Consider the following 144,179-nt stretch of genomic DNA (forward strand, 5'->3'; position numbering starts at 1 on the left):
TAATATCTTGTCATTAATGTTACATTAAACAGGAAAAAATGTTGTTGTTTAGTTTTGTTAGGTCGTTGCCGTATTACAGTTTAGCTGTGGAATAAAGCATTGCCTCTTTAATGAAAATCACCGTTAATTTTTTCTCAAACACAGTATGTCCCTACAGGACGAACACAGGACTAAAAATTTCTTACATTTGAGTTTTTTTTGTTAGCGAACTTTTGCTTTATTTTATTCACAGTGTATTAATATTTAGCAATATGGGGCCCGACGATATGTACTCATACTCCTTACAGCGCATGTACCCAGGCCACACTCTCGCTTTACATGAGAGCGGCGCATACGCTGTAAGGAGTATGTATGTACATACCTAAACATCTACCCTGAACACATGCGGGGAATTAACAAATCTCCGGTTCAGAACGGTTTGGATTACCACTCTTCAGAGTTGACAGTCGACCAGTTCTTCTGGTCTGTTCATGCTTTATGTCTCATTTGATACATGCCGTGTCATTCCCGTACAACTGGTTTGTGTTGAGTTATATCCACTTCCAAATTCCGCCGGCGATTGTAATCTGTGAAGTTAAATATTTGGGAAAACATAAAATCTATTGTTTGTATTTCAAGATGACATCTGAAAAAATGAATCTGAGATTCATTATTAACTTGTCAGATTCCGACAAAGGTTACGTATATCATGTGGAAGAGAGAAGCAGCTCGCGAGCGTCTCGAAACTTGGCGATTCCTCGTGCCTTGTGAGCATTAATTGGATTAAAACGGTAGCAAAGGTAATAATATTGTATCTTAATATTACAATCATTTGAGTTCTAAGCATAAAAAAGTAGATCGCCTCTAAAGCTGGTCACTAATTACAGTGGTGCTGCCTCATCGTTTATAATGGTTGTGTTTTCTCAGTTATAGTGACGCTGTCTCACCAGTTATAAGGGTTGTGTTTTCTCAGTTATAGTGACGCTTTCTCACCAGTTATAACGTTTGTGTTTTCTCAGTTATAGTGGTGCTCTCTCACCAGTTACAATCGTTGTGTTTTCTCAGTTATAGTGGTGCTGTCTCGTTATTTATAATGGTGCGTCTCGTCATTTATTGTGGTGCTGTTTTGTCATTTATAATGGTGCTGTCTCGTCATTTATAGTGGTGCTGTTTCGTTGTTTATTGTGGATACAGAAGAGGGGCCCCTGTAGAACATAATGCTAGCAGACACGACCAATTCCAGTTTTCATACCGCAGAACTATACTTCCTACAGCCTTCGTTAGGGACAATCTTTTGTTATTTTAAAGACACATGTAAATCAATTTTATATTGAAATGGCATCTCCGCAGTTTATGTTTATGCACACAATGTTAATCAGGTAAACATTCGACAAATGTTACGTGTATCACTGCTGTAGGAAGCTGTCTTCCCATATCAGTCATTTTCCATCATGTTTATCAGTTCCAAATAACCCCAGGCATCGTGAGAGGGCCCATGTTATATACAACTAACAAATTATGTAACCAGAACGCGGATTCTCTATACCGACGACGAATAAGAATATCTCAGAATGTAGAATAACTGTCTAAATGACCTTTTGATGGGGTTCCTGTGCAAGTTGTAGGCAAAGAGACGAGTGGAGTGTAAATGTCAGGCACATTGCTCACAAGTTAAACAGTCAGATTAGTCTCGGTCCTCAGCGGACGGCCATTATAAACTATTCGACTAAACCATAACCTTACTTTATCGTTACTCAGGGAAACAGGAAGTAAAAGAGTTTAGATTAGATTATTTCAGATAGAAGTTATCATGCTACCTGAATAAGGTTCACCTTTAAACCTGAAAGAGTTGGCATATCATATGAGGGGAGGAAACCTCATGATTAGTACACTCCACTTACAAATACTTAAACATAAGGAAAAAATCAAACTGAAATCAAATGTTGACACTTTTTGATAAAGATATACTTTTGGATACAGTTTTACACTTCAGTTTTTGCAATCTTTTACTGCAAGTCGTGAATGTGTATATCATTTTAGTTCTCTATGTACAGGTCGTATAATGTAGATTTGACGATGTAAATAGTTCCGCCAAACAATAAGATTATTGTATTACAGATAAAAGTGGAAACATGCAGCATATAAGAAAAAGATACACACTGATGAATATTCATGACATATGGCATTCGTAACTCTGCTCCCTTACTGATGTAATGTAACCGGAAAGTCTGTCAAGCCGCCCTGGAGCAAGGACATGTACATACGATTTTGATATAGGCGCGTGAACTAATTTTAATCCAAGACGCCGTCGACTTCACGTTGTTTATTGATGACAAGATGATAACAAACGCTTGACGCTTTCTCATTCAAAAGTCAACTCTATGACATTGGATCCAAATCCTCTTACAGCCATGGTATACTGGTATAGTGTAGTGATGACAAGACTACTAAAATGACTCTACAGGCTTGTAGAACAAAATAGTACTCAGTAGTTAATTCCTGAAGCCATTGGATGGAGTTACAGAGTAGAGTTTTGGAAGGGGTGAAAACATGCCAGACAAAACTATTATTTGTTGATTATGAGGAATTAAAGTTTCTTAAATATCCAGGTAAAATCCTAAAACTTTCCAATGCCAGATGAATATCACCGTATCCCTCGATTAAGATTGATCACTTTGGTGGTCGTGGATTTCCCCAGGGCACTGTTCGGTTTCCTCCCACCATACGGCTGGCTGCAGGCGTATAGATGAAATATTCTTGAATAAGGCGTAAAACACCAATCAGAATTGTTTCACCAAGCTGAATGTCTGAAAGATAACAATATCCATTGTGTTTAGCAGTGTTGTATTTGTGGATTTCAGCTTTTTAATATATACTGGTAACTGTATCTAGATATGATAGGCTGGGATACAACAGCGTAATGTTTTAGATATACAAGATTTAATTAACATGTTCCGATAAGTCAGTTAAAGTTGACGTGTATCAGTCGCAGTCATCCAGAAGTTTAAAAAAAGGAATGAAATATTTACATTGAACCCGAAAACCTCGTCGCTTACTGTTCGTTGTTTGCGCTTGCGCATGCGGTCTTATCTCACAATAATCTGGATCTCCAAGGATTCGTGTTGATTTACACGTCTAGAAAGAAATAGGCACACTCGTATCCCTCGCAAAGTTACTTCCCTTGAATGTACATGTCAAATGCAGTTCCCTCCAGGTAGGGCCTACGTCATTAACTGTAAATCGACACAGAAGCTGTCACGATCTCATTGGCACATCAGCAGGAGCTTTTGCTGTGGGGCACTAGTTATATCTAAGTATAACACCAAAGGGAGCATTTATACGGATATATCCGGTTTTCCTATCCGGCATATGCAGTTTGTGACGATGGTGTGTAACCGCTGTGGGGCCTATTATAGGAACCGTTTTCGCATGACTGCTTTTATATCGATATGCACGGTGCTTTTTTTAACATTTGTTGGTTTTGACCTAAATGGCATAACTTTAACTTTGATTTTGCATGCTCTGGATATACATGTATATAGGTCAGCTGTGCTTTCGTGTATATACAACAGCACCTGGCCTCACAAGCATAAAGCATAGTCTAGTCCCCCCCCCCCCCCCACTCACACACAAGCAAATCAGAACCTCGCCATGCAGTTGGGCCAGTGTTTCGAATCCAGCTCTCGTTAGTTAGGCTGCGATTTCTGCTCTGAACGATTTGTCAGATAACTGCAACGGAGCTGGTTTCCGTCAACCTAAATACCTAACCGCCGTCTTGTATGTGAAAAAATATTGTGGAAGACGTTTAACTCAAACCAAGTGAATAAACACATTATTGCTTGCTGATGTGTGTTTGAGAATGAGCATTCGTAGAACGTCGGCAGGTTTGTCCTTTTTTTTTGTCACTGACGGAAAGTCAGCGACGTATACGTCAGGACTGCACATCCGAGTTATCAGTTCAGCATTGCATGACCCTGAAGTAGGATCCGCTTGGTCCGCATAGCCAACTTGTGCATGGCTAACTCCGTGTTTGAAAAATTTGTGAATCATGAGACAAATAAAAAAAGTTGTCTGTCTGTGTAATGGCACATTACATAGTGCACTTTCTACGTTTTTTTTTAATAACCGATCCTACAGGTAAAAAGAACCCAGTGACATCATCAACTCCACAACAACATCGACATTTCTAGTCAATAATCTGGTCCATAAATCCTAGTTTAAAATTCAAATATTCAAATGCATTAATTTCAATCAAGAAAAGGTGTATTTAGAGATAATTTCGTATCTCATAAATAGTGATTTTTTTTTCATTCTGTCCTTCAACTGCAAGCCTACATTAATCTTTTATATAATGACTTTGTAAAACGACTCCCGTTATCAATCGCCTAGAATCCTTTCTTCTTCAAAAACTAACCATTGTCGACACTGACTATATCCGCCAACGTGCCATGCAGACAACTGGCATGTTGGTCTATATCAAATCACAACCATCTCCCAAACGCTCTCTCAAACATATCTGTGTATTTGTTGGTAGTATGCGCGTGACAACAGTAAATGTCTTGGGAAATGCGTATCAAATGCTGGGTGCTCCACTTTAGTATCAGTTCTTCGAATCCAACCCTGTAGTGGGCTCGTCAGAATTCGTCAAATATAGGTAGACAGTGAGATAAAGGTTCTCCACACACGTAAATTTCATCGTAAATTTTATTATGATTTGCTTATGATATTTTGACAAAAGACAACAGACTTTTTTCATTAGAGAGTCTTAGATACACACAGCGACCGAAAGATTTCAAAATAAGGGAGGCAACTCCGCCAACCCTCCGTAATATAAGATCGATGCATGCAAACATGTTAATTTGGATTTATTTCTTTATTTGGTTGGTGTTTTACGCCGTACTCAAGAATATTTCAGTTATACGACGGCGGCCATCATTATGGTGGGAAGAAACCGAAACATGTTAATTAAATCTTGTATATCTAAAACATTACACTGTTGTATCCCAGCCTACGTATATACACATATCTAGATACAGTTACCAGTATATATTAAAAAGCTGATATCCACAAATACAACACTGCTAAACATAATGGATATTGTTATCTTTCAGACATTCAGCTTGGTGAAACAATGTAGACATCTAACGAGCTTTTCACTTTACTATGTTGTTTGTTAACATGTAGGCCTACATTTGGTTTGGGAACCTCCGTGATTCAGTTCATTAGCGCGCTGGCGCAGCGTTATAACTCAGGAGTCTCTCATCAATGCGGTAGCTGTGAGTTGAAGTCCAGTTCATGCTGGCTTCCTCTCCGGCCGTAAATATTCTTGAGTACAGAGTAAAACACCGATCAGATAAATACGTTTGGTTAGCAGCTTAGGCAATATTTAAGAGTATTTCACGGATATAAAGGCGGATAGGTTTATGGAAAGAGGAAACCGGGAAGATACCAGAGAAAACCACCGCACCTCACTATGTACCAGGCAAATTTATCTCCTGACATACGGCCTTAGTCAATCCAGCGATTGCTGGAAGCAAACGTTGATCAAATGATCTAACGTGAACATTTTAATGCGAGAAAATCGACCGTGACTCGGTCGCTAAATATCCAGTGAATCATAAAGTGGTGAAGGCAGTCTCCATTCCTTATTGATCCCCATGGATTAGTGTGAGTTAAGCCAAGATTTGGTAGACAATTAACAGCTACCGGCTATACACGGTGATATCTATAACAGGTCATCTGTGTGACACACTGGCGGATATAGTACTACCGCAACCAGATGCATATGTATGTATACATGTGGAATCGACAGGAGCTGTTAATAAAGCCACTCAAAGACAAGTACATTGCTACAGATATCGAGATTTCCTTACTGATTCAGCTAGCACGTCAATACCGCTTTCCCTATGGAATCAGGCTAATCTTGTCGTTTAACTTGTTTGATCTGATTTTATGTTCCTTTAACACCGAATGTATTTAAGATTTTGGGATGGGGATACATAGCTCGCCAATGCAAAACATGGATATTGACCTAAAACATTCAAAAATACATATATACAGTCTACATGTACAAATATGTGGGTGCACTAAACCATGACCTATTTATGAGCAAGTCGACCTATTTTTTACCTGTCTAGATTCTAACTTCCTGTTTTAACAAATGTCCAAATACCTTCATATTTATCAAGTGCTGCCTCACTAGAACGCCTTGCAGAAGTCTTTTTGAAAGAGTCCCAACTTCCAACATATTAATCAAGTGCTCCTACGAGTGGTGTTTTCCCCAGATCTTTGCATTGTTATGATTCAAGCGAGTAACCATGTCTATGTTCATACAATGAAGTTATAATTACGTGTATATTCATCGTATACGAATGCAGATGTGTCACGGACGAAACCACATGTGACACTAAGGTCATATATTGAAAATCATCAACCCAAAATACAATTGATGATGAATACAGACTAGTTATTTTGGGAAAGGGACGAGTCATTTTTGGGTAATGGCAAAAAGTTTGTGTGAATCAGAAACTAGTGCAATTGCATGAGAGCGTGTGTAAGTTCCATATGATACATGTATGTTATCCGTAGCACACGTTGTAACTTTATTATGCAAGTAATTTGCTTCACACACGGGAATGTTCAGTTAAATATCTGAACATTGCGATAATTAAAATTTCTCTTTTACACACTACATTAAGTTGTAAATGGGGGTATTATCTGCGTAAGTGAGAGAGTGCTTGAGGTTTAACGTCGTACTTTACAATTTTTCAGTCACATGACGACGAGGGAATCCTTAGAGTGCATGTAATATGCCCCTTTTTGCAGGGCGGATTTGCGCCGCTCTTTTGTCTAGTGCTGCTTCACTGAGACGCCTTACCGAAGGCAAATAAGCCCCGCCGGAGCCATTATACTGATACGGGTCAACCAGTCATTGCACTATCCCCTTCATGCTGAACGCCAAGCGAGGAAGTTACAACTTCTTCAATTAACATCTCAGGTTTGACTCGACCCACGATTGACCCTGAATCTACCGACAACTAATTTTCGCCCCAATTCCCTTTATTTTTTGTGAGATTTCGCGATATACTGATCGTATTAACGATTCAGGTTTTACAGGAATTTGACGGTTCACTACAAACACATGTACAATGTACATGTACATAGAAAGCAACTAGCTATCAAGCTAAACACACTCACACATGCAGCAGCTGGCGCATGTGTTTGAAACAGAGCTATCCGATCAGTGACAGTGTAGAATGCTCATGAAGATGGTGTAGTCTAGAATAATAAACATGCAAGGACAGGCTATGCATTTCACATGGGTTGAATGCGAAATGTGGCTTGCTCAGCAGGATGTATGATAACATGTTGAACCTATTAAATTGACCAGGTTATGGCTATATAGTGCAAAACGTCGAGAAATAATGCTAAATGTGTACCGCTACATTATTTTATACCTAATTCAGGTACGAAAATCGGTTTGCTGAGGACAATGTCATGCAGTATCGTTAGCATTTACAGGTAGGTTGGGCCACGTGGTATATAAGCACATTTGGCTGTATCGATGGCACTAAAATACGTCGTAATGTAACGTAATGCACTGTTTTGTTTCGTCCACAATAAAGCCCGTGTATACACCTTGTTCACTCGGCAGTGGTTGCCGTGTCTTTGACCCCGCAATATCCTTCAAATATCGTGCAATTCCACATGTCGATTGCAGCACATTGCCTGGCGCCGCCCACGTTCAGCCTCACGTGCCAATGCACTCCACACAGCCACGTGGTTAGTACAGAGCATGGTTTCGATCACATTTCATGGAACTCCGGAAATAAAAAAAATGATTGCACGCTCACTCCCCAAGGACGGTTTAATGATAAATAAATTGGGCATGGAGTCACAATGCAATGGTGTTGCGTCAGACATAATGGCCTATAATTGTCTTTTATTCCTATCGTGATCTAGCCATTTTTAATCATTTGGAGGGCACGTGCCTTTGAAAGCAATGCCCCCCTTGTATCTTTACCCAAGGCCCTGCAGTGGGATCATTAAGCTCCACATCAGTGCATATAACTGAGAACCCACGTGGGTGTTACCGAACTGCCGAGTGGATCTACACATGCAGCAAGCTATACCTGTGTATAACGGACAATAAGGGAATCAGTGATCAAGTCAGTTCCTATTCCTATGTCGGGTGGACTAAAAAACTAAAAGAGTGTCATTTTTCGAATTCCTTGCCGAAATCCCGCACTAAAAAGCGATGTCCTTCAAACGACCGCCATTGAATTACGTAGAGCGGTATCACGGAACACGTGCGTGAATCAAACCTGCTCTGGTTGAACTGACGACTGTCCACAGGAATCAAGTGTTCTCAGTACCTGTGCAGCGCTACACTCAATGACTTCAATGCCGACATGCCAGTCCGCTAAGATCATCGATCTCGTTGTTTGTGAGGATATACCTGCGTCTGTACTGAACAAAGCCATATTTAAACGATTCTCCATGAAGCAACATTGGAGGGTGCATGACATTCAGGACGACAGTGCAAAATTACATACACAGGGGACGTACGTATAAACACCAGGGACCTGCGCGTGCTGACAGATTGCAAGCAACTCCCTTACTGACACAGTACTGGTTAGGGTAGCGCCGTCCGTGTAGACCTAGACCATTCATCTAGTGGTTGTGTTTATTTTACTGGATTATCGCTTGGATTATCTAACTGGATTATTCAAAATGGGCGAAAAACCAGAATCGTCTAAGATGGAGAAGCCTCGCTTCCAGGGGTTCGATGTAAACGAGGGTAAGCCATCTGTACACTTAATTTAAATGTCTGAGCTTAAATGTTAACGCCTACAACCGGTTATTCATAATGCAGTGTGAATATTATGGAACTATTGAGAGTAGCACTTACATACGTACATGTAAACCTACTGATACGCAGATGAACCGGTTATATGTAACATTGTATACGCGTGCACAAAATTCCTCGCAAATTATTCTTAATTAGTTTATGCAACTGAGAAACGACAATGCTGTCTTTAAATTGCTTCTCACTCAACACGGATATTGTTCCCCTGATGTGCAAAACCGTAACCTGAACGTCACCATGCTCGCCTTAGGCCAGAACCTGCTAATGTTGAGATTATGGTAGCTCAATCCACTACCAAAATTGTTTCCATTACTTTCTACCTTTGCATCGAACTAAGAAAGCCTTTATCATTGAACAAAATAACACAGAATGAGTACTAATAATTTTGTTGTGTAGCTTACGCTCGTGCAAAGCGTTCCAGCCGCTGTCCTGAAGTGACATGGTTGGCGCGTGAAGGTCATTAGGCATTAAGGTCAAGGTTAACCGTGCACTCAGTTACAAGTGATCTTTACATGCAAATGCAGAATAGAGCAGAACGTCTCCGACCGTCTCTTGTAACATTGTGGTGACTTGATCTGAAAGCACATGAGCTGTTTTTCTAGGGGAGGGTGCTACATAAAATAAGGTCGTGTGGAAGAAGTGGTGGAAACCGCCGCTTGCCTCTAGTCACGTACACGGCATCCGCGAATAGCTCCTGATCGATTTCAGAAAACAGGGAGTTTATGATTAGGGTTAGAATTCATACGCATGTTACCTTCCGCGTATAGCCTTGCGGATTACGTACAACTTGTTCCGAATGCGTTCACGTAAAATCAATTATAGAACAAAATGTCAACTTAAACACACACTGAGGCCAGAGTGCAATCATTTCCTTTTAAACAATTTTTTTTAATAAAAACAACTTCTTTTTTTTTTGTCTCGCAGAAAATTTAAAACATGTCATGAGCCTTGGGAATCAATCAGTAAATTAATATTAACTTATATCTTAATTATCCCTTGACAAAGTAAACATGCAGACTTACACTCATTAATTGTCATCGCCTGATTCTGTGGTACACTTGTCTTATTAAGTTAGATTCAGGTGAAGACAGTGTTTGGTATTCGGTGATACTTTGGGAGTGCATACGGAGATGATGCCACATACTAAACACTATGCGTTTAATACATTGATTACGAAAGGAAAAATTTAATATTCTGTGTTAGCAGTGTACAGCTTATAATGTCAGTTCCTAAGGTTTCACCTTTCTGCATGTTACATATCTACACACATATCAAAGTCATTTTTTTCATTTTGCGTTAACATCTATAATTGCATTTCTAATTGTTTACGTCATGTACACGTGACATTGTCTCTGTTGATATCAACATCCGAACACCTATGCCACTATACCGCGTATGTGTCTATATGTACAAGCTATGTTGATATCAACATCCGAACACCATTGCCTGTTTATTCCGGGTATAGAGCGGTGCAGATCCCGGTAACCCTTTATCACTCGGGGTAATACGGAAAGTGCTTTCGTAATCTCTGCGCCAAGTCGAGCTGACCCTCCCCACGTCCTCGACTGGATATGTCAGCAGCGCTCAGTGGGTCTGTTCGCCGCCTCGATCGATTCACGACTGCTAACAAACACATCCGCCTGGCTTGAAAAGGACCGTCTGGGCCGCGTAATAGTTTTTTACTCGTTTTCTATAGCAACCTGTCATGTAAATTTAACCAGCTATAATAGTTTGGTGTCAGTCTCTGCTGATCACTTTGCCCAGTTGATTTATCACTGAAACTGCCATATACGTACACCATTGGGATAACAGCAACGTGCATGTGGTATATACCTTCCCAGTTGTGCCTAAGAAGAAACCAACATGAGCTGGACTTGAACTCACTGCGACCGCACTGGTGAGGGGCTGCTGTGTCATTGCGCCGCGCTGGCACGTTAACCACCTCGGCAACGGAGGTCTGAATTAGAACGGCACAGTTTAGCTCACCGTTTTCATCCGTATTAGGCAAATGTCGGCTCAAATATATATTAACACCCGAAGTGACAGGTGCGTAGGACTTTTTGCGCCCCCTGCAAGGCCTACTGATCGGACTACTAACATAGTTAGGAGTCGAAACGTAAACGGCCATAAACTGGTGAAATGAACAGAGCCAGATACGAGCTGGCCTCTTTTAAGTCCAGCATTTCAACGCTATAGTGTAACCGTGGCCTATATATTAGTTTGAATTCTAAGAAATACATGAAAATCATTGTGCCTGATTTTAATCTGGCTTCCTTCTTTTGACGAAGAAAAATCGTATACATCCATTTCTCATTAAGTGATATTGCGAAATACAGTTCTCCGGTGATTTATGTGAAAACTTGTGAAAGAAAACCCCAGGGATGCTTCCTAACAGGGTTACATGCCTAGCCAGAATCCAGAGTAGGAAAAGCCGAAACATGTTTGCAGACTTGAGGAGATTGGCACTTTGCCCTTTTCGCTGTCATGGTTCAGGCCTATAGGTTATCCTCTGCATGATCGATATGTCTCGCGATCAGCTATAAATACCTGTAAAACAGTTTTTCACATATTCACGATTAAAACGGAGCATGATCAGCAATCAAATTCCAGTTTTGAATCTTTGATGTCCAGATGTCCAAGGTCTATTTAACTTGCCGCAGACGAAAATACTTCAACATATAAAGATCGCCTACTGAAATGTGAACAATTTTTACCATTACATAATCGATGAAACAGTGACACATTATTACATCCAGCCGACTACTTAATACATGAGAAGTTGTCATGGAGTTTTTATATATTTCATTGGTAATTTTAACTCGGCACTCGCTCTCTTAAACGACGATTGTCAGTTTGTTCGAATTGTTCAAATTTTTATCATCTCGAATATTTTACTATTTCTTACGGCAGGCTTCGTTTCATTAAGGGTTGGTTTTTTGCTGTTGGCTTAAATGTTACTTTCAAATATTAGAAACATCTTGTTATGAATGACCACAATACTTTCTTGCAATGCCATGGTTGACGTCAAAGCGGCACGTGTTTGGCATCACTTATTTCTTTTCTTTGTTTTAGTGCCATTGTGGACCTCAAAGCTGTTTCCGGTTGCTATCATTTGTTTTTTTGCTTCCTTGCAGCGGCATGGTTGACGGCAAAGAGGCTCCTGATGGTCATCATTTGAGTTTTGCTTTCTTTCAGTGCCATGGTAGACGTCAAAGCGGTTCCTTGTGTCCATTATCTGCGTTCATTTGGTTTCTTTCTTTGTCATGGTGGACATCGAAGTGGACCTTCATGGGCATCTTTTGTTTCTTTGCTATCTTGAAGTTCCATGGTGGACATCAAAGCCATTCCTGATGGCCATTATTTGTTTCTTTGCTTTCTTTCAGTGCCATCAAAGGGGTTTCTGGTGGTCATGATTTGTTTCTTTGCTTTCTTTCAATGCCATGGGACCATCATAGCTGTTTTTGATGGCTAGCATTTGTTTGTGTGCTTTCTTGCAGTGCCATAGTGGACGTCAAAGTGGTTCCTGGTGGGCACTATTTGTTTCTGTGCATTCTTTTAGCACTATGGTAGACGTCTAAGTGGTTTATTATGACTATCATTTGTTCCTTTGCTTTCTTTCAGTGCCATGGTGGACATCAAAGCGGTTTCTGATGGCCGTAATTTGTTTCTTTGGCTTTGGGAATTTGTACGCTCAGCGAGTGAACCTCAGTATGGCCATGGTTTGTATGATAAACCACACGGCTACCGATGTTGGCATGGAGTCAAAATATCCGGAACAATATCACAGTCACATTGGGCACACGAACGACTCCGGGTATTCACACGTTACCACTCAAGGACCCGTTGACCTTGAGGAACAGTGCCCTTCACATGGTCATTCGGATAATGAAACGATTAGCCAATCAGAGGTAGGTATATGGGCCTGAATTCTTAATTTAGTCATTAAGATACAAACTACTAATATTCTATAATACACAATTAACGGTGTTCAGGTGCTTTGCTGTTATTGGTTTTCGTTTGTTTTTTTGTTTTGTTTTTTTTTACTTATACTTGAGTTTACGTTGTGCAAACATTTAAAACTACAGTTTTTTCGTCTTTATTTTATTTTTTTATTTGTTCAGCAAGGCAATCTCGTCTGGGATAAACAAATCCAAGGACTTCTTCTTGGCTCTTTTTTCTGGGGATATTTATTTCCTCAAGTACCTGGCGGTTGGCTCAGTGAAAAATTTGGCGCCAAAAAGGTTACAGCCGCCGGAATGTTTCCTGTCGCCATTTTGACTCTCTTGACACCCGTCAGCGCTACCACGAGCCCTTGGCTCCTCCTTGTGGTCAGAATCCTTATCGGAGTAGGGGAGGTAAGTTAGTCATTTACATCTCCATGGAGATATATTATCTCTTTTAAATGAATGTCATAGCTGATCAGTCTCAAGTTTCGTCGGACATGTGTTTATATTTATCGGTTGAGCTTGACTTTTCTTCTTTATTGTCTTGAGCCATAATCGTTCATTCTTCATTATTGTATTTATTGTATAGAAAATACGACATTTTCAGCCAATATCATAATTCGGTTGATTACACATTTCCAGGCTGTCATGTACCCTGCTGCTCAAGCCCTGTTTGCCCGCTGGGCGGCGCCCTGGGAACGGAGTCGTCTGATTGGTATATCATACGCAGGTGCGTGTTTTAGGCTTTTGAGAGGAGAAATGCGGCTAATCCAATGAGAAACATGGCGGCATAAATACATTTAAGTTTCTTGAAAGAGCCTTTCATTTTATGTCACGTTTACTGTGTACTAAGGAAGTACATGTTCCCAGTTAATGCTTCCGCAGACAGGAGGCTGGATTTCACTGGTTAACTGCGACCGATTTACCTTACATGGATAAAGCATTATGGACACGATAATTAATTGAGTATTAAGTCTGACCCAGAAAAGCAGTCGAAACCATTCCATAATAGGCAATCTTTACGTAATCTCCTTATTCCGTTTCAAAAGCACGACCATAATTTTTATGTGTAGCTTTTTCATTTGTCGGCATCCATAATGACTCCGTTGCGTAGACCCTAACACAGCAAAAAATCAATCAATCAATCGTTATTCATGACCAAATAATGCGCCAAACCTAATCGACAATCAAGAGTGACAAACAATGTCTGGATGGATTGGGGCATAATGAAACATACTGCTACATTGCTGTCCATTGCGGTAATATGGGACAGACGCTATCGATTTTGGACTTCATGGTTATATCCCTGCTTGCTATTAAACCAGATACCAGCAAGTTGTCTCTTTGCTCTCAGGTGGTCAGCTAGGGAATGCCATAGCCTTCCCCGTGTCCGGATTACTCTGCGATTATGGATTCGGTGGTGGATGGCCGTCCATATTCTATGTATTTGGTAAGCATCAGTGATTTGGCTTCTCAGAATCGTGGAGTTTTTCATAATCCAGAACTTTTTTGCATGTGGATGATGAAAGGCTTCAGGTTCCTTTGTACATGTAGGTAAATTCATCATTTGAACACTCTTCGTAACGCTTTGGGAAATCAGTCTTAAGCTATGAAATACGTTTACTTTTGTTTTAATTCTTAAATACTTAAGTGGCAAGGTCTGCCAGCAACCTGCGGATGGTCGTGGGTTTTCCCCGGGCACTGCCAGGTTTACTCCCACCATAACGCTGGCCGCCGTCGAATAAGTGGAATATTCTTGAGTGTGGCGTAAAACACCAATCAAATAAATAAATAAATAGTTTGTACCATTTTGTTTCGGAACAGCTTGCCTACGCTGGGTTAAATAATTCATTAGTAAATTGAGTTTGACTCTGATATTAGTTAATTAACAAAGTTTAATGGCTTGCCATCAACTTGTCCGTTCTTGATTTGTTTTTCGTCTTGACTGGCTAATGAATTCTGTATAGCAACAAGAAAACGAAACATACTAATGGTAAAAAAAAAATTACCCCCCCCCCGCCCACAACCTTCATTCACCTAGATGGCTTGACCTTTAAAATGTTTTTGATCTAAGCACTGGGTGCAGGCGGTGCCTTTATCTGTTAAGATCAGATTTTCATTGTGATTGGAGAGCCTTAGAAGTCTTACTCCCCACTTCCTTACGGTTCCGTCAGCCGTTAAATACAGATCTAAGATCGATTTTATTCTGGCACTGTTCCATACAGTTGTATTTTGTGGCAATATAGTTTCTGTGTAACGCTGATGGCTTTTAAAAACCCGTCAGTTAGTCGTATAAATTCAAGCCGTCTTTGAATCTGTCACAGGTACATGTGGATTTATCTGGTGCGTGGTATGGACGATATTTGTTCACGATTCCCCGGCAGAATGTCCGAGAATTACCGACATTGAACGGAAATACGTCGAGCAGTCGCTGGGACAGAGTAACAAGAACAAAAAGGTCTGTTAGGTTAATGCATTTAAGAAATGAACTCAAGAAATGAACGGCTATAGTTGTCAAAATTTGGCTGAAATTTCATGGCCTTATTTCTTTTTTGATTTGATCGGTGTTTTATGCCGTATACTCAAGAATATTTCACTTATGCGACGGCAACCAGCATTATTGTAGGAGGAGACATGACCTCAAGCTATGATCATTCATTCATCGTCGTCAATGACAAAACATCCATCCGATCGATCTGTCAGATATTTAGTTCATCCATCAATACCTCTGCCAATCAGTCAGTAATGAACAAATCAGCTGTTGAATAGTCAGCTTTTAAGATGACTCGCGTTTTATTCATTAATTTATTCGTTTATTTGATTGGTGTTTTACGTCGTACTTAAGAATAGTTCACTTATGCGACGGCGGCCAGCATTATGGTGGGAGGAAACCGGACTTTAACTCTCAGCGACCGTGTTTGTGAGAGGCTTCTGGGATATTGTGCCGCGTGGGCGTGCTAACTCCCGCGGCCACGGAGGCGTCTTATTCATTAATACAGAAAAAGTATATAACAGTGTGTACATTACAGGCAATTGGTCTAATACTCAAGCAAACGATTAAAACAGCCGATCTATTTAAAGAGCTCAGCATTTTCTTATTAAACTTGTACCTCTCAGAAACCGGACACGCCTTGGAAGCCATTTTCAGCAGCCCGGCTGTCTGGGCCATCATTGTGGCCCACACCTGTGGTAACTGGGGAGCTTACTTTATCCTTACCAGCATACCGGCCTACATGAAAGAAGTACTCAAGTTTGACATCAAAAAGGTAGTATTGCATTTTTTTCATTTCTAAATTCTAGACCAGTTGATGACCTCTAGTAAATTATTATCATATCACTACACTTTTTTACCTACACTCAAAAAGTTAATCTCTTGAATTTATTTTATTATTATAACTCAACATCGTATCATATTCAACATAGTATTCAAGCCTAATAGAATCTATATGTTCAATTAATACAATATGTGTGTTATATTTAACATAATAATCTGCTGCAATAGCGGAATACATTGTAGCATTCCTCAGACAACACATTTTCTGATAAATTTCACAGATTATCTATTTGAGAGTAACTCCAGTGAGCCACGGTACCATAGGGGGTCTATGTTGCTACCATATTTGGCTAATTACATGAACAGTTAGAATAAAACCCTAACAGGGGACGAGAAGCTGTATTTCACCAGTTACGTGTCGCCATTAACCAGCAATCACTCTGTCGTCACTGTTCTGGTTGTACTCTCCATGCTGTAGTCGTTTACATCGTAATTAATGCTTTGTTTGTTCAAAGAATATGTGATATGTGAAAACACACTTGAACTATCATAAATCTGACCATGTGTTTTTATACAGCTATAGTTTGTCTTGAGATTGAACATTTCATTGAACATTGACACATTAGCAAACGTTATTTATCATGCGTATGTTTTTAAAATGGTTGCAAACAAATCAACTTTGTAGTTCTTTGGACCACTGTAATGTACATACCTCCATTGCATGTACAATACTTTATCGCCTTTCCTTCTTTGTCTGGTTATTATTTCTCATTTGTTCGGAATATTATGTTTCTCGAAATGACCATTTCTAGTGCCATGTTGTGACAAAATGGGCTATTTTCGATACTACTTGTTTCCCCCACTCTGGATGTGTTATAATACCGAGCGGGCTGTTCTCAATGTTGCCGCATTTATCATTTGGATGTGTTTATTATACAGAGTAGAATGTTTTTAATTTTGCTACATTTCTCATTTTTAAACGTGTTTTCAGGATTTCTCTTATAATCCCATGTGTTTTATCTCCCAGATCGGATTGTTTTCAAAGTTGCCGTGTTTCTAATGTTTGACATGTTTGGTTACAAAATAGATTGTTATCTTCCTGCATGCTTTACATGGTTCTCTCATTACGGATGTGTCATTTTATAGAATGGACTGTTTACAAGGTTGCCTTATATCTAACATTTTTATTTATTTATTTATTTATTTTTTTCGAAACTAGATTGTTATCTTCCTGAATGCTTTATCTCACATTCTGGATGTGTTGTGTTGAACAGTGGTGCTGTTTATATAATGTTAGATGTGTCATGTTACAGATCGGTCTGTTTACAATGTATTTTGTCACTTTGCATGAGTGTTTACAATATTACAGTATCACAGATTTTTGTATGTTCTGTTACAGAACGGACTGTTCACAATGTTGCCGTATCTCTCATTTTGGATGTGTATTAACATTGGAGGCACATTGGCCGACTTTCTCATTGAAAAGAAGATTTTAACAGTTGTCTGGACCAGAAGAAACTGATGGACACTATAGGTAAATGTTAAACCATTAGTAATCCGCCGTGAGTGGTGGCCTGTCACTTATCTGCTTTCCATGAAGACATTCCTAACCTTTGTCCAGTTGAGCTTAACTGTACATTAGGCTTTGTTCCATACTCTAAAAGGAGTGGATCTTTGAGGAATTCTCAAGTGGCAGCCAAAGACACGAAGTTCCCGGGAACGTATGCCGCGATTTATTACAACTTGACAGTTTAATCAGACTTAGTTCCAAATGTAGTCCAGGTTATACAGCAGGAAATCAAATCCAATCTACGTTCCCAATTCTGGAATCGGAAGCTGTTTTGATTTTTAGCTACGAAAGGCAGCCCTTTTAGTTGCTCCTTCTGTTTGTTGGTCGAATGTTCTTTGGGTCTGTCGGTCTGTCAAATACTTGACATATCCCATCTTCTAGCATATGGGCCTGGGCGAGGGGACAAAGTGCAAGACAACGTCATGCAACGACTTTTTTTAATCAAAAAATGATTAACCATTAAATATGAACATACACTTGTTTGAATTATAATCATGTTTCGTGTGAACGAGATCGAGGATAAATAGGTGGTAGTGTCACCACAACTACATACACTGACTATCGTTATGAATTCAATTCCAGCCTGAGGTAATTTTGTGCGGTCTTGCCTTTATAGGGCTGGTGATGCCTGGTACCCTAATGGTTATCACGGGCTACATGAGCTGTAATCAACCAACAGCTGCCGTAGCCCTGCTCGTCCTAGCCATGGGTTTCAGTGGATTCCAGTTTGCCGCCCACTTCGTCAACCACGGAGACATCGCACCATCCTTCGCGGGTACTCTCTTCGGCATCTCGAACGTAGCAGCGACTATACCGGGAATTCTGACTCCATATGTTGTTGGAGCCGTGACAACAGAGGTAATGTCATACCAATTCAACTTCACGCTTCATGGGTAGAATGGATCGTTGGAGGGTATAAAAAATAAATAACAGCCACTTATAAACTCGACCACCATCAAATAAATAACAAACTTTTGAGAAGAGCGCTAATAGCCAATCAAATAACTAAATACATTAAGAATAACATCGACAGTTTTTATCCAATAATACACGTAGTTGTACAATGATTCGACTAACTCCTAAATGCATTCAGCTAGCGAATGTTGAAAATGGAAGCTATCTTGTCCTTGGGTATCTTGATGTCTGAATTCATCTTGTCATTTGTGTTAGACCAGTTTAAAAAAACACTGTTATCTTACAAAAGGAAATATAAATAAATTTGTTTTATCACTTTAGCCCAAATTACTGTCAGTTATATGGCCTCATGCCGTATATAGCTTTGAAATTTGGCCATGCGCAGATCAGGGTTTCTACACCAGCCAGCTATGTCACGTAATTGTGATTAATGGAGACTTCTTCTTTCGCAGAAAACCCGTGAACAGTGGCTAATAGTATTCTATATCAGTGGAGCCGTCCACATCTTTGGAGCTTTATTTTACTTCATCTTCGCTCGTGGCGATATCCAGTCGTGGGCTGTCATTCCGGATGTAGACAACACGAACCACGCGGAGAACGCCAACGCTTTATTAGAAAAGGGAAGAAGGTCTTCTGATACCGGCAAAAGTGGAGACACGTTGGTAGTAGAGAACGAAAATGACTCCAAACTTCTGGATGACAAGGCTACAGCATAAACTACTTGTTGATATATGGATATTATATAAATTTTACTAGCTTCGAACCCTTGCCATTGACAACATGACGACGACATGCTGTTCAAACCTGTGCTAAATAATAAAGTGTGGGACAGCATCGTAACAGTTTTATGACACTATTCCACATATGAGGTTTCTGAGGATAAAAGGAAAATAGATTGCTGGAATTTGACGCCCTGTGTATGGAAAATGTTTCAGCCATAGCTTTGAGAAGGTTCCGGATTAAATCTGGTACAACACATCATATTACCGAGCCATTTACTGAGGTGATCCAAGGGCCGTATAACCAATGTTAAACCTCCCAGAGGTTCGTTTATGTCGTGCTTCAGCATGACGCGCAGACATATAACAGCGCATAGCTGACATGCCTGCTTAAACGAGGGCGACAATCAGCAAAATGAGTCCAGGTCTGTTTGAACAACGAGTTCCGGTTGTACAGAGACGGTGTAATCTACACAAACAAAAGCTCATTACCTTATTCATGTTTTAGAATACAATATTGTATGTTTATGGCCTATAGATTGTAAATAGCGTAGGCAGAATCTCATTGAAAACCATATACGGTTGTACGTGTGCAACGTGTGATATTTCCTCTTCCATTTTAACTAACACATATTTTCATCTGGAGTAAGTAGTTTTTTTTCCCATAATACAAGGAAACAAGCTCAAACGTTTCTCTACAACATTGCCTGTATAAAGCTACGTATAGATGCAAATTACAGCTCACTGAAAATACAAATTTGCTTGTGCAAATAACCTGCTGATATGTTCCCATTCTCTGTGCTCATATACTGCATCTAAGAAAAAAAGAAATTGCTTATAATGTAAAAAGATATATTTATAAAGAACTTCCTCCATTGTCTTCCACCTGATGTTGAGCACCACTGTTTATAATTTATCCCCTCATTAAGTACATATATAACAAATACCATGCAGGAAGTGTGTTTTTGACCAGTACATATTTATGGGTTCTCGTAGTTTTGCACCCACCGTTTGCCATGGTTATTGGTAGGACAGAGGTGACGGTCTCCATGCTGTCGCCTATATGATGGAGACATGCTCCGTGACTGGCAAATCGTTTTGTATTATTACTGAGGAAACAAACCGAGGGAAAAACTGAGGAAGATACGGATACAAGTTCTGTACATTTTTTAAGATATTTGGCCTCAAAGTATCAGTTCATAAACCTTAGTTTATAGGGTGAAGTGGGTGGAGAAGGGACATTTACATTGCTACAAAGTGGCCCTATATCAGCGTCATGTTCACTTTGTTTCTTAATACACAACAAATCATTGTACACCAAGGTACGTTTTCTTTTGAGTGAGTGAGTGAGTGCTTGGGGTTCAACGTCGTTTTCTTATGATGTTATTTATACGTTGTCTTTTAGTTTTATCCTGCGTATAATAAAATTTGTTGATATCCTTTTTCACCAAAACCACGTGATCCTGTGTACACTCTGCACATCCTAGATCATCACCTAATCGTTGGGGAATCTGGCTGTATACCAGATAGAGTCTGTCCAAAAAAAAGAGAGAAAAAAATAACCAGATATACCCTTGCTTAAAACAATTTCAGGCATACAGCGGATCATGAAGTTTTTGGTGGTGGTTCTTTACATTGAATTACCACACAGTAGATGGACAAATCATGAAATAGTCAAATATAAAGAGTGTTTATGCTAACACTGTTCAGTATGCTGAATAAGCCTGATAGGCCTATGTCTAGATACTCAGATACTTTGCCACATACATGTATGTCATTCATAGGAGACACCCAGGAAAGTTAATCGTTAAAAATACTCCTTGGAAAATTGACGTTAGATACAACTTTCCCAGAGTTTAATGCGACGTTATTTCAATATAACGATGCAATCTTGTGCTTTAGCAAGTTCGTGTGTCGTAATATTTATGGTTTCGTTAATTCTTCCTGATGAAAAGAAAAGAGCTTTTATCATCAGCAAAGAGAATGCATGCACCAAGTTCATTAGCCAGAGCAGAAGAATTTATATCACTGATCTAAATCAGAAAGAGTAAAGGATTCACCTACATTCCAGTCTGGAATTTTGTTGACAGGGTTCATCGTCTGATTACCCCCATACTTGCTGGGTATATTACTGACGACTCAAGGATGTTCAGTGTGGAGTATTCGAATAATTGGTACATGTGAATTAGGCGATCATGGAATCACAAACCAGCACTATATAGTGATACCCAAGAAAAATAAAAAAAACATGCTGGAGATCAACTTTCGGGCAATACCACTAATAATCCAACACATTCAGCTTAGGAGGTGACACCTTCTATGGCCTGGTGATAGAGGCGTCTGCCACGTAGTCGGGAGAGCTGAGCCCACTTTTCATGAAGTTCTCTTAATGTTACGAACTTGCAACTACCATGACAAGGTAACGCCTACATTACTGGTTGCCATGGTAACGTAAAGAGTTTTCATGAAATCCAGTTGGGACTACCAATCAGGTCATAGTACTTGCAGCTGCCTGGCTTAAGACTGAGAGGTTAAAACAGTGAAATATAACTGGTTCGCCTGGTGTCAATATAATGTGACTGGGAGGGGTGTCATGTCTGGTGTCTTCCGCATGATACTGCAGTGGTGGCAGCACTATGACGGCATGGACTCGCCGTGGGATGAGACACAATATCTGTACATACATCTAATAACTCTTTGTCATCAAGTACAACCCAAAAATCAAGAACACATAAACATGACCATACATACAGTTAGAAGGTCGCTGGTTTACTCCGGGCACTGTGGTCTCCTCCAGCCATAACCTGACACAATGAGTGACCATAAAGTTTAACTACATGTGTATAGTCTATATAGCAGATATTTACAAAAGGGAAGTATAAAAAAAACAACGGAAGACAAAAGTATCAAGGTATATAATAGATGTTTTATATATGATCATAATGTTGAATAAATACACACAGCATAGAAATGAAGTCGCTTCATCGATAAAACGTAGAAAGTTTGGAGAGAAATAATAATAATAATAGAATTTGTTGAAAACGTTGGGGAAAGTTGGTTATTGTAAGATGAAATGGATCATGACAATCTGTCACATGGTTAACCTATACATATATATACACTATCCTGTTCCTAGTATAGACAGCATCACAAAGGTTTAAAAACAGAAGTCCAAGGTTAGAGGTCAGGTTCTCTTCTGGCAGATTGGTACACAGGTAGTAAATGTAAACATATCTGCCAGTAACACATCCACATCCGATGACCAAAACTGTTTGACAAAACTTGTAAATGATATAAGGGTGGGTATATGACAAATCAAAAGCTCAAAATATCGTGCATTTGGAGAGAAATTGGAATAAATATAGAGAGGTCACAACAGTTTCAGTAAGCCATGTTAGTAGCTTAACGAGGTAACCCTTCGGACACTGACGTCACACAACCATTTGTCTATAATGGATTTTGTCCCTACACCCCTGAAAGAGGTCACATTAATATACCACCTGACCTTCAGTATACTGCTATCTCAACATATCCTCAGGGGTTACTTGGGGTACTAGCGCTATGAATCCTTGATTTTACCATACAAAGCAGACTCCAAGAAACATTCTCATTATCGCAATAATACGTTAGTTTTTCAATAATTTTCTTACAAATTTAATAAGAATTAACATCCAAGTTAACGCTATGATTAAAACAAGTTAAGTCACTACACCCAGTCTTTTTAAATGCATAAACAGTTCCTGTCCAAGGACAAAATTAACCCAGGTATATGATATGTAGTGAAATGACAATGCCATATAGTAACAAAAAAAAAAAAACAAACCCCCCCAAAAACTATGGTATTTCAAGGCTAGTAAAACTGTACCAACTGTGTGTCGTCTGCTTGTGAAAAAAGTTGAGACAAACATCAACTTGCCCTGTTTCTCTCAGGTAGAGGGGAAGACTTCTTTTACCACATACGTGTACAGTGTACCTAAAAGTACAATTTATTTTCAGTTTAAGAGAAAGCTCTGTGACAGCGATCGAGACTACAGCACAGCTGCTGGAGTGAACAACCTCTTGGTCAGACTGCCACGCTTTTTGTCCAAAATAGGGAACCTGTTTTAAGAAGGCACTTTGCTCATTCTTCCTGTATGTCCACTTGAAGCAGGTTAGGGTATTTCTCAAAACGGAGGAAGTCAAACTCTGAACAATAATCAGCACAATAACCCTTGAGTTTTAATGTCTTAAAAAAAATGAGGCTAATATCAGATGCATTGTTAGATCCAGAGTCCAGAGATTGCATTGTTTTTTCTTTTTCTTCAGATCTTATATACATATATCAAGTCTACTGTGCTGGTTTCCCAAACCAATGGCTCAAATGTACAGTACACATATACACTGCTTACAGACACAGACAGCATCAGGTACAGAAAGTGGGGGTGGGAGTTGTATAAGCCATGATTAAACACAACCATCATACAATCACATGCTTTGTACAAAACCAGGGCACATTTTAACTGCACACCACATTACACCAGCAGTTACAATTACACTGATCTGGGCAATTTAGTCTCCTAGGGATTAAAATTATGCGCTCTTAATCAGCAGACTAGCTTTACAAATATACAGCTACAAATAAATTTAGATTCATAAACGTAAGATAAATCTCAACACTTCTTAATGCAGCAAAGTTTTTTTTACACAATGTGCCAATATCACACAATACCTTATCCACACACCATAAAACATGGATATAGCACAGGGACAGTTGTACAGATGACATAAAATCATACGTATAAAGCTATCAAGAAGTACATAAAGCACTAGTGCCAAAACCATGAATGAATACTGTAAAATAAAACTAAATTTAACATAAACTTTGAATAAACATATTATGACTATCAAAGAGAAGATGAGCATTATCTGCCAAATTATGTTGGGCAAAGTAACTAGCTGGCTACGGTCCACACCATGTTGTTAGTACTTGTCAATAAAATTATGATTCTCTTCATAAGGCTAACCATACAAATACATGTGTTAAGCATGTAAGATTTAAATATTCCATGCTGGATCCAAACCATACAGGGCCATTTTAGAACTACTGTTTGCACAAGTTTTCAATAACTTAGTTGTTGTTTATTTGCACTATTTGCAACTACCCTAGTGCCTATTAACAGTATATTGTACTGTAATCAGCCTAGACAGAATTCCAACTTTAGTGTATTGCATCTTCTGTTTGGCTGTGCTTGGTATCTTATTGTATCATAGTGCAAAAGATAGTCATCCTGTTCCATCTGAACTTATTTATCACCATCACCTTCATTCTTCCTTTATTGACTTAACTCTTGCCAGCATTTTACAAGTCATAAATAACATCAAACGTCTTAATGCAAACCATCTCTTGATAAAACATTGAAGACATTTCTTAACAAATTACACTAATAATTTATACAAATGTGGCTTAACTCTTTGTTCTATATTAGCACAAACTAAAGGCCAAAAACATTACAAGCTGAACTAATTTTTTTTCACCACGTTCAGGATACTTTTCATTTTTTCAGGCTTTATTCACTAATTTGCAAAATGAAGGTCACAATGACATCTTTTACTTCCCTTTCTGTTCATGATCTGATAGCCACATAAAATAATCAATGTACCTGTGTTTGGAAACTGAATTGTTTACGTCAATAGAATTCTTCATGTTTGACTTTGAAATAATCAGTGAAATTTGGTGAAACATGGTTATGAATCTGTAATACTTGAACAGTGCTGAAATCTTAGAACATGGATCTGACAAAATCTGTGATTGATGAAGATCTAATGGCTGGTGATTCTGATGCTTTGTTTAGGAAACTTAAAATAATAATTCGCAGCAGTATCTGCAGACAAATGCATATGGTTTGTGGAGCATCAGGGAATAAAGTTATGGCTCAAAATGGAAAATCTCTACGAAGGTCACTGGCCCACATGAAGATGGCATTCGAGCAATGTGATACTCCTGTTTGGCATACCTCAGTCATTTTAACTGCAGATGCCCATGTGTGCCATTACTTCCTGTAGTGTAGCTTATTAAAGTGAAATGCATGTAATACCATCATCCTAACTTTAGTCTAGTACTGTATTTAGCAACATATACAGTGTACCGATGGGTACAATGGTATTTTTCAACCCCATAAGCGGAGAGAAAAAGAAAAGGAACAAAAAAACAACAATTGTACACTTATTAAGACATTTTGGCTAAGGAGAACCTTCTGGTGAAACATATCAAAGAGTCTGTTTGAAAAGTTGAATAAGTTAGCATGTTTAGTAAGTATTGAGAGGTTGTGATAAAGTCCCACAAACCTTTCACTTGTATGTCCATGCGATATAAGTAAGTTGAAATCATGCAGTTTTCCAGTAAAACTGGATCAGTTTAAATTCGTCATTCATGTAACCCTTCTCTTGGCACTGTGAGTCCTGCAGGTGTGGCAGCAACATAGAGTTATATCACAAAGTTACCTCCCTTGAATGGAGAAAAAAAACCATACACATATACCATCAGGTTAAGAGAAGTGGCTACCCAGAAAGGAGGTTAAAAATGAAGTTTCCTGGGTAAGTGTATTATTATGGGGTTTCTTATAGGCCCATTGTCTGGTATACAAATAAACTCCAAGGTTTCCAACTTAAGAAGCTGTACATCAGCTACATTACTCTTATGCAAATGACATCTAAAATGTGCTGCATAAAATTTCTGTAAAATGTGTCTTTAATTTTCAGCTGCAACATGGCAAACACTATGTGTCAGTCATATTTTTGACATCCTAGTTTTAACATAGGCCTGAGTGCAAAATGACATCAACACATGTCACAGCTACTGATAATTTTGTGCAAATAAGATGTCTTAGAGGGCAGAGAAGTTGCTTATATTTTGACAGGTTTTTTTCTACCTTCTTTCTGGTTGGTCATCTCTCCAAACCTGAGCAGGAATAGAAAAAAAAAAGCCTCTAAAGCCAAAACCCAGCTAAGAGCAAGCTGTAGTTTTCATATGAGGACTCCTTACACGTCTTCTCTTTGGTGGAACCACCAGGACAATGTGTTCATGATTTGTGTCACTGGAGATCTGTGCCATCTTCATGCCTTAACCAGTGGCTGTGGTAGGTAAATGACCATGATTGTCTGACTGGCTGAATGTGTAGTATCACAGCTTCAACAGTTCTTTTTGGTGTTCCAGGATAATGTCCATAGCTTTGTGTTCAAACTTTGCTGCCATAAGACTAGCCATGGGATCGAGTTCTGGACACCTCATCAAGGTTGGAGCAAAAACAATCGCCAGATTTTCTGGATTCATCATGTTGGAGTGACGTTTCTCGATCACCCTACAAGAAAGAAAAGACAGAAAGAAGAGCATGAGCCAAAGCAACTACTGAAATGAGTGTATATTACATGACTGGTAACAAATGTTTAACCAGACAAGAAGGGGAACTTATTAAAGGGAGATAACCAATACATTTCTCACATTGTTCTTGTCTCTGTATGTATGTATGTATGTATGTTTGGGGTTTAACGTCGGAAAAATTCAACAATTTTTCAGTCATATGACGACAAGGAGTCATTAGGTGTGTGTACATATACTGTGTCTTCTTGTAGCAGGGAGAGTCCATGTTGTCAAAGTGTTGCTGTCACTGAAATATCATGCCAAAGACACCAGACATGACACCCCACTCTGTTTCCTTGCTCTAACCTCTCAGTGTTGAGCGCCAAGCGAGCCAGCAAACAAGTACCAATTTTGATATCTTCGGAATGATAGGACCTTGGTTGATCCTAGGTCTCTCGCCCTTGAGGCAGACGCTCTGACCAATTGGCCACCAAAGTGCTATTTCTTGTTTCTGCTGAGGCATGTGAGAAGCAACAGAACAACATTTAGGCAGGAAATCATTGTTATAAATCAGGTCTATGAATCATCGAAGAATACCAGTGCAAGAAAGAGCATATTAAACATATTCTTGTTTAGCTTAAATAGGACTATCACCTGGCCAAGTGGGAGAGGAGGTATTTCAGTGTCTGGTAATGAGCTGGTGGTAACAAAGAAAACCCCTCCTTAATTAAACTCTTCCTTTCTTCATCTGATATACTGTCCAATTCTACAAAAAAAAAACAAGTGTTGTCCATAATTTCCATTCATAGATAAATGTAATCATTACAACTAGACTGATTAACATTTAAAAAATTAAAGCAATCATCATAGAAAATTGTTATCTCATTCAAACAACACCTTTTTTGGTGCTCTAAAAGCCTTCAGTGAGATGATAGAAACATTATCCGATGTATTTGTGCATCTAACTTAATATCTGAGACTTCATATACAGTGTGAAATACATGTATGCATCACAAGAAAGCAAGAAGTTCATGTCGCCATTACCCTGTAAAATAAACAACTCGAGGGTAAATCAGTACAGTTATATATTGGTTACTGATTCAGTTGCTGTTCTATAGCCTTTCAACATTACTGCCAAAAGATGAACTTTCATGCACTGATGGTTGTAGCTACTGTACAAGTATGGAGATTGTGTACTTACTGACAGCCTCCATGATCCTGGGGTAGGCATCAAATGAGATGAGTGGTATAGGAAGCGAACGGAAGTAGAGCTTGAGGACACTGGTTATTGTGTTGATGTCTTCATATCGGGTCTCTGATATATCCACAGATTCACCATCTGTATGGACAATCACAGAAAGAAAACACCGTAAAATATGGTTGACAATACAAAAGTGAAACTCATCAAATCACCAACATTTATATGTACTGTAAATGCCTTTTTATTTGTGGGCATAAACTTTCACGGATTTGGTTAGAAGACACATTCACAGGAATCAACTTTCGCGGATCTTAACAGAATTTTTGGACAACTGATAAATGAAAATCAAACTTCAATACAGAAACGTCAAGTAATAAAACTCAAGCATTCAAGTAACAATGTTATCATTTAAACTTGTTTGTACCTGTAAGATGTGACAAAAATTCTATATAATAGAGTAACTTGATCAGACAAAGGAAGTTAATCCTCCTAAGCTTTTAATCTTTTGAAAACTGTTAATCTTTATAAGATGAAGCCCTTATCTGCTGTGTGAGCAAATATTCATGTAACTCACTTAGGGAGACAACGAAGGATTAAATGTGATATAAATAAACCCCACTGTTTAATTCTCATGCATCAGCAGTGTGAGTGAACTGTTACAGATTTGAGAAAATTTCTCAGAAATCATCATTATGAAAAGGAAGTTTGAAGTGCCGAAACCCCCGAGCAATGTATCGGGCACGGCGGAAAGGTGATCTGACTGGAAGACAAGTACAGTTGATAAAAAGACAGCCTCTCTCATCGTATGTATATTGAATCACGTACACACGCCCAGAACAAATTATCAATTTGTATGTCTCTAACCATGGCAATAAATCAACAACAACAACATCACAATGAGGCAATACTTAGACGGAGCTAAGTCTCCTTGAACGAAAGCAAGGTTAACTGTTGATCAACTAAGCTGGATTTGTCAAAGCCGGAATGCATTCTAATTAGGTATTTCTAATTACTGTAGTGCTTGGTAACAAATTAATAACTGCAACGCATGCTACATTAATAAATTACTTACATGGGTTTTATATTCCATGGCACTTATTTTCGCGGAAATGTGTTTGCCGCAAAATCCGCGAATGTGAGTACCACACGAATAAAAAGGCATTTACAATATATACAAACTTATCAAATCAGTTCCATTAGAACAAAAAGACGAAAAACATACGATTCAGCAACCCAAAAGTGAAACTCATGGAAACTCGTCAAACCAGACCCACTAATGTGGAACTCAAGCATACATACCAAATTGAAAAACATAAATAATAAACTAATCAAATTAGTTCCATTGATATGGTAAGATGTAAACATATGTCTTGGTGAGCCAAATGTGAAAATGACCTAATCAATTTCATCAATGTAGAAGAGTGAAAGCATTGGCTAATTAATTGGTTCCGTAAGTGTACACAAATGTACACAAACACTTGTGACCATATTAACTCTGTCTGGCAAACAGACACCACTTTTTAAGATACCGCATTTAAACTTGCATTGGTGTACCTTTGTCAAATGCTATTCGAATGGCTTCCACATCGTCATGGAAACCTGCAACCCTGTATAAACCTTCTATTTCAATACCTGTAAATAAACATAAAATAGCATTAATTGCCTGTCAAGTTTCCACATGCTAATTACATTCAAGCATTATGAAGCTATTTGACTACATCAGCTCTAGACATATTAATACTATTATGAACATACACAGTACACACATGAAAATCTTGTAAGACACCACAGACAGCAAAACTTCCTGACTTCCTAAAAATAAGTGACCTAACGTTAAACCACAGAATGTCATTTAAAATACTACTTTAGGTGTTAAAACTTACATTTTTTCACTAAAATATCAGCCTACCTTCCAAACAAAGCTTCACGCACCATTCCAAAGTCAAAACTCCCAGAATCAGGGAAAACAAGCAACTTAATCAGAGAAGAAATCTTCTTTGTCAATAATCGCTAACATTTATTTATTTGTTTAATTGGTGTTTTACGTGGTACTCGAATATTTCACTGTATGACGACAGCCAGCATGTTGCTGCAGACCTTTCAACATACAGCCGGACAGAAAGCCAGCAAGAGTCAGCATGAACTCACAGCGACCGCATTGGTGAGAGGCTCCTGGGTCATTATAATCGCAAAGAATTTCAATTATTCTTAGTCATATATAGCTGCATAGCGTGTATGTACATCTTATAGAATTGTTTTATGTATAACTATCAGATGCTGGTGGATAACTGACAAAGTTTGCAATTACAGTACCATAGATGAATGTGAGGCAACACAAAATCAAAAAATATACCGATACATGTATATGTGTACATTTAATTGTTGAAGATGTTAAAGATATGATCTACTGCATCTGCTGAAACAATGTGAATTTAAAATAAAGGCCAAAAAAATTACCTTATGTACTGAAGCTTTACATTTTTCAGTAGAATAATATTTATTTATTCATTTGATTGGTGTTTTACGTCATACTCAAGAATATTTCACCTATACCACGACAGCCAGCATTATGCAGGGAGGAGTAGAATAATAATACTCCAACCTTCTGAATGAACCCCTTAGCTCCTTTCTAAGATCAGGAGAACTCTCAGAGTCTGGCAAAACGAAGATGAAAGTTTATATAAAACTTAACTGCTTACCCCTTGATTCTATTTCCTTTACACACTTTTCCACCACAATAGGTATGAGAGTATTCTGAGCTTTGACTAAAGTAGTGAGATCCGCCCCAAATATCCTCTTGATGTACTTCATGTCTGGCATACAGTCGTTTGGCACCTGCTCTGAGCACTTCTTGTGAGCCTGGAAACCACAGTCTGTACTCAAAGAGAAAACACCAGGTAGGGCTCAGAACAAACAACCGTCTGCATAACATACTGAGAAGAAAATTATAGCCCATGCCAAATTTAATTCATAAGATGATACAAAAAATTTATATACTGGTACACTATGAAAGCACACAACTGAAAACCAGTTGAAGTGAGAGGTGTTAATTGTTAAAGTAAACATGTCAATCAGTCAATAAACCACAGAAGACCATTGCCCTGACCAGAATGCATCTTTATCACTCACAAATGTCATATTGGCCTCAATATTTGTTTTTTTCTGCCTAAATTACATAAAATTGCCAAGAACTTCCATGTTACGTATTTCCAAGGTGTGCCTGTACATGTATGACGTGCATTTTTCACGAGAAAGCTTCCACTGTTAGTATTTTCAAATTTCTTGTTTTCTATTTTTGTCAACTCTTTCAGTCATTTGTGTACTAAAACAATAATTCTGATTGGTAGGAAGGTTTTGCCTATTTAGCCAGAGACATGGCAGTGGCAAAGTTGGAATTATGTCATTTTTACTTCAGATCTTTCTAAGGCTGACCTTAGCAAAATTGAATAATGTAGCACTGGATGTAATATTACAAGGAGTTATTCCCCTTGATCATGCAGTGCTGTATTCACACTTCCACCCATGTGAAATAGCTGGCAAGGAGCCAGGTAAGGAGTTAATGTAGTGTGAAGCATGGAGACTGCCTTACCTTGACACTTGACACCTTGAGCAATAATACCCCACATAAAATTGGCACAGAAATCACACCAATGCAGACCCTTAAAATTATGAACCTGCAAAAACAGAACATTATGATTCAAAGAACTGTGTAACTGCTTATGGGTAATTTCTCATGTACTCATAAAAAACTGACCTACATTATACATCACATTAAATACTTATATATGTACTTAATTAAGGCTTAACACTGTGATGTAAGATTTTTAACTCATGCAACAATGGTCATTTTCATGGGTAGGGCGAACACAGTGCCATCAAGTGTTTGTTGCCACCAAGATCCCTAGAACAGTAGATGCTGAGCAATGTTGATCGTTACTTGTCAGCCATTGGGTTTGAGCCAACACAACAATGTCCTAGCAATTTTCAGATAAACATCTTCACCACTTGCCCACAACCCACCCCTGTCAACAATTAAAGCCAGTTTTAAGAGCATAAAGTGATAGGGGCATACCTTAAAAACATGTGTCTTTTCAAAATCTTGAACATTTAAAAGTTCTTCTACATTCTCTTCTTCTGTAATTTGGTCCTGCAAACAAAGCAGATCATCACCTCAATGCACAAGTGTACTCCACAAATTATCACCAGATAATCAGAACTGCGCACATACTACAGTCTGCAGGAAAGCCACATCAGTGAATCAGAATGAATGAATGACTGCAGTTTAATATTTCAGCCTTATAAGAACAACAATGAATTAGATGTGACTAAACAGCTTACTGGTTGTACAATGTAGTTGGTCCCATTGGTTCCGTCTGTGCGGTCAGAAGGCAGTGAAGAATCTTTCGTTTTGGCATTGCGGCGTTTCTTCTTCCCACTGTACACCATGTATGGGGATTCTGCATAATTTGATTGGCTAGAGAGTGCCGCGATATAATCGGCAGCGCGGGACTCCAAGTAGAAGGTAATGAGACCATCAGCCACCAGATCGTGCACAGTGTCAAAGCGCTTCTCACCAACGTAGTGTTTGCCGTCATGGTACAGCTTGTAGTTCTTGGTCTGCTTGTCAAACCTGTAGCAACCAGCTAATCTTCATCAATATATTCTTAACAAAATTTGTAAATTATTTAACCTTATTAACATGAATAAGTTACATGTGAGATAATGAGTCGGTTAAATTATTAAAATTTAAAATTAGTTTTCAATACAGGAGCAATGTTTGTCCATTTAAAGAGCACTCACCTGATGGCTAAGGTGTAAGCCCCTGGGGCTCTCTGGCTCTCTCTCACCAGGTAACAGCCATCACCCTCCTGCAACAGACTGTCTGTCTCCTCACGGCTGATAAACCCATGGAACCTACAAATAAGAATAAGACATTACTTACAGTCTGTTGATAAAATACAAATTCCTGTTGATTCTGTTACATACAGTTACAAGAAATTGTCCCACCTTACTTAATACATTTTCAGTATATCTCAGCAATTTCAAACTTATCAAAAAAAAAGTTCCTGAAGATTAACATTTATTAGGTGACACATTTTGCTTGATTATGCTTGATTCGTCCACCTTGTAACATCTGATTAATATCTTATCAGAACTAGAGCCCAAGGGCTTTGAAATGGGTCTATTGCTCTTCTATTTATATTTTTCTTGTAACTAATACCCAATTGTCTTCTAGTGCAATTCACTGGTATTCTCCACCCACAAAGGGCCTATTAATTACTCTATCTGTAATGGAGGACCCAGCTCCACCTCATTCTGGCATGACTTTAAAGAGAATGCATTGCACCAGAACATCATATTACGATATACTGTTACATTGTAAACATTTTCTTGAAAATTTTTTTGTAAGTAAGTCTTTACCACTTCAATTTGTTCTGTTAGTGTGAGCATGAAAATCTTCATTATTTGTTCCACTACAGTATGTGGCAACAGATCAAAGCAACACATTCTAATACAATACATGTTTTGCTCCTTAGATTGTACAGTTGGATAGCAACAATACAAACATGGCAAGGACATATAAAATACATGTACAATCTGTCGACCTTTTTTTTTTTATCTTTTCAGGATTATACCCAAATGTTCATCACATATAGCAAATGCAATTAACAGCTCACTCCACAACTTACCAGATAACTTCTTCAACGGACCATGAAAAACTTTGTATAACAAGTTTGTTGGCATTCATGTGGTTAGGAAGATGAACTATTGGGCAGTAACCCAAGGGGTCAAGCAATGCTAAAGACAATTTTCAGAAGCAGTAATCCCTACTTTTCTAAGGGAGTACTGGGGAAGTCAACCACAGTACGCATGTTTTGAAATACTCAACACTTAATTTTGGGTCTCCAGCAATACACCTGGAGAGTATGAAGTGGACTGAGTGAAGGGGGTTGAGAAAATGGAAAGACATACATGTGCATATGCCTATGTATAGACCTACTGGTACAGAGTTTCTTGCAGTTACATATCGGAGTACATGTCGATTGCCCAGAATTACGACTTGTCATAGCATTCTAGAATAAATTAAATATTTCAGCCCTTCGTCATGAGGAGTGAATTTGAATGACATTCATAGGCCTACATTTATTTATTACACCTGAACTCATAGGCCTACTGGGTTTATTCCATAACTCACTCACTCACTCACAACTTTACCTTTTCATTTTGTTTTGATAACAGGGGTTGCAGTATTATTTCATTCTATGGTAATTGGCCAAATGCGATTGGTAATTTTTTTTTACCTGTCAAAACACTTCTGTATACACGAACAAGTGCCGTTTTGGGATCAAAACATCATAAGCTTGTTATGCTAAATCCAAATGTAGGCCTACATCGGAAGACAAGAATTTACTACTTGTGCTTTATTTATTGGCAATATATAGTATAAATCTAAAGTGTTTCTGAACACTCGCTGCTGTCATGATCGTTGTATTTCATTGTATTAGCTGATTTCCCCACGGAAATCATCATTACATATACAAGTCGAAAACTTGACCCTCGATGACATTTTAACATAGCAAATATAAATCAAGATCGATGAAGAATTAAAAACCATACACTGCGAGCAACATTAGGATGATTTAATGTAATACAGTATCAGAACTTGCTGTATAGTAACCTAAATGAGTATTTTTTAATATTTTTTTTAGCCCTTGCTACATCTTCTTCATGGCAAATATGTCACAAATACAAATATCACAGTAGTCATTCTCCCCGACTGCGGATAGTGCTACCTGTGTTTTTGTTGTAACATTTAGTTTCTGAAAACTAACACATCATGGAGAGCGTCCTGCACATAAACCACTTTAGAGATCTACTTTCAATTTTGACAGTTTCAATTTTAGAAGCGTATCACCTAATTTTTAAGCACATTTACGCCTGTACGCCTCTTATCCTGTAGCACTGGGGTCAAGGTCAAATGGCATACCAGCCGCCTGATTTTGATTTTCACCATTTTGGTTACTAACAAAGAGCTCGATTGCTATAAGGTAGGCGTAAATATTATCAGGAGCAGTTACTTCCATGAACATAAGCTACCTTACATGGTGTAAATACATGAACATAGGCTACCTTACATGGTGTAAATACGTGAACGTAGGCTACCTTACATGGTGTAAATACAAGTACATGAACGTAGGCTCCCTTACATGGTGTAAATAAATGAACGCAGGCTACCTTACATGGTGTAAATCTTTTTGCTACATACGCTATCACAGACAATCGAACTACCGACTGAATACAAGCGCATTCGATAACCTTTCGAGTCCTGAAACTAAATGAATAATAAATGAAAGCACAACTCCAAACACAATAAAAATACTTATTAAATGCATAATCATAACATGTAAATCTCAACAAAACAAGGAAGAAAACATCACAAAAGGAAGCTAATATTTGCCCATAATTAGGTCTATTTTATTAAAGGTGGAGAAAACATAATAATGACATAAAGTTCATCTGAAAGAGTGCAAAAAGTTGTTCCTAAATTTGGTCTTCAATATTTTTTCTGATATTTCCTTAAGGAGAAAAAGACACTTGAAAAAAAATTTTGTATGGCGGGTATTTGGGACCACCCTTTGGTATTTATAGTCTTTGTTTAATAATGTCATAAATGAGGATGTAACACAGGTTTAATAAATATTTTTGCACTAGAATTTGTTCTTTTCAGATAACAAATGTATTGAACCTAAATTTGGATCATATTTATATTTTTAAAATGTTCATAAATATTATCATAATTTAGGTAAAAATGTATATGTTTCGATATAAACAACAAATTTACATTCAAATAAATTTATTAGACAAGCATCACGTCCTTATTTAGAACATTATTATTCAACAACACTAAATACCAAAAGTTGGTCCCAAATACCCACCATACAAAAATATTTTCAAATACACTTTTCTCTTGGAAAAAAAAATCCCTACAAATATTAAACATCACATTTGCAAATAAGTTTTGGCGCTCTTTCATCTGATTTTGGCATCATTTTTATGTTTTCTTCTCCTTTAAGCGCACTAACACATACTTGGGTGAAACTGCTTCAGGCAATTTCTTCACATTTTTTTTACGCCTACATAATGAGCCTCTGGCAATTCCCACCAACAGACCCATAAAACGTTAAGTGTTGGCACCACACCTATCACAGTAAGGCTTTTATTTATTCACATTCATACATATACCAAACTTTAGGTGAAATTAAGCAAAAAAACTGATGAGGCAATATCTGTGACATCTACAATAAATAGAAGGGACTCTGAACCAGGCTAATGTGGTAAATGTACTTACTCTTTTCCATACTGAGGAGGTCTGTTTGGTAACTGAAAATGTACATGAAAAATGTAATGCATTGAGAAAAATGTATGCAAACTTGACACTTTTGTCAATTGTTGTTTACAGACTAAGCCCACACTCACTTATATAATAGCGGTTTTGTGAAACCTGAGTACCTTCATCATACTTCAGTTGTTCGATACATGGTAAAGGTCAAGTTATACATCATAAAAAATAATGATAATAAATAATATGATTCTCTAGCTATCTAATTGAATTTAAACTAATGAATAAAAAATCCTTGCAGATTACATTTTGTATCAAATGTACAATGTACAAATATCAAGGCTATGTTTGGCGGAGAGCCAGAATATTAAGAAATGGTTACAGAGCAGTGAAGATACATATAAACGTACACATACATGTGTTTGTAATTCCTTTTTCAACCATAGGCAGCTAAACAGCTACTTATCACAGAATTTGGCTTGATGTAAAATTGCGTATAAAATTGGTGTAACTTCATTAATTGCTGTTTAATTGCATATGTTTATGACTTTCTGAGGCCAGTTTTATAGATGGAGGGAGCAGAGTGTTTGAAGAAAACCAACAACATTTGGCGACTTACTGGTGAACTCGTAACAGGTCATACTGGTGCAAAGCAAGCTCGATGCAAACCCAATTAGAATGAAAGCAGTGGATCTATAAAAATTCTTTTCCCAAGAATGAGAGGGAGCCCATCTCAAACCTTGTGTGACTGTCATGTAGATGTAAAAAGGACCTTCACCAGTCAGTCAAAGCATGCTCTTGTAAAACTGACAGAGGAATGACTCACGACACAAATGTGTGACAGTCTAATTCTTCAGCTTTTTCACATGTTTGCAAGGTGTTTATTCAAGCCTATTCTGAGGGCATTACTAGTATTCTGTGTAGACTGATAAAATTATACTTTTTGTGAAGCCCTGAAACTGGCCAATCCAGCCAGTGTATTTTTTTCTCCAAAATCACATTTAAATTGTGCATAAATTGCACTGAAAATTGCTCTTTCATATATCTTTTCCTGTGTGTGAGTGTGTGTGTGCTTGTGTGGTTGGCTCTACTTACATCTCTCTGACAGGCCACCCTTTTTGGTCTGGGAGCTTTCAGCTGAAGCTGGTACACTGTTAAATGCAACATGATTTATAAGCTGAAGAAGCATTTTTCACAAGCACTGCCTTAGATGGGTTTGACATACTGGTACACAACTTTATATTCACATAATTTTAAAATGATTCCATTCTATAAGCTCTCAAAGGTTTCCTACATGTACATCAACCTCATGTATCAGGCTGAATACAAGCAGATACGTGCCAAAGAGAGAACTATGAGCCTTCATAGATCTGTGTAACACACCAAACTGGAAATCGGACAGATCACTTTACAGTTCTGAACATTTCAGAAAGATTTATACCTCACATGTTGTTAGAGAGTACTTAGTTTTGCCCTCAGGCGACAGAAGAATAACCAATATACATACAAACTGCTATTATCTCGAGCACAATTATTCAATAGCATTAATAACAAGGAGCTTTAAAAACACATTCACCAAATTTGTCATCTACATTAAATTTTAGAGCACGTATCCTTTCTTTGAAATTTATCATGGAAAATCTAGAATGGATTTAAATAGACCTGGCCCTAGGATCATGATGCTGTCTTGGACTTAAGTCAGAATTTATAGTTGTAACTTCAAAACAGTTTGTTGCACTAAACTCATGTTAAGGATTTTTATCTTATACTAAGAGTTGTCTTAGACCTTCATGACAAAAATGAAAATTGGTGTTTTAAGGCCAACTCTAAGTTCAGAAATAATACTACAAGTTAAGATTAGGTCTGACTTAAGTCTAAAGACAGCTTTGTGACCTTGGGGCCAGTAGAAGATGCAGTTATATGCAGAGCAATCATGTTACATACACATGTGACAATGACATGTGTATCTGAAGATTATACATAAACATTAAATGGTAGTACTGCCACTGTACATATAACTTTTTAATTCTTAGAAAAGCTCAGGATTAGAATAATACATAATATAAGTCAGATATTTCATAGTTTCTCAGGATATCTCTAACCCAATCAGCAGTGAGAGCTACATTTACACGTAAATGAGTATTTCACAACATGTACCATATATGATATTTACAATACTATATCTGCTGATAACTAAATTAGAATGAAAAAATAAAAAGATAATGTAACTTACAGTAGGTCTTCCATGTGGGCATGGCCATTGACTGATCCACCTCTTGGCCTGGAACAGTAAGACGATGGGACATTATAAAGGTGGGAGTCAGTGGTTTAAACATACACACAGCAGGGTATCAGTCCGTGAAAAAAACACACAAACTAAACCCCAGGGAGAGCTTAAAAAACATGTCCACAGAAGGTCAGTGGGGAGACAATAAACGGTGGGGATGTTTATTTAAAGCTAGGTTCTCTCTCTCTATCTTGGTGTCACTTCTGTAGGTCTGTCTTGTCAGGAACTCCCATCAGCGAGCCTGTGCCATATCAACTGCCAGTTTAGTGACATCAGGGCCTTTAGGCAAAACTTTCAGATAAGCCAGAAGTCTGCAGCTGAAAGTTTTGAGATTGTTTTGGCTGGATTGTGCAATGCTGTGGCTCACCGGTTTACTGTTAAATCTTGACATGTGGAAGTTGTTGTGCAGAAGCTCAGAAAAGTTCAGGCTGAAACCTACACTAACAAGGACACATGTTGCACAGTGAAGCCAGCTATGACATAGAGCATGGGCTCAAGTCCACTATCATGGCTACATGTACCAGTAAGTGTAAGAAACTCCCTTATAACACAGCTCTAAACAAACTTTAAAAAGGATCAGATCCATTAAATATAATTACATATTTTGAACCTAACACTTGGATTCTAGATGTACTGGTATATGTAGATGTACACTGAAGCAGCAAACAGTCAAGGGAAAAAGCTGTGGTACTACAAGGAATTATTGACATGAAATAATAAATGCTTTCAAGAGCATTCCTTATTATATGACATGTGATAGAAACAATGAACATTTCATGTTCATGTGTACATATATGTGCAACAAATCAAGTGGCACATGTCCAAGCACAAGTTCATGGCAGTCAAATTCAAAATCAAAATTGATCATCCGACTACAAAACATGAACCTTTGACTACAAAACATCAACCCCAGACTGCAAAAAATGCACCACGAAACATGAGCCCCAGACTACAAAAGATGTACCACGAAACATGAACCCCAGACTACAACAAATGTACCACAAAACATGAACCCCAGACTACAAAAGATGTACCACAAAACATGAACCCCAGACTATAAAAAATGTACCACAAAACATGAACCACAGACTACAAAAGATGTACCACAAAACATGAATCCCAGACTACAAAAGATGTACCACTAAAAAGGACCACAAAACATGAACCCTAGACTGCAAAAGATGTACCACAAAACATGAATCCCAGACTACAAAAGATGTACCACAAAATATGAACCCCAGACTACAAAAGATGTACCACAAAACATGAACCCCAGACTAGAAAAGATGTACCACAAAACGTAGCTCAGCCTACATGTATAAAACCTGTACCTCGACAACTGCAAAACTTCTACCTCAGACTACAAGTACAAAACCTGTACCTCCCCAACTACAAAACTTCTACCTCAGACTACAAGTACAAAACCTGTACCTCCCCAACTACAAAACTTCTACCTCAGACTACATGTACAAAACCTGTACCTCCCCAACTACAAAACTTCTACCTCAAACTACAAGTACAAAACCTGTACCTCCCCAACTACAAAACTTCTACCTCAGACTACATATACAAAACCTGTACCTCCCCAACTACAAAACTTTTACCTCAGACTACATGTACAAAACCTGTACCTTCCCAACTACAAAACTTCTACCTCAGACTACATGTACAAAACCTGTACCTCCCCAACTACAAAACTTCTACCTCAGGCTACAAGTACAAAACCTGTACCTCCCCAACTACAAAACTTCTACCTCAGACTACATGTACAAAGCCTGTACCTCGACAACTGCAAAACGTCTACCTCAGACTACATGTATAAAGCCTGTACCTCGACAACTGCAAAACTTCTACCTCAGACTACATGTACAAAACCTGTATCTTCCCAACTACAAAACTTCTACCTCAGACTACATGTACAACACCTGTACCTCCCAACAGCAAAACTTCTACCTCAGCCTACAAAACTTGTACCTTCAGCTATTTAAAAACATGGCATGGACAAGTTTACTCAGGACATCATAAACACTTGTAACATGTTTATGGCCTCCACCCTCTCTATGATGACATTTAAATTTGAGCTTACAATGACTTAAGATTTCGTCTATGACTAAGGAGCTCATAGTGTCCCATTCTGAAAATTCAATTGATCTTGAATTGAGGTTTTGATGACATACTACTGGGAAAATGTAAGTTTCAATGCCATGTAATATTCTATGACACTTGCCTCTTTTTCGGATTAAATAAAAGTCATTTCCCATAGATTCTCTTCTGCTGTAGCTGCTACTATAACAAACTTGCTGGACAGATTAACCCCTTCCACATGGTTTCATGTAATTTACATGTACATAAAGCCTTTACAAATCCACATTTTAATGTTATCCTCCCAGTTCCGATTACAGTGACTGGGACTCCCACCCATGTGACCCTTAATCATTTACCATCAAAATACCAGTATTGAACTGTTCAGAACAGTGGAGCAATACTTTACCAAAGACAGCTTACATGTATGTAGAATGAAAGTGCTTCTATTTTCAGAGGAAATGACAGTGGACAGTTGCTTTATTCTGTAAAATTGATAGCACATGATCTATGGTACAGTGTACATGCAGAAGTGGAAATTTAGCAATATTCAGCTACACCCACATGTAAAAGTAAAATATACATACATACTGACTTGAATTTCTTTGTGAACATATTAATCTATATATCAGATATCTCCGCAAGCATTATCTCATCTAGAATGAGATAATACTTGAGTGAATCTTGCAGCATGTACATGTAAGTCTTTCATTATCCAGGCAATTCTAAATCTGTCCAATTCTGTGATATATATATTCCTATCTACATGTGTACATGTACAGACAATGATGCCAAAACCATTCCCGCACAATTACAGCCAAACAGACTGTTTTATATACTGAGTATACAAGTGTAAATAGAACACCAGGGGCACGTCTGATAATTATAGTCACCAGTGGTTTTTATACCTTCCTGTTTTTCTCATAATTTATACACCTTTTATGTACTGTAAGATAACCTCACCAAACTAATGTCGTAGAAGGGTGTTTTGGGGTTTATTTGGAAGGTACAATTATATTTTACTTGAAAAGTGTACACCGTAGGTAGCTGCACCGAAACAAATATTTTATGATTTCATATTTTTGTAATTACATCAGGGCCATATCTAGAGTCAGTTTGTTTCTGGAAAACGTCTGGGCTCCCAAGCTGTTGGTTGCCCAAAATAAACAAGCTGTATAGAACTAAAATGTAAATTAATTTATTTATTTATTTGATTTGTGTTTTACGCCGCTCTCAAGAATATTTCATTTATACGACGGCGGCCAGCATTATGTTGGGCGGATACCGGGCAGAGCCTGAGGGAAACCCACGACCATCCGCAGGTTGCTGGCAGACCTTTCCACGTACGGCCAGAGAGGAAGCCAGCATGAGTTGGACTTGAACTCACAGCGACCACATTGGTGAGAGGCCCGAGTCATTACGCTGCGCTAGCGCGCTAACCAAATGACCCAAGAAGACCCTTATTATGCACAGTTACAAAGGTGCCATTAAAGTTTGGCATCAGAAACCTTCATGTTTTTCTACATATGACCCTGAACAAGTAGTTGTAAAAATGCACTATTCAATTTTTAGGCAGAGTAAACTTTTATGGCAAATAGGGTATGTAAACCATCTATACATTGTACATGTATACCAACATGACATTTTCATGATCATTCAAATTTCATGATTTAAGACGTCAGGTCATCCACCTCGTAACAAATGCATTGTTAGCAATCTAGCAGGGGCTGGGCACGAATATCATAAAGACATTTGTGAGTCTGCCAAGAGCTCCATTACGCAATCGCTCAACATACATGACTCAGTTTATTGACCAATCCTACAAAAACCTCACCCATTATTACTTTAAACAATGGTGAAATTATTCATATATAAATTCTATTCTAACCATGTGCATGACTGGGGACCATGAAAAAAACAGCATACAACAATAAACAGCACAATCTACAAGTACATACAAGGAGATCCCCGACATCAGAAAAATCTGTACAGGCATGTAAAACACATTCACCTGACTGAATAAATTCATGTACATGTATAACAGGTAAGGGAACAGAAATTTAAAATTTGGTTTAATTAATTTTAGATATTTCAAAACATTTCTTAGTCAACACTTTGTATAATAAAGGATAATTTGTACATCATGACATCAAAAAATACCATCCATGAGAAAAACCATCTTGGTTTATGAATAGTGCACCTTATGATACAATTTAACCACTGTACCGTATTACACGTCATCAAAAATTATAGTACAGTCAGAATACAATTACATGTATAAGGAAGTCTAGCCTAGACAGTCTGTTTTGGCCTTACATTACTGTACATACAAGTATCTATAGGAACACAGATAGATTATATGAAGGTATATATATGTGCTCTCATTATTGTTCTCCACAACCATGCTAACTAGAGGTTCATACCTTGGCTGAGAATCCCTGATCTACATGTATGCGTAACTCGTCGTTCAGCTGATGGCCTGTCATTTTTCTCGCTTGCTCCATATGACAGTTTATAGGCACTAGATAATCGTCGTGATGCTGTTAGTCTGGCTCCGCTTCTGGCTTTACGAGGGGCGCCACCAACTAAAACCCGCTGCCATGATTACGAGAAACACCTCTGTGTGCACATAGGCACATATATACAAGTAACAATAGAACTCCAAAGAGCGCCACAAGTCAAATTTAACTGTCAGACAGTCAACAACAACCACTGGATAAAGTTTGTTCAACCATGGAGTGCATAGGTAGAAAGAATTTCCGTAACTTGATAGTTAGTTACATGTAGAGTTCATTATATCACTGTAGACAATCACTCTGATACCATTCAAATGTACACCGCAGGCAATCGTTAAATGCCACCTGATACATACACAGCTAACTTTATGAGCAACAGCCACGTGCTGTAACTGCTATCAGTTCATAATATGTATCTACAATGTACACATATACCAGGGCATGATCCTCAGAACTTGTGTAAACTTGTCAACATACACATCCATTCAGTCCTCCTGAATACATAAACTTGTGGGTCAGCTGCTGAATTTCAAGTCTATTTCTTATGGCTGCTTTTGTTGTTTTTAACACGGTTTTTAAACCCTATTATGTTTCATATGAAACCTCGAATCGAAAGCCCCCCATAACACAAGCTCTTCTTTAACTTTCAAGCTGCTTTTAACACAACATAAAATACTAAATGACTGTGGCACGATTTTCGAGTTAACAAACCACTGGGTACCGGTGATTTGTTTCATAGGACAAGCTTACCTATGCAGAACTCCCTTTCTCAACGGTTAATCTCATCCGTCCTGAACAACACACCTGTCACATGCCCAAGCCTTTGATGTGTGTAGTAGCTGTCCGTAGTTTAGAGGGACACAATGAAATCTGAAGGCACAGTTCTTTAAATTTTGGCTGAGATTTTGTAGAGCAAACAGAACGACTAAAGTGAGATCAGAAAACATCTGCCAGGCAATAAAACCAACTCCTCTTATTTCTTGCAAAAGCCAGAAGTAACACAGTGGTTAGATGGAGAATGTGCCTTCAAGTGGAGGCTGTTCCTTACATCAGAGGGCTGGAGAAACATGATACAGGTGAGTTCAGCTCATAAACAGCCCTGTTCAGGCACCGATGGTAATTACAGACTTTAACCAAATATCTTCCCCTCAACCCATTCTTCTGTCTCCCTGCTAACTCAACACAAAGGTGTACTTCCCCTCAGAAATCCTACCACACAAGCCACTCCTTTCATCAAAACTATCACAAGTTGTTTACCATTCTCACTTTATTTAACACATAATTTTGTAACCTTAACATTAAACATGTATTTCTTTCCCTTCATTGTCAGCACCTACATGTACTTGAAAGTCTGAGGAGGAAAGTGTCTTTCAGTTTGTGTGTTACTAAATACAATCTTTATGTTGTCACTTCTGTAAAGCAAACAGAAGACAAATCTAATTTATCTATTTCATTGTTTTCATTTGTTACTTACAAGAATGCGATAACAGTCAGTTTTATGGGTGGAAGACAGTAGAAACCCAATGTTTATAAGGTTACTGACGAACTTTCCATGTGACATACTGATACGCATGCCATATTGGTGCAAGTCAAACGGTGACTGCTTCCACCATCACCTTCAGCGGTAAGCCTCACACACAATGAAAATGGGGTCATAAAGACAAGATACAATCAAGCTATACTGAACAGGCTCATCTATGAGAGCATATTTAGACAGCATGTGTAAGTTAAACTTCCCAGCCCCACACCCTTCCACCACTTTTAAGATACTTTATGCATAACACACATAATAAAGCGTATTTTAAGAGCATTATTATATGGATTACATGTAATTAAGTCATGATTACTATTTATCTTCAAAACAATGACACGCTTGCAAAGGTACATGTAGGCCTGTATCACTGTGTCTCTATGTCCAGACTTTAAAACTGTCTGTTCTCGTAAATGCCTGATGGCTCTAACCAAGAAATTCTCCACTCTCCACAAAACTGCAGCATAAAAAAACACATAAAATTGAGAAAAATTACCATTGTGATGGTGCACTGGGGAAATCAGAGATTGACACATTTCTCATAATGCTCATCCATTTGGCTGAAGACTGTACGTGTGCAGTAGCAGTACAACTGTGTAATACACATGACATGTCCATGACTGTGACAAGATATGCATATGTAACAATACATTATCACTACGAGCCTCATGTCCAAGAACGGTGACTCATAAACAGGCTTTCCCAAATAAAGGCAAATAACAGAATACATTTGGCAGTGTATACGCTTTTCTTACATGTATGAGTCAATGAGGTCTGCCCTACCAAACCTTATCCAAATGGACAGCCGGAAAGTGACAAAAACACTGAAAATATTCCAGGCTTTTGTATGATCATAGTTTGGCAAGTCATGTTCTGGCTAAATCATTACAATGGTCTTTGATGTGAACCCCCAACCTTATAAAAGTTACAATAATTTCATCTACAAAATAAAATAGAGAAAATGTGCAAACTGCAATGTAGCCTGCCTTATGAAAACTGCCAGAAATTATATCAGTATCCCAAAGCATTACATATGTACTTTACATCTGCCATAATTTTAACAGTATAGCATGTACTGATACATGTGTGTATGTATATATATATATATATATATATATATATATATATATATATATATATATATATATCTGTGTGTGTGTGTGTGTGAATACCACAGCAGCTTATGCTGCATTCAGTTTAGTTCCAACTTTGCAGATTTCCACAGGAGCAATACAGGACACAGGATATCACGCAACCTAACGTGGGAAACAAAAACCACACACACACATATGTAACCACTTAGTATACAAATTTCATGTGCATGATCCTCAAAAGCGCTGTTACTTAGGTGATCTTACATTTCCTCTCAGCATGGAAATCATAAACATACATTCATGAATATTAACATACATACATGTATGCTTAAAACAAACGTACTGTAAATTTGAAGTATACACAAAACAATTTTTTCTTTGGCTGTGTGAAAAGCTTATTGTATGCATTTCCTAGCGAATATAATCTAAGAATTCTGGAACAAATATTACTTTCTGCCAGTCAATATCAGTCCAGATGTGGACATAGCTTTGAAGACTTTCCTCCACAGAAAACATGATCGCAAGTTTTAGAGCATTTACATGTGTACTCCTGGGTGGTAACCATGTAATTAGCGCTTATGACAAATTGAGAAGGACAAGGTTGAACTGGTCAGTGTAGTTAGAGGGCACAAGCTGACCAAATCAATACTAGGATTTGTTCTACCCTGGTACATGTACACTGTATACATCCCTGCCTCTACTGAGTCTCAGCTTACAAGAAACAAGTGGTCAGAACCTAGGAAATGTTCACATCATTAAGTAACCTTCCAAATGTATGGCATAATATCTGTGCACCCACTGTAGCCATAGCATTGATCAGAAACACTACACATCTATTCCTACAATACTTAACAGTTAATTGCAAACCTCAAAGAAGAAGAAAAAAAATAACCGCTACATTCTACCATGCAGTTATTTCAGAATAATAGCCAAATATTGTACATGTGGTTTGATGTGAATGTCCACATCAGGAGAGTTAGTTAGTTTTGCATTTATTTCATATATACAGTGCAGTGTGCTTTAATATGAGGCTACACACTTTGCCTTTAATTGTAATACTGTATAAACAAATCATGTCCTTGAAACAAAAAAGATGTACATGTACTTTAGTATAAAACCATTCAGTGTAGATATTGTGAAGGCCTATGAGTAACACCAGTTGTTAACAAACTATGTTTTGGGTTCCACTGAATTGGTTATTCAGTTGGATGAGAAAAACAACCACTATGCACACATAATAGGACATGTTTGTAATTTGTTAGCATTCCCAGTTTCCAGCCCCCTGGAGTGCATTATGAACAGGTTCCCAGTTGCTGTATCCATGGTCATAATGATATGAGGATATAGATCATTTTAGCCTTCATGACCTGTTGTTCAGGTTGGGTTTACACATGAATTGTACCTTGTCAAAGCATTGGCTGATCCCTAACAGAGAACTAATATCAAACTGGTGCATTTAATATGCTTTATGAAGCATGGCCATAACTTGAATAAAAAAATGATTCTGATCGTCAACTTTACAGGTGACATTGTCACACTGCATGAAATTTAATAAAATGGAACTCACATGATGCTTCCTGAAAAAAACACATGATGCTTCCTGAAAACTTTAAAGTCCGTGAATAACCCATGTTATATTACAAAATCCGTACTAGATAGAGAAATATCCTGGTTTCACACGACATGCACATGTGTAGTATACACTACACATATATTCCCTGCATAATGTAATAGCTTGAATACTCCAAAAAACCTGAGAAGTCAAACTGACCTATTTTGCCAGAGTTTTACAATAAGTTATCACCTTGTCCATGCTAAGGTGCTAAGCACTATTCAGAACCAGTGCTGGATTTTCTTGGCCAGGGTGCACGAGATATTAGGTGCACGTAACTGCCATGGCGACCAGTATTGTAGGTATTACGTTATCATGGTAATTACATGAACGTAGTGCTACGTGTGCTTTATGAAACAGGGTCCAGATTGACAAAGTGACCAGGAAATTCTCATTCACTGTGTATGCTGGAACATTACTAATTGATATTGTGGTATAATGTGTCTCTCACTTACATGCATAGTGTTAACCAGCTACTGCAAGTGGATGGGTGAAATAGAGAACTGGTGCTATTTGGACATCTTGTTTTAAACATTTTTAACATGGAGAGATAGGAGAAAATGAAATCTGGACACCCTGGCCTGCTTTAACAAAATGAGTGCTTGGGTTTAACGTCATACTTAACAATTTTTCAGTCATATGACGAAAGGATCCTTAGGGTGCATGTAATGTGCCTCCTTGTTGCGGGATGGATTTTCACCGCTCTTTTATCTAGTGCTGCTTCACTGAAACGCCTAACCAAAGGCAAGTAATCTGCCCTGCCAGAGTTATTATGCTGATACGGGTTAAACAGCCTTTGCACTATCCCTTCATGCTGAACACCAAGCAAGGAAGTTAAAACTTCCTCTGTTAAGGTCTTTGGCGTGACTTGATCCAGGATTGACACTTGATCTACCGCTCCTGAAGCGGACGCTCTACCAACTATGCTATCGGGGTGGTATGTAACAAAATGACTTCAAAAACCGATGGTTGGACACCCTCTTTCACATTTCTGGCAAACACCCTGCCTACATGTAAGTCATTTTCCTGCAGACCATCCTGCTGACCCAGTTCTTAAATTTGTTAATCCTTGTATATATATATATATATATATATATATATATATATACTACTACATGTTCAGGGCTATATGAAATACACAGCTCTGGATTTTTCCAGATATACATGTAATTTTACCTAATTACACATACATGTGAACCAGACTCCATGTCATAAATGTTAAGCATAGAGACTATATTATAGGGATAAAATACATTTATTTTCATCAATTAGGCTGTTAGATGAGTCAGTCAAGTGTCCTGGAACTGTGTGGTTGTGTGCTGACTGTTTTGTGTAAGGTTCTGTGCAGCCTGACTTTCCACATGGCTCATTGTTTAGAAGAAATACTTGTACTGGTTAGTTCACAACATGATGGTGAGTGCAAGAAGGAGTGCTGAGGCCAATTTTAGGGCCTACTCTCTAGTAACTTTAGATGTATCACGTCCTAAATTATCTACATGCCACTTACATGTAACACACATACATACCTACTTACACACTAAGCTATGCATATATATATATGTATAGATGTACCCTTATTCTTCATCCTTATCAACTGCCTGTGTAAACCATATTTGGAAACATTCTGAAAGAAGTATTGGGTTTAGAGTTATAATTTGCATAGCTTTAGGAAGTTTTCATCTTCAGTCACACAAACAAATCATTTTAGCCTCATTTTCATAATTTTTGTATGCGCACATTCAAATGAAAAAAAAATAAGATATTGAAGATTTACAGTACACGCATTTGATCAATTTTAACACTGGAACTTTCAGCAGTACAAAAAAAGACAACCAACATCACTTACAGTAAGCCCAAATATTGTAGGCAGTGTTCTAAAGGCTAGTGTTTTCTTCACTTTAAACTCAAATTTGTGTGTATTCATGTCTTTTAATGTACTGTTTGCACTACAGTAAAGCTTTTTTTGTTTTTGAATTTCTCAGATAAATACTGAACTACTACAAAGGAATGACTGTACCTGTAGGAAATAATCAATCTGATTCTGCATGACTGATGTTCTGACTTACCAAAAGAATTATCCTGTTCTATATCCTCCAGCTGTTATCTATTTATGTGTGCCTTGACCTACTGATTTTCAAATACAAATATGGAGTTAAACCTGCATGAGGACGAAGGAAATACAAATGTAAACCAACAAAGAAGGTAGTGTTAGGTATGGCCTGGGAGAAGATGGCACACCTGAGCGACACAGCCAAATCACCTGATCTATTAACATAGTCTCTTAATACTACATTGTAAGTTCAAGGGCAATTCTCCAGAACCTAAGATTCAAGCCTAAGTCGTATAGAGGTTGCTAGCCACATCATGTACAGCTAACAAAGCGGAGGACAGCCTAGGGGGGAAAATACACATGCAGAGACAAATTATAATAACTAAAAAGTTCTTCACAAATTCTAGGAGGCTCTCTCCCTTACATAAATGCAAGTGTTGTATTTTATTAGTTTATTTCATTTGTGTTTTAATTAGGCAGTGCTCAAGAATATTTCCTGTGCCTGAATAACCTCTAATATATAATTATTTACTTGAAGTCAAAGTGTCTCTCTAATATATTGATTGTTGGTGCCATCCACAGTGTACAGTGCCATCCACAACGTGTACAGTGCAATCCACATTGTGTATAGTGCAATCCACACTGTGTACAGTGCCATCCACATGTGTATGATGCCATCCACAACATGTACAGTGCTATCCACATGTGTATGGTGCCATCCACAGTGTACAATACAATGACATGAATACAGCTGATAAATAAATCTGATGAAGCGCACCAACATGTGCAACTCACCATTCAGAAACTGTAAACAATCTTAGATAAGCTTACCAATCAAATCATATTCTGTGAAATAAAGTTTGTTATTCAAGCACAAATATAACACATGGGTATGGCAGTGTTTAAGTGCATGTATGGGTATGTACATGAATTACTTAGTTCTTGTAAATAATAAAACATCATGTTTCAGTTTAGTACAGAGGTGTATTATTGATGGATGCTTATTTTGCATAAATCTGTTTTAATCCTCCGGCTAGTAAATAAAATCTATGGCTAAATTGTGTACTAATTCTTCTAATTTTCGGAACACCTGGTTTTCGCCAACATACATGTAATTGTAAGAGGAATATTTAGTTCCCCTTTTTTCACATGGTCAGTACATCTAATGAAAAACATTTTCATATCTCTACTATTCCAAAAAACTGAAAAATTAGTCTGTTTGTTTAAGAAGGGAAAAACTTTGATATTTTTGAGGCAATAGTAATGTCTGCTATATTTTGTTCTAGATTATTACTATTCACTAAATTTCTTAAAACAGTGACAAATATGAAAAAATATATACATCATACATATGTACACACATATCATAAACATTTCATTTCTGTAAATTTTGCCTACTGTAACAGCTAAGACAAGTTTGCCACAGCAGCAGTTCAGTGTTCACCTACCTTTACCTGTACAATGTAGATCAGGTAACAATTTGAAGCCTTTGCCCTTGTGGTCTGGGTATTATTCAGGTAGCAGTGGTTGTGTAAACATGAGGTGAAATGAGCAGGTGTGACAGGTGCTGCCTACCCATATGACCACAGAGAATCGTTATCATCAATCAAAACATCCAGCTTTACCCTAACCAGCCAACTGTTCAGCTTAGTGAAACTATGGAAACACAACCGTATCATTGCCATGCTCATTAGCACCAGCACACATTTGGTGTACATACATAATGAACTTCACCCAACCAAAGAAGCAAGACTTATTTAATAAAACTCGCACAAACATTTTCTGACATTACCTCCTTTCAACTAGGATGTACATTAAAATTTTATACCATTAATTGAAAACCCTGCTTCAAACTCCTGCAATTAAATCTTCATAAAAATCCATTTACTCTTTGTATACCTGACAGATACATTTCTGAAGTCAAGCAATAAACCTGAGATTGATCGCTCAAACCAAATCCTTAAGACCACCTGTCACCAAGGGAGGTAACTTTAGATAGAGGTAGGTAACTTTAGATGGAGGTAATCACATGACTATGGAAATAACATCTATAGTAAAGCCTGGTCACATTCTTGTCTTTCGTCGCTCAGCTGTTGGTGACAGTATTTGTCAAAGAGCTGTGTGATTTCATGAAAAGGAAACATCAAATCAAATGGTAGAATATTGCTGTCAACTTCCTGCTTTCGGGATTACATTTCATAGATCTGTGCCACTGAATGAGAGTTCAGCTATTATTCTTTACTATACTGTGTTTTTCTTTCAAAAATATTATTTTGTGGCCCTGAAACCTATATAAATCTATTGTTTGTGTATTCAATCTTTATAATACTACACATTATGTACATGTGCTTTTCATCTGAAAGAACATGAATAGCACCAAGCAAAGAATCAATATTTAAATACTTATTGAAAGAGGAAGTTGTAACTTCCTCGCTTGGCGTTCAGCATGAAGAAAATAGTGCAACGACTGGTTGACCTGTATCAGTATAATGGCTTGGGCGGCTTTCGGTAAGGCGTCGCATTGAAGCAGCACTAGATAAAAGAGCGATGGAAATCCATCCTGCAACAAGGAGGCACATTACATGCATGAAGATTCCTTCATAGTCATATGACTGTTAAGTACGACGTTAAACACCAAGCACTCACTCACTCACTCAATGTTTAATCTATTATGAATGAGATTTTCTCCAAAAGATCTATGTGGTGTCCACAGTTTACACATGGGTTAAATGAAAGGTTTCATTTGTAGGAGTTCAACTGTAAAATGGTAACATGTAACCAACTTAATTCATAAACTTCTGATAAGGGAAAAAACTAATTTAATTTTCAACAACACCCTTCAATGAATGATCAACATTCAAATATTATAGGATGTCTTGCAACAATGCTTGTTTAATGGAAGCTTACTAACTACAAAAGAAATATCAAATCCTGTAGAATGACTTACAAAAAAAAGCAGACAGCTTACAAACACAGTGTACTTGACACATCATTCTGGATGCCTCACGGATATCGTTCAATTTATCAACCGTGTGATCTTTGAGAGGCACTTATGCTGGCTACCTCTTCAGTCGTAAGAGCAAGTCTGCCAGCAAGTTACAGATGATTGTGCCTCCCCTTGGCTGGTTTTCCCTGGTTTCCTCCCACCATCATACTGGCCGCCTTCGTACAAGTGAAATATTATTGAGCACGGCGTAAAACACCAATTAAATAAACAAATAAAGGTATTGTGCATATTCACTGAAAACAAGTCCTGTGGGAAAAAGAAAAAAAAATTCAATTTTTGACTGATTCAAATAAAACCTCTTTTACTCCCACAGGTCTGTCGTTGATGTTATGAATTAATCGTATCACTGGGGTTGTTAAGGTAAAATATTCGGCATGATCACAGGTTAGGCGCCGAACCCATCGGCCTCACCATTTCGGTTGTCATCTCTACCATCATCACGTACAAACCGCTTTCTCCTCCCAATTTACACACTTACCGTTCATGGCTGTTTTATTTCACGGCAGACAGATCAGATGTTCTTTTGCTGGAGATTATGACCGTGTCATTGTTGTCAATCATCGGAGTGACAGCAGGAGAAAATCCACTATAAGTTCACCGAGCGACAAAATTTGGCAATCGCTGCAACCCGCATCCTTCACATTCTGATTTTTCAAACAGCACCCCCTGGTGGACAAATACTGCTGAGAAACAAGGGGCGGAAACTCGTTATTCTCAAGCAGGGCCGTCATGTCGCTACTGCTGATAGGCAGAAGATGTAAAACACTAATCAAATAAAGGAATAAAATTTTTAAAAAAGTGTCAAATGGTGTGCTTAGCCTAACGCAAAGACCTCGTCAGAAGCAATATAGAGTAAAAGGCAAACAAAAGGTAAACACCACTCTAAAATAAAGTGTATAATATACACATCATTATATACATATATATATATATATATATATATATATATATATATATATATATATATATATATATATATATATATATATCAGGTAAAGGTAAATACCACTCTAAAATGAAGTGTATATTATACACTTTATTTTAGAGTGGTGAAAGACCATAAAGGACTGTCCAGGACTTATTTTTTTTTACAATTTTTCTTTCTAACCAACTAAAATTGTGTTAAAAGTTCTAATTCTACAGTGGTCTGTTGTGACCGTGCAGGTATAAAAAGATCTATACTTTTAGCCTGAAGTAATTTGTTTCAAAGTCAAATCAGCGAATGCATTCATAGATCAATACGTAAATACATTTTGAATGATAAGTGCAGCAGTCGAATGTGTGGTAATTTAGCAAAAACCTTAGGTGACGTCACTGGTCCTTTTGTAGTCAGAAAAGGTCACCACAGAATAAACTGAATATTCAAATGCATTTCAGTTAACTATTTCGCCAGGGAAGTTTTTCATGGCCCATCTGATACTTACATGTTATTTATTTTAAAGTGTTTTCTTTGTCTTTAAGTGATACATGAAAGCTATGCACTATATATAAAACAAAGAATATGGTTTTAAGGATAAGGAAGAAAGATATGCAAAAAAATGGAGTCGCCCACAGCAGATGTTGGCGCTGACTTTATTTATAATTTATCAACTCGAGGTACATATTAGAATTGTTTTTATGGCATGCAGCTTCGAGGAATGCATACTCTTTTCAATGGTATTTGATTAATATTTACATATTCTTCTCCTTTAAATGTTCACTCTTGTCAACCCAACAGTTCCACACGTCAAAACGCTTCATTTCCCTGAGTTGCTTCCCTTGGTTGCTTTTTGACCAATGAAAAAGCAGACAACTTACTACTTCTTAGATGACGTGTAAAGAGACAACCGGCACTTCCACGTTGGACAGTCTTCGTTGCATGAATTTTGACGCGATTCGTCTGCATCTGAGCAGGTGATTCAGCCTCCAAGAGACAGTTTGCACTGTCATGTTGACAAAATTTGAAACAAAGTCAGCCAGGGTGAAAGGTGCGTATTGTATCGTCGCATGTCGTGATGCCCATCTGATTAGGTGTTGTTGTTGTTTTGCTTCTGAACTTGCACCAGACACTACATATTCCTTGGCTACACATGTACGTGTGTGACATTCACTGATAAATGAGAAATGATACTTTCTGCTTTTTGCTTTGACTGAGGTTTAAGTAGCCCAAGGTGGCTACTTCAGCACCTCTCTCTATACTGGGCTGGAGGTAGGATGTAGGGCCTACATTGGTGACCAAAATCTGGTTAAAATAAAAAACCAATAGTCTGCATTTGTAGAACTTTACACTTACCTGTAACTATCAGTTCAGTTCAGTTCAGTTCACTTTAGATTCACATTTTGCAACCATACATTTGGGTTAAACTTTGTCAAATCTCTTTTTTCACTGTGCACTAGCCTCCTGTCATAGTTGGGAAGTCGATAATACGTAAGTGAGGCTCTTGTACCTAATCTCGTGGAAACGTGCCGCCGCATTTGGCCCCATTGAAAAAGAAAATGTCTTGCTTTTTTTGAAAAACAGCCATTTTGTGAAGCAAGTAACTTTCTGAGAAATTGGCTTAGGGTATAGAAATTATTTTTCTTACTGTGATCAGGCCTGTCTGTCATACCCTAGGACTAAGAGTCGTTTCAGATTAAATCGGGAAAAAAGATCAGATCAGATCAGATTGAATTTGTTTGTTGCAGCACGTTACACAAGATAATTGTTTTCTGAATGATACTAGCAATGTTTTTTGATAACAATAAACTAAAATTTGAAATGAATTTGAGAGTGTTGACCTGGCTGAAAGGTATTACATAACCAGCGACGAGAAAGAAAAAAAACATGTTGCCGGGTTCAGGTCAAGCCTTTGTCACCTCCGTAGCCACATGGGCAACCAGTCGTAAACTAAACACCTATTCAAAAAACTGGGGTCAACTTTGGTTCTTAACTCTCAGGTTGCATGCACACGTAACATCCCAGCTATATTCCATTTGGTATTGGCACACCATTCCCATATTCAAGACACGGCAAACCATTTCTAAGTAAGACAACCATTAGGCTTTTTAGGTTTAACACGCATGCGCCATCTAGGAAGGATAACTTTTTCAAGACTAATTGTGGTTAAGGCAAAATGGCTACTGCTTTGGCGATGACTGCGAGGTGAATTTGAGTCTTGTGTGTCCTTACCAAGTGGAATATACATGAGATGTTGCGTGTGCGGGAGAGCTGAGAGTTAAGAGCCAAAGTTAACACCAGTTTTGGATTGCAGCCATTGTTTACAAAGGAGTTACTGGTTATGGTGTGAATCGCCAATCCATGGCTGAATATAATTTTGCCAAGCCTAACGTCAGAGCAGTCTCAGACTATATGTCAACTCAAGTTTGCATGTAGTAATAGTTGAAAAAATGTAACTTTGAATGGAGTAGTCCAAGATTGCTCTGACATTGGCTGTGGCAAAAATTTTGTTCGGCCAAGGTTGACCCCAAACCAGCTTCAAAGCTGGCACAATTCTAGGGCTAGCTTTACAATAGTCTAGCCCTACCACAACGCTATGCTTTTAACATGGTGGTAATGATGGCACTGAAGTGCTTGGGGCGCTCCATCAAACTTAAGGCTCTGAATGTTTTTGCATGTATTCTTTAATAGTAAAACCCACATAATGTTTGGTCATTGGCAAACCTTGTTAGAAACAAACCAAAAGATAAACATTGTAGGAAGGTCTGGTACCAACCTGCGGATGGTCATGGGTTTCCCCTGGGCTCTGCCCGGTTTCCTCCCACCATAATGCTGACCGCCATCGTATAAGTCAAATATTCTTGAGTAAGGGGTAAAACACCAATCAAGTAAATAAATATATGCAGATAAACATCAAATCTCTGGCTCAACATTTTCCTCCACTGCCATGTTTGGCTTTGCTTTGACATTCGTAGTCTACATTTCTTTAGGAAAAAGTGGGTCTGAAAACAGGCATTGTTAATGCAATGAGTCGTGTGGTGGATCACATAGAATACAGGGGCATATTTAGTGTGTTGTACAGAAACATCAGCAGTAATCCATGAGCAGACAGAGCAATCAAAGCTTGTTAATTTGTAGTAAAAAAAGTTACTTAGAGTTTGTCATGTATGCATTACAGAATTTACATTGATAAAAATGTGACGATATGTTTATGGAAAAAAACCCAAAACTACAAAGCATAGTTAGGGTGTTGTTGGGATGCTCAGGAAAGATTGTAATTCAAGGTTTGCTAAGAAAATGTGTCTTTAGTCTGTAACGGTGGTTAGAGGCCTCTGTGGATGAGAAGAGTAGCATACCAGCACGGCGCAACAGCACAAATGTTGGGTAAACCAGGGCCTTAGAATTGAAAAGTAAAATTTTTGCTGTGTCAGTCCTATTAACATCTCTTAAAGTATTCCCTTTTGTCACAGTGTTTTATTCTCTGTTCATGTATTATTTCTCCAGGTTTATCCTTTCACCCTAAGCGACCATGGGTTCTTGCTAGCCTTCACAATGGTACCATTCAGCTCTGGGACTATCGCATGTGTACACTGATTGATAAATTTGATGAGCATGATGGTAAGTTTCTAACATACAACACTCACTGCCGAACATCTTAGTCTTAAGCGCGAATTAATTGATGTGTAAATTCGTGATACCAAGTGGGCGCTTTCACTTCTGCCCTGTAAACCCCATCTGTATGTCACTTAACGTGTGTCGAAGTATGTGATATTTATTAAGTCTGAACACTGTATTTACACCTCACCCCAAGACTCTATGCTAGCCATTTTCCTTAGTACCCATCAACAATATCTTGTTGCCATGATATGGCTGGAAAATTGATGATGTGGCGTTAATCCATAATCATCTATTCATTCATTCAACTATATATTTAGTCTCAGTTACAGCTGGCAAACTTTTATGATAGGAGATTAAAGATAAATATTTCACTGAAATATCTTTTGTCCAAATCTTGACCATGTTGTTTGCTGGCATACATGTGTTTGTCATTTGCACATTTGAAATATTTGAGGCATAAAACTGGTAAAATGACCACACTGTTTATTTTCCTCCTCAGGCCCAGTTCGAGGCATTTGTTTTCATAACCAACAGCCCCTGTTTGTGTCTGGTGGGGATGACTACAAAATAAAGGTAATTTGATATTTTTCACTGTTCACAGCCTTACTCAGTTTTCCAAAGAAATATCATATCTTATCATCTACTTGTCAGATGATTATGATGAACAAACATCTCAGATGACACCCAACTCTACAAGACCACCTCTACAACGCCAATAAATCACTTATAATTTAACTGAATTTTCCAGCAATTTATTGCCTGCTGTTCACACTGCAGTATTGGTACATGGGGGTGATAAGAAAAATCAGTCAAAAATCATTTGAAGGTATAATTTTTAACAACTTTATATAGCAGGATGGTTTGCTAATAACATAGTCCATGAAATTCTATGAGATTTAAATGAAATAAACATGAATTTTCTCTAGAAATTCATATTTCAATAGATGTCTGATGCTTTGTTTGGTTGTGTGTTTGTGTCAGGTCTGGAACTACAAACAGAGAAGGTGTCTCTTCACCCTTCTGGGCCATCTGGATTACATCAGGACGACAACGTTCCATCATGTGAGTATGGCGAGACAGACATTTGGTATGGGAATGTGTATTGTCTGTTAACAGGCAGCGATGTTAAGGAATGTGTAACAAGGAATGTGTGGAACCATTACTTTACATGTATATTGACAATTTACTATATATTTACTTGTCAGTTTTATTTATGAAAGAAAAAGATTGGCGATCTGTTAAGTGTGTATGGTCTACAGGTACATGTTGACTTGTGTCATTAACTACATTGTGTGTGTTTCAGGAATACCCCTGGATCCTGAGTGCCTCCGATGACCAGACTATCCGCATATGGAACTGGCAGTCCAGAACATGCATATGGTAAACATACTGTTCTGTGTTCAGCATTTTACGGCTGACATACTGCCAGTACAGCATTCATTCATAGTTCGATAGTCTTGACCAGTTGCTATTGCTAATGCACATGTACATTACCGATAAGTTGTAGATGCACTTGTATAAACTAAGTTTCACACCATATCATAATTAATTATATGTTTAAATTTCTCCAGAGACAAAATGTCCTGAATTTTACCGTTGACATAGAGCGCTGAGCAGATGAGTATATGATAACAAGTTTGAAAGCCTTAGTCCCCTCATTGTTATTCTGTTATCAGTGTGCTGACTGGTCACAGCCATTATGTGATGTGTGCTCAGTTCCACCCCAGTGAAGACCTCATAGTCTCTGCCTCCCTCGACCAGACGGTCAGAGTCTGGGATATTTCTGGTACGTGTCCACACCTGTGCTTAAAAATATTATAATCTATATAATTTTTGGTCATTTGGGGGTCATTTTATGGTACAGATTTCTATCGCCATTGAGGTGGTCATACATGAAGTTTGTTAAAGATCACTTGCTTTCCTCCAATTCGACATGATATTGAGCTGGTTCAGCAGATAATAATCTGTGTGTCACATGGATGTGAGAAACTTCCTGTGTTACTCGCCATAGGCTGGGGATTTACTCCAGACTCCTCTTACTGTAAAACCAACTGCTGTTGTTTAGATGAAATATTCTTTAGTGTGTCGATTGAGCCTCAATACTAAAATGAATCTGTACCAGTTTAATGAAATCTGCTGATGTTGGGTAGAGTGTATTTGTTTATTTATTTATTTTATTTGATTGATGTTTTATGCCATACTGAAAAATATTTCAATTATACGATGACGGCAAGCATTGTGGTGGGCGGAAACCGGGCAGCGTCAGGGGGAAACCCACAGCCTTCCGCAGGTTGCGAGTAGACCGTCCCACATACTATTTCAGGTGTATGGGATTGAAATACTTTCTTTAGTTCAAATGTCAGTGTTTAAAATATTATCAACTCTTATCTGTATAGGATTGAGGAAAAAGAATGTAGCACCAGGCCCATCCAGCCTGGAGGACAGGATTAAGAACAGTACCCAGACAGACCTATTTGGGTCATCTGATGCCGTCGTGAAGCACGTGTTAGAGGGCCATGACAGGGGAGTGAACTGGGCAGCCTTTCACCCCACACTGCCCCTCATCGTGTCTGGAGCTGATGACAGACAGATTAAGATGTGGAGAATGAATGGTGAGTGAGGGCCGCAGAGGAGGGAATGTCACAGTTTATGGACAGTAGACTTGGTGAATTATATGTGCAAGATTGTTCATTGAAGTTGTGATTTTGGAGTGTATAATTTTCTTAGTTTGGACTACCATGATCTGCAGCTGCGTAGGATTTAGCTGCTTTGTATACTTGATGATTTTGGTAATTTTAAATACTCTAGTTTACTGCACTGCACTTTATGGCAGGATATTCTCTAGGTGTAATGCATTAAACCAGACTTTGCTCTATTTCTTCGCGTCATAAAATTAGCTGTTGTAATAAGTGATTTTTTTCCTGAGTAAAGCATAAAACAACATTGAAATAAATGGATAATTTTCCATATTACAGAGTCTAAGGCTTGGGAGGTGGATACCTGCCGTGGTCACTACAACAATGTGTCATGTGTGGCCTTCCATCCTAGACAGGAGCTGATCCTGAGTAACTCTGAGGACAAGAGTATCCGTGTCTGGGACATGAGCAAAAGGTAACATTCAGTCTGAAATAGACCATGGCATAACTGTCCTGACAAAAATGCTGTTGAACAAGGTGCAGCAATTGATTTCATTTTTAAAAACAATTGCATATAAGTTTCAGTGAAGTTTAAACTGTGTCTGGACTACAGCAGCTGTATATCAATCTGTGAACTTTTTCTGTTTCCCATTTGACAGAACTGGGGTGCAGACATTCAGAAGAGACCATGATAGATTTTGGGTACTGGGGGCTCACCCGACTCTGAATTTGTTTGCTGCAGGTTGGTAGGCTGGCTGGTTTGATTATTAGAGCAGTTTAATTTTTAATTCGCAACCGTTTGGTATGATTTTAGTCAAGGTTTCACTAAAGATATCAGAAATTTAAATTATGCATCTGAATGATATACAGCTAGTATACACATTAAGCATAATGCTCCATTCTGTAAATTATGTATTGCTATATCTTGAAATATAGGCAGTGTTTTTTGACTGTCCAGAACATACTATCATAATGATTTGACATTTTACAGGGCATGACAATGGAATGATGATATTTAAACTGGAGCGTGAACGCCCTGCCTATGCTGTTCACAACAACACTCTGTACTATGTCAAGGAGAGGTACCTGAGAAAACTGGACTTCACAACGTCCAAAGATGTGGCTGTCATGCAGCTCAGAGGGTAAGATCCTTGCATTCAAACGAAACTAAGAGGCTCATTAAGTCTCATGACTGCTAGACGCTCATTTTCCTTGTACGGGAACATGTAGACACCTATCCTGCATTGCTTTAGTTCGCAGATTGCCTGTGAAATAACCAGTTGCACTGCTGTAAATCATCACTCTGACTGTGATGGTAGCATCATTTTCTCCATATATAAATTATTCCATGATTCTAAGCATAGTCTGAAAGTATTGACTGCTATAGTGTCGGCTGTGTGTTACCATATCTCTTGTTTTTCAGTGGATCCCGTAGCCCGGTGTACAGCATGTCCTACAACCCAGCTGAGAATGCTGTACTACTGTGCACTGTAAGTTCAATATTGTATATTGCCTGCACTTAATTGAACATAAAATGGCCAGAAACTGTAGGTAACTAAGCTGTGCATTGGTTCCCAGAAAGCTCATTATTGACATCCTTTTCTGAAATATTTCCTTTGACAGAGAATATCCATAAAATTGAGCAGTTATTGGAGATATGAAGTATGCCTCAAAAACACAAAGAAAATATTTCCTTATTTTGGATTTCATATTTCCCATAAATGTATAATCTTAATTTTAGAGTTCCTTTTCTTGCGTCCTTTATGATGTGTTTGTGTTCTTTTTCCTTTTCCCACAGAGGACCAGTAACCTGGAGAACAGCACCTATGACCTCTACTCCATCCCTAAGGACTCAGACTCCCAGAACCCCGATGGTAAAATGCTCTTCTTTTCTTGCATTAATTCTGGGGCTCTGTGTGGCTTATTTCTGCTAAAGTGCTTAATTTACTATAACTCACCAGCCCTGAGTGAATGGGCATTGAGGTCGGAGGCTCGAATGCCTAGTTTTACTGCAGCTGTAAGTGGGTAGGTTGGTCACATACTTTATGAAGGGTAATGGTTTACTCAAGGCGCTCTGATTTCCTCCAACCATATACCAGACGGCTCCTCTAGAGATAAATAAATTTTCAAGTGTTGCCTAGAACACCTATCAAATAGTTACATCACCACGTCATTTGGGTGAAATGTAGTACATGTACATGTATTTGTTTTACGATCTGACTTGATAAGCTATGGGTGGTAATTTGTATTTATTCATTATATAAACTCATTGGAAGTCCAGTTTTCATATTTTATTTTTTAATATTTTGCTTTCAGTGTTGTGAGTTTTGTGTCAGAAAGTTGCATCGAGGTCTTCATGGTTAAAGGTAAATGTGGCAACATTTAATGATAAATTAATTTACTATAAACATGTCTCATGTCTCATGTCTCGTTACAGCCCCTGAGGGTAAGCGCTCCTCTGGATTGACCGCTGTGTGGGTGGCCAGGAATAGGTTTGCTGTCCTAGACAGGACACATTCAGTAAGTCTCATTTCTATTACCTTGTTATTGTTTGATCATGCATAAAGAAGGGAATTGTTTGATCATGCATAAAGAAGGGAATTGTTTGATCATGCATAAAGAAGGGAATTGTTTGCGATGAGCCTTAAAGCACTTTGCTGTAGCAGTATTGATTATATTGGTACCGTGGAAGAGGTCACTCTGTAGAATTCATTATTCAGCTTATGCCAGTAGTTAACAGAGGGCAAGAGTACTGATAATGTTTTGTGGCTATCACCATTTATAATTGATACTTTAAAATCTACACAATTGTATAAAGGCTTTCTCATGTAATAAGATAAAGTCTGTGCAGGCATATTGATACATGTATTTTGAAACTTGTTGTATTTGCAGATTGTGGTGAAGGGTATCAAAAATGAGATCACAAAGAAGGTTCAGGCTCCTAACTGTGAGGACATTTTCTATGCTGGCACTGGTTGTCTGCTCCTGAAAGACGCAGATGGTGTGACACTGTTTGATGTGCAACAGAAGAGGTATGGGACTCCTGCATCTACCAATCTGAAGATGTCAAGATCATTGTATTCTTTCTCATCCTCACTTTCATTGCTGTCCCCTAAGCGTTTTACTGAACTTATGATTAACTGTTTATAAAGAGTTTTTGGTGTCTTGATTCACTAACAATATGGGTCATTTCCTCCCATTTTCAGGACATTAGCCAGTGTGAAGATCTCCAAGGTGAAAGCTGTGATTTGGTCCAATGAGATGAGCCATGTTGCTCTCATCAGCAAACATGGTAAAGTGACAACACTTGGAAGTGAAATATATTAATCATCAATGGTGGAATGATAATTGAATCTTGGGAGAGCTAATAAACACTTTTCATTATTTATGTGCAAACATCTTTCTGACTGTACTAGGGCAGCTGTAAATATAATTAATTTTTGGGATTGATGTATTCAAGTAGGTCATGAGCTGTATGAAACTAGCGATGATGTATAGCAGTCGATAAAATTCAATGATTTATTGATTTATTTTGTTATTACAGTGATTTCTATCTGTAATCGTAAGCTGGAGAACTTATGTACCATCCACGAGAACATTCGTGTGAAGAGCGGGGCGTGGGATGAGAGTGGTGTTCTCGTGTACACCACTAGTAACCACATTAAGTACGCTCTGACCAACGGGTAAGTCAACTGTCACTCAGTGGTAGGTAGCTTACCCAGAGCACCAATAAAACTGCTCTGTTTCACCTAAGTCAGACATTATCCAGATGACACAGTTTGCTTGATTCTGATTGATTCATCCACCTTATAGAGACACTTAAAGATTTTTGTGAAGTTTGATTAATTTCTTAAGTTGGCGTCAAAAGTATCATGTTAAGGCGTTCATATGCTTCTGAAAGTGCATTTTTATATACTGTACAAGACTTTAGTTGAAATACTGTCATTACCAATGTACATGCAATTGTAATCACTGCATGAAAAGAACAATCAGACAGGTAACAATAAATAAACCTACCCTAAATGACCATAAATTTCGTCCGCAACTAACTTACCAATTTTCCTGATTCTGAGAGTTCTACTGAGAGTTCCAGTTCTACTGGAAAGTTGTAAGTTTCAGCACCAAAACTTTGTAACATTTATTTGCCTCTAAAAATGCTCTCTGGTGGGCAAAATTTTAGGTCATTTAGGATATATTATCTGTGATAAATTTCATCAGAATTAGATGATGTTATCTATGTTTATGTGTTAAGTGACCATGGCATCATCCGTACCCTGGACTTGCCAATCTACATCACCCGTATCAAGGGGAACAGTGTGTACTGCCTGGACAGGGAGTGTCGCCCACGGGTACTGGGCATTGACCCAACAGAGTTCAAGTTCAAACTCGCCCTGGTCAACCGCAAGTATGACGAGGTCAGTTGCTACCCTAGCATTTTGTATGGTACAGGTAGGAACTGATGTTAGTTTTTAAAATAAGCAAAACTTCCAAAGAAAAAATAAACAAAAATCACTAGCATTTATCTTTCCCTTATTTATAACATAGCACATGTAATTGTGCTAGTTTGAAGTGCCACACACACAGATTTTACTATATGAAAAGGACATTATCTTATGAGAATTGAAACTGGCAGAATTTACTTTACATCGGTCATGAAATGTTTCAAAGGACTGCCATCATGGAATGGCCTAGACACAACTTTTGACATTACAAGTTGTATAATCAAATTGAAAACATAAAATAACGTACATTTATTTACTGGGATTTGACTGTGAATTTAGGGTGTTAAATTTGTCATCCAGCTATAAACTAAACTACAAATGTAATCTGTGTCATGCTCGTGGCTTTTTAAACTGGCAAGGGAGTTGTATTAATTGCCTTTTTTTTTCCACAGGTGTTACACATGGTGCGTAATGCCAAGCTGGTGGGTCAGTCCATCATAGCCTACCTACAGAAAAAAGGCTACCCAGAGGTGGCTCTTCACTTTGTCAAGGATGAGAAAACTAGGTTTGCTCTGGCTCTGGAATGTGGTAACATTGATGTGAGTACATCTACATGATGAATAGGCATGTCCAGTTACCATGGAAACAGAGATTTCTTGTTTTGGGTGGGGGGGGGGGGGTCTTGATGGACTGGGGGTGGAAGTTAAGGAGGTGAGATGGACTTAAATGTTTAAGTTCTCTTTAAGTTCTTAAGTTTAAACTTAAGTTTGTTTATATGTTTAAGTTCTTAATGCAACTAGACAACATGGCCTGCAGCTGTCAGATTTCTATTGTTTCTAACCAAAGAAACAAACCATTAGCATTCTGTGACTAGCACTCATCTCACAGTTATGTTTATTTTCCTTTACCTCTTTATTCACACTTAGTTCTGTCTACTGTTAACAACATGATATCAGGAGGTTTGTCGCTTACCTGGCAGATCAAGGTTGTTCATCCTTATAGGCACACCAGTGTCCTCTTCCTGCTTGCCAACATGTAAGGGAAAATTTGTTTAGATTATCACAATTAAGATAACAGATGAATAACTACGGTTGTGTTGTGTTGTCAGATTGCCCTTGAGGCTGCCCGAGCATTGGATGACCAGTCCTGCTGGGAGAAGCTCGGGGAAGCTGCCCTCCTACAGGGCAACCATCAGATTGTGGAGATGGCCTACCAGAGGACCAAGAACTTTGACAAGCTCTCCTTCCTCTACCTCATCACTGGTAACCTGGAGAAGCTGAGGAAAATGATGAAAATATGTAAGCAGTGTGTGATTAGACAAATCATTTACAGCATAACCTAAATGTCCATTAATTTTGTCCATGACTAACTTGCTCATTTTTCCTGATTCTGAGAGTTTTATTGATTTTAGGACATTAGGTGTTTTGAGGTTTGCTGGGAACATGGGATAATTTTTTGCTCGAAAATTGTAAGTTTCATCATCAAAAATAGTATTTTGTGACATTTATTTGCCTCTAAAAATGCACTTTTGTGGATGAAATTTGAGGTCATTTAAGATATTCATCTGGCTTGTCAGTGTTTGTTTCAGTATGGGCTTAGTATTACTAATTACTCAAGCATGTCTGTGTTAATTTCTCACAGTTATCTAACATGTTGAATATAGGACACAGTGTATTTTGTGTAGTAGTCTCATTTTTGTTTAATTTATAGACTTTGTTCTTTGGCTGATAACTACATGTATGTCAGTGGTAGGATTAATGTGAAAGACTAGCCACTAAGAGTGCAATGTTATACTTGTTGTTCCAGCTGAAATCAGGAAGGATGTCAGTGGTCATTTTCAGAACGCTCTTTACCTGGGAGATGCCAGTGAGAGAGTCAAGATTCTCAAAAACTGTGGCCAAAGTAAGTGACAAAATCTGAAAACTGTAAATGCCTTTTTATTCGCGGGCATAAATATACACGGATTTGGTAAGAAGACACATTGGATTCAGTTATGAAAATTATAGGTTTATGGGAATCATCATGAAAAGGAAGTTTGAAGTGCGGAAACCCCCGAGCGATGTATCGGGCGTGGCGGAAAGGTGATCTGACTGGAAGACAAGTAGTTGATAAAAAACTCTCATCATCGTATCTATATTGTATCACATACACACTCCAGGTACAAAATATCGATGTGTATGTCTCTAACAGCGGCAATAAATCAACAACAACAACATCGCAATGTGGCAATGCTTAGAGAGAGCTAAGCCTCCTTAAGAGAGAGCAAGATTAACTGACAAGCAATTAAATGGAAAGAGGTAAGAGGTAAAACTGAGGATGTGATCCTCCACCCATAAATCGACTAATCCTCAAGCTTGGGGTCTTAACGCCCATGGAAATAAAACAGCTCTGAGAGATATCCCTTGTAGCCAGGTTGTGCTCTTGTTCCAGAATCACTGGCTTACCTGACAGCTGCCACCCACGGCCTGGAGGAGGAGGCAGAGCAGCTGAAGGAGGGGTTTGAGGAGGGAGAGCCAATACCTGACCTCTACCCTAATGCTCAGCTCCTCCAGCCTCCAGTCCCCATCATGCAGCAGGAGTCTAATTGGCCACTGCTCACAGTCACCAAGGGATTCTTTGAGGGAGCCATGACAAACAAAGGTAATTTCTTTGTGAAATTGGTGTGAATTGATATCACGTGACATATGAATATTTGAAGATTAATTATGAAGTAATTAATCATAGCATACAACTGTCGTACAACCATCCTGTAATGTCCTGTTTGCACAGTTTTGTTGCTTCAATTTTGAGTGGCACAGTTCCAAAATAGTAATGATATAGAGAATGAAAACTTATTCCACTGTCTGTAAAGTGGTGTCCAGCAAATACCTGCAAATAAATTCTACAGGTCAAAATATTCAGCAGCTAAACATAGATTTGTTTACTGATTTCATTTGCTCCTTGCTGATGCTTGGCTCCTTGTTGGTCGTATGCTCTTTGCTGATCCTTTGCTCCATTACTCTCTGATCCAAATTCCTGATCACTGCCCATGTTACAGGTAAAGGCACAGCATCAGCCATGGCAGCTGTGGACACGGCAGATGAAGGTGCAGGAGAAGGCTGGGGAGAAGACGCTGACCTTGGATTGGATGACGGTAAACATAGAGTATAATTCTCATTTAATAGACTATGCATCTTGTAAAATCTTGTAAAATACAGTGTTGCAAATTGAGCCAGAACTGATTTTTGAGCAATTAAAGCCTTACTGTCTAAATTTCAACCGTACGTGGGAAGGTCTGCCAGCAACCTGCAGATGGTCTTGGGTTTTCATCTGGCTCTGCCCAGTTTCCTCCCACCATAATGCTGGTTGCCGTTGTATAAGTGAAATATTCTTGAGCATGGCGTAAAATACCAAATAAATAAATAAATAAATATATCTAAAGTTCAGTCATTGGTACATGGATGACAGTGTTTAGTTTTAACAGATATGATGTACATGTACTACATAAGCACTGTCTGGCAGAACTTCCTTTATTTATACACACAGACATGCATTGTAGGTGGAATGACAGTATTTTGTTGTGCATGTACATTGGAGCAGAAAGAGTTTGTTTCACCACAAAGTACTGTTTACAGATGGATTTGGGATGCCCTCAGAAGGGTTTGATGATGAGGCACTGGAGGGTGGAGAGGATGGAGGCTGGGATGTTGGGGATGATGATTTGGAGTTACCACCTGATCTGGTCAGTATTGCACACAGAATCTACCGTTCTGTATTCGTCACCTTACCATAGTTGTTCAAGCCACAAAGATGTTTTTTTGGAACGATTCATTATATCTTACTATGTCTTTTGGAGTTTTGGGATTTGTTACTGATTTTGAGATTTTCATTCCTCTTAACCAGCTGCTTAGTGCATGCTGTGCAGAAGAAGTATTTCCATGTACCTGGTGAGGAGCAGTGATTCAAAATCCATAAACCTGATCCACAGTCCTTAAGGGAAATACATGTAAGTGAAGCATGAACTAGAGTTTGATTATTTCTATTGTTATTACAGGATGTTGGTCCAGCAGCAGGAGGGGGGAGCGGAGATGAAGGTTACTTCGTACCTCCCACCAAGGGAACCTCACAGGCACAGGTCAGCTATGGTTATGGTGATATGAGTAGCTGTAATACAGTGTAGTTTGTAACCAAAGTGTGGTGTGAATGTGTAATTGCATAATGAGCACAGAGGGCACTTCATTTCAGTATCATTTTTGTTATATACCCCGTTCCAACTGGGGAGAAAGGGAGTGAAAAGAGAGTTGGATCAGCTTGATTTATTTATTTATTTGATTGGTGTTTTACGCCGTACTCAAGAATATTTCACTTATATGACAGCGACCAGCATTATGGTGGGAGGAAACTGGGCAGAGCCCGGGAGGGAACCCATGTCCATCCACAGGTTGCTAGCAGACCTTCTTGCGTGTGCCTGCAGGGGAAGCGAGCATGAGCTGGACTTGAAGTCACAGCGGCTGCATTGGTGAGAGGCTCCTGGGTCATTACTCTGCCCTAACGCACTAACCGACTAAGCCATGGAGGCCCCTCGGGATCAGCTTGAAACTCAAGTATGCCCCGTCATTGTTGTCAGACCCTGGAGCTCATTTCAAGTTTATCTCTAATCATGTTTAGGTTTTTTTGCAGAATCTATAGTATTTGTAACTTCACTTGCAGAGCTATGGCTAATAGCTATCTCTGTGTATTACCTGTCTCTGTACCAGTATCTACATGTTTGTAATTACAGGTGTGGTGTAACAACTCCAGGTTACCTGTCGATCATGTACTGGCTGGGTCTTTTGAAACAGCCATGCGAGTAAGTAACACGTGACAATTATATGTAGGATAATTCTCTTAAGAATGTTTCTATATACTTTATAAATACTCATTAAGTCACTAGTCCTTTAATGTTATGTGACAGTGAGAGGGTTTTGTTGAGTGGCTAAAATTTCCAATATTACCAATGTGGTGCCTATCCCTAAACTCTCCACTATTTTATTATCTTAATCCTGAGAGCAAACGTCCCAACCCAGAGAACAGACTTCGAAGAGATTAAACATTATGTCTGTCATATTTTATATCATGACACACTTGCAAAATATCGGTATCTTTACAGTAATGCTGATGTGCGTTTCTGATGTCTGATTTGGTGTAGAATAAAATGGCATGAAGATGATACTATTCTGTTTTGATTGTACATATGTTTTCTTGAACATTTCAGCTGTTACATGAACAAGTCGGTGTGGTCAGTTTTGAGGCTTACAAACAGCTGTTTCTGCAAACCTTTAGCCGAGCCAGAACATCATACATTGGCTTGCCATCATTACCTCCCTTGTTTGGAACTCCACATAGAAACTGGTAATTTTCAGTTTTGAAATAGATAGGTTTTAGCTGTTAGGAGTTAGTCCTTTGAACAATGATAAAACACTACCTTATACATTACTGATCAGATTTTAAATTGCACTTTGAAAACAGACAGGAATTGCCTAATTTAGAATCATGGTTTTCAACCAAGTTCACAGTATTATGAAATACATGGTGTGCGCCTCTGTAGAGCGCAAGTGAGAAATCAACAAAGGAGAAGGTCAGTGATGTAGGCATCGACTTGTATAAATGAAAAAATTCTTCAAGAACAACGATCAAATGTCAAAATATAGGCCTGATATTTAATCATGAAATATTGATGGTAAATAGTATGGGAAAAGAAACATGATTTCTAGCAGATAGTCATGAAATAAGTGTTTATGATTTATGAAAGTAATTGGGGATGTAAGCATATGTTTGATTTGTGCTTGTAACAGGAAAGAGGCAGGTGCTAGAGCAGGACTACCAGCTGTGGGCCTCAAGCTGGCTGACTTGGTCCAGAGGTTACAGGCAGCTTACCAGCTGACCACAGGAGGGAAGTTTGCTGATGCTGTGGAGAAGTTTAGGACTATCTTACTGGCTGTACCGTTACTAGTGGTTGACACGAAACAAGAAATAGCAGAAGTGAGGAAAGATATTGTGTTGTCTGTGATAATATGTGTATTGTGCTCAGGTGAAAGTCATACTGTCCTCGGAAGGGTCTTCATACTACCAATAATGAACTTATGGTAATTTTTTTAAAAACAAGAACCCTGTCGTGCACCAGAGCTGTACATATTTCAAAGTTGTTCTGATTTTGACCATTTTAATCTTCTGGACATTAGCTGTTGTCAGAGGTTTACTGTTTTGAGCGTAATTTCAAGCCATTTGCATATTATTATACTATCATTTAAACACAAGTAGAAGAGGCTGCTCCATAGTTTTGGCTCATTTATGGTCAGTCTGTTCTGGTACCAGTCAAACTACAGCCAATTTTCGAATCCTGCATACTGATAAATGTTCTTTCTCTTTTGTAGGCTCAGCAACTGATTGAAATCTGTAGAGAGTATATTGTTGGTTTGAGTATGGAAGTGAAAAGAAAGGACATGCCCAAGTCCAACCTTCAGGAACAGAAGAGGTTATGTGAGGTAAAGTCTTTGTCGGGTCCATGTGTGATCAGTTATTAGACATACCTGGCCGTGTCTTCCTTCGGCTGTGGTATACATTGATGTTTATAGAACAGAACTTTTTTTTTCTTTTGAGGTGACCAGTTTTGGAGTTAATTTTATGTATATTTTAGATATTTTTTTTTTCTCATATTGCTCAGATTTTTTTTATTCATGGTGTTGGTAGAAAATTTGTATTTGAGTATTTTACTGAATTCCAGCCACTGGTATTTGTAAATAGGCATTTCATATTGTATAGGTTATATAATATAGATGTAAAATGTTGTTTAAATATGACTTGTGCAATAAAAAAAAGTGTTATGTTTTCTTTCAGATGGCAGCCTATTTCACCCATTGTAACCTACAACCAGTACATCTTATCCTCACCCTTAGGACAGCCCTAAATCTCTTCTTCAAATTAAAGAACTTCAAAACAGCTGCAAGCTTTGCACGGAGGTTACTGGAGCTGGGGCCTAAACCAGAAGTTGCTCAGCAGGTATGATAATGAGAAAGATTGAATGCAAGTAATGGAAAAAAGCTCAATGATTTTCATATTTTACATTTTTTTTTGTCATACTTAAAATAAATTCCATATTATATACAGGAAACCTATATTTGTATATTAGTAATTAAAATTGCTTTATTCGTGACCAGTTTTGGCAGATAATTAGGTCCTTGCATGTTAAAGCTAATATTGTTTTGAAAAGAAATGGGTATAAAATACACGTCATTAAAATGAAATAACATTTTTGTTTTTAGACAAGAAAAATCTTAGCTGCATGTGAGAAGAACCCAGTGGATGAACATGAGCTCAAATATGACCAACACAACCCCTTTGATATCTGTGCTGCCACTTATGTACCCATTTACAGGTAAGTGGCATTGTGACCAACAGCAACATTTTCTGTTAGGCGTCAAAAATGTGCCAGTCAGGCATAGTTGTATTAACAAAGTTCAGTTGATACGAAAGGACAAATCATGCCTGCATCAAATTTCCTGGAGATAGTTTGTCAATAAATTAAAATGTGTAAAATTCTAATGGGTTTGTTGACTTCTGAGTCATATCAAAGGTTTTCCTGGAAACTTCATTTACAAGCACAGACTTCCTAATAGTGTGTTGAACTGATGTTGATTGATATGTAGAGCCTTAGTCTGTCTTTGATTGGGAAAAGTTAATCAACTTAAGAAAAATTGACTATCTGGTGTTTTGTATTACAGAGGAAAGCCAGTGGTTAAGTGTCCGTTGAGTGGAGCCTGTTACTTACCCGAGTTCAAAGGCCAGGTGTGTCGTGTCACACAGGTGAGTGAAGCATTTTCTGGGTATCCTTGGTGGCTATGATCAGCCATTGATGCTTATGTGGCCGTTAGCACCATGTTAACAAAAATATTTGTTGAAGATCTCTTGCCTTCACCAGTATGACATGGATGTCTGTACATCTCACATGAGAAACTGTAACTTGACAAAACTGTAACTTGACAAGGTTAATCGTTTTATTCCTGCAGGAGCCAGCATCCTGCACCCATAAAAACTAACCGCTGAAATCCTCAAAAATACTACCGTACTTGTAATGAATCTTTATGTTGTTGTTGTAGGTGACAGAAATTGGCAAGGATTGTATCGGCCTGAGGATAAGCCAGCTGCAGTTCCGATAAGCAGCTTAAGTCCCCTGACCAGAGTCAACATTTTCCATCATTGTGTGACATTCACTCATAGACTAACAGAATTCTGCTTAAGAAAAGTTATCAACAAAACAGCAGTCAGACATGGGATAAGCTGTCCATCTTCTTTGTATTAATACCACAATTCACCTTGCATATTGATCTTTTCTGCCACTTATGACTCGTTAAGAAAACTATTATACTTTTGCCTGGGACAGAAATATGAGTGGAAGGAAAACTACGCATCCAATAAAATTGCTTCAGTGATCTTATTGTGCTTACCATGGTACAGGGTTACCTACACTGTTACTGCACTGTGTCAGAATGATCAGGTCTGTGTGATTATTACATTATTTCTGATTTTGTCAAGCTGCGATGGCTACATAACCTGTGAAATTGTATTCTGATTGATGTTCTATGACTTCAGAGATAGTAATGTGTATATGTTTATAAATACTAGATCTATTAAATATTACATACATCGCCAGTTGTGTGTTTGTTTTATTACTACATTTACGTCGTTCTTGTTGAATAAAATAGCAGTTTCTGTTTGGTCTACCAGCGAAACTGAACCCTGGATAAATTTATGATCTTTACATGCTTGTTGGGAGTATGGATGTGCAGTTTATGACCAAATCACAAACTCTCTCAGTTCTCACAGCCCTGTTCATTACTTGGTACCTGTTTGCAGTTTCTTCACTTTATGGGTGGGGGAAACTGGAGCGTGCAGAGTGAACTGCTACCCTTTGTCAGATGTGTTCATGGGTGGGGGAAACTGGAGCGTGCAGAGTCCTGTGTCAGTTGTGTTCATGGGTGGAAGGAACTGGAGCATGCCGGGTGAACTACTGTCCTCTGTCAGTTGTGTTCATGGGTGAATGGAACTGGAGCGTGCAGAGTGAACTACTGTCCTGTGTCAGTTGCATTGATGGGTGGAAGGAACTGGAGCATGCAGTGTGAACTACTGTCCTGTGTCAGTTGTGTTCATGGGTGGAAACTGGAGCATGCCGGGTGAACTACTGTCCTGTGTCAGTTGTGTTCATGGGTGAAGGGAACTGGAGCATGCAGAGTGAACTACTGTCCTGTGTCAGTTGCGTTGATGGGTGGAAGGAACTGGAGCATGCAGAGTGAACTACTGTCCTGTGTCAGTTGTGTTCATGGGTGGAAGGAACTGGAGCGTGCAGGGTGAACTACTGTCCTGTGTCAGTTGCATTGATGGGTGGAAGGAACTGGAGCGTGCAGAGTGAACTACTGTCCTGTGTCAGTTGGTTCATGGGTGAAGGGACTGGAGCATGCAGAGTGAACTACTGTCCTGTGTCAGTTGTGTTCATGGGTGAAAGGAACTGGAGCGTGCAGAGTGAACTACTATCCTGTGTCAGTTGTGTTCATGGGTGGAAGGAACTGGAGCGTGCAGAGTGAACTTCTGTCCTTTGTCAGTTGTGTTCATGGGTGGAAGGAACTGGAGCGTGCAGAGTGAACTACTGTCCTGTGTCAGTTGTGTTCATGAATGGAAACTGGAGCATGCCGGGTGAACTACTGTCCTGTGTCAGTTGTGTTCATGGGTGAAGGGAACTGGAGCGTGCAGAGTGAACTACTGTCCTGTGTCAGTTGTGTTCATGGGTGGAAGGAACTGGAGCGTGCAGAGTGAACTACTGTCCTGTGTCAGTTGTGTTCATGGGTGGAAGGAACTGGAGCATGCCGGGTGAACTACTGTCCTGTGTCAGTTGTGTTCATGGGTGAAGGGAACTGGAGCGTGCAGAGTGAACTACTGTCCTTTGTCAGTTGGGTTCATGGGTGAAGGGAACTGGAGCGTGCAGAGTGAACTACTGTCCTTTGTCAGTTGTGTTCATGGGCGGAAACTGGAGCGTGCAGAATGAACTACTGTCCTGTGTCAGTTGTGTTCATGGGTGGAAGGAACTGGAGCATGCAGAGTGAACTACTGTCCTGTGTCAGTTGTGTTCATGGGTGGAAGGAACTGGAGCATGCCGGGTGAACTACTGTCCTGTGTCAGTTGTGTTCATGGGTGGAAGGAACTGGAGCGTGCAGAGTGAACTACTTTCTTGTGTCAGTTGTGTTCATGAGTGGAAGGAACTGGAGCATGCAGAGTGAACTACTGTCCTGTGTCAGCTGCGTTCATGGGTGAAGGGAACTGGAGTGTGCAGAGTGAACTACTGTCCTTTGTCAGCATTGTTCGTGTTTGCAGGAAATGGGTGTGAGGAATAAACTACTGTTGTTTGTCTGTTATATTCATGGATGGTCAAACTTCCTCATTCATCTCTTATGTACGAGAGCAACGGGATACTCAATTACAGGATTAGGAAACAGACATTTGTTTGGCTTTATTCACTAAAACTTCTGTGTTATATTACACCATTTTCTCCGGAAATATTGACCAGATGATACGCCTCTTTGTTCGGTACTCTTTAAAAGATTAAATAGGGGTTTCTTTCCTTTAAAACAGTTGATCAAAAAGTTGATCAAAATTACAGAGTGGGGGGCTGACATTATAACATCATAAATCAGACTTGATAAGCCCATAAAGCACTAAAAAAGCATTTTGTCAAGGTTTCAAAAATAACTGAATCAGCAGAGCAAAATATGGATGGTGTCATTCACCCAAAATGGACAGATGAAGGGAGTAATATCCCATGTCAATGTTTGCTAATTTTAAATCATGAAAGTATTGTAACAATATTAAAATATGAAGAAAAGCACAGATATGCAGAGAAATAAGCATGTCCCATGTTTCCTCCTTTGAACATTAGAAGACAATCAGTGAGCAACGACAGAGTAGTTGTTCAATCACAAGTGTTTCTTGATGCCACTGACAGACATTTTGGATCAGACAAAACCAGAAACAAGTCCTACAAATCTGTTACAAAACACCCTTTTAAAATCACCTACTGAGAATGCATGTCAATAATGGGCTGTTTCACCTGCCCTAAACAGTCAAGATTCCAGATATGAAATAACATATTTGTTTATCACATTATTTATCGGGGCCAGTTACCTCCCATCACTGTTACAAGCTCATATCTGTGTAACCACACAGTGTTTACCAGAACCTATAGTCCTCACAACCTCCCACTGAGGGAGGGGCAAATCTACAGGCCACAACACGGCCATCCTCGCACCACATGTGTCATGAGTTGTCATGTCTGTATAACCACACAGTGTCTATACCAGAACCTATAGTCCTCACAGGCTCCCACTGAGGGAGGGGCAAATCTACAGGCCACAACACGCCTATCCTTGCACCACACGTGTCATGAGCTGTCATGTCTGTATAACCACACAGTGTCTATACCAGAATCTATAGTCCTCACAGACTCCCACTGAGGGAGGGGCAAATCTACAGGCCACAACACGCCCATCCTCGCACCACACGTGTCATGAGCTGTCATGTCTGTATAACCACACAGTGTCTATACCAGAACCTATAGTCCTCACAGGCTCCCACCGAGGGAAGGGAAATCTACAGGCCACAACACACCCATCCTTACACAACTCCTTCTCAAGTTTCTCTTCAAGGGGTGGCATCTGCGAACAGAAATTAGGATGTAAACCAAAACAGAATCCTGACGGACAACTCAATGTGAAATTATAATCAGTGATTGGATACTATGACAATAATAAGAGTGACAGTTCAGTGGTAACGGGTGCAATTCCTAATCACAGGTACACACGATGTGGGTTCAATCCTGAACAGGGAATTTCTAGAGTGCCCAGCTTTCGTTATTAGCAAGATCTTGGTGAAGATAAACAGTTGTACAGTCTTACATTTGTTAAAAAAGAACTTATCTTCCATCAATAGGCCATGTAAGTTTGCCCATCACTCAATGGAAAATATGTCAACAACATGTCAAAGGTCAGTGGTTTAACTATCAAATAAATAAATTACTATTAGCATGAAATAATATAAAATTTCACAATCCTGAGGTTGGTCTTTGTGCATCGCTAGCACAGTCATGCACATCTACCATGGTAACTATATCTTACCATGAATGTTACACCAGACACATACTACCAATGCGTCATAAGACAGGTCTCTGGTGCAGAAAACAAAATGTTGTATAACCAGTTGGCCCTACTTACAACTGTTGAAATCATTCACATTATTACAGGACAGGTGATCAGCTGACTCCAACACTCACCATTTTATCCACTCCAAAAATAACAATATTGTTGTACTTCTTCAAGTTAGTCTGCAAAGACAAGAAAATAACATTTTATCAGAGATTAGCATAATTCAAGTACTACTCTTTGAGTACACAAAATTATGCGAGCACACATATTTTTTTCTTAATTTCTCCCGACACGTACAGAAGTGTCTTTGCTCTGGGGGTTTCTGATTCTAGTTTAAAGGATGCCTAGTGAATCTAGCTGTTTGTTAGACATGTACAATCGATGGGATTAAAACAAACCTTCCAAAGATCTTGTCTGAAAAACTTTGCATTCTGACTCAGTCCAAATCTCCAAGCACTGAACTTGGAATAGAAAACCAACCATGGATTTAGTTCTACGCCATATGCTTGGAACCCAGCCTTAGCAGCCTCCAGCACCTGTGGACAACAACAGAAGCTAAGTTAACATCTTTTTGAGCTACTTACACAGCATATGAATACATGAACATAGTACTGTTGCCTTTAATACCTTGTGTATTCACTAGACCGGGACTGCTGTGATATTAGTTTTGGCAAAATTTTGTTCCGCCATGGATGCCCCAGATCAATGTCGGAGCGCACTCCATTCGAAAACATGAGACAAAACTTATCAAACACTTATGTTCCTTATCTTTTTGTCTGAAGATTCATCGTAACCACAACATCGATCTGTTATTTCAAAGTGAATGGCTGTACAGACAACCTTGACAGGTGAAAAAGGCAGGTAACTGCATCAGGTTTTTAAATGGAGCGCGCTCTGATGTTGGTTTGGGGCTATCCTTGGCGAACAAGATTTGGCCAATTCTAACATCTGATTATGTATTTACATACTTATCATTAATTCTGCCTTTATACTACACGTATCCATTTTTTATGACAAAGTCTATAAACGTCATCCCACATGTGCTGAGTATAGAAAATTATCTGAAAATCATCAATTGTATGCACTGGAAGTTCAGATGCCTGATGTCGCCAAGCGCAATTAAGGGGGATTACTCCTACCGGCAAACTACAGAAGATGTTGATGTTGGAAAACAAGCAAAAGATAACATTATGCACACCGAAACTGTGGAGACTTCAATAATATTGTAAACTGACAACACCATAAATCTATTACAATTCTTCCGTCTCCACTGCCAATGTCAATCAGAGTTCCTGATCGGCCCTCAAGAACTGATAATACGTTTCGAACTTGGGCAGTTGTGGCCGGAACGAACGGCAAGCAGATCTTCCTCAATGCCGGTGTAAGAAATGGTGCTGTCGCGGCGTAGATCCCACCGAAAACGACTCCTGAAATCCCAAGAATTACTACTCCTCTCCGTGTCAGCTTCGCTGGTGTCTTCGTTTCATCTGAAATGGTCTGTTGAAGAAAGTCATCATTGCTTCCTTTTGATACCCCGGCCATGTGCACATTCTTACCACAGCTGGATCAAGGGGGACAACTTTGCTATTACTTTCCATCATACCTAAAAACCCGTACCATATATTGTACTCCGCACAAAAAAAAAACCGGACCAAAGAAACACAACCAAACATTTCTGACCCCCACAATGTAACACACGTGACTGTATATTATCATAAATTATCAAACTTTCAAATGTTAATAAATTTGAATGTGAAAGGCCCCTTTCCATCGTGACATTCATAGGCCAGCCTAGCTTTTCATTGCAAATAATGAGAAACGAATTCATTGCTTTGCTCTAAACAATGAACCTTTAACTTCATGTCTGGAAGATGGTTTGTAAAGCAGGAAGGGATAAACTCTATGCTAAATAATTTCACTCAAATTTGAGTGACAACAGAACATTGTAAATTAATTAGTATTGCTGAACATGAATTAAAACTTCAAAGAGTATAATGCCGTACCAGTACAGTTCTTTGGATGTAATTTTTGGGAATCCTCAAATTTGATCTTTTAGAATGTCTTCAATACTGGGTCACTTATATTAAGTCATTCTGAACCTTGGTTTGATTGGTGCTTTTTTACGTCTTACCAGTACCCGAAAACATTTCACTTATGCCTATACGACCACGGCCAGGATTATGGTGGAAACCAGCCTGGGGGAAGCCCACGACCATCTGCAGGCTGATGGCAGACCTTCCCACCTACAGCCACATTGGTGAGAGGCTCCTGGGTCATTGTGCTGAGCTGGTACACTAACCACCTGCACCACCCTCATGCTGAACTCAGTCCCCTGGGCTCAATCCCCTGGGTTCAACCTAATGCCAAACCAAATGAATGAATAAATAAATGAGGCCATTCTGGTAGAGTGTAAAGCCTAAAAACCACCCAGACCGTTAATCAATCAGTCTTTGTTTCAAGATTTTTATTTAAAGGGCAATGGCTGGCAACAACACTGAGATTGCTGATTTAAGCCTCTATAACTTGCATGCTTGAATTCGCCTGTATCACCAAGACACTATTTCGGAATGTTCAGTGTTTGAAATGGACTACTATCCATATACATATGTGGGCTATTTGTTTTCAGATCCCCATTTCCCCGTCCCATTTAGAGAGGCTGCATAATAAAAATTACCTCACACAGAGGCTGATAGTTCAAATTAAATGCCTCAGTTAGGGCCATCCCATCTGAGAAGTAGCATTCTAAACTTTTTCTTTAACAGAGGAAAATAGTTCAAATTAAATGTCTCGATTTTTTAATCTCAGAAGTCTTATCCTTTTTCAGGCCTGATGATTCTCATAATCTTGTTCAAAATGGTACCTATCAGTAAAAAAGAAAAAAACATGAAGAAAGGGACTCATTTTGGATTTATATTTTAATATGCAATAAATTACTTCCTCCACATCACAAAGTAAGGGTTGAATCATGAATATATGTGTATGTAATATGTTACACATCAGGTGAAAAAGAATATCAGCACTGGATATTTTTAATAATCACATAACAATCTAGAAACTATACAACTAACTAACATATTTGTTCCTGGATACAAATCAAAAACAGCAAAATTAACTACATTGTTCTCTGCAATAACCATATAGAAAACTTATTTCAACATTGCTTACCCTCAAAAGTATGAAAAATTACAAAAATATAAAACAGTAAACAGGCTTAAGACTAACAAATGTATCAAACATACTTCTATGTTTACAGATCAAAAAACTATTCAAGATCATAAACCCTGCATCCAACACAGAGTTCATGATAATGTAAAACCATGTAACAAATATACTTGAATATTATAATATAGTAAAGATGTCATCAACTTTATACCTTAAAATCACATAAATTTGAGAAAACATGTAAAGTGCAATTATATTTTGCAAGTAAATTGCATTCAGCAAAGTATAAAAAAATATCCCATTGTAACGATATGACACCGATATAATCCAACAAAATCTAGAATATAAGTTCATATGAAATTTAAGCGTTGAAAACAAATTGGTGACATAAAATTTACATCAGATAATGTTATTGCAATTCTTTTAACGCTTCATTTATTTTCATCATGATTTATAATATGTTGACCACATCTCCTACACACAATGTAGATGAACCGGACTTTTCTGTTTCCCAGCGTAAATAAACACCAAATGGTATCTAGGAACAAAAAGAAATAACATACTGAACAATCAACTTAGTATTTTGATGTATTCAGATAAATTTCTTCAGCTAACCGCGATACATCTGGACAAATTAAAAGTATTTATTTATTTGATTTGATTGGTGTTTTAGGCCGTACTCAAGAATATTTCACTTATAAAACGCCGGCCAGCATTATGAAGGGAGGACACTGGACAGAGCCTGAGGGAAACCTACGGCCATCTGCAGTTGCTGGCAGACCTTCCCACATAAGGCCGGAGAGGAAGCCAGCATGAGCTGGACTTGAACTCACAGCGACCGCACTGGAAGGCTCCTGGGTCATTGCAAAGAGCTGATGTTCTATTCCATTTATTTATTTCACTCTGTTTAACACGTGTTAAAACATCAACCATTTTATTAGGTTATTTTCCTAAACAAACAGCTCCATAATTTTGTGCATTTTTGACTGAGAATGGTTTTTATGGCAGAACTTGAGTGATAATATATTCAATAATGTACTGGATTTTTCCCACAATTCAGAACGCATCTTCTTTTCTGTACATATGGATTTCAAATTGACCTTAACAGCTGACCTTTCCTCCCCTCCATGACCCGAGAGTTCTTAGAGGCTCGTTGTTCTTCTCTCCTGTCCTCTGATCCATGCTCACCATCTGACAACGACTACAACGTCCTTGACTCTGAAGGTCACAAACACAGTGATAGAAAAAATCAAAATAATGTGAAAGTTTTCAGCATTAATAATACACGTATCTGTGATTTGTTCGTAGCTTTAACATTTACATATATTTCCATTTTTTTAGTCTCTTCTTTACATGTAAAATCTCTTCCTTTTCCACCCCTGTAAAGGTAATATTTATAAAAATTTCTCCACATGATGGTGTATAAAGGTGTAATATCACTAAATACAACCTAAATTATTTTGATGTTGAAAACAGAATGAAATGACAAAAAATTGACCAGTACTTCGTACTTAAGACTATTTGATTTGTGAAACAGCAACAAAGAATGACCAGAGAAGTATACAATATACTGGAAGTGGTTAAATAAAATATCGTACAGCACCACAGAGACAAGCTGAAACAAAACTGTACGCTCCTGTAGAGGTACCACAAAAAGTGGAATATAACGTAGAAGTGATAAAAACATTGTTCAATATCCGCAAAAAAGTTAAAAGTTTACCACAAAAGAGATTTCTCCAATCCTAATCAAGTTCCAAGATTCTTCCTCAAATGCCTCTTTACCCTTTATGACCAGGTTACCTCGGAAACGATCGATCAAGTTTTCTGTGTCTGAAAAGACAGTTTCAACAAAACGTTAAACATGCATGTTAATGACAAGAGTCAGCAGATGAAAAATATGAGTACAGACAACGACTATGGCATGACTATACATCTTATCCTTTATAATGTGTACAGACAACGACTATGGCATGACTGTACATCTTATCCTTTATAATGTGTACAGACAACGACTATGGCATGACTGTACATCTTATCTTTTATAATGTGTACAGACAACGACTATGGCATGACTGTACATCTTATCTTTTATAATGTGTACAGACAACGACTATGGCATGACTGTACATCTTATCCTTTATAATGTGTACAGACAACGACTATGGCATGACTGTACATCTTATCTTTAATAATGTGTACAGACAATGACTATGGCATGACTGTACATCTTATCCTTTATAATGTGTACAGACAACGACTATGGCATGACTGTACATCTTATCCTTTATAATGTGTACAGACAACGACTATGGCATGACTATACATCTTATCCTTTGTAATGCATTAAAACTATCTGATTGTTATGCTTAGTCAATGATTTAAAACAGCAATGTGAACTACCAAGCTCTTCAACTAATACATATCTATAGATAGAATATGAAATTTAAAGAGACTTTTACTCCACACCACAAAGAAAAGCTTTTAATTATTTGTTCTTTCTAGGAAGTTACATTTACACATTTGCATCAAATTCACACAAAAGACTGATTACATCTTTTTTTTTTACACGTGACTAAGCAAATACATTGTATAAACACTCCAAAAAAGTCCTCACCCATGACTGGTTCATCGTGGAATTTCTCCTGGTTCTCCTGTAGTTTTTCCTGTAACCTAGCAACACTGGCCCTGTTGATCAGCAGGAACTGAGACTGGTTGGTCAAAGCCATGGGAGCAGATGTCTGCTTCGTTGTCTTGTCTAAGAGTAGTAAACACCAACACACAATAGGATTCTTTAGAAACAGATCCCAACTTGCCATATAAATTAGCCACATTCATACAAGTCTGCTGAAATTTAGTTTACCACAAAAGAGATTTCTCCAATCCTAATCAAGTTCCAAGATTCTTCCTCAAATGCCTCTTTACCCTTTAAGCCATGGGAGCAGATGTCTGCTTCGTTGTCTTGTCTGAGAGCAGTAAATACCAACACACAATAGGATTCTTTAGAAACAGATCCCAACTTGCCATATAAATTAGCCACATTCATACAAGTCTGCTGAAATTTACACTGACTATCTGCTTCAAACTTAGTTTCAATTTCAAACTATCATTTGCATTATCTGCTTAGTTTGATTCTGCAGAACACAGCTTTATATTAGCATAGGCCATCACAACATGGTTATCTAAAATAAGACCTGTCCCAGGGATCACAAAGTGATCTTAGACCCTAGTCAAAACTTCAATCATTAAACTTCATCTGTTCCTTTCTGTCATTTTAGCAGAAATTTGTTCTGCAGCAACTTACCCAGAATTTACATTGTTAAGCAAATTTTTGACCTTGTTACGTGAGAAATAACAATTTCAAAGTGATATGAAATTTTTGACTTAAGTCTAAGATTGTTGGTCAGGTCAAACCAACCAGAGTTACAAACTCAAAATCCAAGATTTGACAGCCACTCTACCATCAAACTCCAACCAAATGTATTTCTCAAGGCATTTAAGCAAGAATGAATGTGATGAACAAAGATGATCTAAATAAAAAAAAACCAATACACAGCCATTTTGAGGACGAGGGGAGCTAATCACTCACAGCTATCACATTTTCACATTTATTATCTCCCTTGACCCAATCTCTCCTCTGCCACACCCACCTGCATCCTTCAGTTTACTTTGCCTCTCATCATCACAAGCCTGCTGTATCAGTCTACATCCTGGTCTTCCAAGAGCTTTTGCTAGCCAATCGGATACCTCATCACCACAATCTGTACCACTAACCCTACAATGGAAAACAATCGCAACCTGTTTGAGTGAAATCTAATAAATGTGTTCCACAGGTGATAAAATCTGGTAACTTGACCCCCACATTACCTGGTGCTTGGCCGTACCTTAACACAATGAAAGACTCAAATATTGAGTAAAATTTTCAGCAGGTGAGGCTATGTTACATAAGATTGCACATTCAAGTAAAGCTGTAATTTTTAGTTGTGATGTCATCTGTATTTTGCTACATGACCCATTCTGCTCATGCCCATCTGATCAAATAAAAAACACCCAAAACTTCTGCCTGGTTTACTTTCAGATGGTGATGTCATTTGTATCTAGAGAAAACTGACCTCAGTATTCATGAAGCAGAAAATTCCCTAGTACACTTCCTGTCAATAGAAAGCTTGATCTAAACATGTAACTAAACTTTCTAGTCTCTCCTTCAGTTAACATGGCCATCAAGGGCCCTGAAATGTTACTTTCAAACTCTTCCACAGTGAATGCTGACAATGTGTAGATGTACATGTCGTTACCTGTCACCGCAGACTTTACTGGAGCAGGGTGGGGACTTGGACGCATCCCTAGGGGGCAGATCTATAGGCACTACATGGGGACTGACACCTGTAGATACATCACGGGGGACAATGAGAATGAGAAAGGAAATAATAAACACCAATAAATACCATTACACATAAATACACATCGCTTGGGACAGGATCATATATAAAATGACAAATAGAAGACATCTCCTATAGTTATTTAACATTTAATATAAGTTTCCTATATTGTACAAAGGTAATTTCTCAACCTTTTCACATAAGAAACAGCAACTTTCAGTGCAATTTATACACACTTTTAATTCAAGATTTTGAAGACAATTGGTTGGATGGGCCAATTTCAGGGCTTCATAAAGAGTATAATTTATGAGTTTACACAGAATAATGCCTTCAGAATATGCCTGAGTAAACACCTTGCAATCACGCGAAAAAGTTGAAGTGTAAGACGAAGAGGAATATATCTTATCAATAACTGACCCTGAAACATTTCTGTGATCATTTAATGAAAAGTTTGTACCCAGAGTTCACTGGGTTACTGGGCCCTTAAAGAATCTCTGAAGAACAAACCTCGAAAGTTTAAAATAAGTTTTCTCTGTTTTAAGTCCAACTGTGGCTGGAGCTGACATAACTTTGGCTCCCTCTTCTGACTCAGGGAAACCCCGCTGTCACTGATGATCATCCAGTTCCTGTCATACAGAAAACCCTTAGGACCAATTTGCCACTCTGTCACCTGTCACCAACAGACAATGCCATTAGATTACATCACAGACATATACCTGACAGATGTCCATGTCCTTATTTTTTCACACATTTGCTGTTGTCAGAAGTTAACATAAATAAAGGTGTTATCCATCAGCATTGCCCGGATCAACGCTACTGGACCACTTCTGGTAGCCCGATGTCTATAAAGTTTATGATAATGGGAAAACACATAAAAAAAATGGAAAGGAATGTACTGGATGTGATCGCCAGGCCTCATTTGGCCATGTACTGAAGACCAGCATGGGGGATAGGCGGCTTTGATCTTCTGCTGATAGGGGAGGACAAAAGACAGAAAGGATATATTGTGGCAAAGTTAGTGCCCAGAGCGAAAGACAGAAAAAAATACACTGCTGCAGAGCTGATGATCGTTCCCATGGTAAACTGCAGTCAATGGTTTCTTGCAGTCTAGCACGAAGCTCCCGTGTTATTTTCATTGGACAGGTTTCTCAATTTTTTGTTGGTTTTTGGTCATATCATGTAAACAACACAAAGTACAAAAATAATTCTTGCAGATTTGTAATGGTGAGCTCAAGGGGCACCAGATACTGTGTTTTAAAAACTGACCTACTTTTGAGCAAAGCTCATTGGTCAGTTTTGGTCTTATCTGCATGCCAAACTAAAATTTTGTACAATATGTGTAGGGCGATCCGCCTAAAAACTGTGAACAAAAAGTTTATCTCTATAGGTTTTTTCTGTTTTGGAGAAAAAAATTTTTTTAGCCTATCAACAAAATTCAAAATGGTCATGAAATCTCACCACTGGTAAAACAGCACAAAATGTCAAAAGTTGTTTCATATGTTCCTCATTAAGACTCCAAAGTTTGGTTTTCAACCTTTAACAGTTTTCGAGATATTGTTAGCGTTCGCTAAGAATAATAATAGCATACTAGCGTGGACCCCTAATAATCTGAACAATTTCATGAGGTGTCCCCCTAGGATACTAGCATGGACCCCAAAATATGGGGTAGAAAGCTTTGAGGAAAAGGCCTCTAACAATTGAAGTAGGCATCACTAAATGGACCACTTAAAACTATGCATAAATATACTTTCAATTACCTTTTTAAAATTTTGTTAAGAGATTTAAAAGGTGTCAAACGTTCGCATTCAAAGGAGGTGGGCTTTGTGGACAATACTGTAAGAATTTAGAAACTCAGATTTCACAGGAAGTTTATCCAAATCAAATCACGACAGTGAATGTTGTAATAACCTTTTTTCCCGTGAGTAAAAGATTACTGAAATAATGCTCCCCAAAAATTTCTTCCTTCGGGTGAAGGTCAGGAAAAAAGGTGACGTGACGTCAGAGTTCCTAGATACCATCAGTATGGCTCATAACAGACATAATATTCAAATATTTGAATTCCTTTCAGCACTCTTAAAAAAAGATCTGGAAAAATAAATGAAAGCATTTTTCCGCATAGTTTTCAGTTGTCTGTATGATGAAACTTACTTCATATTATAGTTTTCTTTTACTTCAACAATTTTAACTGGGCTGATTGAAGAGAAGCACATTCTCTTTTATTTACCTGATTTAATGAATATATAAAGGGAGTCAGATTTATGGGTGAAAAGTCTTGTATAAACAACTGCCCAGCACTCATCATTTTATACTTAAAGGATTAGTGACCAGATTTTGCTACTGGTCCTAATTACAAAGATTATAACCTGTCTCAACAGCATATTACCGGGATGGTTTCTGAGAAATGTTATAATGACTTTAAATCCACCAAAAACAACAGATTTATTGCCCTACCCAATCTCCAGCCAGCTCATCGGATGACTTCCTGTTTTTACAACTGTGTGCACAATAGCAAAGAATTTCACAGAGAAATTCGATATGTTTGTTGTCACTCTTGTCTTGTTTTTTAACACTGACCTAAATGGCAAAATTCTAATAGCTCATTAAGGTTGGACTTGGCTGATGTAATTCGGCACAGACCACTGAGTGTCCAAAGGAAAACTGCATAAATCCACTCTCAATATCTAGTGTTTTTAATTGCCATATTACTCAGATTAATGTACCATTTTTAAATATCTTTTTACACTCAATACAACAACATACTAATACGCAGGGGTGGCTAAGTATGAATAAATAATAAATCTGGACACTGATCCTCTAATATTCTTTTATCTGGTACAAGATAAAAAGGGGTAGCTAATTATGAATAAATAATAAATCTGGACAGTAATCCTTAAATACTAGTTATCTGGTTCAGAAGTACATGATTTGTTCTTTTTTTGACTGAAATTTAATGGTGATAGGAAAGCTTTCCTTTGGTACTCTAAATGTCAATCAATTTAAGCACAGCATATTTGGCAGCTAAATGTAGCATAGTTCCACCCAAGGCTTCTTCATGGACTGTGTTTTCCCCCAGCAATAGGTCAAGCAGTTTAAAGCTTTTGTTTTTTTATAACGATGACTTAGGTCAATCTGCAATCTAATACGAAATACACATTATATGGTTTTTGTTAACTTTTTGTTTAAATGTGGCCCTCTGTTTAAAAACAAGCTTTTCATTTCATTCACGTTCATTTTTTTAAATAGTGTGCATACATGTACTTCATTCTTAAATGGACATGCTGAGCTTGACAGTTGTCCATTTTTTTCTAAGTTTAGATATGCAGATTGTTGCACTCTCAGATACGTTGTAATTAAACACAGATGCTTTAAACAAGGCACTGTTTGACAAGATGACAAGGGATATAGCTGTCAAGATGCTAAGAGTATTATCTGGGGATTTAAACAAAACACACAAACTGGTGCTCAGCCCAGCAATTACCGAAAATCCATCTGACATGGAATTATGATTGATGTAACAAGAACTGCGTCTTTTCTGATATTTAAGATAATGCTTCTTTAAACATATTACAATCAGCCATGCACATGTGAATGATGTTTGTGTTAAGATTAGAGACTAAAAATGTTAGGTTTATTCTCCAAATAACTTCCACATGTGAAGTATTTATGCACCAGAGATTAAAATCAGGGGAAATATGTGTTAATTGGCCACATCTTCTCATGTGAACTAACTGAATACCAGGCTTCATTTTCCCCAAAAATCACTAACAACATATTCTGCATATTTTCTCATAAATCATGTTACCTTGTGATGTTATATGATTTAGGCAAAAAAAAAATGGAGCAACAAAATGTGTTAAAAGTGACCCAGGTATTACCCATTCACTCACCTCAAAAGCTCCGCAAGACTTCACAGGAAATAGGAAAATGTTTGTAAGAACAATGTCAGATGCATCAGCCAATGTGGATGAAATAAGTGACCTGAAAGACTGGTCAACATTATTCTGACTTAGGTGCTGAGCTGGTGGACCAACGTTCTTTGCCATATCAAAGCTTGCCACCTCATGATTTCCTAGACTCTTAGGTGGCTCAGGGATGTTAATCTGTGATCTGGAGAAAACTGGCTTATCCTTTACATCTTCCAAGAAACAGTCAGCAAGGAACTGTAGGCATTTTTGTGCGTCATCTATCGTGGACATGTAACCAAAGGTAATCCTCACAGATCCTGTGGGAAGACCGTCCACTAAATCCTTGTTGTCACCACACACATGACCAGCCTACAAAAGATAGCCCTATTCAATGAGGCCAGGGTCAAATATAGCTCTTAATTTTGGGCACTGTTTTGAGTCTGACAATTTGTGCTAAAACTGAGTTGTGAAACTACATGTACATCCAGTATTTAACAGACTAATAATGTGATTTAATAACAAAGGTATTGACCAGGTGAGAAGTAATATTAGATCAAAACATTTCCAAAATTTCATAACTTCTCTTAACTTGGGGTATATTGTCATTTGCCTCAATTTGGGTACGCGTTACCTGCATCAAAAATGACATGCATGTGACGTTTGAACCTTTCCAGAGAACAATAACATCATTTTAGAAGTGATCTGACTGCAGTAGAAATCACAGCTTTTGATGTAAAAATTACCTTTATGTTAGCAGTATGCTTCACAAAGTTCACTGTCAAACTCTACCACTCAAAGACATTTTTATAAACAAGAACAACCAGAAAACATAAATAATTATTTCTAGTTGTACAGTGATTGAAGTTCCTCATTACTTCTATTTCAAATGATGGGGTTTTTTTTTTATAAAACTCACATCATAGTTCTTCTTGATTTGTTCTTCAGTCAATCCCAGGTGTTTCTGACAAGCTCCGATATTACAGAAACAGCCTGTTCTCAGGTGTATATTATGTAACTGTGCCAGTTTATCCACCTGTGTATAAAAAACAATATAAAGCTTTAATCTCGTCCCTCTTCACCCAACTGAAATGGAATCCTGCAAAATTTGCTTAGCAGAAATCAACCAGAATCTCAGCGAAATCTAGTACCACAAAGCTGTTGCCCCTATTTACTGGAAATGCTTTAATGTCTAGAAAAGTACATCGATTTCGTGGGTTCCATGTTAACAAGACCTGGAATTTTTAGAACATTTTGAAAATCATTTTTTGACTTTAAAGAAATCTTAAACTACTGAATTGCCACAGGTTTTTTTATTACGGGAATACTGACATGAATTGGAATCCAGAATTCCTGTTAAAAGTGCCTTAACAAAAGTTCAGTTTCATGACATCTTGATGTATACATGTAATAATCACATCTAAAGAAAGGGCATGCTGCACAATCGAACCTTTAGAAATGTCCTATATTTACACATGATACAGCAACAAAATAATGTCTTCATTTTGCCACAATGTTTAAATTAACTTTTTTACAAACAAAACCAATATATCATTTTGGCAACAACCCCCGAAAAGGCATGCCATCAACTAACAACAAGCACACCTTTAGCAGACACCTACCATTCCACCAGCCTTCATCTGCTGAGTGTTATGTGTATGAGTTACTGTGCTGGATCATATATATGGTGTTCAGCCATCCGTGACATTCTACAACCAGGATACTACCATTCCACAATGGTAATCGCTTGTAAGATAAAGGCACCGAGATCTCCCTGGAGAACTATTAGCCGGCGGACTGGAGGGATTATATGGACACATTATCATGGATCATACACATGAGTTAACACTGGTGAAGTGTCACAACACTGGTTGTATCCCACTGATAACACAGCAATTATTCATAGATAATAATCCAATAATGAACCATTATCAGACTGGCCATCTCCTTACCTCAGCAAACCCTGCGTACTGCCCATTACCCCGCAAGATGTTGAAATTCACTACAGCTCCCTGAGTGCTGATGTCATCAAAGACAGTATCGCAGTAGATCACTGCCAATGGGTTACCGTTTCCATGGTGTAGATTCTTTAGTTCATGGTAAAAGTAGCGTGCCACAGAAAACGTGTGATTGGATATCGCTACCATACCACCTGTCAGCAATAAGGGTTCAACAGCCAGGCGTAATTATTTATTTGATTGGTGTCATATGGTTTATCAGGTAAAGCACAGAGAAAACGCCCATGCACTTCACCTGGGGCCCATTTTGCACAGCCCATTTTAAGCTTTTTTCAGTTTTCGAATTTTGAAATGTATTTTACTGTAACTGATAAACAAATGGTCTTGATCACAGTTTTCTGTTTTAAAAATCAACAATTAAAAGGCCACAGTTCAATCACTTCAAGTTCTCAAATGATCAAAATAAACTTCCAAGATTTCATGACCTTTAACCTCCCTGGAAAGAAATGTGTCAGAGTTATGTATGTATTTACATGAACAGGTTATTCAAAGCCCTTGCTCAGTTTTATATGACACAATTGTCCGAGAAGTATTACATAAAAAAATATGTCGTGTGAATGTGACAGAGATTTTTTACAAAAACCACAACAGTTTTTTTTTACTATAAAGCTAGTCAATATTTTTAAATATCACATATTTTAACTATTTAAGCATCAAAAACCTACCACCAATTTTGTTCAAAGCATCAAAGCCATGCCTCAATGAAATAATATCCAGAAAAGACACTGTCCCATCTTCAAATCTACAACAATAAAACATTCAAGAAAACTTCCAATTATAAGACTTGATTGACCGAATCATTGGCTTTCATTCTGTTTGCATATTTGATTAGTGTTTAATTCCATATTCATGAATTGCATGCTTATATAATGGTGGTCTGATTTTTGGGTGGAGGAAACCAGTGTGCATGGTATAACACCACCACTTAGGAAGGTCTGTCAGCAACTTGCGGTTAGTCATGGATTTCCCCAGGCTCTGTCTGTTTGCCTTCTATCACAATGCTGGGCGCTGTTGCGTAAGTGAAACGTTCTTGACTACTTCGTAACACCCCAACCAAATAATCACCATTAATCAAAAGGTAGATAACAAACCCAGCCAGAGCAGCGAGAGATTGGTTTTTAAAGCCTCAAACACAGCTGTATCCAACACAGCCATTTCAAACACTATATATATGTATACTATAACCTTTATGATTTATGTATGTCTCTGCCATATCAAACAATATATATATATATATATATATATATATATATATATATATATATATATATGTATACTATAGCCATTATGATTTATGTATGTCTCAGCTATATCAAACACTATATATATGTATCCTATAACATTTCTGATTTATGTATGTCTCAGCCATATCAAACACTATATATATATATATATATATATATATATATATATATATATATATATATATACTATAGCCTTGATGATTTATGTATGTCTCAGCCATATCAAACACTACATATTTATGTATACTATTTGATTTATATGTATGTATGTCTAATTCAGGTAATGCATGTATGAAACCATCTGAAACAATGTGAAACCCAGCAATCTGCAAGACGCCTCAACATATCTACACAGAAGTTTGCCAAATGTGACCGCAATGCAGATATTACATCTACTGTACAATGTCACATAAGAATAATGACCAGTGAAAAGGCTGATCTCATCTGCATGATTATCTTCATTTAATAATGATTGAGCTACTCAGTATGGTACCTGTCAGGAATTCTGGGAGTGTCGACATGGAATTGCGACTTGGCCACACTCACAGCCACTGTCCCTCCACCAAAGTAAGTCTTCTTCAGGGTTTTGACAGCATCTCTATGTACAACCAGAGCTCCTGCAAATCCCAAAGCCGAATGTGAACTCTTAGTAAATAGTACTACACATGAAAAAAAAACTTAAATTAAGGTATTGATTTAATAATAATGGACAAAATAATTGCTTTTAATGCCCACCATTTGTAGTGACTGATTTGACTGATCGGTGTTTTTAAGTAAAAGACAGCTAAAATATGAAGTTTCATCATACAGACAACTGTAAACTATGCGTAAAAGTTCTTACATTTATTTATTATTTTTTTGTTTTTAGATTTCTTAAAGAGCATTGAAAGGCATTCAAATATTTGAATAAAATGGTGGGCTTTATGAGCCATACTGACTAGGAAATCTGACGTCACGTCACCAATTTTTCCTGACCTTCACCAGAAGGAAGAAATTTTTGAGAACATTACTTCAGTAATCTTTCACTCATGGGTAAAAAGGGTTATTACAACATTTACTGTCGTGATTTGATTTGGATAAACTTCCTGTGAAATCTGAGTTTCTAAACTCTGACAGTATCGTCCACAAAGCCAACCTTAGAATTCAAACATTTGAACACAGTTAATTCTCAAAAATCTAAAAAAATACCGGTAAATGAAAGTAGGTATATTTATGCATAGTTTTAAATGGTCTATTTAGTGGTGCCTGCTTCAGCTTTAGATGTCTTTCCCTTTAAATGCTCATTTTCAAGCACTTTTGACATACATAATGGCAGTCAGCTGGAGGGCCTGGCATAAACCACTGACACTCACCAGTTACTCTAACATTTGTAATCAACAAAATTTGTGCATGCAAATTAAAATGTAAATAATTAAAAGCTATCCAAACAACTTATCTGCCACACATGTATAACCAGGCATAATTTAGTTCATGTCAACTGATATATTCTGTAGGCACATGTATACAAATGGTGAATCTGGCATATTCATGCCCAAGACTCCTCATCTGTGTGTTTAACAAGAACAAATTTACTGTTGGACAGTTTAATAACTGTCAAGGGTGCTTATATACCCCGGGATGCTGTTTTCTGATTTATCCTGGGACAGCGAACCCATATAAACAAAGCTTGGGAATTGATTAAAGGTTGTAGTTTATTTGTCTCGGCAGATCTAGTATGCTGCCTGGCTGTGCTTACATCAATACAGTTCTAATCACAACAACGCAGCGCTAAGTTAGACAGCTCGCCTGTCAGGACTCAGTGACAAATAGTGAGATGGAAGCTTCAGTGAAAATGGTCGCGTTTAAGATGGTTCCTGTCACACAGGGGCTGATTTACAGGTCCTTCGTGGGAAAACTAACCATCTATTTGCCTATTCAATTAAGATTCTGTCAGGCTGATTTTAGGCAGACAGCAGCAAATGGCCGTTCAATATGGCTGCCCTTCCATAGTATCACCGCCACATTTACACTCATTTGTTCACCAGGGCACTCGGTGTCTCTCCCACATGCTCTTACTTATCATCCTACGGATGTCTTAATCTTGTTTTATCGTCACCTTTACAGAAAATCCTTCCCAAGCCTACTTATATGAGAGCACTTATTTAGCACCTGATGAGAGGCTGGCATAAAAGTTCCCCCTAAATCTGACAAATGACCAGACTGATACACAAATGGCTCAACTGCTGTTTTATCATCCCACCATCGTACCCACATGGTTTATCAACCCGTCTTCAGGCTTCTAAATCACTAAAGCAAAGAAAGAGGAATAATCGAAAGAAAAAAAATAGATTATATGAATGCCAAAATTTTTAATTATCTTCTAGAAGAAAGACGTCATTTCTTTATTTATGTATCTATTGATTTATTTGATTGCTGCTTAGCAATACTGAAACTGCCAGCCAGTTTCTTGGGTGGTGGAAACAAGAGTTCCTGGAGTACTTTTGACACATTACTGGCAAACTTAATTTTCTTTCACAAAGATATTCTTGTTAAATTTTTACCTGTATATGTCAATTTACAAAAAACTTCCTTCTGACACAAATTTACCACCCTCCAGCTGTGGAAGAGAAGAATATTTATTCCTAAATATTATGATTGGTTTTTTATTCCATGTCCAAGTACATTTCACATACATGTAGGAGTAATTCACTCCTAGTAAGACTGATTCACAACCAGTCTCCTAATCTTTAAGAATTACAAATTTCGTTCATATATATACATGTAACTACCGCCAGTGCCCTTATCACTGGTTTTCAGTTTCTATGACCATAGAATCCTTGATTTAAGAGTACAGGAACCCAGGGAGAATTTGGAATCACCTAAAACTAAGGGGCTATTAAATTTCCAACTATTTTGCAAGATCTGGACTAGAACTCTTGACTTCAAAAGCCAATCATCTGTAGGACAGGAACATATCCTTGTGTTGTTAAGTTATTATCCACAACATAGCATTTTTTCTCATACCATTTCATTTGATGATCTTTTTAAGAAAAACTTTCTTAGAATGTTACAGGTGGTTTTGTACTCAATATATCAATCAAATAATACCCAGTGATTAGACCGGATAATGAAAATGTCAGAAACCGTCACAAAACTTGCCTTGGCATGCTTTAATGCCCTTCAACAAAAGGGCAGGGTAGGATTTAAATTGTGGTTTAAGTGAAACTCAGAAAAAACTCCGAATTACATTGATCACACAAAAACAGAGGATATAATGTACAGCATTCAGGCAGTTTAAATCATGATCAAACCCTTGGCAGTTTGATGTGAAAAATGGTCGATAAGATCGGAAGAATGGGTTCCTAAAGAGACAAAGAGGAAGCTACTAAAAATAGCATAATTTAATAACTATTAATATACACCAACTGTCATCAATTTTTTTGTCATCCAAAGATGCATGACATCAAACTGTATTACCCTAGGGAAAAAAAAAAGAATACTTTGACTCCAGCTTTCTAAATCTGTTCCTGTAAAACACTGTCCTGACAGTTTTGTGCTCTCTCCTCCAAGCGTTATCATTACCATTTGTTTTTTTCTTGGTTTAATCCTAAGAAACAATTTGCTACCTAATGATATTATCCCAGATGTATAATGGCTCCTGGATGTTGGAATGATGATCTGTCATCCATGGAAATTGCCCTGGACTAATGGTATGAACTTTATACCATTACTTTGTTTGACCTTCCATCATGGACCCATAGGTACAAACATGTGCCCGCAGAGTCAGAGAGAATAAGAGTAGGACACTGGGATGCATTTAACATCCATGCAGGATTATAGGATGTTATATTTATAATCAACAAATCTTTCCCACACTCCTCCGTCATGGGAACTTACAGGTGGGTTAAATATCCCTGTATATTCTTCTGCAACATACTCTCATATATTGCAGACCTATTCCAATTGCTGATTTCCGTCTTTAACTCCTTTTCAGCACCTACAAACTTTGTGCCATTATCTTCACGTAGGAACTAGTTGATGAGACAGTATGTTGCTCCATATCTGGTCAACTTTTTTACAAGAATTTGGCACACATATGTAAAACACAGTTTTCACTGTTTATCCAGTGATCCACATGTATTTTACAAGTGCCTCTAATTCAGCATGTACATGCATGCGAGTCACTGGCCACTACAAGGCAGAAATTGGACTTAAAGTATGCATGAAGTCAAATGCAACAGAGGACTGAGTCCAAAAATATTTAAAATAAACAGAATAAAATAGCCTTTAGAACAGTTTTGATGGACAGTTTTAATAGTACCGACTTCCTCATATCATTTATATCTAATTTAAGGGTGAAGATGAAGCTTAAAGTCTTCAAAATTTGCAGAACTGTTGTTGACCTCCACAAAGTGGATAGCTGAAATATGGGGTGAGAAAACCAAGCCAATTAAGCACAGAGAAATTCACCATGCTCCAACAGGTACCTGACATAGATTACAGTTTAAAGCTGTAGCCGCCTGCTACAAGTGCGCTAGAAGTGAGCCAAGGCAAGTTGCCAACAATGTCTGGCCCCAAAAGAACTGCACATGTTGCGACTGTCTGAATGAACATGACCCCAATAGATAAAAAAATGTCCAAAATGCTAAAACCCAAGCCACACAGAGGTAATCAGTAAGGATACATAGTGAATGTTGGGCCCTCTCACCAAAGTCAACTTTCTAAAACTTGTTAAGTGGATTCAAGGTGCTTCTTGTCATTACTAACCATTTCAGCAGGGATTTTGGTCTTGAGGGAGCTCTTGTTTTGCTTCACCTCTCTGAGAACGTAAGATCTTACCTAATCCTGTTGGGTAACCAAACATCTTATAGAAGGAGAGAGATACAAAGTCTGGTTTGTGTTGGGAAAGGTCTAAAGGTGATGTGCCGAGCAGTGCAGCAGAATCCAATAACGTGAACCAGGGTCCAGCACAACTTTTCTGCACAGGAAAATCCCCTTTTTTCGCCTTGATGAGCCAGTCGAGCGGATATTTACGACCGGAGAAATTGGATTGTGCAGGGATGGCCCAGAGACAGTTGCCTCTAGGTGTGTGCTCCCTACGAGAGCCTCGCACATCTAATATCTGCCCGTTACTCGCTTGATGTCCCGCCCCGGGCATCGAAACCCCCATCAAATCAGCCTCTTCAAAACAAATTATTTCTGCACCTTTGCTCGCGGCGACTTCTCTCATGCCTTGCACTGAAGTGTGGTTGTCCAACAAATAACAAAAGCAACCACTCTTCCCATGGGGCAAATTTTTGTGAAATTTAAGGGGCAAATTTGAAGGAGGGATCTTCTGGTCGTCAGTAGGTCTCTGTAAACTGTCGTTTGAGTTTACTGCTTCATCAGAACCGTCTGTCTTCTCCGGCCGGGCAGAAAATTCACCAGTAAAATCAAAATATTCTGCAATGAGCTTAAGGGCTCCTGTGCATCCAGAAGTGAAAATGAGAGTATACTCTCCAGGAGCTGCGTGGAGAAAGTCAAGAACTCTGCAAATAAAACAGAGGTTACATAAGACTTGTGCATCAATCTTCCACGAGATCTGAAATGTACATGAACATGTGCGTATTGTGCGTCATACTTGATTGTTATTTAAGGCCGCACTAATATATTTGTGATGGAAGCCAATTTTATTTTAAACCAAAGTCCTTGCAGTAAACCACAGACTTTTGGAGAGTTACTGACGAACTCTTCCACATCTGACATGCTATATTGGTGGAAGGAAATAAGCTAGGGGATATGAGATGTTTAATTAGGAACACGACGGGAAACCATTTTGATGTTATCATATCAGGCTCTAATTTAAAATGGCCTTTCAAAAAGCATGTGACAATGGTACAAAAAAAACAAAACTTTATGTAAGCCGACAAATGATGAAATTGCAATCATCTCTAAGCTAATTTAAATAACAGTGCAAAAATAACACAATTATCATAATTTACCTTTGAATGTTCATTTGAGAATCTTTATATACATTAATTTAAAATTCAAGAAACTGCCAAAACAATAATGTAATTCAAATGCAATACCAAACAAAAACAGGATAATACAGACAAAAATGCACTATATGTGAATGAGCCTAAACTTAGTGTACATACATGAATACTTGAAAAATACTCTACCAGGATGAGTCTTTCATTGATGAAGGAGGGTACAAAGATAAGACTGAAACTGACAAATCATCTAATGAGTGGAAAATGTGTACTGTCCCAGCAAATCTTCCTGTTTACATATTTACCTGACCGGAAAGTCTTAAACAAAGGAAAATCCTCAAAACATTCAGATCGGACAAAATAAAAAGGCGGATTTTCAATTTTATTTTCACTCCATAAATCAAAAAACAAAAGGTATTGCCTAACTGTGTGGTCTTGCTGAATTAATTTGCTGAGTATTACCAGTAACAAGACAATTTTTGCTTAGGAGTCATCATTATAGCTATCAAGTACCTGGTGCGCATCTGATCGATGGTATCAGTGGTCAGCACACTGCTCTCACTGCGACTATGAGGGTTCCCAAACACGTTAGCAGTCAAGTCCTGATGGACAGCGTCCAGCTGACTCCTGGAGTAAAGTGTGGTCCCGCCATGATCCAGGTAAACACAGCCTGTTATCCATACACCAGAAAAGAATGTTACATTAATAATTCTTTTTTTTCATTTTTTAAATTTACAACATGCTCATACCAACAAACAAAAACAATGACGCCTCCTGTAAACAGGCAACAAAAAAAAAAGGAAAAAGAAAAAAGGAACCTAAATTTGCAAGAAAGTAATAACATTTTTTACAGTTACAAATTTATTGATGGAAAATACAATAATCTGCTCTGAAGTTTCCTTCATCTGTCACATGCCAACAGTTTCTTTTCATTTTCCTGTACTGCAATAAAGCAAGTTTAAAGGCAGAGGCTTTGTGTGTTTGTTTGATCTGTTAATCTCTATTTCAGGTGCCTGTCCATGCATGAAATGCTAACTTAATTCTCAAAGATACCAAGCAAATTTCTATGTAATACATGTAGAAAATTTCAATTCACCATATGTAATATCACAGATATAGAATTAATTCTGGTGTAAAATTAAAATAGCACATAAAATCAAACACTGTTTTTTTTAACAGATGAAACTCATGGAATTACCACTTTTTCTAAAAACCAATATCAGTATAACTTCATCCCTAGAAGCAATAAAAACAAAACTGAAACTAATCAGAAATTAAATTCGTGATTCCAGGAGAGGTTGTCGCAAACACACCTAGAGGCAAACTTCTTTCTAATGAAACCTTAAGAGTAATTTGGACGAAAATGAATAGTTTCCCTCCTTAACATATTTGCTAATGTAGTATTTAATTTCTGTTTTCAGGCACTACTCTTGCTGGGACTTCCACAGGTGTTTAATTCCATACACTCTCTTATACCGACAGTATGAAGAGTTTTACCTTAGCTGTAAGCCATTTGTCGCATTTTATCAAGTGGAAACATCTGTCATTTACCCATGTTCTCCAAAATTTCATTCTGAGTGATCAAAAGATCAAAGCATGGCTACACCAAAGAACTCAGGCACTTTACTAACATTCACTAACCATTATAAATTTTCAATAAATCTGAGGCTGTAATTTTGGCCTGGGGTCACTGTCACAAAAATTCGAATAAAAACAATCCTACATCATCAAATTTCATTTCTGTATAAAGATTCTGACACAAAATGTGATTTCCAAAGCTATTTTTATTTCATCTAGAAGTAAACCTGTTCTTTAAGTTCACCTCAAAGAAAGACGAGACAATAAAACTTTTTCACAAATATGTTTATGAAATCTTTAAAGTTTGAGTTAAAATGTCCAATCCGTATCATCTAAGATTATAGTGGAAAAACAAAAAAAAACATACATTGTCTCAGTATTAAACACAAAATAAATGTACATGATGCATACCTACCATATATTATACATACAAACCCCACCATCCACCAGAAAATTTCTGATTAACAATCTGGAGATGCCTGATGTGTGCATATTCCAGTTAATACTGCAAATATGAGTGGCACTTTGACAGAGAATATAGTGAAGTGTACAATCAGTACCTTGCAGTGTTATGTGGCTTGGCGCAGCTTAATATATCGTTCTGTTTACGACAGATTCTGAAGGCTTGTGAAGTCCTCAGGTGAAATAGTACACTACGGTAATGTTCTTCAAACGTTGTAAATTTGCATCAGCCATACAGAGCATTTTGATACCAGCAACGACATATTAAATATTGGAATTAACATCACTGCATTTTTCCTCTTTTTTTCTTTTAATCCATTTCTGTTACAGTCATGGTTGTTTAGGGTGCATGCAATTTGCTGTTACTTATGTGGAAAGTTAGATTAAATCTGTGGGGAAAACTCTCAAGAGTCCATTTTGCACCATTACTTGCGACCATTTGCCAGCTACCACACTCTCGTCTCTGCTTTTACTCTATTTTATATAAATATATAAATCAAGCACTTTCCAAAACACTAGAATCCATTTCAATGTAACAACTGCAGAGTTATGTCCTTTTGTTGTCTGAATTTGCTTTGCAGTGTTGTAAAATATGACATCTTTCTTATGGTCATATGGGCAGAACATATATTTACTCACGTATTTGATTGTTGTCTAATGCCACACACAAGAGCTTTTCAGTCAAACGAGGAATGGGCGGTGCATATAAAGATGAACACACATCACTTTTACAAAAATTACGACACTAATCTCCCAAATTCTTGCTAAGACATGTACATTGTCGCGAGACTTCCTGATAGAAACTGAATCTAAGCTATATGTAGCTCCCTCTTACGGTGTTAAGAGACAGCTACATGTACAGAAGATGGCTCACAGCCACCATGTAGCCACATTTCAACCATTTCCCTTTCACAACAACACAATAATTACGTGATTGTAGACTGCCTTGTATGGTTTTGCACTCTTACAGCTTCCTGGTGTTAAGAAAAAGCAGCATTTATTTACTTATTTATTTCATTCAGTGTAGATTTACTGGTACTAAAGACAGCATTTTACGTATATAACACAACAAGGGTCAAGGGAACTTGGTATGCAGAGCCTGGAGAATATCATGACCTCATGCTAGCAACTGGATAAACCTTATGACTCGCAGATAAAAATTAAGCATTTAAACATGATTAATCTACATTAACACATACACGTTTTCAGGCATACTACATAATGATTATGTGCATATACAATAGTTATCGGCTATAGTTAAAACTATATGTGGGCCTACTGTTATACTCTAACAATGATTCGTGAGTGAGTGAGTGAGTGAGTGAGTGAGTGAGTGCTTGGGTTTAACGTCGTACTTAAGAATTTTTCAGTCGTATGATGACACAGGAATCCTTAGAGTGCATGTAATGTGCCTCCTTGTTGCAGGACGGATTTCCACCGCTCTAGTGCTGCTTCACCGAGACTTCACTTACCGAAGGCAAGTAAGGCGCCTCGCCCGAGCCGCTTGCTGGCCTACATTTCAAGAAAATGTACGTGTATCAGTGCAAGCATTCAGTTCGTGGGGTTGTTGTAAATGGAATCTCAGGAAGTTAGATCTACTTATCGCCAGAACTTACGGATAGTTCTGTTTTGCAAGATACTTCTGTTTTAGAGCAGAGGGTGAGTCGTTAGAAATGAAACAGTAGGCATATAGTCACAGTACAATGTTGTTGTAGCAGGGAAGCTAGCACCAAACAATCCCGCAAACGAACCTGCCAAGTTTGGAAATTCTGATGATCTGATGTCGTCTATTTGGGAGTTGTAACCGTCCAAAGACGCCATTATGCACGTTGAGTTTGGGCGTATAAACTGACGAAGTGTAGGATATCAAAACACGTCAGTTTCAGATTAGCAGTGTCACGCTTGTTGACACTCCATCTTTCCTATCATATGACCTCACCAGTGACCTTTGACCGTAATGTAAACATGTGCTAGTGTATTCTTGAGCTGTGCTGAATTATGCAAATTTAAAGCTCATTTTGTATTACATATTGTGTGGAATTACAATTAAGACACGAATCTTTTGTTAAATTGTAATTTTCGACTTAGACAGTGGAGAAAAATGGAAAGAAATTGGCGAATTACTTTTTAGCGCGGATGTTTGGACCGGTGCACTGTGCTACACTGATTTCTTCATTTGGTTTCACTTCTCCCTCCTCCACGCACCACAGCCATTCGTTTGTATGCCGCACATCTCTTGACTGCACCCCGCTCTAGTTCCTACAGCTCCCTGCTAGTCTACCCAGGTATGTTTCCTTTTCCTACTTTATATTCGCACCACTAACCTCATTTCCATGCAATTTATCTTTTTTTTTCCCCTTCACCATATTCCATTCATTCCCCACTGGCAGCCGTTTCGCTCCTTTTGCCTGTGTACGGTGTGCGGTGCATGTGGCCAGCAGGCAGTTCCCCCGGCAGGAGCGCTCCGTGCGCCGGCTCATGCCCGCTCTCTCCGACCCAGCATCTTATCGAAGAGTCTGAGATTATCACTTTCCGATTTTTTCCGTTCGCACTGCAAAGGACAATGCATGTCGGTATATTTGTTATTGCGTCTTTTCACCCGAATACGAAGGAATGCAAGCGACATACGTGTATGCCTCTGCAATATTTCTTCTGTTCATGCCCAAATCACCATGCTTATATCGTCCATTTATAATACACCCCCATATTATATAGACCTGTTTACCCCCCGTGTAACTGTGTACCTGATCCCCTGACATGCATTCCCTGTCAACATGGTCAAAAGTCAATAGGCTACCTTACATAACCATTCTACCCAGTCCACATGATCTCACTTATGTCATATCAACCTCAGGTCAAGGGAAATGCATAGGTGATAGTGCATAGGTTCCAGTGCAATAATTCAATTTGTCAGTGCCAGTCACAGGTCGAAAAGACGTAAATAATAATAATAAACACATAACAAAGTAATTAATTAATTGTTTATCAGATCATTCATAACTGTAGATAGAGGATAAAATATGATAACTCTGCCAAGGACTAGCCTGAAGATGTATTTAAACGGTATTTAGGTTCTGTAATGTGTGGATACTTTTATGTCAAACCATAATGATGCAGTATCAAATTTATGCATTGATGAGAATGGCTACCATACGAAGATTTAGCATACTGTTTTTGTGTAGAAAATTTGAAGCATTGTATAGCTTAGATTTAATGATGTCCTTGATGAATTTTAGCTTTGTAGGACAACATCTTGTTTCCATAATTTACTTGGTTAAAAAATGAATATACAAATTACTTGTAGGCCTACTGAAAATGTCCTTTAACCTTTCACCGTCATTTGAGAGACATATTCTCACAAATGGGACAACATTTTGAAAAAACTGATAGCACGAAGAATGAAAATGAAGAAATAATTTAGACTACTTCAGATTCTTGTGCATGGTATTAAGGCACAGTAGAGAAGACATGTAAACTCAAAACATGACAAATTAAATCTTGTGTATGATGGGTAGATGTATTTTTAATTTCCAAAGTATTTGTAATAAAATACATGAAAATCCTTAGTGCTTATAGCTAAACCATAGGCCAGCCTTTCTGTGACACTACCCCACAGACATGCCTCTCAGTTCTCCACCCCTGCACCCTGATAGACCCTGACTGCCGCCTGTGCCTCACTACTGATAGCTGTATATAGGTATCTAACTCGCTTAGGGAGGGAAAGAGGGAAGTCAGGCACTAACCACAGAGGTATGACAATGAGAGATGACCTGATCAGCCCCACTGATAGAGGTTTTTGGAGAGAGGAGGTATATTGAGGTGGTACCCCAGGATGTGTACTGGACCTGTTTACTTTAGACAGCCCCCTGATAAGTGGATTGGGAGTCTTTCTGCCTTGTATGCTGATGAGAGGTGCATTTCTAAAGGACGCTTTGTGCATAAGCCATTCCAGGAGATCATCCTCAGCATATTTCTGCATTCCTTGTGAAACCGCAAACGTGTTCAGACAATCAAGTAATTTGTAATGGACAGTGTCATTGGAGAACTTCACTGGACCCCTGCGCTCAATGGACAGTAGGTTGTGCAAGCGGTTCCAAAATGCAACCGATGTGCAGTAACAGTGTGCTTTTAGCACACCTGTGTTCTTCTGGTGCGGTGAGAATGTAACAACTGATCTAAGTGTTTTAATCTGATGGCGTGAAATGCCTGTGTCAACCTATGGGAACGCAGACAGCTGCTATGCTTCCATTATCTTGAATGTCGAGTTTTATCTATTGATTTTAGGCAAGCACACAGCCTGTAAAACCACTGGATTATAAATTACCTGAACACTAAGCCATCAGGTAGGTAAGCGGTGTGTACCCAAAGCCAGAATGTTTATGAAGGCCATCAGATAAAACCTTAGCTGAAAGGTCAGCCAGATAAGACAGTGACAGAAATTTACATTGTGAGCATTATGGATTTATTGTTAGTAGTCTGACAACAGAATCAGTATTTGGAATAAAATTTTAATTGAGAATATTGAAGCATTGTTTTTATAGTTTTGTATTTTAGGTGACAAATGTAGCTTGTTTGCAAAATGAGTTGGCCAGTCGTGTCTGTTACATATGAAGGAAGGTGATATTAGAACCACAGGTGTGGACCAAAGCAGATTGTCTCATGAATGAACATCCTTTCTTCTTTAGTGTGATTTTTGGTTTACTGCACATGCTTCTATCTTCGAAGGAATTTTGTTGATAGATTTATATTACCTCATATACATGTACATTAGCACTTTTGTATCGTTTCATGAAAGTCTCGAGACTAAAAATGTCGCTCATGCTGATAATGCAATGTAATGTTCTTCTGGCCCCTGTAATTTACCAGAAGTAGTTTACATGTGGGTGATTTTATAAGTATCACTTAATCTTTAATGTCAGAGGATATTAACGTTATTTTGCGCATTTGTACAAGTGTGACCAGAACATTACATGACGCAATATTTGTATATAAACTGAAATTTGATTATTTTTTTCCAAAATAAGCCTCCTGTGGCTTTAATACGAAAAGCTTAAAACAACAGTCAACAGGTGATGCTGAGTAAATATGATATATGTGACTAGAGGTGTGAAGGACTTACATGTAGTTTGACCTCATTATTGATACAGGGTCATTATGGCATTCTTGTCCTAATTGGCAAAAAGAAGACAGGTTTGCTGTAAATACATCCTCCATACGCAGCAGTATCTTGACCATGTTGTAAACTGATGGTGGTTTGAAAAAAAAGCCAAAAAAAAATAGGATCAATAAAATTGACTTGTATAGCCCACTGAATAAATCAATAGAGATTGTTATATAGACGCTCGACTAGTGTTCAGAGGATTTTCAGAATATTTCATGCAAGGGGATATCAGTAGATATAGATGAGTATTTGATGACCTTATGGATCAGAATGCAAATGTGGTGGACATCCAGGAATATGTTTCTCCTGTGATTGCCTGCTCAGCTACAGACGTATCCAGCATAGAAACAATGACCTCCATTGCAGAGTATGAATATACTGGTCTGCTTTGTGAACCAACCTGCATACACACCACAAAAACATCTTTTCAGTTCACAAGAATGGTAAATGAATTGCAAGTGACCAGAGTTTGAATATGTGAGAGTTCAGGTAATCCATAATTTTGTGAATTTTCCTCTGTGAAGGCAGTTAGGAAATACAACACACAGTTAACATGGGATTCTGGTCATAGAGGCAATCACAGCATCATGTATTATTATTTTTGTTCGAGACCAATAATATTGTTAAACAGAAATATTTGTTTTCACGTCAGTGAATGGCATAAAGGACAGGAACAGTTAGATTACCGCAGTAGTTAACATTGAAATTTTTTAAGGTTTGCCATTTTGAAATATTGCCTGTAGAATGTCATTTTGAAATGTATTGAAAATGTGTGAAAATGATGTTATCCGAAATAATTACACCTTAATACGTACACTGTGTGGAAAAAACTTTGGCATGACTTTGAACAGTAATTCAATATTGGGCTCCTTTTTGAAGTTAGCTATGCCAGACAGAGACCTACAGCATTGGACATTCATGAAAATCATACCAATTAATTTAATGGATGTTTAATAAGATTTGCCTAATTAATTGAATTTACAGATGTTAACATTTTTAGAACTGCTCATGTTTGCCTTCTTTTGATCATAATATACGTACATGTCAAAGGTAATATGATTATCGTTTACGGACATTTCACTGGAAAAAAATCAATTAGCACAAACATTCAGCCTACTGGTAGTCCGCCCAATGTGAAGTGATAAAACCAAGGGGGATCACTGCGCCATGTGTGCGCATACATGACAAACGTGACATTTCAGGACATGAACGGCACTATAAACGCTTTCTTCACAACTCTGGCATGTTTATGAAACTTATATTGTGTGTTGCTATGGTTACCTTTACTTTTGTCCACACTTAAATTTGTATTATAAAAGTGTTCTCTTGTCCGGTGTTGCTTTAGTAAAGATGAGTTGATGCGCAAATCAATAAGCACCCTATTTTAGTTGTCTGAAGAGTTGGCTTGTCTAATTTAATAAGGCAAAACTTTATTGAAGCAGATTCACATTACTTGATTAATTTTTAAGATCTGTTGTATGTTTTTTCTCTGCAATTTTATCTTTTTTTGTAAAGCCTTAAGGAGTTGTCTCAAGGTCATTGAGTTTGAGGGACAACCCATGGAATGGTTGTCCAGGAGCTAAGTGGTATGGTTATTTGTGGCCAAGTAAGGTTGCTCAGTGGCTTTCACAAATGAAATCTAAACTTACGAGAAAGGTTAGGAAATCCACCCCACATGCTGATTTTAAAACTCGGTTTTGGTGTACTATGTGACAATCTGATTTGATGAACGATGTGAAAACGGCAAAGCCCCTGTAAATCCTGCTTAACCATTTAATTTCCTGTCTGGCCACTGTAGAAATCTTGATCACCTGAGATGTACATGGAGAAAATTGGAGTCTTGCCTCCTTCTGAGGGTAAGATTGACAGTTAATAGAGTGGGGTATGTGTGCACTTTTGTGTTGTTCACCCTGTCAGCTAGCAGTGGCTGAAGTTATCTAGCTATACAGCCGTCTTTGTTGGAAGAAGGCTGAAGATTTCTTAAAAAACAAATAGACAGACCTCCGTCCATGTTGACCTTTCACATCAACTCCATGCCACAGCTGCAGTAAATCTGTGAAAAAAAAAAACTCCAAAAATTTGCAGGCTGTTAATGATGTGTGGTGTTGTCGGCGGTCTGTAAACATTCCTTTATGTCATATTTTTAAAGAATTTTGTTGAATTGACCTAAATACAGAAGATTTAACTAACAACTTTTTTTTTAAATAAATTTATTCATGTTTGGGTGAGATTTTAGTTTATTTTTTCAACTTCATGTGGAAGCTATGTTGATGTCAACAAAACTGGGGTCACACAAGTTAAGCCTGCAATAATAGTTTGGGGTATAGGGCCCTCCTGCCTGAGAGACCAGGAAGGCTGAGCGTCCAGCTTCGAGGTGCCAGAAATCCTAGATGCATGCCCTTGTGCTCATGTTGGAGTATTTAAAGAGAGCCTTGCGTGATATTGCCTCAGAGTTTTTCAAGGGTAATTAAGGGAACCCTATGGGGCCTCCTTGGTGTCTAAATCATGACAGGGCAGACCTGTGTAAGCACTTAACATGATCACCAATAAATCACATGGCAAAGTACACCTGGCCATTTGAGCTTTCCTGTAGAGGACACTTTGACATGAAATGGGACAGACTCCTGTTCTAACTCTAAAATCTCTAAAATAACCCTAAAACTCTAAAATATATGTAATATGTCAGTATATACTGCTGAGCATGGCCTATTTTGGTAAGTAGAAATGTGAGCACATTTTTAGTTGCGAAGAAGGAAGTCACAGGAATTGCTTTGTTGACTAGAGGATTACGAGTGAAGTAACTGTCCCCAGTGAATTAAATATTTTTAATGACATATCAAATGGTTTTTGAACTTTATACATATAAATGTATACATGTTTGTGTCTTGTCATGCATGTGAAGTTTTGAGCATCCACTTTAATGGCATGTAGATGTGCAGAATGACTCAGGGTGAAAATGGTGATTACATATGCATGTCATAACTTCTTTTCCATGTAGGATATTGATTTTTGTGATATGTGTTTTTTCCTTGCACTTTAAAGGAGAAGAACCCCTTTCAAAAACTATGCATCATCTGAAAGGCCATTTCATGCCAATTCCAAATATGTTTTTTTTTAATATTAAAAGAAAATTAAGAATCATTGAGGTTGTATGACATACCTTTTGGGCCAGACTGATTATGCAGTGCAGATAGACATCACAGACTCTTGCGGGACCTGTGAAATGGTCCCAAACTATTATATTTCCACATTAAATACAGATATTTACAGTACCGTACTGCATGTATATCCATGTTGAATGTAGAAATACAGCAGTGAGAGGATGATTGACAGGTGTACAGAATCTGGCACCTCACTGTGCTTCAGCTCAATCAACATACTCCAGAAGTCTGTCCACCAATAGATCCTCCGTCTTTATTTGCGCTTTATTCACTGTGGAAAAATCACGAAAACCATATTTGGAAGAAGCATGAAACATTTTGTTTGACAATGCATACTTTTCTTTAAGGATGGTTTGTTCTTGTAAATCAGACAAATTGATGAGAGTTATATTAGAGTGAGTTCTTGTAGTTAGTGCTTTATGGTGATAGCTGTAGGTTTTTTTGTGTCTGATACACCTATCATACCATACATGTCTACATACCCTTACTCTTCAACCCTTTCAACCACTAAAGCACTTTTTTTCAGTGGAATTTATGAATGCATTTGGTATGTGAAGCACAATAAAAATGATTTGTTTGTGTTGCTAAAGATGCAAGCTTCATTAAACTGAGAAAATTATATCTGTACACTCCATGATTCTCTCAGAATGTTTCGAAATGTACGTTGCAGAGGTGGTTGAAAAGGTTGAAGAATTAGGGTATGTGGTTTCTACACCATCTAGATGTGTAATTGGTTCTCCAGCAACCTGTTGCCAACAATGCAACACCAATAGCTATAAAATTACAGATTAGGACCAATGTAAAGACAGCAGTGGATTGGTTTTGCCAGATCTTAATGTTATTGTAACTAGTACACAGTGGGAGCTCTGGGATGTCAGCATTCAGATTCACTGGTAGGTCTGACTGCTTGAGTTTCCAGATTGTGTGGCATGGAAACTGTTGGATATAAGGAGCTGGAATCCATTACTGCGTCACATCAGTTCCTACCAGCCGGTAATCATTGATCTGTTAGAGATAGCCCACACAGCTTCTGGTCTGCATGGCTTACTGGCAAGACCAACATCTTTGTATGCTCTTAATATATAGTAGAACTACTTGCATGCCTGGAACAGCATCCATTTTATTGAGGTATTTTAATCGTGTAGATTTTTTGGTATTTTTCCCCTGAGGAGCAAATAGAGATAACACCAAGTTTATCAGATCCTCAGTACATCTCTGATTAATTTATGGCACTAGGGTCAGGGGATGTCAGTAGGTAAATGTGGACTGAACATGTTCTTGTGAGTATATCAAAGCAAGGTACTCTAAAGATCTCCATCTGGTAACACACTAACATCTTCACTTTCATGTTCTAGGCCTTGCATAAGGTACCAGGTTTGTTTGTTTTACTTGCAGTGTAGATTTGAAAGACTTAACTCTTCTGGCAACAAACCCTTCTCTTGTTAAGAAACATACTTGGTCCAGACAGCGTTTAGTAAATAAAACATTTTGTTTTGTCTCAATAACTTACACATTTTGAGTGATATGTTTTCAAGGTGTTATGTGTGCAGTACTTTGTCTCAGATGCCAAGAATGTGGTTAAAAATTTTGTTCTTAGTGTAATTGACCGGCCCTGGTAACATGGTTGGTAGAGCGTCCGCTTCGGGAACGGTAGATCCGGGGTCAGTCCTGGGTTGGGTCACACCTAAGACTTCAAAAAAGAGGAAGTTCTAGCTTCCTCGCTTGGCATTCAGCATTAAGAGGATAATGCAGTGGCTGGTTGACCCATATCAGTATAATGGCTCGGGCAGGGCCACTTACTTGCCTTTGGTAAGGCATCTCAGTGAAGCAGCACTAGATAAAAGAGCGGTGGAAATCCACATTACACGTACATGCACCCTAAGTACTACGTTAAACCCCAAGCACTCGCCCACTCACTGTTTGTGTAATTGGAGAGATGGAGGAAAGACAGCAGTTATTCTTCTGCCAACCTGCAGTTTTCTTTGCCTGTTCATCCCTCCAAACATATTCATCCAGGCTTTGTTACATTAATAGGTGGTCTTCCTCTCCGTTGGAATGTCTGCCAGCAACCTTCAGATAGATTTCTTCCCACCATAATGCTGGCCGCTGTCGTATAAGTGAAATATTCTTGTGTATGTCGTAAAACACCAATGATTTAAAAAAAAAAAAATGCTTTTAGTAATGCTTTTAATGTTTTTAATGCTCTCCCTTGGATTGCTTTACATGTATGTCACTGCCACAAATAAACAAGATCAGCATTTCAACCTGTTCTGACATTAGTGATCTTCTCAGGGTTCAGACTTGCCTGTAATGGTCACACTAAAATTTCTTGAACCTCACTCAAACAAACATCTTGGCCAACATGGATCTATAATTAGCGGTCATCTTTGAAGTAAGTCATGAGATAAATATGGGCGTCTGTATGTATATAAATCAAAGAGAAACAACTAATTGTTAGCGCAGAGATCTAATTTTTTTTTTTTTTAACCGGACTTCCTGCCTGATCATATGACCCAAGTGACCATGGTTGTGCTCAACATTCCAGTACAGGACATATGGTAATTGCACAGGCATATACTGTGAATGACGTCTGTCACCTACTGGTCGGCCATCCTTAAATATTTGTGTGTATTGGGCATAACCCAACCGTTGCTCTGAAGGGCCTTATTCTAATGTCTTTTGGATATTGATGGAAAATTCTTTTTATTTTTCTCTCCATCTTAATGCCTTTAAAATTCCTCTAAAAGTATTCTCTACCAACGGACTGATACTGTTTTTTTTGCGATAGGGCTATGCCTAACCCAAAATTTTTAAAGATGGCTCTGTGAACATGTGGATAGCTCTTTAAGATGCCAGGACACATAGGTATTAGTTCAATCTGAGCCTCAGGTGTGCAGTCCTCAGGATTTCTTCTGCCTCCATGGATCCTGGAGCCTTCATGGCAGTATTTAAGAGGTTAGTGGACACGTAATGCCATTTAGGTAGCCTTACATGAATTTCATTGGATACCAATTTCACTCTATGAATATGGCTTATATCATGAGCTCATTAGGTGGTTCAAAAAGTTGTCATTTACTTGCCAAAGCCTAATGTTTTAATGAGGACAAAAATTCGTCAGTACACTGGAAGTAAACATCAAACTAATAGTAAATTTCTCTATTTCAGGTCAAAATTTAGCCGGTAGGTTACACCTTCTGAGCCCATTCAGCTTCTGAGTCTACATGTAGCTTCTGCAGAAGTGTTAAGCTAAGTTCTATCTGTGTACTTGGGAGATATATTTGTCAAATTCTGACAGCTCGGCAGATAACCTAGTCTGTTATGGGTGCCATAGGTATTTGGTACAAGAACTGGAGTAGTAGACAGGCTATATATACAGAGTGACTGTACAGATACATTTACCTAGGCTGCTTGGTGTATGCATCATGTATGAATTGTGATCATGAAAGGGTTATTATACTAAATATATACTGGTACAATATAGCTGTAAATTCTAGCTGAGGAGGACATGGGCACATGACTACATGTTAATGTAGTGCAAGGCTAATGTGATTTTCTGTTGTGTTGACTGAAATGTTAATCTGATATTTGTAAGAATTGCATTGACTCTATTAATGAGAACAGGTAATGTTCTTTGGAGAAGTTATTTTAAACACCTGTTTGCTTGTGAAGGATTGGTTTCAGTTTTTATGTTCTTTAAAGCAGAATTGAAGGATCAGTAATAATTAAAATAGATTTTTATTTATGTTTGTTTAATGACCTTCTCTTCAAATCCTCGGTATTTCTGTAAGAAGCTGTCCAATGATTATAGCTTATAGCAAACCGAAAATGAATTGAAAAGCACAAAAGTTTGCCATTGTTTTGGGAGAATATAAATTAACAGGAACTGGACAAGAAATCCTGAAGATGTGAAAATGCTCTTACTTTTCTGTCTAAATAACCTCTTCTTCATTGCTTCACAGATTTATATGCACATATAATGTGCGTAGTACATGAGCATAAATGTGCACAATAGTGACCTTGTTTGAATTGGTTTTTTGGTGCAGGCCACGCAGAAATATACGTCAACAATCTGGCCACATACCAAAGCCATTAGGTTTCCAAGTATCATTTTGAAGAAGTTTAATGTGGGCAATTACTTTTTACTTGGATATATTCCATGTTAAGTGATGTGGTATTTCACTCAGCTAAAAGACATTGCCATTCACGTGAAATAGGTATTATTACAAGGGTCTGCCATTACTGATCTATTTTACAAGCCTTGTGGGATTGGTGTGGCAAAATCTGTTAACATGGAGCTTTTCCAGAGTTCGAGAAAAACATTTTTATCTTTACACTTATGTGATCGCCATGATATTACAAGAATGGCAGATGTAAATTAAGTGTTCACCAACAGATACTGAGAAAATGATAAGCTTTTAGACTGATAACCCAGTGCTACTGGAGTATAATCGAGAAAAGCCCAACATCATTGTTTAAAACGTCTGAGAGTGCACTACTATGTGGCACATGCTGGAGTTTCAAAGAATGCTGAGTGTGAAGATAGCCTTGACATCTTATGCACCTCCAAGATGGGAGAGTTCTAGGGTAGTGTATATGTAGGTTACATTGGCTTGTCCCACAGCCACACATGTGTTCTTTATCTGTGGTGCTAAATAAAGCGGTAGAGGCACCTTCTACTCTGGCAGGCAAAGTGGAGAGTTATTGGTGATTATGAGCCACTGTCTTCACGCAGAAGCTTTTGACCTCACTAAGAAGTACATGTTCTAATCTTGTGGAACATGTCCCAAAACGCCCAACTCCTCACAGGTTTGGGTTAGCAAACGCACCGTTGCGCCAATGAGCAGATTGTTCTGCATGCAGCCTTGCACCTGGCATTCCAAACACACCAGATGTTTCTTCTATACTTATATGGCAGCAGCCTTACTGTCTTTACTTTTGAAGTGTGGAAGCCAACTTTATGAACAAAGTGCAGCTGTCCCCTATGGGTGTGCATGTGTTGCCATTTTTATGCACACTTTTTGATCAGCACTATTTATGTTGAACTAATTTATGCAGTCACGGTAGAGTTTATGACACGGACATACTGAGATTCACTGCACACTGTTTTTCTGTAATGAAATATTTGTAATGTTGATAGAACTTATTTTTATAGACAAGCAGTAGTTTTCTAGGTGAATGTTGAGGTAATTGCACGTGGCTGAACAGATGAATTTTAACCAGACCATAAACACTTTCAAGACGTGACCCAACAAAGTTAGCTTAAAAACATTTCTGTTTTTTGTCCTCGTAAAATGCTAAATGCATTTTACAGCCAAATAAAGAAGTAAGAGTATTCAAAATAACCCCAATATAAATTGACTGTGGCATCTCGTGATGCTTACAAACACGTTATTGCATTTTCCTTCCATAACAATAAATGATGATTGCCACCAACTGAATTCAGGAACTGTAATCTTTTTGTTTTAGCACTGTTTTCCAGCTTCTAATGTTCATCTCTTTGAAAACTTTAATCTCACAGTTCACAGCTTAATAGAAGGTTTATTTCCTTTGCTTATGGTGTTGTCCATAAATGTAGAATAGATGTAGGTGCAAACATAATATTTTTGTTTTTGTCCTTTCGAAACGTCAGAGAGCCCATCAGTCTCTACCCTGTCCAACAAGATCAGATCAGACAAAATGTAGTGGATAAATTCCAGTAAAGCTCTACCATAGTACGCCTATCTGTCATTACAGTTGATTTGTTTTCAGCCATCACCTTCAGTACTTACAACCGATGGTTGGTGTTGACACCCCTTTGGCAATTCAATCTCCTGGGTTGAATGCAGTGGCTTTGAAAGTTGGGTGGATCAGCCCAGCTTGTAATAGTACAAGGCTTCTAGTGTCTTATCAGATGTTCTCTATTTGATGCTGGGAGCAGTGTACTCACTAGCACTGGGTATTTATTTACCTTCTGGAATGTCAGTACAGATGGTTGAGAAACCTCCCTCCTAGTCTTTGGCCCAGACCCCTCCATATGTTAGGTATCCTCACCAGAGATGTCCAGACATGTTGGCTCAAGGTTTATGCTCTTCTTCTGCCCATGTGTCAGACATGTGGAGTAAATATGGGTTAATGATCAGAGGGGGTGTCACAGGATGCAATGATGAGGCCCCCTGGTTGTGTTTGTAATACAGTATGGATCATCAACCAGCAGGGTACAAGTTTTGATTGAGTTCCCTAGAAAATGTTCCTTGTTTCAAGTCTGGTCAATTCTGGGTGTGACTGAGGAATTTTTGCCTCATCAGTTCTCTGTAAGTAGTGTAGTCTGGGTTCCTCCTGGAGACAAATACTCTCCCTCTTTGCCACCTCCCACCATGAATATGAGATATCCCCTTGGTGAACACGAGGTTACACCCACGAGAATTTGAGGCCTCCCTTGATGCATATGAGATCACCCACTGGTGAATACCAGGTCTTCCCTGGTAAATATGTGGTCACCTTGCCTTTCTTTGATGAATATGATGCTTCCAATGCAGCACCCAGCCTGCCTGTTATACCTGGAGGTTTGTCAGATGGATGTCCTGGGAAGGAGGTTTTCTCCTGAAGGCCTGGTTTCCTTGGCTGGTTTGGTCTAAAGTCATCAGGCCTCTGATTTTATCTTATCCGTCCATTTTTCCTCATGCTTGGTTTCCTCTGGGTTCCCGTGGACTGTCATCGTGTCTCCACATTTCTGTGCCTGGTTTCCTTGCCTAGTTTTGTCTGGTTCTTCCAGACTGGTGTCTAGCATTAGAGCCACTGTCCCTTTTTCTCCTATCTGTCCAGTTTCATGTCTGCGCCTGTTTCCTTAGGACTCAGAGGTCTGGCTTCCTCTTGCATTTGTTTTGTTTCCTGGTTTATTTGTCTTGTTCCTCCTGACTCCTATCAGAGAAAATAATTATGAAGAGAGTAAAAGAGAGCAATCAAGTAAATAATACGGCTCAAGAATATGGTTCTAAACATTAGAGACTAGCAAAGCTATCACTCTCTTTTCTCACAAAAATCATCACTACAAAGTGAAAGTGTCCCTGGAGGAGTGAAATGATTGCTATTCATGCACAATAATATTAGGAGTTTGGCTTTGGCTAACTTGATTGAAACATTGTATGGTGTTGTCTGATGGCTGATCTGATTTAAAACAGAAATGATGTGCATCTATACACAGCTTATATTAATATTGTAGAACAATTCTCTACAGGTAAGCGGATTTATACCCAAAACGAGATATTACTAATCTTTTTTTAAGTCAAATTTTCTATTAATTTTGTTCTCAGACTGATGTTATCTGAACTTCAAAGGAAACTACATGTATTATTTCCAACTACTTGTGGAATAAACTCTTCTTGGAAAAGATTGATCTTTATGTTGTTAGCCAGTATATCAGAATCTCTGTCTTAGGGCGACCATTTTAAGTGACATTTTTACGAGTAATGATACATGTACATGTAGTTTCTTCAGTGTCTCTCACATTAGGTGGGTCAGCTGCAGTATTTGCATTTTCTGAGAAAGATGACACTTTTTTCTTTAGGAAAGTAGATTGGATATTTTCAAAGGGCTTCTTGGCAATGACAGGTGATATTTTACAACTAGTTAAGACAACTTCAGACATTCTGGAACTCAAATTCACAATAACAACAAAAAAAAACAAGGAACAGTTACTCAATCTGATGAGAGAAAATGTGCTAGTGTGGAGGCATCGTTAAGTCTCCAGGGGTTCCTCTCCAATTTGAGCAACTTGTTATTTCTCGAAAGAAAGTTGTTATTGCAAACAGTGGCCTGGTTTTCCAGACACTTCTGGTATACTCAGACATGTTTTTTGAATTGGTGCAACGAGGGTTCAGTGTGCCAGCACTGCAGAGCCCATGCAAAAAAGTGTTATGCACTGCACAAAACTGTTATCCATTACATGTAGCTAATAGTTTATATGCAAGTGAAATTACATAACCGCGATATTATCTTAAATAGGGTAAATTTCAGCCATTGATAAATTAAGACTTGGTTGTTACAGTTATGGATACATGTATATTTTGATTTTGGATTCTTTTGGATTTATCTGAATCATTGAATAGTTTTACTATTAGAAGTAGTTGATATTGTAAAACGTATGAAATGAGTGGAATGTGCATGGAGTGAATGTGGAACAAATTTGTAAGTACAATACACCCGAGAAAAGTGTCACTGGGATACCCAATAGGGCATTTTCATTGAAAAATATAAACTGTATACCCATACTAAAGTAGTCAGCTGTGAATCAAAACAGTGGTTGTGCTATAAATTCTCAGAGTTTGCAGGCATATTTTATAAACCATTTATATAATATAGGTTTATAAACATGGAGATATTTGCTCTCTAAACAGTCTCTGTTATTTAAATAAACTAAACAGCTCTTAACAGGACACATGTTTATCAAAACTGTCACATTGATTATTCAGTGTTTTAAGGTTACTTAGGAATTGTTCTTGTTAGTTTTTCTGAACATTTGCACATATATGTGTATATGGAACATTTACACATTTATGTGTATGTTCAGCTAGAACTATCAGTAGCATTTTTCTCTGGCTTAGTACAGAGAAGTGTGGCCCTTGAATTGTCGACAAATGTAATCAGTAAAGTATAGCTTTAGATGCAGTTTGAAAACATAAATCAGAAGGTTTTGAAGACTAAAATGTATCGTTTATGTACAGTGGCACATGCTAATTTTACAGAACAAGATACATTATAACCAGCCCAGATAAGATTACGTGTTTTTTTAATATGCGAAAACATGTACTGCATGTATGTCTGTGGTTGAATTCATTGAGGGTTTCAGTTACAGGGATATTTAAGGGCTATTATCTCAAAAAGTATTGAATATATTACCTTTCTGAGGCCATATTCTGAAAGCCTGGGTAGGAAAACTCTAGTAGGTGGATTTCCAGACTGTTCCACTTGAATGGGAAATCATCTAAAAATGCTTCCAGAACAAATAAGTGTGTCAAGACAGTCAAAAATTTGACAAACCTTCCTGATATAAGCATACAGTGTATGTTTAGGAATGTTTTCAAAATAATCCCAGAGGATACCAGAATAAATAAGTCTTTCGGGACTGTCAAAAATCAACCATACATGGTGTTTCAAAAAATTTTTTGGAGCTGATGTGACACAGAATGGCCCAATAATAAGTTATGCTAAATGGTCTGAATCTTTGTGTATGACTAATTTGCGCATTTTACTTAATTCTGGGAGTTCTATTAACATTTGAGTGGTGGGTTTGTTTGGAGGATACAGTGACATGATATCCTACATGAAAAATGTAAGTTTAATTACGGTCATCTGTAATTTGTTGACTACCTGTATTATAACTATTTGCATTTTTTCATTTTATTCAGCTGTACATCTAATACCAGCACTTCCTAATAGGAAGGATGAATTGGCTGGATTGTCAGCGTTATAATAGATGCTCTTCATGTTAGGTTACATGAAAAAAATTTGACCAATTGCCCATGTCTATTTCTCATCTTTTATTCATCAGTGAATCCCAGATCGCTCTAAGTGTAGACTTTAATCATATCTCAGCTTTTGACTTATCTCCCTGCATAGTTGTGATATCATACATGATAATAGTCACTGACATAGATGAGGCAACCCTGCCCTGTGAAGGGCTGCCCTAGGGTGCCGGCCTCCGATACCGTTCCTGGGTTGATGAGAGAGTTATCTCCACTGCATTGAAGGCTATGATAAATTACTGGCTCAAATCTTCCTATCTGCAATAGCATGTCAGTAGTCTTGGGGAAACTCTGGCATTTTATGAACAGTGCTGTGGCCTGGTACAGGCCAATCCACTCTTGATAGCTAATACCTGCTGAGTTATTACCCAAGAACTCTTCTTGACAGGAACACCTTATAGCCTTGTAGGTGTTCTCCATGCTGTGTTGTGCTCGGGTTGTCAGCATCATCAGCGAGCAGTACTGATCAAATATTGAGGACATATACTGACGACTGTAGATCAAATGATGTTGCATGTATCATGTAAAGTCTGCAGGATTCTCACTGTCATTGGAGGGAAAATAACCATTTTCAGGAAATGGTAAATTTTAGTCTGGATGATTAAGGATGCTAATAGTGAAAATTTGCATTTTATTTAAGTTTTCTGTAAGATTTCACATTATAATGCCAAAAAAGAGGGATTTTTTTAATTTAAAAATTTTTAATTTGTCAATTTAAAATAATGGAAAAATTGTTTCTTTCCTTAGTTAATTTATTAATAAGTTTCGTAATGACCCAGAAGCCTCTCACCAATGAAGTCGCTGTGAGTTCAAGTCCAGCTCATGCTGGCTTCCTCTCCGGCCATAAGTGGGAAGGTCTGTCAGAAACCTGCGGATGGCCGTGGATTTCGCCCGGGCTCAGCCCAGTTTCCACCCACCATAATGCTGGCCGCTGTAGTGTAAGTGAAATATATTTTGAGTACGGCGTAAAACACCAATCAAATAAATAAATATTAATAAGGTTATAGCTGCAGCAGAAGGGTACTCACAAACGTCTAGATATCTCATCTTCATTTAATCAAGCTAGCAATGTTCAACATCACATACCTTGTTTTCTAAGCTGTAACTCTTTATAGCCCTGAACTTTCTGTCATAAGCATGCATGATTGACAGTCCAATCAGGTGCCAGTTTACAAAGGTACCTTAGGTAAGCATACTGACAGGAGGTCAAAACAACATGGCATTAGAAAGTGGTTGTAGTAGCAACTATCCAGTGTAGATGGAATAAATTTAATTCATCGTAGTCTTAGAAGAAGTGCTAGCACAAAAAATAATTCCCTGCTCATCGACTTTTGAAGGACTATCGGAGGAGCGGTCATTTTGAGGCTAGAAATTAGTTACAAAACAACAACACCATGGACTACACTTGGTATTCAACCTCTTACGCTGTCATCGGTATTGATGATAATGCAGTGACTTTCTGCTGCCTGTTGCTTGCTGAGTCAAGGAATGAATTGGATCCAAACGTACATGTATTTGCTTTGAAAACAAAGAAATAGGCCTACACACTTAGAAGGGACCATCAATGATTGGCTGGAAGGCCCTTTTGGAAGTATGCTGGCTGACATATCATTGGTTGTGGAAAGAGTTAGTTGCTGAAGACTTTTACATTTACAGTAAATCATGGGTGATTATGTATATGAAGCTTAACAACCTTGATGACAGATGAAATATTTGTGTATGAATCGTCTTTGTCGTGAAGCAGATTTTCACGTGAAGCTTTCGGGGCTTAACACTTGTCAGAGTGTATCCTGTAATTCTGGCAATGTCTTTGAAGCTTAAAAAATTGGTGAGACATAGTGTTCATTCATGTAACTGTGTACTTTGTAATATGCAACTGTAAGATACAGATAAATAGTTACGGTGTGTGCATGGCTCTTGTTTAGCACGAAAGTCCATGAATCAAGCATTCTGAAGCAAAAAAAAAAAATACCAAGGCACTTGTGTTTTTTGTCCTCCAACGCTCAACAACTTTAAATTTGAGAAAAGCTTGTTAAGTGGTTTCCGTGGATACGACGAGATCTGTTTCTGTTTGAGATTCCTGCAGCCTTATCGGCCTGTATCACGGGTGACCTCCTGGAGGGGGTATTGAATCCTCTCCCCGTTCCCCAGGGTAATCAGTTTCATCACCTTGTGCAGAGATACACTAAGCTAGTTACCCAGAGACTGAGTGCTTGTTGTTTCCTTTGTGAGTTTTTAAGAGACGATACTCATGGACAACATGGACTGTACTGTTTCTGTGTTGTGGACATGGTAATAAAGCCGTCAAGGTAAAGCATGGAGTCAATCAGCGACTTTCAGATAATCCCCTCCTGTAACAGACGCCCATGTTAGACTCAAAGGCAAGATTGTTGCTGAAATGGCAAGGCATTGGAGCGTGAAATTTGGTTATCTGTCTGTAAGTCAGACTGGCATTGGGCATGCCACCATGAAAGGATCCGCCTGACTGCTTCTGACAGGGATTTGAGGGTGATGACCATGGGGTAAGCTATCACAGTACCACTAATTACAGGCTATACACATCACCCTTGTCAAACTGTACTTCTACAGATACATCACAGATCTGTATGGATCTGTCACATTCGGTAGAATACCCGTAATTGCACCTGTCCCCAAATGTTCCGCTCCTTAAAGCATCATCCTTCTCTACTTTTTGGATTAGCCTATATTTCTGTGAAAATTGAATTCCAGAGTGCCCTAATTCCTCAACCTTTCCACACATGAAAGAGCAACTTTTGGTGCAATTAATACATATTTTTAATTTGATTTTGGAGACAAAATTACATTGGTTGGATTGGTCAGTTTGAGGGCTTCACAAAAAGTATAACTTTTTCAGTCAAGACAGAATAATAATGCCTTCAGAATATGCTTGAATAAACACCTTGCAAACATGCAATAGGATTGAAGAAGTGCATGCTTCCAGAGTGCATGCTATTGAGCCTGTAGAACAGTTGAAGTGTTTGATTTGTACCAGGTTATGGCAATATATTTTGAAGAGTTTACCTATAATAAACTGTAGTGTAGTAAGTTTTTATGATTTTTTTTTCACCTTTCCACTCAGACAGAAAAGTTAATAATGACTGCATCATTGACTGGGTCTGTTTCTGATAGTGACCTTCATATAGTGACCAGTTTCTGTAACGTTAAGATGTGGACGTTGAAAATTCACAGGTTGAACTCACTTTCTGCCCTTACATTTTGAATTTATTTCACTGATTCTTCCGTTTACTTTCCTGCGGTGGGCTAATGACTTGTTTCCAGGGGGAGGTTAAGGATAGGATGGAAAGGCGTGGTGGATTAGGATCGCTGTGGTAGGTCACACCCGCTACCTTTGTGTTTAGACTAGTCGACATTACAAAAATGCACAACTTGACACAGATTTCCACAAAAATGGGCCATGCTCTGGCCTCATTCAAGTCTTGTTTGAACAGAAAATCTGAGTCGAACTCTTTATTACAGTTTATTCCCATATTATTGCCTACTTACATTATTGCTAACATGGATGTTTACAACGAGGCTGTTTGAAGATTTGTTTGCAGACGGTATAAATATTGTTGAATGGGAGACCAGGTGAGGGGGGCAGTTGTTCACATAAGCCATTGAAACCCATGTGCTTGTCTCCATCTAGATAAAAGGAACTCGTTTCTTGTCTGTGCAAGGCACTTTGAGATGTTGTAAAATCTATTGAATGGGGCTGCGGACGTGATGAAAGGACACCCTTTAAGTAGATCCACACATCCAATGTAAGCGCCTGGGTCATGCTTAGTACTAACATTTTGTGATGTATAATTGTAACTGGGCTGTTGATAGTTGATGAGTGGTGAACTGGAGGTGTTTTTCCTGTTTACAACATCTTTAAGGAGAGGGTAGACTAAAAGCTTACATGCAGTATAAAAGGAACTTTTGCTGTTGTCATAACTCTTGACAAATATAGTACCGGTAAAAAATAAAAAGCATTTATAGTTTATACAGATAAAATGCCATTATATATGAGTATGTTTCTCGCAAAATGGTTATTAATTATTTGCCCAGCACCATGATCAGGAAAACTCTTCTGTTAAATTGTTTTTGTGATTTTGTTACATGTCAGTGTGGTGTGAATCAGTTTTGTTGTCTGAAGTGTCATAAGGAACCCTTAATTATAATAGGGGGGTTTTGAGTTCAAATCCTTTTATGGTTTGAGGTAGAAAAAGTCCAACTTTATCATGTGACCTGTCAAAAATGTTAGGCAACTTCTTTTCATCACCTTCACTGTTACACGGGTGTCTGAGAAAAGTGTTGTAAGATAATTTAGTGGACTAATGATAGAGAAAATTGAGAAGCTGAACGTTTGTGATCATGATGTTTTTAATTGAAAGCGGTGTCATTTGTGCCTCTGGAAAAAGGTGATCAGTAAGTCAATTTCAACAAAGGTTGTCTAACATTTTTCACCAGTCACATGACAGCGTAGGACTGTTTTTAGCTTTGATGACAAAAGATTTCCAACTTGAAACCTCTATATTAGGAATGACTTTTTCTGTCTGAGCTTATATGGTTTCCTCTCCTTAATTAATCTGAATGAATTTGAGTAGAATTAACAGCTTCAGACATCATTTATAATACACATGTTTACAAGCCTTTGAGCATCAGAAGTGGCTACAGCAAAGTTTGCAAAAGTTTGGCAGTGATTCTAGTTTAGATTTAAAATTGCAATATTGTCTCCAGCTACCCCAACCTTTCTCTTGCAGATTTGTTAAGCAATTCAGCTGCCAAGATAAGTTGTTCAGGGTCCTGAATTAATATGCGTGCGCCCACCTTTTGGACAGTGCACCCAAGATAGTTTACCTGTCCAGCCATGTTGTAAATCCACAAGCACCCCGACCTTTCTCTTGCAGATTTGTTATGCAATTCAGCTGCCAAGATAAGTTGTTCAGGGTCCTGAATTAATATGAGTGCGCCCACCTTTTGGACAGTGCACCCAAGATAGTTTACCTGTCCAGCCATGTTGTAAAGCCACAAGCACACCGACCTTTCTCTTGCAGATTTGTTATGCAATTCAGCTGCCAAGATAAGTTGTTCATAAGTCATAAGTTTCTATATAGACATGATTGTACAGAACTACTTCCAGATTTGGATGAGGTAACATTATGCTCTTAAAAGATGTTTTAGCTGTTTGATGAGGAATAGATGGGTTATAGTGTGGAACCAGCTTTAGACATTCTTCATTGAGGCAACAGCTTTGGATATAACTTTATCTTAGTTTGTTTGGAATGTTTGAAATGAATAATAGTGGATGCTAACCTAGCACGTTGTTTTTCAACCATACAAATAGATTAATGCTAGCATTAAACTGTATGCAGACAAAGAGCACCTCTTTTCCATAGGGAGCACTTGTCTTTCACAAACATAGTGAGCATATCTGTACATCACATGGAGGCAAGTTTGGCAGTAGCTTGCCAAAGGTTGATGGCTTAGGCCGGACACTCCAATTTCCTTCACCCATGAAAATGATCGTCATCATATAACTGATAAAATTCTTGAGTATGGCGTTAAACAACAATCTAATAAATAAATAAGTCTTTCTCCATGTAACCAGTGTGGCATATAATCAGACATGCTTTGATAATTTTCCTGTCTAGACTGCAAATCACTGACAAACTGAGTTATATTTGCATTCATACATCTGATTTGAACTTTCCGCTTCGTTTCCATACCCAGGGATAAGAACTGAGACACCGTTTGGTGGCCCTTGGGTTTGACATTGACCATAAACCAGCTCTCTATAATGCCTGAATGCTTTTACTTTGGCTGGAGGATAGCATGGTGTTCTAACCTGGTTACTGGGTACCAGACTGTCCCTGTATTATGTAAAGCTGAGATCCAGGTTTATGTCTGGGGGTCAGAAGTGTGGGTTTCAGTGAGGGACCCCACATGGTCCAGAGTTTTATGGATGGACATACTGTTGGTTGTATCAAAGGGATAGGTATGACGTCTAGACCAGAATGAAGTGATCGAACAGACTTACTGGCATAATACGGCCAGACATTAAAGAGTGGGTTCCCTGTTGAGAAGTCGGAATTTTGCCCCAGGGAAAGTCTGAGGAAAGGCTTTATGGTATGCCCATATCCAAGGTCACTCGCTGATCTGAATTCAAGTCAGTGTAGTAACATTGCTGGTGGCCATCTGCTTCAAGCCAAAGATTGTGTTCAAAAGCATTGCTTTAATTTTCAAGGTTTATGTTGAATAGGATGTATTTGCTAGCTAGCCTAGAGCCCAACGGTATACTCTCAAAGTTGTTTTCTATCAGTACACATCCCTTATATTACTATCAGTGTTACAACATGCATGATTAGAACAAGTCCTTCAAAACAGAAAAGGGCCAAATTTTTGTTACTGAACACAAACATATTTTATATCCAGTTACAGTTTATTATAGATTTGAATTATCAGTTAGAAATTATCTGAAAGTGTGTCCACTTTTTTTGTGTGGCTTTAATGCCAGCTGGATAGAATTGTTTTGTTTTCAGGGTACACATTGTAGTCACCTGGAAGCAATAAATGGTAGTTCAGTACATTTTTTTTATACATTTCATACAATTTAGACAGTCACTACCTTGCAGGCATTGGTGGTTTTATCTGGACAATGTGGTATCCTCCTCCCTTGAACTGACTGCAGTCATATAGGTAAAAATAATTTGAGCACATCATTAAACATGATCAATCAATCAGACAGTCAAATTGCAACATCCATTCCTTGTCACAATCATTGTCTTTTGGCACCGATGCAATCCAAAAATTCCAGGCATTCTACATGAAACCATTTTCTGCATGCTTTGTTATCATTGTGTATATACACATTTCCTGTACATGTTGCTCATCTGTTTATAGCAAGGTTCTACCAATTCCATGTACAGTGTTCAGTCGAGATACCATCACTGACAAGTGTAAACTGTACGTAAGTGGAAGACAGGTACTGCCTGCTGATGTTAATCTTTGTAATCTGCCCATAATTGTGTGGCTAAGCTGCCGTGTCCGCGGTGGGATTCTGGGTAATGCGCTCTGGGAGCAGACACCAGTCTTGTTTGATGGCCAGGTACACAAAAGCTGAAGCCAGTCTGTTGACGGAACTCTGTCTGTACTTTCAAACAAACTTGATCTGGGTTCGCGATAAGTCAGCCCAGACTGTCTGCGAACAGATTGATCCAGCCTTAACAAGATGCATGCTTTTTTGGGTCCTCATATTCGATAATTGTCCACGTTATCGTGCTAGACTGGTTGCACTTCTCTTAAGGCTCTGTCAGACCCTTGTCTGGAGTTGTTGTGCGGGGACTTCAATGGGACAGCTGACATTTCGATGATGTTGATAAGGCGGACGCTGATTTGGGCTCTGCCTTCTTTTTCCCTGAGTGCATGGTAGCTTGTTATTATCTGGAATCCATGCTGACCTTTTCACATGATAGTTTTATATCATTTTTTTTCACGATCCAAAGCCATTTTGTCCAACATCACAAACTTTCAAACAGATTCCTCTGTGTTTTGTTGAGAAAAGTGCTTAGCTTAAATATAAACCTGAAGGTTAATTGGAAATACATGTACATGCATATTGGGGTACCAATCAATGAAACACAGTTAAATTTTTTAAAGAAACAGCTTTTGAAAATCAAAATCTTCATGTAATTGGTACATTTCCTGAGGTTACTCTTCAACTTGCAATAAATGCTTTCATACCCGATTATATGTTGCCAGGGAAATCTGTTCAGGTTATTAAAAAGTATAGTGTTGACCTTCAAGGACATTTATCCTTGACCATCAGGCACAATCTTCCATGTCAACTTTTCCTGCATTTCATTCCTTCTATGAACTGTTCATTGTTGCCGAGATTTCCTGTAGAACTCTTGCCTCCCGTTGTTTACCAACAGATGTAATTAATTTGGAGAGAAAACGTATCATGAATTCTGTGAATCCTACTGGCTGATTTTTAGTTGTGCTTAAAGTCCACCGAATCAGTTCTATATCCTGCACATATCAAAAGAAAAAATTAGTTTTAATTCCCAAAATCATTTGAAGATCAGCTTTTAAGATTGATTTTTAATGCAGAATTTGGTAACATTGCATCAAGCTCAAAAACAGCTTCATGCAAGAACATCATTTGAAAAACTAAACTTTACCAGAGCATATAAGAAAGCTCTAGCGACATGACATTTGGGTTTGTAATTGTGCTTGATCTCATGTCTAATGAAAATCAGCCTCCACTATAGAATTTATTCTATTTCTGTTCCGCCGCAAAGTAAAACAGGAAATTCCTCCATTTCTAAAGAAAGGCATTGACCAGAAACCTGCTGCTCCACCATCTATCATGATAAAAATGCCATTAACTATGCACGTACAATTTTTTTCTTCAGAAATATAAAACAGGATCCGAGGGTATTTAGGATAGCAGATGAACTTGCATGTATTTAAAACTGCTTATGCTTTGATACAAGGGATCAAAGCTGACACCTGTACAGATCAGTTTCCTGTTTTAAGACAGCTGACATTTACACCTGAGAAAGCTCTGATGTCAGAACAAACTACATTTTGATCAGTGATAACAGCCCCTGAGCCAAAGGCTGCCGCATCCATTTTATGGATTTTCCATCCATGAAACAGCGCAATGTCTCGTAGTGGCCTTAAACTCTAAATTAGGAAGCAGATTGCAGTCTAGTGCTTTGAGGCACTAGCCTTTCAATCGCTGAGACACACCAGGTGAGAGTTCAAACCTGGCTGTAGATAGGGAATGTGGAGATTCTTCATTCTCACTGCCTTTATGGAAAAGTTCATCACTCACTTGCCAAAAGTTTGCTGTTTTTCAGGGGACAGCAGAAATCCTTGAGTATGGCTTTAAGGATCAACGAAATGAATAAATTAAAGACCAAATGCATCAACAAAAGTTCACAAGGGTTTTATACATGTGGCTACATGCAAATCATTATAGATTTAAAAACAGGTGATGGTTAATTGGCTAGTTGACTTCTGTGGATGCTTGTTTCCTGTTCGTCATTAGTTTCATCCTAATTGCAGAAATATCCGTACTTTTTGTGTACCAGTATAGTTATATTTTGCTTCCGACTGTTGACGTCTTGGTCAGCATCATACTTCACAGTTTTAAAGTGTCTTTCTGTATTTTGCCCCCCCAAAAAAAGAAAATTTGGCAGGTATTTTCGAACAGCATTTTTTTTTTTTATTTCCGATTGCCCCTTGGCAGTGATAGTCATAGTGCCCATGCAGTTGAGCACTAATAGCATGATTACAGCTGCTGATAGAAAATATCTGAAATAATCTGTGTAAGCTTAACAAAACAACAGCCAAGTGGAAAGATTGCCTGGAGCAGTGGAAATTGAAATTTACTCGTGTTCCTGGACAAGTTTAAAGGTATCATTGTGTGGTCGAAGAAGAGTATGAATGGCCTGGTTAAAACTGTGTTGTTGGAAACCAAGATGGCCCCGGAGAATATTCTAGCCTGATGAATTGCAAAATGATTGGACAGAGGCGACGAATCATTTCACATAATAGGAGTAATTACTTTTCTTTCCCCATATTTCAGTGGCAGTAATTTCTTTGGACTAGCCTCAAGCTTGCTATCTAAGTGTACAGACCTATTGCTGTGGTCATGAGGGAGCAAAGAGGAATAAATAGTGCATAGGCGGGTGTTATTTAAAATTGATAACTTTGGTACAGCTGTCCTTCATCAAACCAGAATATCAACAAGCCTGATTTATTGTCTTTGTATCGATTCTTATTCAAATGAGACTGGATCCTTCTGTACATATAACTTTTATATATGTGTATGATTCTAAGCCTACATCTACATTCTCCATTCTCAGAATAACATCATTTCTGTTCGTATTTCCGTCCATCAGCAGAGAAATTGAATGACATTTTTGGGGGATTTTAAGTAAATAACTTCATTAGTCAAAACCTGCCCAAGATATTGAATGTTTAGCTTGAGAACACTTGTAGTGTGAAATACAAAGATATATACATATACATGTAGTACCCAGAACTACAAATTACATGAAGTTGTAGTTTGTTTGGCAGTGATATCTTTCTTTTCTTACTGCCTATTTGAATGAACGTTTCACATTAGGATGATAAAACCCCAATGTTTCCTCTTGGGCAAGATGTCTGAGATCATTTTGTTGTACAAGACAGAAATATAGAGAATGGCAGTATACATGTACTAGCGTGCATGTTTTTGCATACGAGTCATAGAGATTGTGCATTGTGGCATAACATGCAAGTTTTGTTCGATCAAGGAGGGTAACTCTGTATAGACCTGCTCACTTTGTAGAGTCTGTGCGAAACTCAATTATAAGTCTATCGAAAGCACACCCGGTCAAATTACTGTAAACACAGTTCCTCCTCCTAAGTGATGGAACTGCCAAAACTTTCCACAAAACAGCTTATTTTAAACCAAGACTGACAGGTAGGTTGGTTTAACATGAACATTCGATCCTGGGGCAAACCAGAGCAGATATATTTTGAGATGTTCATTACTAAAAAGTAAACAAACTAAGGCAAGAAAAGAAAAAAAAATAGCAGAAAATATTTCTGTTGGTAACAACCACGATTACCTTTATAAAAACAATTAAGTGGTATTTTGTGCATGTGGCATACGTGTATCACAAAGCCTGTTCAGTAAGTGTGGAAAACATATTTGAAATTTGCGCTACTTCACGATCACCAATACAAGCACTACATACATGTTCTCTGCTCCCTGCAGGCCTGGCAGGTATAGTGAGGAGTAAGTTCACTCAAGTACATATGCACTACTTCATTATACGCAGAATTTATATGCCAGCATTTTGTACTGACTTCCTCACCATCGATAGCGGGTGTTCAAATCCAGCCTCAGGAAGCTTGTTTATTCCCAGATTTTATTTATCTAAACCTTCCAATCACATGAAAGGAAGATAAACTTGAATACAGTAAAAAGAAGAAAGCAAAGAAGGAAAACTTGACACCAAGCATGGACCACTGAATTAAGTGATGACATTGTGTTTGTTACATATATCACAATGTTTTAATTCAAAGATTCTCTTTGTTGTTCATCCACAATCCTAACTTGTGTCTCGAACGTGAAATCAGCTCACGAGATGGCATAAAATGGATTTAAAGAATGGAATTTAGTATCCATAATGGATGGCCGTAGTGGTCTAGCAGAGAGAATATAGATGGCCACAGTGGTCTAACAGAGATAGTGTGGATGGCCACAGTGATCTAGCAGAGAGAATATAGATGGCCGCAGTGGTCTAGCATAGAGAGTGTGGATGGCCATAGTGGTCTAGCAGAGAGAGTGTGGATGGCCACAGTGGTCTAACAGAGATAGTGTGGATGGCCACAGTGGTCTAACAGTGTGGATGGCCACAGTGGTCTTACAGAGAGAGTATAGATGGCCACAGTGGTCTAGCAGAGAGAGTGTGGATTGCCACAGTGGTCTAACAGAGATAGTGTGGATGGCCACAGTGGTCTTACAGAGAGATTATAGATGGCCACAGTGGTCTAGCAGAGAGAGTGTTCGCTGCGAATGGAGGAAACCTACGCTGGGTATCAGTCCATGTCCCACCAATGAAAAAAAAATGGCATTTGCAGCTTCTTTGCTTCGCACTGGATATCTGAGGAAGACAAAAGAACAGTGGTCTTAAGTGTCAGTGTAAGGGAGTAGGTGTCAGCTTTGGGGACTGTATTGTCATTAACTAGGTTACAGAAGAATTGACATCAGGACCAATCTCAGACAAAAATGTTTGTTTTTCCCATGATTCCAATGTATTCTGTTTTGGGCTACAGAACTATGCATTTTTTACAGCGGAATTTTTAATGTTAAAGCAACCAGTCCTGTTTGTACATAATGCATGTAAATACATTGCACCACTTTGTAGCTTATGTAAATCATCAAATTCATACAGCAAAAAGTCACACTGTGAAATTGATACAGTGCGGTCCAAAATGAGCCTGTCCCACGTGACATGAACGTATGCTACACGTGGGAATGTTTGCTCCTTGGTTTCCTCCATACATAAAGTATTGGACACTATCAGTTATGTCAAATATTCTTGAGTAGGCCTATAGACCAGTGACGTCACCCTTTCACCTGTTGCGCATGACCATTTGTCAACGATCACACTTTCGTCGCTGCACTGGTTTTACTCTCTGTATGTCTAATGCTAAAACAAGTTGTTTTGCTGAAAGGAAGCACAAATTTGATATGATCTTGAAAGCAGTGTCAGCTGGTCAAACACACTCACAACAATATCTAAGCAAAACTTTGTTCACTCACGGTTGAATGATTTCTTTGTTGAATGTTTTGCAAACAAATTTTAAATGTTCTGATCACAGAAGTAGCCAGCAAGTTTCAAAATGAGAAAAAAATGATGGTGTATGTACAAGTAGATGATTTGCAGTCAAAGTGAGCATTCTTTAAATTTAACTCTGCCATCAATCTGCAACTGGCCATTGTCGTATAAGTATTCTTGAGTGTGGCGTAAAACACCAATCAAATAAATAAATTTAAATTTAACTTTAAAGTTCAGAAAAGAATCGACCAATGTTCCTCATGCAAAATGGCAAATTTCATAGCTGTATTGATCAATGAGACAGAGAAAAACACATAGGTAGAATGCCTAACTCGGTGTATAATGGTGAAGGAACATTGTCGTGTATTACATGTGTATACTGAAAACCGCTAGACCAAAAGTGATCTGGTACATTGGCTAGGAGATTTGTCCATCACTAGCCAGAATGGGGCGTTCTCCTGATCCAAATTGAGGAATTAATTCCATGATGACCGTGCTTTACGAGACCTAATCAGGACCGGAAAATTTTAATCACGCCTTTCCTGTGATGGAGTTAGCTGGGCATTCACCATGATAATACCACGGGTCTCGGACAAGACGGGAACCACAGCTTCCTGTCTTCCCTGATTCGCTGTGGCGCTGACTTAATCTGGGACCAATGCTACTGGAGTGTACACCAACACTGAAGTGGGAAATCTCACCAACCAATTATGTGGTAATCCCTTTAATACCATGCCCTGGGCTGGTCAGGAAATTAAGGGGGGACAGACAATTATGAAGGCAGCAGAGTTTGTCTGAAGTCACTGATGGTAGGTCTGTGTCAAGTCTTCTTAGTCACTTCCAATGGAAGTAGAGAACTGTTTGGTCAAGGTCAAGAATAGTGTCAATGTTATTTTACCTCACTGTCCCCCGGAAGAATTTGTGTTTTTTTTTATTATGTATATGTAAATTGAGCATAGGAGCTGTCTATAGAGTACTACCTACAGTTTGTCTATAAACATGTTTCATGTCAGTCATTGGGAATATTAGACAGTTGGATCACAATTCTACGTGGGATAGAAAATCGCTTTGGCCATGAGTTAAAAATGTGTCCTAAGACTTTGCCAGACTGAATCAGGTCTGTATAATAAAGAAGTAGAGTTATTCACAGATGTAGATGGACAGTGTATATATCATGTTACAGACAAATATACCTTAGTCTTCATTTGGCTTGTGCATGTGCATTTTTGTAGAATCGTGTAAGAAAAAATGTTTGGATCCAAATCCAGATCCAGATCATCATCATCAGCATTCAGTGGATTATTGCTAATCCCCTGGCAAAGCTGTGCACAGAATTTGTCCTGATCCCTACATAACTCTCTCTGTTATAAATTTGTTGAAATACAGACAGACAGACAAGAACATGGCTTGCGAAGGCAACAAAGATTGGCCTTTCTTGTGTTTAAATGTCATTTCCTATAAACGACATTGTATTCTGGGTGTTTTGATGTTAAATCATCAGATATGATTGATTGGATGTTGGAGTAGATACATTTTCACATCATGCTTGACAAGCTGCTTTGAAACATCACGGTTTTGCTTACATTACACGCAATAAATGTTAAAATGTTTTTGAAATTTGTTGCATCAGGGTTTTCATTTTTGGTTGGTGGAAGACTTTTTATTTTTTTCAAGTCAGTTTGAGGAATACATAAATTGTGAATGCCCATGATGTGCATTTGGCATGCTCCTGCCTTATCATGCATGGCAGAAACATTAGTTAAGGACATGCTGAAAGAAAAATGGTTGTCATTCGTTGTAAATATGCTCTTGCCTTGTGATTCAGTGTTAAAGATTGACAAGAGACCCTGCTTTACCTTTTGGATGTATTTGGGGTTTAGATTTGCCGAGCAAGTGTCTGGCCATGTGTCATTTTCTCTTTGTCATTTTGCAGTTAATCCTTAACTCTCTGTTTTATTCTCAGTTTGTCCTCTTTCCATCAGCTAGTTGTTGTTCAGGGTTTTAGGTCACATTATCAGACCATAAATTAAAACTAAGAGGTGATCCAAGAGTAAGGTACATCAAATTAACAATGATTTGTTGAGGGATTTAACACATTGGCTAAAAGCTGTCGCGATTCGTCTTATTGAAACCATGTTTTCTCTTTTTTTTAATCTGCCAACCGTGGCTGTCATGACATCAATCATTGGTTTTTCCTACAGCTTTTTCCTGTTGAACTAAAAACTCCTCCATAACATTTAATGAACAGGTATGAGAGCCAGGAGAGGTATTAGTTCATGATTGTAGTTGTAACGTCCCCTGATCGGGCTAGCAGCAGAAGCCCCGCGGCTATGGCCCGGTATTACGCTCGTCATTGGCTGATGGAGATACTGAGCCAGTTATAACCCCTAATGTCCCCAGGAAGTTTAGAATTGATGCCAGCCAGGGACAAAACTCACGACTGCTCCGAAGACAAATTGCTTTCTTAACTGCTATCTTGAGGCCAATTGTTAGGCCCTGGTCGGCAGTTAATTCTTGTCATTCCCCAAACCTGACCTGGCATGTTTTTTTCATAATTCCTCTCAGCCTTGGTATTGTTTGCCACTCCCTGTAGACCCTAGCTGGACCACACAGGGGCCACTTAATACACACACTTCAATACAACAGCGCAAAATGAGTCTTTATCTGGGAAACATGATGTTTGTTTGAAAATCAATCAAAGTCTGGCACATTTTATGATTTGTACAAAGCATTACCTTCCATATTTTCTGAACTTCACTTCTGACAGAGGCATTTAAACCCACATACAAGTCCCAATCATGTTTAGGATTCAAATGAATCCCACCTGCTGGCATCGGTTGGCCTAGATTTTTGTAGCCATGTTTATTATGCCAATTTCCATTTGCACCAAATCGTTGATACATGAACATGGTGGAAAACATTTCATGGAAAAGATGTATTATTGTGTAATAGAAATAATGGTAGCCTAATAGTTGATGTCACTGCTTCAGAGGGATTAGAAAGGGTTTTGGTGGATAAAGATTGGCATTAGGGGAGGTGTAAAGGGGAGAGTCCAAGGGGTACCTTGGCCAAAGATGATCTACACACCTACATGGAGATTGCTGGTGAGATACTGTTTCAAGATTACACCAATGTAATGATCAAATAACTGAAAAACGGTGTGTGACCAATTAGGGTACTTCTTACAGTCAATTCGACTCTGATGTTATCAAGAAGACCATTTCCCAAGAAGGCCACAAAACTCAGACATTTGCTTTCACTGTGTGCTTAAGTGATCTACAGGTATGGCCTGAAACAATGGCAGATCATATGTAGTTTACATATATTCAGCACATGCACTGATGCAAAACTCAAGGAAAAAAGTTTGTTTTGGGAGGTTAATAATAGTGAGATCGAACTTAGCATTAGTTCAGTAAATGGTGGTATTGGAAAAAAATACGAAGTGTCTATCTGTTGTGAGAAGAAATATTTGATTTTTTTTTTTTTTTTTTTTTTTTTGATTGTTGTTTTATGCCATACCCAAGAATATTTCACTTATACGACGGTGGCCAGCATTATGGTGGGTGGAAACCGGGCAGAACCCGGGGGAAACCCACGACCATCCGCAGGTTGCTGGCAGACCTTCCCACATACGGCCGGAGAGGAAGCCAGGATGAGCCGGACTTGAACTCACAGCGACCGCATTGGTGAGAGACTCCTGGGTCATTACGCTGTGCTAGCGCACTAACCAACTGAGCCACGGAGGCCCCAAAAAATATTTGTGAAGACTGCTGGACAATAGACCATAACTTATAACCATTACGGAAGATTCGATCACATTTAATGGGTTGGTGGGGAAAGACTATTTGCATTGGGGGAAGATGGCAGTTTAGCCATTGGAGTCAGGGTACTGTAGATAATGCAGATTGTTTACCAGTTACAAATTAACCCAGTATTTAAAAATGTGCATATTCATGTATGGTATGCCCGTTTTGTACATTTTTTTTTTATAGAAGCTGATTCTTATTTTCATTGCATTTTCAAAGCATTTGTAGAACTGAAGGGTGATGGTAAATATGTCTCTGGCTTAACATTTTGATGTGTCTTTTTGGTGTTAGTACTTTACCTGATATACCCTACCTTCTGCTGCATATTTTTCTGAACTGGTTTGATCCCCATGCCTGCGATGATTCAGCAGTCGTTTAGCCTGATTCGCTGATAAAATGTGGAGAATAATTGAGCGTGTCTTGCACGGTGTGCTGGGGGCTGAGATGATGGGATTCTAAGCCTGGGCTAGTGTAACGTCTACTGCCTAATGTCTCGCGAACAAGCTGTTTCCATAAATTCTTTATGAGCACGGCAGAAAGAAGCCTGATCCGGCCAGGCTGGGAAGCCTTTTATCTGCTGGACGGTTAGCAGGAAATCAATACTCCAATGCCATTGTGTGAGTAAACAGTTTTAGAGAATCATCTTCCACCTTTGTTTAAGATCAAGGAACTATTTTCTCCCCTTCTGTGCAAAAAGCCCCCGGATCTTACTTTGACATATGTAGACAGATAAATGTAAGGTGAAAGTGTGATTAAGCTCACGTTTTGGGCCATTTCCGCCGTAACTAATTGTGACTTCATTCTGAATTATAATCTTGAGGCCTTTGTCTTCGGCATTTTCCAGAAATGCAGTTTTGCAATAAATCCTGTGGCATTAAATAAAAGTGAAGTAAATATATGGAGGAAAATTGTTTTCACGAGTTTAAATTTTGAAAGATTTCGTTTGAAGTGGGGAAAAAAATGCAAAACCTTTTAATGCGCTGTTGAAGTCTGCAACTCACTCAGTGTAAAACTGTTCTCTAAAACATGCTAGTGCTTTTAGCACTTTACTGGACAACTGCCAAGGTTTAGTTGATCTTTCATATGATCTTTCAGTTGATCTCTGTTAGTTTTCACAGGCCAGAAACTGTGTGTGACAGTACTGTTGATTGGTGAAAGAGACTGGGTACTTCATAGGATAGTTAAACCTTCATGTTAAATTCTCCAGCCTAGCATATACCAATTTCACTGGAGAGGTTTAAGGTTTCTGCTAAGACCACAATACAAGATAAACATACAGGGTTTAAGTTTGAGTCATTCCACTTAATATTTGTTCTGGAGTCAAATTTGATTCTCGCCTTCACACAGCTTTCCTCACGTTTCTCAAACACAGCCTGCTAATGCTCATAACTTTCTGGGTTTGTTTATCTCAGAAGGGTATGGTGGGATGTTTAGTGGGTACCTACAGCCCTCCCAGTGTGAGGAAGTAAGAGGCTTAACATTTCGCTTCTTTAACACACAGGTACGTGGATGGAAGAGTAAAAACCAGGATCTAATGTGAGCAACATAAAAGAAAGTTTCACCAGGCTTCCTGGACATTTAAATCTCTTAAGCCACAAAAAACAGCTCTAGAAGAACTGACCGGTTTGTCAGTCAGTCAGTCTGACATATTTTTGGATATCGTATATTTAGCATTGGAAATTGACTTGTATTTTGTAACAGTGTTTTGCAGGAATTCATAGCTATAGAGAAATTCTTTTCGTTCCATTTTAGCTTACACTTCTCCATGCATTTTGCTTCTAACTGTCATGATTATAAATCCAGTTAAGTTTTCATGAATGTTATGTATGGTAATTAAGGCTAATCGTCCCATCAAGGACTTTGTGTGTTGGACAGATGTTGAACTTGAAGCTTTGGACTTTGGATGTTTATGGTCTACAAGTGCTATTGGAATCTTGGACTTTATGCTTAAGTTTGTAGTAGATGAACTTGTACAACGAGCATGATGTGGTACAGATATACTGGGTGATAGTACTTATTACTGGAATTATCCATTTTACCTGTGTACATGGTCCATAGAGAAAGCTTATATACAAAATGGCCAGTGAATTGACATGATGTCAATAATGATAGCATACAACACATGTCTAAATAAAACACATTAAAAAAAGGACCTGCAGTTTGTATATACCTGGCTGTTTCATGTGGTTCCCCATGATTATTTCCCATGGAACCTTCATCTGTTACATGAAACTGTTTTTCAATAACCAATCTTTATGGATTATGAATATCTCAGTCAGAATGAGGGAAAATGCATCAGTCAAGAATATGGGAGAATGTCTCAATCAGCATATGGGAGAATGTCTCAATCAGCATATGGGAGAATGTCTCAGTCAGCATATGGGAGAATGTCTCAATCAGTATAGGGGAGAATGTCTGTCAGCATATGGGAGAATGCATCAGTCAGGAATATGGGAGATTTTTTTTTTTTTTTTTTTTTTTTTTTGATTGGTGTTTTACGCCGTACTCAAGAATATTTCACTTATACGACGGCGGCCAGCATTATGGTGGGTGGAAACCGGGCAGAGCCCGGGGGAAACCCACGACCATCCGCAGGTTGCTGGCAGACCTTCCCACGTACGGCCGGAGAGGAAGGCAGCATGAGCTGGTCTTGAACTCACAGCGACCGCATTGGTGAGAGGCTTCTGGGTCATTACGCTGCGCTAGCGCGCTAACCGACTGAGGAATATGGGAGAATGTCTCAGTCAGTATATGTGAGAACGTCTCAATCAGTATATGGGAGAATGTCTCAGTCAGCATATGGGAGAATGTGTCATTCAGTATAGGGGAGAATGTCTCAATCAGTATAGGGGAGAATGTCTGTCAGCATATGGGAGAATGCATCAGTCAGGAATATGGGAGAATGTCTCAGTCAGTATATGGGAGAACGTCTCAATCAGTATATGGGAGAATGTCTCAGTCAGCATATGGGAGAATGTCTCATTCAGTATAGGGGAGAATGTTTCAATCAGTATATGGGAGAATGTCTCAATCAGTATATGGGAGAATGTCTCAATCAGTATATGGGAGAATGCCTTCGGAAAGTCATCTCAGTGAAGCAGCACTAGATAACAGAGCAGTGGAAATCTGTCCTGCAACAAGGAGACACATTATATGCACTGTAAGGACTCCTTCGTCATCATAGGACTGAAAAATTGTTAAGTATGACGTTAAACCCCAATCACTCACTCACTCAAAAATGTATAAGCTGATCAAGATATAGTGGTATTATCTGTTAACCTGCAAGAATAATCATACCCATAGTGTGGGTTGTAAAATTTTCTTACTATTTTCTCTTCCTTTTCACAATTCTGAAGCACATGTACATTAAACTAAGAGCAAACATTCACCCATTGTGTACCTGTTTTAATAAGATTTCTTTTGTTTATGTGATTGTTGTTCAATGCAGTACTGAAGAAGGTTTAATGCGAGTTATTATTTTTTCATGGAGTCATATATAGCCGTATGAAGAGCTGGTTGTGGTCTTGTGAAAGAACATTTGTATTATCTGTACAGTATTTCAGAAATAAAATAGTTTGTTCACTCCAGAAACTCTAGTAAGCTGTAGCTAAGCTGAAGTCTCTAAAACCTTTATGAATATTTACATTTGCATGGGGCTGGAGCAGTGTTGAACATTATCAGTGTTAAACCTTACATTCTGGTACATGTACATACACCCATAACCGAAATTATCTTGATATCAGATACGCTCTCATTTCCGTCCAGACACTGCCATTTGAATTTCAAATTCTGTGTAATTTTTGTCGGATTTGTATTCATGGTCAGACTTTGTGGAAGTCGAGACGGAAGGGTCAAATTGAGCAGTCCGACTGGCAGTTCTTAGTTTTGTAAGCATTAGCATGTAGGTGATGTTCAATTGGAGGATGAATTCAGTGGTAGGCCACTGGTTTCAGGTCTGCTAAGGTGATTGCCCTACATTTATAGTACATCTAGAGTTTCATAGATCTTCTTGGATGACTGGTGAGTTGGATCACTTCACTCAGTATTAAATAGCTAGCCTGTTGGCAGGCTGGTAACTTATTTACCCTGAAGCTGGAAATGTCCAATATTTATGTGTATATACCAGTTCTGATTCTTGGAATTCGCGTGAGAAAATATGTTATTGTACAGTTTCATGTAAAAGACTTGTAATCGGAAACACTTAATTTGTTGTTAAAAGCTGTTAATTATGTTCACTTAAACCCAGAAGTTAACATCATGCAAAGTTCTCCAATTAGTGGTTTATCTTACCTGTAATGAACAGTTTATTTGATTACATTTAGTGAGCTACCCTACTATATTCCAAGTGAATATTATCTTGCCTGTTAGTGTAGTGGTCAGTTTTAATTAAGATTTGTAGTCAATGTGTTGAGCAGATTGGAGACTGAAACATACAGGATATGCTTTCATATTCACCATGTTTGTAAGATTATATTGCCTTGGCTTAAAAATACAACGGAGATATCAAAAATAGATGTGATTCATATGTAATGGCTGTGGTATCCAATGGTCATTTCTGTCCATTGGACATTGTCCACTGTCTGGGTAGCAAGAAACTGTCATCTGTGCTTTTGTGCGTTTTTTGTTTGGCCTTACATGAAGTTAAGGTTCATGAAGGCTCATTATGCTTAATCGACTAATGTGGCATATGTCTCTCCTTGCACCTTGCTGCATTCATGATTGGACAGCCATGATCCGCTACTCCTTGTAGTCATCAGCATTAGAGCAAATGTATTGATCAATTCAGTGAAAAGATTTCATCGCTATTAATCATTGACGGAAATATTCTCACAGGTGCCATGTGTGTAGGAATCTTTTCTGTAGCCAGTTTCATAGGCAGCTAGTTCATCTTGCTGGCATCTCCCCAAGAAATTGGATGATCGGGGGGGAAATGGCCGCAATGACAATAGCCTTTGATATGCTGTGCCCTTCATGCGTGTCAGTGGTGAAAGAATGCATCATTCTGAGTTAAGTTGATTTGCTACAAACAGTTTCAATTCTGCCTATATCAATTATTTGCAATGATTATAATTGAAAGCCAGTTGTGGCAGTCAGCCCCCTTGTCCATCTGCTCAGGAGCTTATTACACCAGGAATATGGCCGACTGGAGAACAAACACTTGGGAAGGACTACAGATGGACTGGACAGTTAATTAATTCTATTAGCGTTCAGAACGGTGTGAGCTGACCCAAAGCTGGACTGACTGGTTATAATCAGTTGTTGTCAGGTCTGGGGTGGGTTTCCTGGTATCCTATGGCAATGTCGGTGGCCCCTGACCATTCTGTAGAGGGTTAATAGAGCAGACCTGGAATCGTCCGGGGCTGCCCCTGTAGCACTGCCTTAATGCTGTGATGAGGGAATAACTGGCTGCCTCGATTCAGATTAAGATTAAAGATTAGGACCTTTTACTCTACTGACAGATCCTAAGGGCTTTGGGATCAGTGAAGAATCTCAGTTCATTAACACCTGATTAAAACATCCAGTTTGGATGCCTTGAGGAACAACTGGCTAATCCCACAATATCTTGCTGAGAAAGTCAGTTTATAATGGCCTGATGGATTGGTTCGGAAGACAAGCTCTGCAGTGCTCATCCAAAATGTATAACAATCCACTGGGTGTCTTCACCGTCTCCGCACACTCGTTACAAAGGCTTTGTTAGTTCTGTCAGACATCAAAGATGCATGCATACTTTTTTGCTGAATCTTAATTAGTCCAGTGGTGGATTATCAGAGGCAGTAAAGTAGCTTGTTTGGAAACCTCAAATTTGGATTTTCCAACCGACCCAAGTAATTGCATATGCATGATGTAGTGCATTCAAATTTTGTTTTTTGTCATTAAAAATACACAAGGTAAAGATACAGATTTGTATTATACATGTATGCACGAAGAATTTATACAGGTATATTTATTTCAGTTTTTATATCTGTTTGATGGTGTAATCTGTATGGCACAATGGCATGTATTCTGTGAAAAAAGGGGTATTGATTTGAAAATGCCCAGGTCTAATTGCCGTAATATAGCAAAAGGGAGATTTTGAGCTTGTAAAAGCAGGCATGGGAAGGAAATTTATATTTGCAATTCTCGACAACTTTCAGAAATTCTCATTCACCAAATTCTACATGATATAGCTGATGTGTTTGTGACATATTTAATGATATAATGTGGCACATCTCCTGAAGTGCAGGAAATTAAATTTAGGTTGAACTTACGGAATTGGCATTACATGAAAAAAATGTATACTAGATTTTTTAAGATGCAGTATGTGGGGACAGAAAATCGCAACAGTATAAGCACTTCAGAAATGTTAAACTGACTGTTTATTGCTCTTTTGGTGAGCACTATGAAAGTCTTTGATGTTTAAATGTCTCTTTGGTCCAAAGTTAGTGATTCCCTCCACTGTTAATGCACCATTTAACTCAGAAGTCACTTCAGTCCTGCTTCAAGTTGTCCAGGAAATAGAGAACGGCCGTAGTTAGCCTGTGAGGATGGAAAGAAGAGACTTGAAAAATGAACCTTTCTGCTACTTACTGTCATCTCCAGGAAAATGTTTCTAAAACTGCGAAACAATAAGTTAAATGGATACATAGGGCACTTTGCTGATTTTTGTCTTTGACAGATGTGTTTTTAGATGTTTGAAGTGGCAGTGTGGTTAAAGATTATTCAGAAGGCTGTGTAGCTACAGGCTGGTGAGGGTTAGCACTGATGGTGTCAAAGATAGAGACTGTATTACCCCAGAGGCCCTGAGTGGTGGGAAAGTGTAATACTTAGCCAAATATCTTGGTATGAAGAAATTTGTCACCTTGCCTAATATGTTTCCCATTAGTCACATGGCAGTGATTATTAACACACCAACAGTTGGAAATCACAAGATCAGTTGGCCCAGCCAGCCCACCCCTTTCTCCAGTTCTGTATGCCTCCCCTAAAGGATAAGGAAATTCTTATCCCAGCCATTGACTTTTGGCCTCCCCCTTACCCCCTTCCCTCTGCAAACTGCCTTTAGAAAAACACCAGATCTCTTGGTGGGAAAAAATCTTAATTACAAAGTGGGATCTGTTTTATTGTTTTATTCTGAGGACTCTAAAATACCTTGTGACATGAAGAATTCTATTCTGTTACATCAACCCAGGCAGGCATACTTGTTTTGCCTGCTGAAAGCCTAACAATGCATAAAAGTCTTCAGGTATTTGCGTTGAAAAGTAATTATAATTGAATAGCCCAGTGGGATAAGTAAGTAAGGGATAATAAATGATCCTGACCAGCTCTGTCAAATGGATTTCCTCACACTAAAACATCTATCTCAAGACATCAAATAGAGCTTATCTCACTAGTCTTTACCCAACACCTATTTTTTCAGCAAGGACTAGATTTCATTTGTCACTTGGCCACAGAGGTAAGAAGAAGTTTTTGGAAAAGGAAACAGTTTTGGAAAATCCATCATGGGGAGTTCATTAGGTTTGACACCTGTTCTGTATGCACTGCCATTACAAGTCAGCCTGTTTTTGCTGTGTGCCTGCCAGTTGCAAAGGCTTTATTTGGATTCTGCAAGTTTTTTCATTGCATTTTTTTTCCTGTTTAGTAACAGCAGCTAAAAGTGATGTATATCTGGACTCTGCATGTCAATCTGAATTGAGTTTTGAACTAAGCAAATCAATCCTGGTGCATATCTTTGCTACATATTCTTGCCACTTTGTGACGTTTGGTTGGTTTACCACATCATCACGGTGTTCAAACTACTTAGCTTTTGCCTGTTACTGGTATGAAAATATCTTAAGTCATTTGTCAAAAACATAAGTTTTTTTTCCCTGGAATTTCATTTATTTGACTGGCAAGATGATGTTAACAGAACTGCTTTGTCTCACTTGAACTGAGATGTGCTGCTCATTTGCACAAGCTACAGTCTTGTTTATTTGTACTGTTGCCTAAGAATTAAATGGGATGTGTGCTGTTTATGTAAAAAGACATTTCTATCTGTTCGTCCAATAAATGTTTATGCTAATACTAAGTTTTCGTTTCAAATAATAGTTACCATGGTAACACTGGTCTTATTTTGTAAGTCTGTTTGTTCCTATATGTACATGTACAAACACGCTATTTTGGCCGCTTGAGGTCAGTCTAGTGGGTTACCCTGTTGATTTTTTTTCTGTGAAAGTAACTCTCAGTGAGATGCATTTCAAACCAGTGTTTTTGAGATCATCATACTCAAACATTTGAAGAACACTTCATCGCTGTCTCCCTTCACTTTGTCAGTCTCTGTCTGCATTCCATCAGATTCATGAGCTGTGCAATACTTGCTTTGGTGGCTGTCAAAGGCCGACCATGCAACCTGTTCATTTTGTGTTACCCATGTGGCGTGTGTGAGAAGTTTTTGAGTGTAAAATCAATATTGATTGATCAAAGTAATGCACTGTCAATTAACCTGAGGCGTTTTACAGTGATCCCATATCTAAGCGGTGAAGGGCTGAACAAAATTGATGTTCTGTATTTGAAAGTAATTCATTAAGCTACTTGAGTCTGTTCAGCTTAGAGCTACCCAGTAATCTGCAGGACAATCAACAATGTCTGCTCTCAGTCTCTCTTAACCATGATATTTATCCCCAATCTCTATCGACTCCTGATCACATTCTTATCCCCAGCTCACTTTTTCCACCCAACTTTTAACACAATTTTGTGGAAGCTAAGGCTCAAAGGTGACCTTGGGTTTCTGTAGCTTACTGAGATCAATATATTCCTGAGCCGTGATGTCTTTTTGTTAAAGGCAAGGAAACGATGATAGCTACATGTATGTTAGCGAATGATCATAACCAGGGTCTGTGTTGAATACATGGCGCAGTTCATAATGCATGATTCTTAATACAAGTTGTCTTGTGATGTCTTTTTACGATTTTTGCTACATTTTGTATTGAAATTTACCAGAACTTCAAAGAAAAATTAAGTGATATGTAAACAGGTACTCATCAAATTCTGTTCTAAAATAGTCCAGTCTACCTCAAAGAACTTTTTGGAGTTTTTGTCTTCAGGAACGTGCAAGACTTGTTGCTAAATTCATCCAAACTGATGAAGATTAAGCTTTATTTTCTCTTCTCCAACAAAGCAATTGATGTTTCTTGGACAAGATTTTCCATTTTGTTGGTGAATCTGTTTAGTTTTTTTTTTCTCTTTGGCAAAGGTTTGGGTGTAAAATACCACACACAAGAATATTTCACTATAGTCATGCTCATGACTACAGTACAGACTTGGAGGAAGTACAGACTGAGGAAACTGCTGCTCTATACCAGGTACCTGACAAACCTCCAGAGTAAAGGCTTCGTCTAAACCAGCAATTCATAAAGAAGCTTCATAAAAGCTTGCATTTTACCAATGTCGGCAGAAAGTTACTGGGTCTCCGTGTTAATGACTGCAGGACATATGCAAGTGCCAAGTCCAGTTCTAACTTACTTGTTTAGCAGCTAAGTAAGTAGATATGATAAAGCTAGCACAGTTCAACATATGAAATAATTGTGTGTACTATTCCTTAACACTGTTACAATCAAACACAATAGATGTAAGTACATGCACACTAGTAATGGGGAGAGCGGTCTGGCCTGGAACTAGTAGGGTATTTGGTAATCTGTCAATCAACATCACCTGTGAAATGGATGATTTCGTATTATTTGATTTGTGTTTAACAGTGTAAGATGAAGGAAATACCCTGAGTTAACTTTCATCTCAGACACACCTGTTTTCATCTGCGAATTGAACTTTATATCTATACCATATTGTTTGAAGACAGGTGTTCTTCAGCAAACTTCACACAACACTTGGTGCCCACAAGAAGTTCCCACTGGGACTCATCTGACAAGAGAAGTGGATAAACAAACATCTATGTCAGGTACCAAAACAAGTGGCTGGATCCATAAAGCCAGGAGATGCATCATCCAGTGAGTTGTCCATCTAGGGCACGTACACAACAACATGTTGTATATAGCGGCCTCTTGCCGGAGACCCTGTTAGCCTTTGGGCACGCAATACATGTAACAGTAAATCACAGGGGAGGCCATTAGGAAATAGACCCTCAGGAATGCCCGCCATGACACATTCCTCCACAATCAAACAAACCCTCACAGACTGAAGGGGGGAAAAACTGAGCTCAAATTAATTCTGTTGAGGAATAAATAATGAAGCTGGCAACAGCGCTGCCCTGTTTTGTGGAGGGTTAATGTTCATCGGGCTGTCACGTCTCCGAGACGCTGCGGCACTGGGACAAGAAGACTTGTGACAGATGCTCTAGACAGATATCTGCGAGGAAAAGAAATCTCCAGGCCGGTGAGGCAGAATTAGTAGGTTGGTTTTATTGATCGCGGCCGACGAGCCGCTTGGCCTGGTCGCTGTGGCAAATGGAGTTATTTGTAGTAGCAAAACTCCCATGAGCTTGTCGAGCTGAGCGCTGCACATTGTGTAGCAATTGATTTTCCCTGACGACACGACATCACGGGCATGTACATCAGCAGTAGACACCATTGTAGGAATTCCCTTTAGCGATTTCAGAGGAATGGTATAGGTATAATCCGTTTCATATTGGAATTGTTGACTGGCACTCAGAAGTGTAAATACGACAGACAACCTTTGGGAGCAGTATATGCCATTTAATAAGCGTCCAGGGTTAAGGCCATTGTGGAATCAAGGTGTAAACATTAGAAACAGATCTGTTGGGTATTCAGAGGTGTGGACTTGAAGTCAAAGGTGCAATCGATTGCTATATCAGAGGATTCTAGACTCTCTGACAGGCTAATTGTTCAGTTCTTGGAAGGAATTGTCTTGTGAGCCACTATTACTGGGTTGCTAACTCGAGAACATGTTCTTCATGTGGCTCTGCTCTTCCATCAGCCTGTCAATGTGGTCAGACAGATGAGCCCTAGTGGGTAATACTATACTCTGGCCATAATGTCACCACCTTGCACAGGTGTCAGCCAAACATTACAGCCTAATAAAAGTCATTTTTATGAAAGTCAGCAACATGACAAGTGGCCAGGAAAGCCATACATCCAATTACTTCCCTGCATATAGATGTAGTGCCCATTTTAACCCATCAGACTTTTTTTTGTTCATCTTCTTACAGTCTGGAACCTCCTTTTTTGTGATAAAAATGTCCCCTGTGCAGCTTTTGTGATGACACCACATTTCCTGGACATTTTTTCTTCGGAAGATGCATCTACATCCAACGTCACCTGTTTCTAAGTTGATGTACAAAAAATTAAGGCCCTAGTTTTTTTTCTTTGAAATCACGGTGGTGTCTTACCATTGGGATGACAAAGTAGTTACCTCTTTCACTTCAGAAGTGTCAGTGTGTC

At 38.3% G+C, this 144,179-nt stretch overlaps 5 protein-coding genes across 6 annotated transcripts; 2 read left to right on the top strand and 3 right to left on the bottom strand.

Annotated features, from left to right (window-relative positions):
• The first annotated feature begins 8,127 nt into the window (after positions 1-8,127).
• LOC135475631 (uncharacterized transporter slc-17.2-like) lies at positions 8,128-21,041 on the top strand. The gene is given in 11 exon segments (XM_064755566.1): positions 8,128-8,779; positions 12,470-12,756; positions 12,970-13,203; positions 13,435-13,522; positions 14,147-14,242; positions 15,117-15,254; positions 15,910-16,058; positions 17,466-17,579; positions 17,582-17,600; positions 18,253-18,494; positions 19,004-21,041. Coding segments are annotated over 11 exon segments (1,698 nt in total). The 5' UTR covers positions 8,128-8,712; the 3' UTR covers positions 19,268-21,041.
• Positions 21,042-22,176: 1,135 nt separating this feature from the next.
• On the bottom strand, positions 22,177-52,959 carry LOC135461428 (N-chimaerin-like). 2 transcript variants are annotated; one of them, XM_064738528.1, is made up of 13 exons: positions 52,806-52,959; positions 38,382-38,429; positions 37,244-37,299; positions 36,158-36,189; positions 32,608-32,721; positions 32,146-32,437; positions 31,880-31,954; positions 31,397-31,481; positions 30,507-30,680; positions 29,362-29,439; positions 27,808-27,945; positions 27,261-27,372; positions 22,177-26,607 (listed from the first exon to the last, which is right to left on the bottom strand). In XM_064738528.1, the coding sequence occupies exons 1-13, from the start codon at positions 52,810-52,812 to the stop codon at positions 26,430-26,432; spliced, it is 1,389 nt and encodes a 462-aa protein (XP_064594598.1). In that variant the 5' UTR covers positions 52,813-52,959; the 3' UTR covers positions 22,177-26,429. The 2 variants fall into 2 exon arrangements, with proteins under 2 accessions (XP_064594598.1, XP_064594599.1); XM_064738529.1 differs by lacking the exon at positions 52,806-52,959 and adding an exon at positions 42,941-43,273.
• Positions 52,960-54,150: 1,191 nt separating this feature from the next.
• Positions 54,151-72,862, top strand: LOC135472203 (coatomer subunit alpha-like). The gene is made up of 32 exons (XM_064751592.1): positions 54,151-54,294; positions 56,748-56,861; positions 57,361-57,434; positions 57,843-57,923; positions 58,165-58,241; positions 58,538-58,647; positions 59,258-59,473; positions 59,837-59,972; positions 60,157-60,239; positions 60,489-60,639; positions 60,921-60,987; positions 61,296-61,371; positions 61,935-62,017; positions 62,390-62,529; positions 62,704-62,789; positions 63,042-63,180; positions 63,750-63,912; positions 64,392-64,538; positions 65,048-65,237; positions 65,746-65,841; positions 66,370-66,579; positions 66,977-67,072; positions 67,554-67,660; positions 67,973-68,053; positions 68,699-68,767; positions 69,173-69,309; positions 69,753-69,939; positions 70,332-70,442; positions 70,795-70,956; positions 71,220-71,332; positions 71,679-71,760; positions 72,054-72,862. Exons 1-32 carry the CDS (start codon positions 54,255-54,257, stop codon positions 72,111-72,113), a joined length of 3,684 nt encoding a protein of 1,227 aa, XP_064607662.1. The 5' UTR covers positions 54,151-54,254; the 3' UTR covers positions 72,114-72,862.
• Positions 72,863-73,888: 1,026 nt separating this feature from the next.
• Positions 73,889-77,684, bottom strand: LOC135463970 (ATP synthase subunit C lysine N-methyltransferase-like). The gene is made up of 4 exons (XM_064741443.1): positions 77,397-77,684; positions 76,541-76,678; positions 76,271-76,321; positions 73,889-75,656 (listed from the first exon to the last, which is right to left on the bottom strand). Exons 1-4 carry the CDS (start codon positions 77,682-77,684, stop codon positions 75,507-75,509), a joined length of 627 nt encoding a protein of 208 aa, XP_064597513.1. The 3' UTR covers positions 73,889-75,506.
• Positions 77,685-79,040: 1,356 nt separating this feature from the next.
• On the bottom strand, positions 79,041-100,753 carry LOC135461434 (molybdenum cofactor sulfurase-like). Its single transcript, XM_064738536.1, has 15 exons — positions 100,587-100,753; positions 97,309-97,465; positions 95,663-96,351; positions 91,338-91,461; positions 90,266-90,342; positions 89,535-89,734; positions 88,502-88,618; positions 87,568-87,954; positions 84,188-84,350; positions 83,597-83,684; positions 82,952-83,076; positions 81,919-82,059; positions 81,025-81,134; positions 80,418-80,522; positions 79,041-79,842 (listed from the first exon to the last, which is right to left on the bottom strand). Exons 1-15 carry the CDS (start codon positions 100,654-100,656, stop codon positions 79,756-79,758), a joined length of 2,640 nt encoding a protein of 879 aa, XP_064594606.1. The 5' UTR covers positions 100,657-100,753; the 3' UTR covers positions 79,041-79,755.
• Positions 100,754-144,179: the final 43,426 nt, after the last annotated feature.

The sequence above is a fragment of the Liolophura sinensis genome, chromosome 1, assembly GCF_032854445.1.
Source record: "Liolophura sinensis isolate JHLJ2023 chromosome 1, CUHK_Ljap_v2, whole genome shotgun sequence".
Lineage (NCBI taxonomy): Eukaryota > Metazoa > Mollusca > Polyplacophora > Chitonida > Chitonidae > Liolophura > Liolophura sinensis.

Excerpts from the sequence above, each read along its gene's own strand:
- LOC135461428 (XM_064738528.1), bottom strand. Across the intron at positions 37,300-38,381 it reads GCCCACATGGAAGACCTACT|TGTACCAGCTTCAGCTGAAA; the intron begins GTAAGTTACATT and ends TGCATTTAACAG. Across the intron at positions 27,373-27,807 it reads CAGGATCATGGAGGCTGTCA|AATTGGACAGTATATCAGAT; the intron begins GTAAGTACACAA and ends TTTTTTTTGTAG.
- LOC135472203 (XM_064751592.1), top strand. The coding sequence starts at position 54,255 with ATGTTGACAAAATTTGAAACAAAGTCAGCCAGGGTGAAAG. Across the intron at positions 56,862-57,360 it reads TAAATTTGATGAGCATGATG|GCCCAGTTCGAGGCATTTGT; the intron begins GTAAGTTTCTAA and ends TTTCCTCCTCAG. Across the intron at positions 65,842-66,369 it reads TCTCAAAAACTGTGGCCAAA|AATCACTGGCTTACCTGACA; the intron begins GTAAGTGACAAA and ends CTCTTGTTCCAG.
- LOC135463970 (XM_064741443.1), bottom strand. The coding sequence starts at position 77,684 with ATGGCCGGGGTATCAAAAGGAAGCAATGATGACTTTCTTCAACAGACC. Across the intron at positions 76,322-76,540 it reads TCAGACAAGATCTTTGGAAG|ACTAACTTGAAGAAGTACAA; the intron begins GTTTGTTTTAAT and ends TTGTCTTTGCAG. Across the intron at positions 75,657-76,270 it reads TTTTTGGAGTGGATAAAATG|ATGCCACCCCTTGAAGAGAA; the intron begins GTGAGTGTTGGA and ends TTCTGTTCGCAG.
- LOC135461434 (XM_064738536.1), bottom strand. The coding sequence starts at position 100,656 with ATGGCGTCTTTGGACGGTTACAACTCCCAAATAGACGACATCAGATCA. Across the intron at positions 97,466-100,586 it reads AGAATTTCCAAACTTGGCAG|GCTGTGTTTACCTGGATCAT; the intron begins GTTCGTTTGCGG and ends TATGGATAACAG. Across the intron at positions 81,135-81,918 it reads CCACGATGAACCAGTCATGG|ACACAGAAAACTTGATCGAT; the intron begins GTGAGGACTTTT and ends CTGTCTTTTCAG.